Here is a 103,297-nt window from a genome sequence, read left to right as displayed (position 1 = left end):
CTCTCTCTCTCTCTCTCTCTCTCTCTCTCTCTCTCTCTCTCTCTCTCGTGGCTAGACGACCAGATAAAATCATTCGTATTATACAGCGGCGCGGACGTAGGAAATTGTTCGATTTACATGAAAGCGAACGCGCGTTAGTATCCCGTCGTCGCGCTTGTTTATGCGCTTACATTCGAATCGCGCGCACTCATGTTGTTTTTCAGCCGCGCGCGCACGCACGCACGCACGCGCGCGCGCGCGCGACAAATCTAACGAGTCATGCCCTATCTTTAGCCCGGCCGAAGGTCGCCGTCGAGAAGAAGATCCTCGCCTCACGATATCGCGCACCTTCCGCGAGACAAATACACATCGCGCCCGCGGTAGGAGGAGCAGGCGGGGGAGAGGGAGGGAAGGAACGCACCGTGAGAATGACGCCTACGTGAAAGCGGCGCTCGGGCACTCGGGATATTTGAACGTCGAGCGCCACGAAGGGGCGAGCCCGCGGGATCTGAAACGACGATCTATATAACGTGGATCGTGAATCCCGCCGGTCGTTGAACTCGCTCACGGCCGTTCGCGCCGCCATAACGAGAATTTTAACACCCTCGCCAGGCTCGGTCGGGCCCTTTGCGCCGCGCCGAAGGGTATCGCTTCCATGACGGTGTACTCGGACACGTGTACGCCTTTCCTACTCTCCCCCTCCGTCTTTTCTCTCGCCCGTTGTCATTGCGCCGTCCTTAATTCCTCAGATAAGGAACATCGGCTAACTCGTGCCCGCTCCGGGTCGCGCAGCTCCAATTCTTAAAAGTCAGCCTACAAAGATCATCGCGGATAAGGTGATGTCGTTGCTCGAGGTACGAGGTAATGTCGGGAATACGCGAGCGAGCGAGAATGTTGTGATTCACCGCGGTGGTAGTAGGCGTACATGCTGCGTATATTCTCCTTGGGAAGAAGGCGGGAATATGGAACATTTTTCTTTTGTTTTAGACGAGGGAGATCCAGCATTAAACGCAATAATTGCATCAGTATCTGCCAGAAGTGTCAGTAAATATATCTCTTGTGATGTATTCGTAATCACTAGGGAGAAAAAATAAAATTCAGAGAGCGTAAGATCTTGTTCAGCATAATGCAAGGAAAAGCTTCTTGGAAAATAGAGTGGTAATATGAAAATAAGAGAAAAATAAAAGGCGTGAAAATAAGAAGAACTTATTTTTTATTATCAAAGAGTTGCTAAAACAACTCTTAATATATAATATTCCTAACAACCGACCCAACAAATCTCAAAACAGAGAAACTATTTCCAATTAACAAACTCCATGAATTTGTTTAATCTTATTATCAATCGACATACTGTAGTTAATATGTTAGATTTATCCATTAAGACAGGAAAACAATTGTTGAATCTTACCTTGTGAAAAGGTAAGATTCAACGAGAAGCTTTAAGGGAAAGAAACGGCTTCTCTTAAACTTAACTATAAACAATGTGGCACTGATCCCTTTTGTCATCGTTTGTTTTAAGATCCCTAATGGTTATATCTATTTCTGATAAATCCCAGCAGTTGTTGGAGAAATCAATTTGTTTCATATGCCTACCTTCTCCCCTGGTAGTCAGGCCGACGTGGAACGAAATATCTCTGTTTATAAGGATCGAATAATAAGTCGGACAAGCCCCGAGTCGGCGAGTTGAGTAGCTCTCTTCTGGTTTCGTTAATAGTACACCTTGGTGGCTACTAACTACAACGCGAGAGTCGACGTTTGTCTTATGTAAATGCGCTATAATTCCGTGAGGAACCTCGGGAAAGTGCATACGACTGTCGAGCGGTAAACTCTTGCCGCGAGTCCACGTGTAACACGTTGCCGCTTGTAAACAGTCCGTTGTAACGGGCCTTTTACCTGGACGGGCTCGGTTAACGAGACGCCCGTCTACATACGTACGTTTTTTTAAAAACTCGCGCAGTTACCTCTCTTGTTCTCCCTCCTCGTCCATAAAGACGGGCGGAATCATATCTGCTCCCTTTCATCTGACCCGAAATATAACCGCCGGAGAAAATTAAACAATTACGACGTACGCAGACGTAACGACGACGACGGTTTCTCCTTTCTTTATTTCTCAGGATCGCTCCACATCAAGCGAGGTGTTAAAACGCTCCGGTTTCCTCAAGTCTCCCTCTCTTATGACGTCTCTTGTGACGCCTTCTCGTGAAGATACGGTATTTCTTATTATCGTGCTCGAGAGTCTAAAGTTACGGTTAAGGTCCTCCGCAATCGTCAGACGAGTCGATGTCACTCTGATAGAATATTGATGTTATCACATATTTTCTCGCGATGCTTTATGCAATACAATATATCTAAGATAAGGTAGTAAAACATCTAGAAAGTAATAAAATAAAATATTTAAGGATAAAAAGATTTGTTCGGTAAATAACAGATTTACTTATGTACTAATACAAAATATCTTTCCAATATAAGAAAACCCAGGTAGACTTTCATGATTGGACAATTGATGATGGAAATTTTATAATTCTTCCAATTATATTTATTAAGTAAATATCCCCTATTGAATTAATTACAAAATTTTCATCATACAGTAAAGTAAATCTTTTGTTGTATTGATGCAATAACAAATTTATTAAAAGTTTTACCTAGATTTTTATATTGTATTTATTATGACATATTGCTTGGGACCAATTTTGGTGAATTTTTTTTTCTTATTTCTATTTCATCATTCTGTATGATAGATGTAGGTCTAATCAGTAATCTAACCAGTAACCTAATCAGTAATCTAATCAGTAATAAGGGATTCGACGTTGTTGAATTTCGTGATTTAATACACTTAAAATTGCTGTAAATTTTACATACATAAGTTTATTGGGGAAAATATATATCCTCTTAAATAAAAAAATATACATATTTTGTTAAATAAAATATACATTTTTCAAATGAAATATCCATCTTCTTAAAGAAAAGATATACGTTTTCTTAAAACTTTAGTTTTTCATCAAAGCAATCGTTTTCCATTTCCATTTAAACAAAAGAATTTATATTAAATAAATATATTTACCGAATAAATATTTTTTTATTTAGGGTACATCTTTTCTCACATAAATCTTTTCTCATATAAATGCACAGATATTTTCACACTTGTCACTATTTTTATATATTCCTCATATATTCGCTATATGAGGAATATTCCTCTTCATGTTTAAGTATTTATATTTATGTCTGCGTCTCTTCGCGTGCTGAAAACGCACGACGCGTCCTTTGCATTGTTGCATATTCATTGTATTCATGGCAGTTGGGATAAATTGCTCTTTTATCGAGCGTGCTGGAAAATATAGCCGCGCGTAATCAGCGATAAGAATCGGACGCGCGTAGAGTTAAGCCGCGCGGATGATTTCTCGTGTTTGCACGTTCAAGTTGCACGCCGCTTTACCCACGCGATGCGTGACGTCGAAAACAAAGGGAAGTCGGGAAATAAAGCAAGTGCACGCGTCTCCCCGCGCAGCTAGACGTTTCCATCATTTTTACAGCTATTTACGACTTGATTACAAGGCTCTTGACGGCGGCGAATGCCGGATACAAGTAACAGGCATTAATTACCGCGTCATAGAGAACCGAACTGACAACCTGTTGCGTTCTTCCTAGTGCCTGCCAGTGTCGCCCGCCACCGCCGCGTACGAAGGGTGCGTTCGCGCCACGAGCCTTTCATTCGCTGACTTTCTTCACAGCTTTTCGACAGACCCATTGCCGTAAGAGTATGAAACTGCTAGTTACGTAAGATGTAAGCAATAAGCAAGCCAACCACAGTCGATTATTCGTGGACTAATTTTTGCTGTGAAAATCTCTGTGTAGAGAAGTTTCAAATTAGCATTAGAATAATTCATTAAAGGCACAGATGCAACTGAGAGAATTAGATATTGAGAGCAAAAATGGAATTATATATTAAACCGACTTTATTCGATAAAAAAGAAGCATCTCATGAATGGAACAACAACTACTAATGGCTTGGGCCTTGGTTGGAAATAAGTCAGTCTGGTTTCTTGAATCATTAATCGTTCACCTAAGAAAATCCCATGTCTTTATACAGGGTGGTTTTATAAATTCGGGGGCAAATTGTGACTCTTCTATGCGAAAATCGTCGAGTTCAGGGATGAAGGCAGACTCAGCACCGGCAAATTCACCGAGGAAAACTCGTGTACGGACAGAAGTGCTCACCCCGTGTTTACGTGCCGCGAAATGGAACGTGGAACGCGGAGGGCCCGCGAGGAGATACCGCTCGCGGTAAAACGAGCGACCGGTGCGCGGTGCCGCGCCTGTCGCCGGCGAGGATATACGAGCGATCGCGCGCTGATGAATCGCTCGAAACTTCGGGACGCCTTGGGACGGTCCGGTATCGCCGGCGGTGTAAACGGAACCGTAAATCGTCGGGACGATAAATGACAATTGCGGCTGACACGATCGGCTGCCGTATATGCGGCCAAGCCGGCGGAGCCGAGTCGTACCGGCCCGGTGCGGGCCCGAAAGGGCGGGCGAAGGGAGGCGAGGTAGCCAAACGCGTGGGTGGATGCAAGATAACGCGTCGCATTACGTGGGACGTTAATAAATTATTATTGCGCCCCGCGCGAGCTCCCCTGCCGCGGAATGATATCTCCATTGTCCTTTGGCGGATTAATAGCCTGTGGGTAACGCGTAACGCGATGGTTGACTCGCGTACGACGAGTAACAGGGCCCGAGTGTCTCCTACAGGACTATAGTCGGCTGGCAGGATCGGCGCGATGATCGACGAGCTCGATGTCGCAGATGCTTGCGCGGTTCGCGGTAATTGGCTACGATGTTGCGCACAACAGCGATCGGCAAATATCTCATTGTGGGACGATATCCTTGAGAGAAGGTCGGACGAACGGAGATATATTGGGAAATGCCGAGGAAACTTGATACGGGTCTTATGATCTTGTCTCGCGACGTTGGGACGAAAGAGAATGAACCGATCGGTCTCTAAATTAGTCGTTTAATCCTTGACACATTATATCGGGATATTAATTTAACAGAGAAATTAACTTGCTATATTCGTTTTTAAATTAATAAATATTCTCTTCGTTTTCCTTTGGAAAATAAAATCGAATAAAAGTCGTGAAATGTCAATCCTTGCATACAGTTAGAACTTTGTTCAAAAGAACTTTATAATGGCGACGCCTCCACTGCAAATCCGAATGTACTATTTTTGAACGCATAAACGTGTAATTGGCTGAAACTTTTTTCACACGTCTCTTGCGATTTCAAATCACATCATTCAACATGTTTATGATGTAGAAATTAGAATTTTATACGTTTGAACGTGTTAAATGACGCGACTTGAGACAATAAGAAACATGTAAAAAGGGATAAAAAGGATTCAACTAATTACATGCTTATATTTACATGCGTTTAAAAATAACACTTGGATTGTGCCGTCGTACACTGCAAATGTGTTAATTTCACTTATTTTATATCTGTGTAATTTCCAGAAACCATTTTATCCGTATTATTTTAACACGTATAAGTATGTTTATATGATACGGATTTTACCCGCAATAATGAGAACACGTCTTGGAAATATATAACAAGATAACTTTGTTATTAAACTTTTGTGACATGTTATAAAGTATAAAAGCCATTTAACATGTTAAACTTGTAAATTTTTATTTACACGTTTTAGCAGTTTAACATGTTGAATGGCTTTTACACGGTTAGGGAATTATAAATCATAAAGAATTTTTATAAAAGAGTAAATTACACAAAGAAAGAATGCAAATGTTAATTTGCAAATGTATTTTATTTACACTTGATATATGTAATTATTTTCATTGAAATAAGAAGCATGTTATATAAAGTATTGTAAAAATCACAAAATTAAAAACAGAGAAAGAGATGTAAATCACTGCTACATTGCAAATTCAAGTGTATTATTTTGGCTAAATCTTTTACACGTTTTTTACTATTTTGAGTCACGTCATTTAACATGTTAAAACGTATTAAATTTATAATTTATCCGTCTTATAAATGTGTCAAATAACGTGACTTAAAACAGTAAGAAACGTGTAAAAGGGTTTTCAGACAAATTATACGTTCACGCATTTAAAAATAACGCACTTGGATTTACAGTGTATCTCGCTGCGGCTGCGACGCGACTTACCGGACACCGTGTATATGCGAGGTGAACGGCCGCGGCGAGCAACGCTTATCTGAGGCGCGGAGGGGGGGGGGCCGCGTGCCGCCCAAGGTGACTCACCGGAAGCAGTCGCGTGCCGCATTCCATTCACGCACGTCGCGTCGCGTCGTATCTGCTGCTCGCTACGCTCGATAACGCCGGCCGGCCGAAAACACGGATCGACACAATCGTCAATAACTTCACTTGTAGACGTCGTAGCGACTTGAAACAAAGATCATTGGAAAGAGGAAATTACCGCGCTTGCGTTAAACGTAAAATCATCCTCCTGTGAAATAAGAATCCAATGGCGTAGACATGTGAGTATGAAAGACATCGGTTTTTGTGTTTGCGCCAAAGTGGACGTTAATTATTAATCTGTGTTAACAACTAATGAGAAACCTTAGTTTGGATTTATAACGCGAAACGTTAGTTTCATGCTTTTGACGAGTATAAAGTACAATTTTAAAGAAAGGGGCGAAATTATTACGATGGGAACTTTCTATCTAGCAGTGAATATTTCTGTCGCAGTGTTTAAGTTATATCGAATAAATTTAGTCTCGGTAATGACGGTATTAGCTGTGCCTATTCCAATAACGCGTTTTAGCTGCCACAGTTATATTTTAGCGAAGCCAGACGTACGTGAGACGCGTTTTATTATTTCGCATTATATTATCTTGTTTATTGTATCGTAGAATCGTATTAAATAATGACAGCATTTTCGAATTTGGATGGTAACTATTATTTTTCATTTTTGTCGGTTTAAAAAGAATACACCGTCTCGAGTTTCTATATTCTTGACAATTATCCATGGCACATTATTGTTTTAACATCATAACTAACCCGAGAATTTTCTTTTTGTTTCAGATTTAACGTTGCCACAGGATGGATTCTACGAAACCTGTAAAATGTAGTTTTAATACTGTACCGGAGGATCCGGTTCGGGCAAAGCAAGATCAACTCGAAGGTATGTTTATATACACTTTCTCTCCAATTTAACTCTCTAATTACTAATTAATGTTTATATACACTCTCTCTCTAATTTAACCCTTTAGGACGAAAGATTAGGATATTGTTATCCAAGTATAAAAATTGTAGAGTTATAACAATTGCAAAAGTTTAACACGCTCGTATCCGTGTGTATTTTTTCATTAAACTATTAATTCACATATCTAATCCGTAGTGATCTATATTATTGTTTCAGATTTGCAGCAGAACGTGATTGAGATCCTGGTATTTGGGTGAGTCAAAAATTGAGTACATTTAAGATGTTGGATTTATTCGTGATTTGAGTATACAAAAAAATCAATGCGATTTACTTAGTTTGTAGATTTTTACATGAGCATTGAGAGAAAGAAAATTGTTTCGCTACAAATTACAAATTTAGTTATTTTTGCCGTTAGTTATATTATTTTGTTATCCTATACTAAAAAAAGTAGCCGCAGAAAAGTACTTACTCTAAAAATAGGTTTCCCAATTGTAATTATTTCACCGCGTCGTTACAATGACGAATAGAAAAAACTTTTCTCTCAGTGCTAGGAATTTTTACATGCATGTATCTATTCTGTCCACTGAAATAGCCTGCTCGAAACAATCGGAAATTCACATTTCTTTAAATATATCATCTTATTTACCAGATAGTCTTAAGTTATAGAGTATCTTTTTTTTAAAAATAAGGTTCTTAATATCCTTCATCTTTTTTCTTAATTCTTAATAGTTTTTCAATTCTTAGTATTCTTAATACTCTAATGCTTTATTCAATATACTCAGTATGATCTCCCAATTGTTTCGTGCAACGTAAAATGCGCGTTAGAATTGCGCTTCAAGATTGCGCATCAAAATTGCGCCACCACATATGGAATTTGCGATTACTTTCTTACTCGCGATAAATATAGTAATCGTCATGTTGGTCAGTTTCCAAAATTTTTAACAGTAACAGATTATGATGCTATTTTCCTGGAAATGTTAAATACAATATTTATAATCATCGTTTAGCTAAAAGATAGAATTTACGCGAAAGAAGAATCTCATTTTTAAAAATATAATCAGCCGTGAAACGGTATCTTCTCTTTTTTTCTCATTATTGTCAGACGCAACGCTGTCTTTGATTCGCTGTTTATTTACACGTAACTCGTGAGTGTGCGCGCGAAATGCCGTAAACTGTCGCATTTTTTGTTATGTCGTTGAAATAAGTACGGTCGCCAATACAATATAGCAAAATGAAGCAAGCAAAGAGCGATCGATATAGGACGGCTGGATTCTTAGGACGTCCAGCAATATCAATTGAGCGTAAAATTAAACGCTATAAAGCATCACATTATGTAGTGCATGCAGTTAGTATTTCAGTAGATTAATAAATCGCATTGATTACCGATAAGGAAAAGCACGGTTGTATATTTTAATGAATGCGATATTATTTAACAAATATTTATGAATTAATACAGCGCGCGCTTATGTTTGATAACTATATACTATATACTAGTAAGTTATATAAATCTTGAATATCAAAGAGAAATTTCCTAATACAGTTTGACAATATCACGTTTACCCGTTTGATGTTTCTCCGGGATTAAACGCAATTGTCGATTCAGATATAATTTTTTATCCATTCGCATTCATCCATGTGAACTTTTTGATTTCTGATGCGAGCTAAAGTTATATTACGCTGTAAGAATCATCCGTGATAATTACGAAAACCGTCAGTTTTGATAAATGCTTATTCTTTAAATATTTTGATACGGAATTGAGCACAAACATATAAGATGATGGGTTTATTCATGATTACACAAAAAATTTATGCAATTTACTTAGTTTATGGATTTTTACATGAGCATTGAGAGAAAGAAAATTATTTTGCTACAAATTACAAATTTAGTTATTTTTATTGTCATCTATATTGTCACCTATTATTTTGTTCTATAACAAAAAAAGTTGCCAGAAAGAAAAGCACTTACTGTAAACATTCCTAACTGTAATTATTTCACCACGTCATTATAATGATGAATAGAAAATATTTTTCTCTCAATGCTGGACAAAGTACAAATTATACTGAGAGAAAAAATGTTTAAAAAATAAAAAGAATATTTATTTGATAGGTGCTACAATAACATGTTTACTTGTATTAATATATATATTTTTACATTAAAAAAATTGTTCATTCGAATGAGAAAATATACTTTTTTCTAAAAAAATTATATTTTGTGTTAACTGCTTATTGCATTTAAACAAAATAATTTAAATATGTTATTAGTACCCACTGAACAAATTTTTATTTATTCTACAGATATTTCTTCTCTCAATGTAAGCTTTTTTTCAAGAGATAAAAGTGTACACTGAGGAAAAAAATACTTGAAAATTGATTTATACAGGGTAAAAGTTTGTTTCACAGAAATAAACTTTGTACAAATTTTGAAGTATTTCTTTTTCAGTGTATTATTTTATTTTATTATTAGCAAACTCCAAATTGCCATATATTAAGTTGATTACGTGAAATTCTCTATATAAATCTGCTTTTGAATAATATCCTGATTTCACTGAACCGCGTGGTATTTGTAAGCGTAGGCGACCACTCGGCATTCACCGAAATCGCTGCACGCGACGGGTTGAGCGTGAAAGCCGCGCGGGGACTTTTATCGAATATGACAGGTCGGTTGTACCTAATTTATCTCGTTTTATTTCTTATCCCGCGGGGGACACGCATTCGTATTATGGGGACGCGGGTCTGTAGGTCTCGCGCGTTCTTTCCCGGCGATCCATCATCGTAACAATTAGTGTTGGCCACGTTTCTTTATCGACTCGCACGTGGGAGGTGTAGGTGGAGGACGAGCCTTCGTTCTCGAGGATGATTCAACGTCCGATTGCATTAACGGCACCGAGGAATGCCTTTGTCTCGATTTGGTAGCGGAAGCCGTGCCGCATTCTGACTCATTGCGCGCGACTCTTTCACTTTCGGCCTTTCATTTGCTCCGTTAAATACCGTCGTATAAAGACGTCAAATAAAATGAGACGCGAAAAAAGCTCCCGCTCTGACCAGTTATTCGCCGGACGATTCGTACTTCGATTGTAATTTGAAGAATGCCGACTTTCGAAAAGGCGCGTCGGGACGAGAAGCTGACGAAATCGTGGAGTATATAAAAACGAGAGTTAACCGTTCGCGAGTGTTGTAAGATGATTTAGGTACGAGCTGCTTCTAACGCACGATTATGCACGGAGTACAGTTACCGGTGGTAACCGCGATAATAACATTAATAACCTCTTACTCGCGTTAAATCGTCGTGCAACGATAAAAGCTGCCTTCGTATTGACGTAGCCCGTTAGTCATGCGCCGAAGAATATACCGCGCAGCCGGGCTACTTACCGTCGGATCAATCATCTAAATATATTGGCGTCATTACGAATGCGTGTAATGCCGATAAATCTATTCCCGTCGCCTTTACGTCCTCCGTTCTTCTTTGTACGCCTCCTTGTCGCCAGGAAGTATCTTTCTTGTGAGCGGTGCGACGAATGACGTTGACATTCGCTTGGCAGTGTGACAATTATTAATGAGCATATCCTCCGCACTGCTCGCAATAAATTCTTTACGACCCGTATATGTTACGCGGTCTATGAAACGCGTTAAATAAAGTCCGCGAAATTTAGTTGCGGCTTAACGCGAGAGAAACTTTTGTGACAAATGATTGCATTGTGCAATCGTGATAATAAACATAGTAGCGAATGTCCTTTGGAATATCCCGTTGGGCTGAGCTGAATTTTCCAGATAACGTTATCGACTATTTTCTTAATCCATTCGCTCCATTCGCCCGATTTTACTCGTTATACCTTGCAACATCCTGACGAAAGTTAGTTTAATTATTTCTGATAATTTTTGAAATTTCAACACGTAGTGTCAGACTAATTCCAAGTTGACTTGTTGAGATTAACCTTGCAGTTCGATTTATCAAATATTACTCGCACGCTCGGTGTTGCAATTTCAATTATACATCGCTCATCTAAACGATGTATACTTATACGGAAATATATATAGTGTGAACTAGGAATTTAATCCGTAGAGGAAAGAACCGTATCGTATTGCGCTAACTGACCATTAACCTAACGAGCGGTTGCTATATCGGAGAGAGCCTGTTATATTCGTGATTAGAGGCATATCATCGATAAGATGAAATTGTTGACGTTTCGTTGAATTAGCAATCAATCCTAGGAACGCCTCGGGAATGACGAGAAACCTATTAATACTGCAAATTTCACACTGATGTGTACTTAACTGGCGGGGATGATCGAGCGAAATAGTCAGTCCTGATAGCGCAAATTCATTGCCATTGAGGATGTATTGCCCCGTATAATTTTTGCAAAATGTTACAAAATATTAGAAATACGCTAATATTTCTATTTTTCGTATAAAACGTGCACACACACACACACACGACAACAAATAACAACATATTTTACTATAACATCATATTTTTATAGTTTATTTACTTTATTTTATTTATTTCTGATTTCTAAAGATTTATCTGTAAACCACAATGAAACTTTGCATATATCATTTTGAAAACTTAAGGTACATGTAGGGAAAAATTCAAATGTTTTCATTATTTTTAGTTATCTTTTTCTTTACTTAAAACAACAGCATCATGTATTTCTATAACAACATGATTTAAAGTACTCTCTCAGCAGAATACTTATCTGACGTTATTATGCTTGCTTGGCTCATTTTAAAGTGGAGTAACTTTTAATTTAAGACTGTAAAATTGTTTGCAATTGTTTTTAGATGCAATATAGATTAATCTGTAATTTTTTCCAAAATTTTTCATCATTTTCAAGATATGGGCAGTACATCCTTAATATCGACGCGATATTTAAGAAAATGCGAGCGTTAAGTTCGCGACCAGTACTTTAACACCTTGCGCATCCTCTATACCGCGTTACCCCGAAGGGAAGTGGGAGGAAGTGCTACATGCGTAATATATTATACTTTATACCGTTCCAAAATAGCTTCCAAGATTGTCGGGTTAACCAGGCCGCGTCTTGCGAATTCATGCCCTTTGCTTGTCAAATTTCGTCCCGCGGCTGTCGCGAGCGCTGGCGTTAGTGACGTAATTAATTCTCCGATAAACTACGACGGAAATACCAGCGATATATAGGCTGTTCGATGTGGAGATCCTCATCTACGAGGATTTTTCGTGATTTCCCGTGGCGCGGCAAAAGATTTGTCACTCAGGTGGGTCGCGCGCGACATGAATATTTCAGTAATATCGCGATCGTTGTGGCGACCAAGCGAGGGTAAAGAGCCGATGATCAGCAGCGATGCGGTTAAAATGCTTAACACGTGCCAAGAATGCACGGGCGTGTAATGTACTCTGAAAGACACACTTCCCTCTGAAAGTTTGTCTTGTTTTAATTAACAATGTGTGATACAATGTGCTTCAAAGTGTCGCTAAACTGTCTCGATGGATACTAACATATTTACTTAAATTTAAATTCTTTTACTTAATAGATAAACAATTGTTTTATGAAAAGATTTTAAGAAAATATATATTTCCTTATTAAAAAAAATATATTGGATACAAATGGATATGTTATTAGTACTTATAAATATTTTTTTATTTCTTAGATATTTTCTTCTCTCACAGTGCATTATTGATTTTATAGAGATCTTATCATTTTTTTATTGTTTTGGAAAACTTTATATTTTGAGTTACGTTATTTTTCCGTATGATATGTGATATTTGTCACATCAGACGTATATTATAATATACTTAGAGAAAGATATGGTGATGGTAATTATACAGATAACGGCTATACGAGTTTTATATGTAGAATTAATGTGTAGTTCAATAAACTATCTTTTTGTAATTATTGCAACTAAAGTTAACGAGAACTGTACATAACAACTATGTAGTTCTCATAACTAACTTCAACTTTAGTTGTAGTAAGTATAAAATAGTTTATTAAACCATAAGAGAGAGTTGCCAAAGTCGCACACCGGGCTCCCAAATCGTACCTTATCAATCACACCTGATTTTTTTAAATGTTCGTAGCACGCACAAAATAAGACATGATCTGAAAATTATTTGTTTATATTTCTCATTGCTCATTTATGTCTAATTTTTATTGTCATCTATATTCAGTAACAATAAAGAAATTAATGAGATATGACTTGGGAGACCGGTACGATATTTCGGCAACTCTGCCTATACATTATTTTATGTACAAAACTCGTATAGTTATCATCCATGCAGTTGCCATCGCCATGTCTTCTTCTCTGAGTGCGCATCGGTGACACATTTGCAATGTTATACATGTTAGAACTACATCGATTTCGAGTACCAATTTTTCGCGAGTGGATAGAACAATTCGTTCGATGATGATAACTCTCATCATCTTTCGACGCTCTATCCTGCTGACGTCGAACGTGAGATCGCTTCGCGACTCACCTGCGGTCGGCGAAGCTGGTAGCACCTGCCGAACGAATCGGTTAGCTCGTCGCGCTCGGTGGTAGGTAGGTAGATATAACACCGTCGAAATAGCGCGTACGTCGTATGAAAACGTCGGTCGTTACGTCTAAGTGCGCACATACGCGCTTGATGCGACAGCGCTCGTATACGGGGTGTCGCGCGATAAATGCTTATGCTTCATCGATGAACTCGGTGTTTCGCAACGAATAAATCGTTTATGTCCCAGGCTACAATTAAAGAGCGATTTTGGAGTGAGTTTTCTAAAGCAACGAGAGCTGCCACGCGACAAATCAAGGTGTGTTTTCTAAATACAACTCGAGTAGTTTTTGAGCGCGGATTCATGTTCAAGCAAATATTTCTATTAAGTTTTAATATTTCTATTATTCTATTTTTCTATTTCTAATATCTTTATTATTCTTCTATTCTATTCCTATTATTTTAATATTTCTATTAAGATTTAATCTACAATGTGTTATTTTTTTCTGTTTTTTGCTCTCTGTCTTTGTACATTGTAGATCAAATTTTGTGTTTCGCGGAGAACATTTGAAACATTCAGTGTTATACTTTTCTGTTGTAATTACGAAAGTAATATATACATATCAAGTGTATATTGCGTATCTACGTAGGTTATGCAAGTTTATATATACCCGATATTTCGAATTCAAAATACAAGTACCGCTGAATAAAGTTCCTTCATCTCGCGGGGAATAACTTGGTAGCTCGGCTAATCCGTGTGAGAGCAACTCGTTGTGTCTGAATTGTGATTTTCGCGGGAAGCTCGTCACATTCGTGGGTCGTTTTCGTAGACGTTAAAGCCTGATCGCGCTCTTTGCTTCCTGTCTTTTGTTCATCGTTTTTTCTGGGCTAAAGCTTAGGACATCGAGTCTCAGACCGAGACAAAGAGAAAGGAACAGAAGAAGAGCACATTGTAGATCAAGCTTAACAATCGGCTACAAAGCGACCCCCGTTTGTGATGCTTCCCGCGTATTACGTGACACCCCGTATATAAGCGTGGCGCGAGTCTCATACATACACACACACACACACACGTACACTCGCGATTATAAATAGAAGCCGGCGTGGCGGGTTGTGCGGCACCCGCTAGATAGCCGCACGGTGGCCGCTTCGCGCGCCGTGTGGCGCTATTATAAGGACAACCGCAAACCTGTCAGCGATCGGTGTCGCGGTGCGCTACGGAACGGAAAAAGGCGAACAGGGAAGGCGGATGGACGACCGCGACGAAGTCGCGCGCGCGTTCGCACGCGAAAATCCCTTCCTCGTGAGGCGAGGGCGAAGCGAAAGAGAAGCCTCCCGGCCACTATAGAAAACGCCACCTGTCGCTCGTGTGTCTCGTCGATTTCGATCCCCTCTCCCTCTGCCCCCGTCCCATCCCTTCTGCGCTCCTCTGTTTCCTACACTGTCGCGAGAATTAAACGGTTGCTCGTCCCGTGCGGGGTAAAGTGCGATAACCGTCAAGCGGCGACCGAGTGTCTCGTACGTTCTAATCAAAGCTAGGAGCAAAGCTGCTCGATTTTTGAACGCGCGCTGAGATTTATGATCGCGGAAAAGTAGACCGTGATGTGGTAGACTGTTGTAAGTTGACTGTTGCCGCCGTATTATAATTAAATTCGGCACGGACTATGGCGCGTTGAACTTTAGGAATTACTAGGTATTTGGAGGGTGGACTTCGATGACCGGATTTTCGTGCGCACAGAGTCGAGGTGTTAACAGAGGGAGTAAAGCGCAAGTTTTAATATTATTTATCTGACGTGTTTTACTAGCTATTTCCGACTAATATCTGCAATCTTTTGGTCAGTGCACAGAGAAGTAGTACGCTCTGTATTAAAGTAGTCGCTGTATTAAAATGTTTCATGAGTTCATATATCCGCAAGACTGTTGTAAGTTTCTTCATAAGAGATGTCACATTTATTTAAAACGCATTTTGCTAACATTTCCTAGCAAGTTTGGCACTTCAATCGAAAATATTTCAAAATCGTATATAATCAAATTCTTATGATATTTTTGTAAAGAAAACAAATTCTCCTTCTCTCAGTACGTAATAATGAACTTCTCTGAAATTTACGATTTCAAGACTATTATCAAGAGCATATTCTGTACTGAAGGTGAGCATTATTTAAATGAAGAAAACTTGTGCAATCGCTCCTCCCAGTAGTAGAGTGATATTCTTCTGTGTATGTAATTTCTTAACATATTGTCTTTTAAATTAGTTAAACATAAGAAGGGAATTGTCAGAATTTGAAGTAAGAGAAAGAGAGAGTGAGAATATTTACAGTGGGGAAACGATCAATCGATTGATTACATACACTAACGTTATAGTAAAATTTAATGAAAAATAGCTTCTCTCTCTTTGGCCGAAATTTATGATAATAATGTTTCCATTTAATTACAGTTACAAACACCAAACATTTTTTCTCAGTGTCGTTAAATATTTATACTTTTGCGGGTATTTCTGCGGATATTATCGCAGGTATTTTACTATTTCGCTTGATACCTGAAAATATCACAGGACGAATATGCAAATATTTGGTCAGGGACTTACTATCTTCAAGTCGGCAATTACAGGAGCAATCTTCTCAGAAGTCGATGGTAATAATATAAAGATTAGCTTCCTTCGAGAGAAATCTCTCTCTTTCTCGCCGATTATTCGCCATACGTGCGTATGCGTGATACAGCGTCCGGCTTTCGCGGCATCCAGCCGGATTATTCGGGATACGGCGCGTTACGCGAACGATAAAGTCGGCCGGTGATAATCGCGCAAGTAACGAGGCTACATTATATCGTCATTAGCCGCGGTCGCCTGGTGCCGCTTAAACGCTCGCAACGTCCATCACCCTCGCGCGCGCGCGCGCTCGCGCCTATTTATACGTCCTCCCGATCCCGTTGTGATATCCCGAATTATGTGGGCAGGCGCGTCGGACAGACAGCCGGGGAGATCCGTCTCCAGTCCATTGAAATCTCGCGAAAACGGCTGAATGGGTTTCGCGGAAGCGGATAATGGGCCCGCCGGGTGGCGCGGCGTGGTGTGACCGCGCAAACCGCCGCGCCACCGACGCCGCTCTCTCGTCCCGTCGTTTCGGCTACTCGCTCGGCCGCGAATCGCGCCTCTGTCAGCGTCGTAATCATCGGCGACGAGCTCTCGGGCTCCCGGCGCGGCGCGCGGCGCGATATGACGACAAACGGCCGGCACCGTCTCGGAACAGCGGTCATCGTTGTTCGGCTAATGGGCTGCGCATTTCTCCGTCTGCTTTCACAGCCAGCTGATTATGACATGTTGGTCGCGTCTGCGAGCGAGCGAGCGAGCGTCGGATACACACCATACCACGTGTTCCAGGCACCGTAACGCCATTTGCCCGGCTAATGACTCGCTGGCACTTAGCGTTACCGGGTCCGAGAGACCTTTTCCTCGCGTCTCCGCGCCTTCGAGACGGCTCTATTCGAGAGGATAGTCTCTCTCTCTTCTCCTCCACCTCCTTTCCTCTCTATCTCTCTCGTTCAGGGTGCAGACACTCGGTGAGCCGCCGACACTCGCTCTTTGTCGCCGCAATTCTAACCACCGCGAATTGATCGCGACGTCTGATAGTGAATTAACCGGCATTTGCATATTGAAGCTGCGACCAACGTAGCGGGTATCATTAGCTCGACTGGACAGTCACGAGATCTACGATAACGCGAACGACACGCACTATTTAGATACTTCTCCTCAGTGATGGGATACTTCTCGATGCATTACTGGCACACTGAGAAAAAAATATTTAGTATCTGTAACTGTAATATCACACTTTGGAGAAATAATTACTATAAAGAGTACAACAAATTTTAGTCTCATTTTTTTGCAGGATGCGAAATCTTATATTATTTTTTGATAAAATTGTAGTTATTCATGAGCGGATTAAATATACATAAATATCAAAGTGATACGCGATTCACCATTTGGAAGGAAATTGAAATTCCGTTGTGATCAGCAAATAGCTATTGATCAATTTTGCTAGTTACAACGGAATTAATCGCAATATCAATCGATGCGTTAATAGTATCGGAAACAAAGAGAGGAAAGGTTAAGAGGAAAGGTTAAGAGAGGAAAAGTTAAGGAGAGGAAGAATTAAGTCGCGCGAAAAGAAATTTCAATCAGGGCATTCAAGCGTTTCTAATCGAAATGATCTTTACAATACGAAGTTCGTTTTATTATTGGGATTTCCCACATCATATTTATTTGGAACGAGTAATAACGCCGACACGAGACCAAAGTGATTACTTTGAGATCTGCCAGTCTTTTACATTCGTATCATTGAAAGCTGTAATTATGCCATTGAAGTTAGAATGCACGCGTCGCACGATACGCAGACTGCGATGTGAGGGCTAACGTCGTTGTATGACTTTATGAATAATTACATATGGATATAATTTTGACAAATTAACCACCATAGCCGATAGCGAATGAGAGATTTGCGATCCTGCTCGCGTCTTGGCAGCTTAATAACGTGTTATTAGCACTATCAGGACCTCGAAAAAATGAGCGCGATACGAGATCGTGGAGATCGCGTATCTAAGGATAGTTTCATGCAACGAGGGACAGTAGCGCCGTGGAGAAGGCCCTTGGGCGTAATTCGCAGAAAAATTATACTAATGATACTCAGGGCTATCGCGCGATATCGATACCAAGCCGTGGCTTTGAAAAGGCTTGATAAATTGCCCGTATGTCTCGCTGCGAGCGCTCAAACGTCTCGTTGCGAGGAACTCTCTAGCTCCACCTTCAACCGATCTACCGATTTAGGTCTGTGCAACATCGCGACAATCGTGCGATGCGGTTTCTGCCCGCGAGTCACGAAATTTTGATCCCACTTTCGACCTCGATGTTCCATCTAACATCTATTTGGATATTCTCTGAAGCTTATATCAATCACTTTTGATTCTACTTAACCTATTAGCCGAGAGACCTTCTTTAGAATCTACAAGTGGCACTTTGTGTGGTTTAGTACCATTTAGAGGCGCTAAGTAGGGTTTCACTTTTCATGTATATCGTGCATATACTGATCCTTCAGAATATACAAATGTTAGAAAGTTCAGGTTCAGGTCCAAAGTGGAGTTAAAATTTCGCAACTCGAGTATCAAAACAAATATAATCTTATTCTTAGCGAGAGTCCTCTTATGCATGACCACAAGAGAATTTTTTTGAAATCGAAAGGAAAGTATCTCAAAAAGTACCCAAAAAAGAAAAAGAACTGACTGCAAGATGCTATTTTCAGTGATTTCATATTTCGAGCGAAAATTCTCACTAAAAGAGTATTTCTTTTCTAACAAAGTAGACTATAAATGGTAAATCTACTAGATATTATTTTAATCTTTTCTCTTCCCTTTGAATCAAGAGGAATTGTTTATTTGAAGCCAAATATCTTCTTTATTAGAAGAAGTCTATTAAGAATCAGACTTATACTATAGATGAAATTCCTCAGACTTTGGGAATATCGCTTAGGATATTTTCCTTTTGACTTTCGAAAAGTCTTCTTGAGGTTATATACAGGCCTTGAATATTTTCAAAGTAAAAAACGAAGATAATGTTCAGATTCTCGAAGCTATTCTATTAAAAAAAAAAGAACTTTTCATGGTGGTTACATTTTTCTTTTAGGAAAAGTAGCTTCAAAGATCTTAAGACCACTTTTGTTGTTTGGTTCAAAGATTTAAACTGGCAACAGTTATCGATTTTCACCATGTAAAAAGTATATTGCTAAAGATAAGACTTTTTTGTAATGGATGTGGAAAAAGTTACGTTATAGGTTAACGCGTTAAAAACCGGTAATGTCAACTTTAATTATCGCCAAGTGGAAAACGGGTTTGAGAGGGCCGGTGTGTTCTGACGCTTTATCAAATATTTGCACTCATGTCAGATTTGATCTCGCACCGTAGAAATCGAGGATTACATTACAACTGATCTTTCTCGCAACTTGATCTTTCGATAAATGAGCTTCGCTCCATGTGCGCTCTCGCTCATCGATTACGCGATTACGCGCGACCAGTGCGGGCTTTCGTGAACCGACTGTGACTTTGTCGTTGACGTGAGTTACGCTTGAACGAAACGAATCGACGGAATATCACGGGATTAAGATCGCTGAGGACGTCAGCACCGGCCGACTGTAATTCTCGCATATAAGGTATGCCTTCATCATCGTCGTCGTTGTCGTCGTCGTCGTCGTCGTCGTCGTCGTTGTCGTCTTCGCCGTCGTGCTCTCGTCGTCGTCGTCGTCGTCTTCGTCTTCCCCATGTAGGAAACGATTCCGTCGCCGACGTGGAAACCGCGTCTTACGCCTTGGCGGCGTGACGTCGCAATTATTCATCGCGTATGGTTGCGAGTAACAAATCGCCAGTCAAGTGGCAACACCGTCGGCAGCTTGCGCAAGAGGGGCGAGAGAGTGCGTGTGCGAGAGGAGACGAGATCACGGAAGGTTGGAGAGAGGAGAGACAGACAGAGAGAGAAAGAGAGATACACAGTGATAATGGCGGGCCGCACGGGTAGGTGGAGGGAAACGCGACGCGCTCGAGATGAAGAGAGATGCGACCGGACGAAGATAGAGAGAGAGGCGGACTCCTCCCACGTACGTCTAGATTCGCGTCGCCAGAACGTAAATTTAGCACTAACGCATTATGCACGCTCGGGCTGCGTCGCATTGGGCGTGCGATACCGACAACAGTGTCCGTCTACGCACGCATCGCCCTGATGCGTGTCGGACGTGTCGCAGACGACGCACGTGAGAAAGGGCGTCGGTCTTATTTCGCGCAAATGAGGTGCGAAAGTCGACGCGGGACCGATCGCGGGAAATCGCGAGGATCGAGCGCGTTGGTACCTCTTGGGCTTGAGATTTTACCGTTTACCGTGTCTAGCTTCCAGAAATATTTTGAGTTCGACGCTTTGCGAGTTTTATTGAAATCAAACCTTTGGCAAAAATTACTTGGGAGATTACAAAGAGAATATTATAGCTTTTTTTATATCATTTGTTTTTTTAATCTTAGTGTTCCAAGTAGCGTAGAAAAATAGACTGTCAGTAAATTCTGTCTTGCTTAAGCAACATGATACATTTCGCTAGAAACACAGCGAATTCTTTAACGGCACATTTCAGTTCCTAAAATAATAAGTGGAGTTTCGTATACTGAGAGAAGAAAGTATCTGAAAAATAAGAAATATTTATTCGGTGGCTCTACTAACATATTTACTTAAATTCTTTAATTCTTTTAACTCTCTAGATTTATTTAAATTACTACATTTTCTTTGATTTAAATAAATTTAGTTTGAATAAACACAATTGCTTTCGTGAAGAGCTAAGATTTAAAAAAAACTATATATTTCTTTATTTGAAAAATATTTTGTATATTGATAATACTATTAGTATCCACCGAATAAATATTTTTTATTTCTTAGATATTTTTTTTCATGGTGGAAAGTAGCACATACGAAATGGAAGGATAGTCAATTACTGCAGAATGTCGATGCTTTTTATAAAATTCTATGGTGAGTTTTACCGTAAAATTCTCTCCGTGTAAGAATAAAAAAAAATTCCATTATTCCAAACCGTTACTAGAAAAGTTGAGTTGTTTAGTAAAATTTTGAAATATTAGGGACATCAGCGAAAGACGAAATCGTAAGCGAAACAGTGTTGTCGGCATAGTCGCGAGTATTGCAGGGCTGAACTCATTGAAAATAATCGTAAATCAGCATTAAATAACAAGCGCAAGGTCGCCGGTTCGCGCTGTAACGTTCAGAAATCTCAATTAGCCCTTTGTGTTGGATGTACGGCTGCGCTGGGTTTGATTAATGTACGTTTTACCGCGACTGCCTTTGTGCCTGAAGTCGGTGGCGCGGCTGAGAAACACAATTTACGCCGACCGCGATGGCAATATCTGTTTTACACTCGCGCGACGAGCGATGCTTTGAGCGCGACTTTGCGATCCGTTATGATTTACACGGACATCAGCTTCAAAGACGAGACCAGAATCGTTGCTAGAACGATAGATCTTCATTATCTTAACATCGATGCGGCATTCGGCTCTATATCGGCTCTCAGGAAGACTGTATTAATTAAAATATCAAAGTAGGACTTTCTCTTTCTGTCTGTCTGTCTGTCTATCTATATGTCTGTCTGTCTGTCTGTCTGTCTGTCTGTCTGTCTGTCTGTCTCTCTCTCTCTCTCTCTCTCTCTCCTCTCTCTTATACACATATATATGTGTATAAGAGAGAGCTCTCTCTCTCTCTCTCTCTCTCTCCTCTCTCTTATACACATATATATGTGTATAAGAGAGAGCTCTCTCTCTCTCTCTCTCTCTCTCCTCTCTCTTATACACATATATATGTGTATAAGAGAGAGCTCTCTCTCTCTCTCTCTCTCTCTCCTCTCTCTTATACACATATATATGTGTATAAGAGAGAGCTCTCTCTCTCTCTCTCTCTCTCTCCTCTCTCTTATACACATATATATGTGTATAAGAGAGAGCTCTCTCTCTCTCTCTCTCTCTCTCCTCTCTCTTATACACATATATATGTGTATAAGAGAGAGCTCTCTCTCTCTCTCTCTCTCTCTCCTCTCTCTTATACACATATATATGTGTATAAGAGAGAGCTCTCTCTCTCTCTCTCTCTCTCTCCTCTCTCTTATACACATATATATGTGTATAAGAGAGAGCTCTCTCTCTCTCTCTCTCTCTCTCCTCTCTCTTATACACATATATATGTGTATAAGAGAGAGCTCTCTCTCTCTCTCTCTCTCTCTCCTCTCTCTTATACACATATATATGTGTATAAGAGAGAGCTCTCTCTCTCTCTCTCTCTCTCTCCTCTCTCTTATACACATATATATGTGTATAAGAGAGAGCTCTCTCTCTCTCTCTCTCTCTCTCCTCTCTCTTATACACATATATATGTGTATAAGAGAGAGCTCTCTCTCTCTCTCTCTCTCTCTCCTCTCTCTTATACACATATATATGTGTATAAGAGAGAGCTCTCTCTCTCTCTCTCTCTCTCTCCTCTCTCTTATACACATATATATGTGTATAAGAGAGAGCTCTCTCTCTCTCTCTCTCTCTCTCCTCTCTCTTATACACATATATATGTGTATAAGAGAGAGCTCTCTCTCTCTCTCTCTCTCTCTCCTCTCTCTTATACACATATATATGTGTATAAGAGAGAGCTCTCTCTCTCTCTCTCTCTCTCTCCTCTCTCTTATACACATATATATGTGTATAAGAGAGAGCTCTCTCTCTCTCTCTCTCTCTCTCCTCTCTCTTATACACATATATATGTGTATAAGAGAGAGCTCTCTCTCTCTCTCTCTCTCTCTCCTCTCTCTTATACACATATATATGTGTATAAGAGAGAGCTCTCTCTCTCTCTCTCTCTCTCTCCTCTCTCTTATACACATATATATGTGTATAAGAGAGAGCTCTCTCTCTCTCTCTCTCTCTCTCCTCTCTCTTATACACATATATATGTGTATAAGAGAGAGCTCTCTCTCTCTCTCTCTCTCTCTCCTCTCTCTTATACACATATATATGTGTATAAGAGAGAGCTCTCTCTCTCTCTCTCTCTCTCTCCTCTCTCTTATACACATATATATGTGTATAAGAGAGAGCTCTCTCTCTCTCTCTCTCTCTCTCCTCTCTCTTATACACATATATATGTGTATAAGAGAGAGCTCTCTCTCTCTCTCTCTCTCTCTCCTCTCTCTTATACACATATATATGTGTATAAGAGAGAGCTCTCTCTCTCTCTCTCTCTCTCTCCTCTCTCTTATACACATATATATGTGTATAAGAGAGAGCTCTCTCTCTCTCTCTCTCTCTCTCCTCTCTCTTATACACATATATATGTGTATAAGAGAGAGCTCTCTCTCTCTCTCTCTCTCTCTCCTCTCTCTTATACACATATATATGTGTATAAGAGAGAGCTCTCTCTCTCTCTCTCTCTCTCTCCTCTCTCTTATACACATATATATGTGTATAAGAGAGAGCTCTCTCTCTCTCTCTCTCTCTCTCTCTCTCTCTCTCTCTCTCTCAGGCCCTTGCCAGAAATTACAAAAGTACCCGCAATCATGGGCAATTTACATTTCAGAGGAATACACATGTCGCCGTAGGTTCGTGACGATTTGTCAAAATCGTTGGAGTAGTCGCTCACACGCGATAATCTTGTCTTTTATTCTTATACAAAGTTTCTCCCTCCGTCTCGGCAATTCTCGACATGTGAGGGAGACATCGATCTCCCGGCAGATGCAATTTACCTACTTTCCTGCTCGATGTATTTTCATCCGTTATTTTCTATCCCTTCGTTCTCTGCGGCGATTCGCTCCCGCAATAGTATCACGAAGACGAATGTTCGCGATAAAGTCACGCGAATTGATGCGCCGTGTACAGCCGCCGGTTTCTCGCTTCATCAGCCGTTCCTAGTTAAAGCGCATAATTTCCAGAATTTGTAATAATATTTCGCAGAACTCGATTATGTAAGATCAAAATAGTCGTTTGCGCGTCACGCTTCTCTCTCTCTCTCTCTCTTTCTTTCTCTCTCTCTCTTGCTGGATGTCTCCCTCGGTGCTTTTATAAGTGGAATTATGCCGCGATAATTTCACTTCGTGAGGGCATATTGAGAATACACAATGAGAAATGAAATGGTGAACGGATTTGTCTCTCGTACAAAAGTGCGGGAGGATTACAATTTGCGGCTAAATCAGAAGGAACGACTGGAAGAAGAAGTGCCTCGGCGGGGCATAATCCGGGACATTAATTAACCGTCTAGTCATAATACTGTCCAAATGGTGAAACCAAGCCTGCGGAAGGGAAGAGGGGGCAAAGAGACGCTTCTTCTTTGCTTATTGTGAGAAGCCATCGTCGAATTAACAAATGGAGCAACGAGGGGACGAGATTGCCTACGAAGAGAGCGAACTCGGTCTCTTTCTAGAAGAGAATATCAAGACGCGGGGATTCGGGGACAGAACAGAGAAACATAGAGGAGACAGAAAAGCAGAGAGAGAGAAAGAGTGACGCGGTAGTCATCGAGGGGAAGGATGGGGGTGGAGAGAAGCGGACAATCTGGAGACAAAACAATTGTGCGATTTCGCGCCGGGCGGCGTTTTCACTGCGAGATGCAACGTTAGCGTGCAAAACGAGGAAATCAAGTAGCGGCCAAGTATTTCACTTGATGTCGTACGGCGCGCTAGACACGCGCTGACAAAAGAATACTCGGCTCTTAGCGCGCGATCGAGTATCGAGATAATCGATCTGTCGACGCGAGCCTTCGTCGCGTATTTCGCGATCGGTTCTCACGAAGCGGGAAGAATTCGATACGAGGTGAACACTCGACCGAGGTGAATATTCATGTCACGTATGTGTCGATCACTCGCGCGCGTGCTCATTAACTCTCCGATTTCCGATACTCCGAATCATTCATAAGGCGGCGAGTTACGGCGGCTAACGGCGTCATAACAACATTACCGCCGCTCAAATATTTAGATCTCGAGAATAGATCCGCGCGGGATAATCGAGAGATCCGTATTGACGGATCGTTTAGTGGTTGTGATGTGTCGCGCGCACCTGCGACGTCGATCGACTCACAGGTAGATCGTGGATCGAATTACGACGTTGCGGTCTCGCTCTCGATCGTTGTCTCGTCTCTGCGAGATGGAATTTCAGTTATAGGAGCGCATGGAACAGAAGCCGCGTGCGTATGCACGTCTCCGTGGGCGCACCGCGATCTCGGTCCCGATCTCGCGCCCACTTGGGATAATTGCGTCGAAGACGAGGTGATTAACTGACCAGAGACTGCGTGGATTGTGGGTCGGCGATCTATTTCGATCTAGGTGCTATCTTTTCTCGCAAAAGTGCCGCTGCCGTCTAAGTTCGGCTGTTGGCCGTCTCTCTCTTGAGCGACTTCAGAAAAAGGAGCTTTTCAGTATTCTTGTTTGTTTGTATGTTCCCTCATAACTCAAGAACTCAAGAATCTCCGTCGGAGATAAAGCTCTTTGCTAATTTGTTCAGTGTGTCATTTATACTAGTTCTTTTAAATCAATGCCATTACCTGTGTTTGTCTAAGTGATCGGCAAGCTAGATAATTGCATTACTTTCTTGAAAATCCGAGAACACCTGGAGATGCAGGATGAAACTCTTTTCTAACCTCGACTTAAAGAAACTTAAAAAAAATTAATCGCCTTCAAAAGCCTCAAAAACCTTAAAAAGAATGAAATATTTGAAAAATTTATAAATTTTGAATCAACGTTCTTATGTATCTGTAATTTTATTCTAATGTTTTAACGATATTAGAAGTCTACTCGAAAAATACAAATTAGGTTGCTAACTGTATAACTGTGTAGGGAGATAAATATTAAAAAAATTTCTGTTACGAGATATACACGAGGGTTAGAAATTTGTGCTCCCTCTTTGCATCGTGTCGGATACAGCAAATGTCATGAAGTATACTATAAAGTATACAACAAATCTCGTGTTTTTTATATTTATCCCTGCCGATGATTCTAATATATTACCCAACTTCGACGACAAGATAGGTAGGATGCACTTCTAACGATACACGTTGTTATATTCCGTTTTCTAACAATATCTCGAATGAACGTGGACGCGCGCGCGCTCGTTGATTGCCATTATTCTTCCTAATTTTATCCGACGACCGGTACAAAATAAATTATCTCGTAACGCGCCGCTCGTAAAAGGGTTGGAGGCGCGCAGAGGGGGCTCTCACAATGCGCGTCGACTCGTCGCAAAAGGAGGACACGCTGAGCTTTCGCCTGTCCGTACATACGTACGCACGTACGTTACCGCCTTCTGATCTCTTTTATCTCCTCCACCTCTCTTCCTCTTCTCTCGCCTGTGCTCCTCGTCGCGCCTCATCCTTTTTCTTTCCCCATCGGCGCTTCGCTCCCTTCATTTACCGCAAGCACGCAAACCCGCGAGCAGATCTGACCCTCTTGAGAGAACAAAAGCCGGCCGGCTGGCCTTCTTTTCGGATGCGCGCGCGCCCGCGCTCTCAGCGAGTCTTTAACTTCCTTCCTTTTTCATTCCCGGCGGGAGATTCCATCTCTCCGCGGCACTTGCATTGTTTTATGTGGCGAGCGTTTAATTAGAGCATCGCGTCGTAAAACCGTCGAGCATTTCGCGCACTGCCAGAAGATCAAGAGTACGATTTACATGGGCCCGTGTTTGTTGGTTTATTTATTATTTTACTCGGTAACATCCGCAGTTTCTTATATTATTTTTCATGCAATATACTCCACTCTATATAAAAATTACATAAACGCGTAAGATTGAGCATTTGCGAAGGTGACCGTATTCTTTCCTCGCAGGATAACGTCGAACACTTGACTGATAACACTTGACTCTCCATGTAACTACTATTGAGAGTAGATCCGAGCGTGTTCGATCGCTCGAAAGTATTTCTCTTACTTAGAGCTGGGTCCAATGTTTACTTCCTGTTTTTTCTCTCATGTCTTGAGCTTGATCTACAATGTATTGCTTCCTGCTTCTTTCTTTTTCTGATTCGAACTTTAACCTTAAAACCTGATCTACAATATGCTCTTTGCGTTCTGTTTCTTGTCTTCTATCTTTTTCTGGCTTAAAGCTTAAGATTTGAATCAGAAAAAGATAAAGAGAAAAAAGCAGGAAGCAAAGAACATATTGTAGATCAGACTTAAGCCAGAAAAAGACAGAGAACAAGAAACAGGAAGCAAAGAGCACTTTGTTGATTAAACTCTAAGCTCAATCTACAATATGCTCTTTGCTTCCTGTTTCATGTCCTGTCTTTTTTTAGTTTAGAAAGAGATAAAGAAAGAAAAATAGAAAGCAAATAACACATTGCAGATCAAGCTTTAGGCCAGAAAAACAAGCAACAAGAAGCAAAAAGGGTATTGTAGATCAAACTTAAGAGAAGTACTTCCGATGCAAGAGAGTTAAAGTATAGATGTGTGAGAGCAAAATAAATCATTTTTATTTATCACACCAGCTTAGTCAGCTCCGTGTAATGCAGACAAGTCTGTGAAGTCGCGATAAAGATTCAGATTCGATTGATCCCATGATCGCGCGCGAACGCAAAGACGATGGGGATGGATTCCCTTTCACGGGTCGAGTCTTACCGTTTTCCATCTTTTCGACAGGATCCGCGGCACATACGCAACTTCTCCAAGCGACTTCCCACTCGATAGCCGTCGTTCGTTGCCTCCGTGACGCACTACGGTACGTAAGTTGCAACAAGGGGAGTAGCGCGCGGTCGACGACGCGCGCGAGCGGTGCTCTCTACGCCGCCAACTCGAATAATTCACATTGTCCGTCGGGAATGGTAGGCAGTCTAGGGTTTTCTTTTGCCAATTATTTCGGGACACGCTGGTGCGAGGAAAGAAAGCCCCGTGGGGCAGAATAGATCGCGCGATTTTCTCCGGACTAATTTAGCCGCGCTCTTGTTCAACGTATTTTCTCTCTCTCTCTCTCTCTCCCCCTCCCCCTTTCTCTCTCATTCTCTTCCGCTGCCTCCGCGTTCGCGTCGCAGCCTCTTTGTCCGTGGCTCGCCACATCCACCAGCGTGTGTGTCTTCCTGCTTGGAACTCGGCTCGATTATTTCCCTCATTAACACCATCCGAACGCAGGTACAGCGAACGATATTTTACAGCGATCGACGTTGTCAACCGACCAGCATCTCGCTCGTTCGTGGAACGCGCACGAGGAAGTGTGTGAGAGAAAGAGAGAGAGAAGAAGAAAAAGAGAAGGAGAGATATCTCAACAGTCCCGTTGATAAGGACAATCGATATCACCCGTTAGCCGCGCCGATAGAGCGCGATCTCGGCGCATCTCGCAATTTACATTTCCGAACTATTAACCCCGGCGCAGTTATACGTTAATACGCGTCCGTGTCTAATTTTAACGGATCTACCGTACTCGCGGCCGCTGCGTCCCGAGGACGGGCGTGCGCTCGCGGAAACTTCTATCGACGCCGATCTATCTGCCGGATAACGGCAGATTAATGACGAGGAGATCAGCAATGTTCGTACGAGCCGCGGTGGAGCCTCGGCGGAGCGCGCTTTTCGAGATTCCGGAATTTCCAGTTTCTCGTTTTGCCGCTCTTTAATTGGACATTTTTAGATCGCTCTAACTTTACCGATGGGATCGGGGTGTGTGAAGTTGGCACCTCGGCTTTTCAGTTCGGTAGTTCTGATAGTTCCAACGATTAAAGCGTGATTAAAATCGCGCTTGAGAAACCGGGCGCTTACTTCGCACGCGAATCGAATGCCTCCGAAAAACTCACTCGATTCACCCAAAAATTCATAATCTTATTCTTAACGGAATCCTCATATGCGGCCTCAGGAGGATTTTTTTGAAACGAAAAACATTCTAACACTCCAATTTCCCTAATTTTCAGAATATTGTATTAAGAATATTTTCCTTTTGGTTTTAAAAGAATTTTCTTAAAGTCAATATATATATATATATATATATATATATATATATATATATATATATATATATATATATAAAAGAGGATTCCGCGCTAAAAATAAAATTATATTTATAGCTATTATGTTTGGATGTTTTTTTTTACGAGCATTAAAGTTCCCGATAAGTAGAAAGTATCAAAACGCTGAATTCTACACTTAAAAAAGCTTTACTGGGATGCGGTCTCGCGGAAATTGAGTCGTCAATTTTTATAGAGATTTATTATTTCGTATTATTCTTACGCCTCGAAGAGCTCGAGCCGACTTCCAGTTATCGTCCGTGCACAGTATTCCTCCGGAACCACCTCGCCAGCGAATTCACGGGAATTCCAATCAGAGTTCCTCGCGGTACCTCTCGTACCGTCGAGGGTACCTCTTCTGCCTGCTGAGCGTCCCCGCCCTCATCGTCGCCGCTTGCAATTTTCGACGCGCCTTCGCCCAGCGAATTAATGCTCGCGGTGTTTCAGGGATCGCGCGCGCCATTCATAACGCGAATGTTATTAGTGCAGATCGCAGTCAGATATACCGCCCGGCCGGTCGTGTGGTTAAAATAAAGATGATGAATGCACGGCCGTCCCTCGCCGCGGCACTGGATGTAGATTAATATCGGCCCTCGCTCACTTACTACTCCGCGCGCCTCCTACTAATATCTGCCGCCCGTATGTAGTACGTACATGGGGATCTTGTATCGCCTCCCCGTCTCTTTGCTCCTAGTAGCATCCTTGCCGGAAAATCCTTGAAGAGCGCGAGTCGCATTCACCACGTATTCCTTGGAAACCATCGACTAATAATTAGGAATGTCCGAGAACTATCGTTATATGTATATTTTTTTTTATCTGTGCATCATTCAAATAATGGACAATTTGTTAGTAAAACTGTACCGAAGTTACATTATGAAGAAGGATCCATTGGAATGACTCGAATTGAGTTTATTCGCTGTTACAATTTTTGGAGATAACAGCTTTCATACACTGAGAGAAAAAGTATCCAAAAAAATAAAAAAACATTTTACTCAAATTGAAATCTTTTATTTAAATAGAATAAACGATTGCTTCCATGAAAAGCTAAGGTTTTAAGAAATTGTATATTTTATATTAGCGTAAGAGAGTAAATGTATTATTGGTGCTCACACCAATGTGAGTAAATATCTTTTATTTCTCAGATATTTTGTCTCTCAGTATATTATGGAGAGAATTTTATAATAAAAGTTACTATAAAATTTCGTAACCGGGGAACTAGATCCACATTCTCTGCAATAATTGTCCCTTCATTTCATATGTGCTATTTATACATTTTACGAACTAAAATATGTTATTAAAAAATTTACTATATTTTTAGTAGAATTTATACTATGTTTCTTAGTAAGATGGAGACTTTACATTGAGAAAAATATTACACTTGAAGTTTTTTTATGAGATATAAAATAAAAAAAATGTTTCGCAGAAATAAACTTTCTTTCACAAAAATAAATTTTTAGGATCTATTCTTGTACTAGAAACAATAATAAAATTAAAGTGATTTTACATAAGAAAAGGAAGAACAAACTATTTTTCCCATCTACTTAACGCGTCCTGAATTGTAAGGGTTGATCATTAATAAAAGTGATCATTAATTCACGAGATGATTCTGTACAAATATCGAGCAAAAAGTAACGTTCCATTACCAATCTCTATTTTCCTCGTGTATCAGCTGAGATATCGGGCTCGAGGATCTCCTCGGTCTAGGATCGACTTCGCGGCGAATGCGTGTCTATTCGTCGCGCGTCCTTGTACGGTCGCGAGGGGACGACCCTATTAAAGTTCTGAGTAATCTATATGAAATAAATAGCGGCCGTAACGTTACCTCGTAATTTCGCTCTCTCGGCATCGCATACCCGACACATACACACACACACACATACAGCACTCGCGCGGTTCCGTGCAAGCGAATTCAGCGGCTCTCTGTCGATGGCTAAGACTGGGAGAGTCGTTCAGGAAGCGCGCGGCGTTATTCTCGCGATAACATATCTTACGTTATTGCGAACGGCTACCTGATATAATTCTTTCAACGGCAGCTGCCGCAGCCGCAGTTGCTGCTGCATTACACGAAGGCTCGAATTTCGAATTTGAATTATTGTAACAACGGCTTTCAGCGCGGCCTACGCCGGCGTGCGCGTCTCCGTATAAATATTCAAACGCTTTCGTATCGCTCGCGAGCACGATTTACCGGCGCGAGACGTTAATGAAACCGCACACGCTACGCATACCTCGATAAATTTGCATAGTAGTGGCGCGCATATTTAGTCGGATGGCGGTTTTAGTTTAAGCCGGGGATCAGGGAGGTTCGATCGACGTCGCAAACGAGCTTGCATCTCGCCTGCTTCGTCGAAAAACGCATTCGCCGGCTGATCGCGTTCTCGTAAGGCTTGCAAATGCAATGTCGGAGGTATCCCCCATATGTCCGCGTTGTCTAACGGTGGAAAAACGCGCGCGACGCAATAATCGGCCACGTCGATTGCACGCTATAAAAAAGAAAGATCCATCAAAGCGGCTCGAGCTTAACTTCAAAATTATATGCATGGCGAACTAATTACCGCGATTATTTCAGCGAAGCTTTTGTTTCTTCTTTTAATTTTCCGTTTATGCAAAATAAGTTCAGAATTCGGTTTGATATAAGGTAAACTCGAAATTGACCCGACACATTATTGTACTAAAAAAAAAATACTGAAAAATTTATTTCATAATTCCAAAAATACTTGAAAATTTATTTGTCTGTTTTCGTGAAGTAAAGTTTATTTCTGTAAAATAAAGCTTATTTCTGTGAAATATAACTTATTTCTTTGTAAGATAAATTTTTATTCCATGAATAAATTTTGGAGCATTTTTTTCTCAGCATAGTCGTGTCGCAAAATTCGTGGAAGTCTGAGACTTTTGTTTGATTTTTGGATTTTTATTGCCGAATTTTGTGTGTGTGTGCATATTAGACGCGAGGCGGTTTAAAAGTGACGTATGACGTTTAACTTATCCTTCGCGTCATGCCGACGTGTCGGTGAACGTTCATGCTTGATTAAGATTTATTTTCTCCGTCGATCCGTCTCTTTTCGTCGCGCGAATGCAGCAAAAATTCCCGGAACCAGCGCGGCGTGAAACTTAATTACATTAATTGTACGTTGTCGATGTCGAGGGGATCGATGAAATGGCAGGAAAGCGCTCGCAGTGTAGGATTCGCGTCGCGTTCTCGACGAAAGAATCGTGTGTCTCTGCTAATTATTTCACGGTCGATGCGGGTACCTATTGCAGACAAGTTCGATTCCCAGCGGCACTAATTTTGTCGGCGAGCATGCACCGCAGCGAGTTTATGCAACGGCTGCGCTATAAGCGTATCCTCTCGCTGCTATCGTTAACATGTGCCGCGGGGAGAAAAAGGCGACTAAATGCGCCCTTGCTCGCGTGAGCGGCGGAACTTACATTCTAAATCCAACCTTAATTGGATTATGCAATTGTGCGGCGGAAACGGCCGGGCGCCGATGCATGACCGGCCTAATGAAATCGAGGAAACTCTATCGACGCCCGAGGACGCTCTTAAGCGCCCACCTTCGGCACTAACGATCGCGTGAACATCGGCGACACACCGACGCGTGCCTGAATACTCCGTCGTTACGCGTCGCGAGCGAGTTTTTCCTTGGCGTATGAAAACGCCTTCTAACGAGCGTGTATCGACCAGGTGAAAAAGAAGCTCCCCGACTTGAATCTATCGTCTCCACTATGAAAGCGGACGGGACGCGCGACGTAGGTCTAAACAGGGGCGCATCGAAGAAATTGTTATTGGACAAAAGTAGTTTTCGTTCTTTTTGCAAAGTAACTTTATATATATCTGTAACTTGTGTGACCCTCATTTATCCCGACATTAGATGCAATTAGCATTTCGTGAGAAAGGGAGGAAAGAATTGCAGGGGTACAATATTTTTTTAGTTTTTATGAGAGTACATAGACTTTTTAGTATTTAGATCACAGACTTATGCAGAAACGATATTCGCAATCTATATAACAATATAATTAACAGTGAACCCATAAGTTACAAGTTATATTAAATCATAAGTAATTCTTTCGCGACACACAATACTCTAGATTCTATCTTTTTCTGTACACACTTATTCCTTTATCTTTCATCTTTCTATTCCATCTCTTCACTGTTTTCCTTATTTCTTTTTTATCCTTTTTCCCCTAATTTTCTTCCATATCTTGTTAGTTCTATTACCCCATTCTATATTTTACTTTATGAAGTGATTCTTCTGCCTTTTTCTTCATTTCCTATATGTTTCTTTCAGCATATATCACTAAGAAAGAGTTTTTTATATCCTATAATCTCTTCCTCTCTGCACTTCATCTTTCTTACTTGCACAGCACCTGTGCCACCAGTGTCATCTTTCTTCCGTATATCTTTACTATTCGCCCATGCATATAAATTATAGTAACCATAGTACTCTGAAAATGGTATACTGAAAGTGGTCTTCTTTGCCGCGCGCGCGCAAATACGTATTTGAGCAATAATCTAAGTGATGTATAGCATGATCAAATTCTACATAGATCTCTCAATTATCGCAAAATTTACCAAAAAATAAAAAACTCAAGAAGAAATGCTATAAATTAAGAATTAATATTGGCTTCTATATGATGGAATAAACAAGGATTACAAGTTACAGACGTATGTAAAGTCATTTTGCAACATATTAGGGATAGAAAAATCATATAATTTCATAACCGGATGATTATGTTAACCACAAAATTAGATTAACCACAAGATTGTGTCTTCAGTTCTAATCTTAATTTATATGGCAATTCCACTTCTCTTAATTAACTGAATCGTCCCGATCTTTCGGAAACTTGGTGATTCTTCCGGCAAGTCAGTCCGCCCCTGGGCCGTAATCGCGAACGCGGGAAGGACGAACGATAATGTCCTGGCGACATACACTGGACGCGTTTCAGATCCTGTTCGCGTTGTACGGGCTCGTGCGAATGGATGTTCCTTTCGGCGTGACAGAAAACGCCTTCGAGCTATGCACCGCGCGCGCTAGTCGCAGACCCGATCGACTTGTGCTGGGGATTGTAAGTTATAATAACTGCCGGTGTTACTAGATTAGATTCCGGAGTGCGGTCGACGCGACTGCATAAATCAAGGCTATATACGCAGGGATACGCAGGGGCTACGCGAGAACTAACGAAAAATACGTCATAATGAACGTCGCCTGAGGATATCGCCGTGCTCGAATGTGAACGGCGTGACGCAAAATTTCAAACTGTCAAACAGTGAAATATCTTTTTCCGTCATTATCGTTCTTCACAGTTGCACGATGTTCGCCCGACTTGGAATTTCGAATTTTTAGTTGTATTTTTACGTGCGCTGTATGTTGCATGTTTGCATGTTTATTTTTGTTCTCATGTACGGCACAATTGCCTCTAAAAGTACTCAATTCTTGACAAAATTTTTATGTTAGCAAAATTTCTATCTTGACAATATTTTCATGTTATGTTGTATCAAATGATATGCACTATATAGAGGTATTAAAGATTTTTTTGTAATTTTTGCTACAATATTTCCTCCATGCATCTGTTTCCGAAAGAATTTGGCGTTTTTAAAATCGACATAACGTCACCAAGTGTGATTTAAGCGTCGTCATCGTGTACCACACGAAAGGATAGCGATAATTAATTTACAACACATTTTCATACACAGTATCCCATTACACGCTTCATTCTTGACGTATCATATATCATATATTTATAAACGTATATCCGATGCACGTATTCGCACTTTTACCTCAAACGGTAATTAAAAGGATTCTTTTTTCTCACGTTTTGTTCATTATTCGTCTCATCATTACGATTGATATCGAGGACGCGAGCAACTTTGTCTTCGCTATCTGATCCGATGCTTTATTGTGTCGCGATCCGCGGCCGGCTCTTTGCACCATTATAGTTCGTTATCATTACGGCGGCGAAACGCCGTGTCACGGCATTATCGCAACGAAGCGGCCTTATTAGTACGCGGCTGAGATACGTCAACGTTTTTATTACTCCTGATCGCGGGGTGGGCGTCCTCGTAAAATACCAATCGCCCAATAAACGGGATTGCTATATGATCGGACTATAAAAAGGAGCGCTGTAGTTTGTTAAATTAGCCTTAACGAGCATCTAAATCATATATGTTTCCGACACGACCCGTCCTTATCGATTGAACCTCGTAATCGACGGATCGTTTGGAATTCAGTTTATAACATATCTAGTTAGAGTGTGTAGTTAAAATTATACATAAAAAAAATAGAACTATATAAAAGTCACGATATCTAAAAAAGTTTGAACTAAATAAAAAAATCTCAAAGTTATGATCAAATAACGTTTCTTAAAGTTTTAAGTTTTCATTCCGTAATTCTCATTAAGAGAAGATCGCGTCCTTCTGTAAGATGTGTTGTTGAATAGAAAAAAGAAGAAAAGAAACTTAAATCTGGTTTATAAGACTCTTTAAGATTTGAAGGACGAGAATATTTATTTGAAGATCACAAAGCTTCAGACTGAAGTTTCTACTCTAAGAGGCGAACTGCCGCACACGGATACTTTCATCGGTTTAATGTTTGCGACTACCGCGAGTCCAGTGGCCTCTGCTAATACGCAAGACATTCTCAGACGGCGTCGTCGCGAATTAATATAGCCTCGACGGCACGGTGCATCGGAGATTATAATTGCCCTCGGAATAATAAGAATATCCCGTAGGAATTAGATTCGTGCAGGATGGTCGCAGAGAGAGAGAGAGAGAGAGAGAGAGAGAGAGAGAGAGAGAGAGAGAGAGACGCGCGCGCTAAAGATATTTCTAATAAATTCAATCTACCCTCGCGCGACGCGGCACATTGTGTTTCCTACCAAAAAAGTTAATTGCTTCTGTCGCTGTTTCAAGTTCTACGCGGTGGTGTGACGCGGACATACGAAGGAAATTTGAACGGAATGTACAGATTGCACCTCGAGAGACATTCTGATGTCTACTGTTATCAAGGATCGTAGAAAGTATTTTTCTCGGAGAAAGTGTATATTCACTTTTTCGTGAGATATGCAATTCCTGGATTTGTATTAATAGATTTGAAACTTGTCTTAAGCGAGATACTCAAATCTGAACTTAGAATTAGATTTGAAATTTTTTTTACTTGAATCATACAACGCGATGTTGTTTTTGTAATCGTGTGATTCAGTTGAAAAACGCACATCTAATTCTAAATATTAATAATCATTATTTGTCTTAAATGAAAGATATTAGATTTAATGAGATATTTAGACTTGGATTTAGAGTTGGATGACAGTTTTTCGGTTGAATCATGCAACTACATATATAGGATGTCTTACAATTTATAACACACCCGTTATATGCTTGTAATTAATTAAAATTAATTAAAGAAGATTGGTAAATGATCACGCGCGATACGGCAGATAAATTGTGACGGCGATACCTGCCGTCGTATGCTTGTAAATTAGATCAAACTGAACAAAAGGGTCTTCTACCATTTTGTAAATGATCACGTAGATTTTTAGTTATTAATTAAAGAAGATCGCTACATTATCGCGCACAATCATGCTTCATACATTATGTAATATATGTAACGTTACATTTGCAATTGTGATTCAGTTGAAAAATTCGGGTCTAACTCTAAATTAAAATCTATTTCATAAGAAATACTTGGTTTGAGAATATATCTATAGCAATATTCATGAGACATTTTTTATGCGCTTCCGTGTAACTTATCTAGAAAACCTTTAATTAGCTTTGACGTAAATATTTTCTTAATTGTGTTCTCTCGTATCTACTCTAACATCATAGATCTCGTTAAAGGTGACAGTTCTACGATACGGGTGGTATAAAAAGTTTCTACGAATGACGTTATGCCGCGATCGTTTTCCTCAGTTTTTATTCTCCGAATAGCTTTTCCACCTGCTTCGTTACATGTAGACCAGCTAATGATTGTATCTATAACGTATGCGCGTGTCGAACATGATTTTAATGGCACTCGACATTTCGAAGAGATGCTCGAGGAAAATTCCGACACGCCACGGTCTCTCATTAAACGGCGACTCATTAAAATGTTTGATGTTCCCTTTTTCAACATTATCAAGAATTCTCGCTATTTATTTCAATTGTAGCTTCATTGCTTCTGAATCAGCGATATCTACTTACACTGAAAAAAAATACTTACAAAATTTACGTTTCTAGGATATAAAGTTTATCTCTGTGAAATAAAGTTTGTTTCTGTAAAATGAATTTTATTTCTTTAAACTTTATGTCCCGCAAATAAATTTTCCAGTATCCTTTTTTTAGTGCAGTCTCCTCACATCGGCATTCCTCAGATTCTGCACGAAAAAAAAGGTTTGGTTGAATTAACCAAATATCTGGTCGAATATGAACGACCCAGAAATTCCAATTGATGTAACCCGAATTCTGTTTAAGTTAAGAAGATTTTTGGTTGACTTAAACAGAATTCGGGTTACTTCAATCGGAATTTCTGGATCGTCCATATTCGACCAGATGTTTAGTTAATTCAACCAAATTTTTTTTTTCCGTGTGTAAGAGATCTTGTCCGAAGTGGCTTTATTTTCAAACATTATCGATAAAATCATTAAATATAGATCACTCGTGTACGTTAAAATTCGCATTCGCTCACGGAAAGAAAAGATTTGCTAATATATGGACAACTAAAAATATTAATATTAATAGAAGCAAATGTTCTTACTTTCATAGCAAAATTATTTAGCTATCACAACTAAATAACTTTGCTATGAAAGCGAGAAAATTTGCTCCTGCAGTTAATATTTTTAGTTGTCCATTAACAAATTTTTTTTCCGTGCTTAATTACCGTGCGAAATATCCCGATTTTTGTTGGTCGCGCTCTCGTCTTGACCTGGGCAGGACTTCATTTACGCAATCGTCCACGTACCATGATCTGGCTTCTTTCGTGACAACGAACACGTTCTAGCCATCAGGCCTTGTAGCTCCGGACATTGAGCGATGCCACCGAGACGAGCGATTGTGTTCGCGAATATTTGACTAAGACGAGAATCGGGCTAAACTTAGGCCGCGAGTCGCACGCGAGAGATCAACCAGGTTAAGGCGGGTGCTCGACCCTTTGGCTCTTTAACGCCTTGCGTATCGCGACGAAAACGGCCGATCGATGAAATATTTCAACTGAATTTTAACGTCTCACTTGATGGGACGGCAATATCGACGTTGTGTCATCTCGATTTCTCGAAACATGTACTTAATTACTAAAGTTATGTATATACTTTTTTTTTAAAGAAAAAAGGAAAGATTTTATTAGCTCTCGTAGATAAACGAAGTAGTTTTTTATTTAAATATTAATGATGCAATTGTTATTTTCTTTTCCTTTTTGAGTGGCAAAACAGAATCGATTAATTTCGCTGAGAAACTACGCGTCTAATTGCCCACAGATGAATGAACTTGACGATTTGCGACGATATGCTACACATCGCGCGCGTTTCATCCCTTCTCAGTAAATTCACTTTGTCGTCACTGCCAGTATTTCTGGATTGAGCTCAGCAGGGTTAGGGTAGCTTAAGCGTGATTAAGCGAGCGGCTTGAAAGCGGGATTAGCCCTTTGAATCGGTCGCGAAGTTAGAACTTATACCTTCACTTTCACCATAGTTGTCATCGTGCGTATCGTAAATTCTATCGCGCTACACATATTTACATATCCGCACCTTTGCGTATGGGTTGACATTTTTTGGGGTCGACTCTTTTCTGGAATTCGAACGATTTCAAAACTTTTTACTGATTCAGAAATACCTTTCTTAAGCTAGTAGCATTTAATCAGCAAAATTAAATAGAACCTATTGAATTATTTGATATTCATTTTGTGCTAATTTGTATCACTAAAAATAAATTTGTATTCCGCGATATTTCGAAAAAAATCATGACTTTGTTAACTTAATATTAAGTTAGCAGAACATAAAGAAAAGAAAAGGAAAAGCCGAAATGTGAAGGATTGTATTTGCATACAATCTCGCTGAAGCAATTCACTAAACTCAGCCTTGTTAAGCTCAAGAGTAACATATCTTTGGATACAAATATTAAAATAGGTTTCGTACAAACCTATTTTACCTAAATCCAAATCTAGTATGCGAGTTCAATCCTTTGCATTTCTGTTTTTGTTTTCTTTTTTCTTTTTTTTATATTTTCCTACCAGTTTAATATTATATTAAAATCATAGTTTTTTTTCTAAATGCTTGAAATACAAAATTATTAAGTAGTATAAATTAGTAACAAAAATGGGGATGCTAAATAATCCAATACGTCCAGTTCGATTTTGCTGATTTAGTCCTGGTTTGACAAAGGTTACAGAAATGTCTCATTTTTAGCTACAAATTTTGGAATCATTTTATAGACGATGTTTCTTCAGGGAAGATTTATTTATACTTTCAATCTCTCTTTATAATTCTGTGTAACTACGTTTTAAATCGAAACCACGTTGAGATAAATTTAACTTAAAATTGCAGTTCGCTTGTAAGCGAAGCTCGTTTTTATAAGCGAATTATATATTCATATCTTACTCATGGAGTTCATTTGTAGCTTCCTGCAACTAATCACAATCTACAATTCTGAAGAAAACTGTACTAGCAACAATCTAATTACTTTTGCCTCGTAAAAGAACGCGGATGTAATACTGAAGGATTCATTGTCAGTTTTTCCGTGTTTACTTTTTTGTTTTAAGATATATAAAGTTGTAGGAATGTTATGGATAGGGAAAGGATGCTCTCTTGAAAATTTATTTATGGAGGACAAAAGTTTATTCCATAGAAATAAATTTTATATCCTGCAAATAAATCTTCGAGTATTTTGCCCTCAGTGTAGATTTTGCCGTGTAAAAGAGTGCTTGACAAATAACGGTTAAGTGAGCCTCTCCAGCGATCCGACGCGTCACATCCGCGGCGCGGAATTGCATCGAAGGCCAGGCGTAATGAAGCTAACGACGGCGGCACGGTGGTCCACCGATAGCGCGGTATCGATTATCGATCTCGATCGTCGCCGTGTATCCGTGTCCGCGAAAGGTGCAGAGAAGGGCGCCGGTGAGTCGAGGAGGATGAGGTGGGAGAGGGAGAACGTATTGCCGCCACGTAACGGCTGAGGCGGACCATTAACTATTAAGCGCACAGATATGCATATGAGACGACCGTGCGTGGGCTCGCTCCAATCGGCGGCCACGACGCTGTATATTGCCGAGATAATATCCCGATCTGATTGGACGGTTATAAACGGAGTATCGCCGCGCAGGTTTAACGCCGTGACGCCGCGTGCAGTCGATAACATTTCAACGTGCCGAAGCAATATGCGATATGAAGTAAGATGACCGTCTTTACCGGGACAGTCCCGGTTTTTCACCCTTTGTCATGCATTTTTCCGAACGCCGATCCAGGGCGCCGATTTGTTCCGGATTTCGGCCAAACTGTCTTGGTTTATCTCAGTTCAAGGGTTTTTTCAAATATTTCGGATAAAAAAAATTTCCTTTTCAAGAAAATTTACAGCTACTTATTTCCACTGACCGTCAGTGAGTGAAATCATTGAGAAATAAGATTAGGGAATAAAGTGGGAGTGTTTTCACTGAAAATCAGTGTATATTCACTGATCATCAGCGAATTAATCCTTTTATTGATTCAATGAGAAATATTTTTATTGATTTACTTTAAGAGAGCAGAATTTAGGTAGGGATTCATTCATTTCGATGGAGTTCTTCGTCGAAATCTTATTCTTTTATTGGAAACAACGACATGTATACACGGAAAAAATATCTGTTTTATTTCTATACGAAAGAAACAATTAGTGTAATTGAATTCATTTGGAGAGAAAACCAAACGAAAATTCGGTTGTAAGAAAGTGGCAGCTTTTTGTTTCGCTAATTGCTCTCAATTATCTCAACCGAGTTTTAGTTCAGACGAATATTTTCCTAGTAACTGAGACATTGCGTCTGCTCCCCATTCAGTTACACGAGCTGAAATTCTTCTTCCATGTAGAAATAAACTATAGTTAAGAATGTATATCGCGCGAGAAAATATGGTTTCTCCTGATGTAACGTCTCATGTTAAATCGATAAGGTGATACTGCAAATTTCACGAGGGAATAAAAACTTATTAGCGATACGAGAAAGACGACTGTCTGCGCAGACGTTGAGATCACTTCCGCGAGGAAATCCGGTACCGTCGCCTGCCGGGTACCAAACCGGAAAGCACATCGGCGGCCACCTGCATGCTACGCGGAAACGCATTCAATTTTCACGACAAATATATTCGCGCGGAGATGTCTACACTGAATAAATATGCTAAGAGCTTGATTCCGCCCGCGGAGAATGAAGACGTTCCCTCTTACACTTTCTCTCTCTTTCTCCTTTTCTCCTCCTCGACGTCCTCGTGGAGGATACGAGGACGACGCATCTGCCGCGTACCTGCGCGATCGATTTTCGGCCGCGAGTGCATTTACCTCGCAAAACAGGCCGGCGTCGTACAAAGAGCGGACCGAGGGTGAAAAGGAAGAGATCGTTTGTTCCTTCGAAACGGGAGCATCGCAGGTTGCTCGATCAGCGGATCTGTCCGCGCATAATAATGAATCTTCTTTCCCCTCCTCCTCCTCATCCTCCCCGTGTAACGGAAAGAAGACTCTCGGATTCTCGCTCGATGCAATAATGAAAGCGTGCCCATTACTATTTTATCATCGCGCACACATGTCCCGGGAATGCTCAGCTCACCATTGTGTATTACCGGTCATCAAACGCGATTTACCGCGATTAACGCACAAAGGGGCATGCCTCCTCAAATATTTTATAGCAAATATTTGATTGCAATCCGTGTGCACGCAGCGCAATCGTCGTGCGAAATGCAGAACCGGAGATAACCGGAGCTCCCCTCGTCTCTTTTCCTTTCGAGGTGAACCAACGCGCGCCGAATCCGCGAAACGCTGTAAATGCCGTTTGCGATCCGTTAGGCGAAATTTTATTTCGCCCGCTCTCCGCCGCCGGGACGTTTCCTTATCGCGGCCGTCGCCGTTTCCGCTTATCCGCGGGTTATCGAAGGTTCAACGATAATTACCGATGGCTATCTCCATCCCCGGACACGCTCTCGCGAGTGCGAGATCGAGATCCAGTTTAAACACGGTATCCATCTCGCGCGTCGTGGCCGCGGCGTGGATCGATACCATGTTCGACGCTGCGTTTCAGCCAATTAATCAGAGTCCGCGGCCGCGGATAGCGCCGTGGCGCGTAACCGGCGAAATGTATTCGGATCGAGACGAGAAACACGAGAAACGACCAAGGTAAAGAGAGAGGGAGGGAGAAAGAGAGAGAGAAAGCTGACATTAGCGACAATCATCGATAACCGTCCGCGATCGGCGGCCGTTAACTCAAACTAGTTCCGCGGCGGACTTTTTCATCGCGGACCAATATCTCCGTCGGGCGAGATCGTTGCGTTAGCTCGGCGATTACCATATTCACGAGACAATGTTGCGAGAGGCGTAACCGCGAGACCGATCGCCGGCCGCTGAAAATTAAATCAGATTCCTAGGCGTCCCCCGGTATCTTATCCAGTTGTGTGCGCGTTTCGAACACACCTAGGCTTTATCTCGCCTACTCGTTTCTGCCATCCCGCGTGCCTCCTTCTCGTTAGCGCGCGCGGCTATTCCGCGGTTATAAATTTGATTGGCACGGGCTTATACCGGGCTTGTACCGGGTGCCGCGGCTATTCCGATATGTCCGCACTGATATTTGGAACAGCTGCATTCCTATTAATCGAAGCCAAATCCGTGAGACGTGTGTGAGCGCGAGTATGTATGCGCAGGAGTTTCCCTGTGCGGCTACGAGCCTCAAAATGGATATTTCTCAAAGTCGTCACGGACGACTTGAGAAAGAAACAACGGAGAGGATAACTCCTTTGAAAGAGGAGACACTCGGAAGGTACACGGATTGGTATAATCTCCTTGTTACACACGATGTTAGACGTTCTGGAACTCGCTATAAGAAATCTATGCTGCGCTCAAGGATAATATAATTTTATGTGTTGAGACTTTTATATGCTGATCCGTACACAGAAAAGTTCGCCCATAAAAATATAATCTTATCCTTAGCGGGATCCTCTTATATATATAGCCTCTTATATATAGCCTCAGAAAGATTCTTCTAAGGCCAAATGAAAATATTTTAAGCACAATATTGTAAAAATTTTTTAAGTTATGTATAAATTATATATAATTAAATTAAATTATATTATATTATAGTTCAATTATATAATTAAATTAAAATCATATAAAAATTCTAAAAATTCTACAAATTTGACGAATTTTATCTTTTGTTTACGTATAATCATTATTTTTAATAAAAATTTCTTTCAGTAAGAGAATATTCTCTCTGCTCTTCACGTAAAAATATTACTCTTGATTAAAAAAGGAACGATTTAGAATAATATCCAAAGTAGATCTCCGACTAATAGTCCACTTTGTTAGAAGAGGAGTACTTTTTTCCATAAGTTCTTTCTTAGAATATATCGTAGAATATTCTCTTAAATTATATGAAATGGTATCTTGCGATTAGAGTTCTTTTTTTATTAAAATATTTTTCTTTGTGGTTTAAGAAGAATCTTCCTGAAGTTATATACGAGAGGATTCTGCTAAGATAAAATTATGTTTTTCTAGTATTGTCCGTAATTATAGAGTGAGTTTGTGAACTCATCTGTCTTGTCCAATGAGCGAATTCTTCCGTAGAAAAACGAATTTTTCCATCGAACAAAAAGAAAAGTTTATAAAATCAAAAAGCTTGCCCGAAAATTACAGGCCACCTTTTTGTCTATGACTGTATACGAGTAATTATAATTTTTTGGCAAACGTGGAATTTGAATAGTTATATCTTCCTAACAAGATATCTTAAGATCATCCTAGATATCCTAGACATGTTTAGAATATCTTTGAATACTTCCTAGATGTCATTTATGATTCTAGGAAAATTTATGTTATTTAGACTGTTATCAATCTTTCTCTCTTTCTCGCTATTAATATTACGACTATTATGTTATTAATATCGTGAATATATTATTTTGGAGATTACACGAAAAATGCACATATACACAATGTAGAAAAACTATATGATTGGTCCACATATAGATCTGGTTGTGCCAACCAGATTTAATAGCAAAATAGGGAACAACTAATTATGTAGTTACTGCTAAAAAATAATTGCTGAGTTATAATGATATCTGTTTTTTCAACCAGAGTGTATCTGTGGTAAATATTACTACCGATGTCTGATCGCCAGATCACTTGCAACTACATTGATATTAATTGATACGTTAAAAAGTGCCTGAGTCATATCAACCATATATCTTGTCAACACACAAAGATAACCAGGCTGATGCAAATATGTCGCTCGCATCTAAATATTTCCAGTTACGTGCACCATACTTTTTCTTCCCACGTATACATGATAAAGACCGTATGTCCGACATATCTGTGGAAGGACATTCTATAATCGTCAGGAAACATGCTCGCGAAGATATCATATCTCAATTTCGCGGAGGAATCCTGCGTAATAGCGGCATAAATTGCGCGCTGGGTGTTACTCGAGAACCGTAAGAAAAGAGTTAACGATAGAACGCGGACGTTCTCTAATCTCCCCGGGAAACAGTCTCTCCTCGCTAACGCTAGGGTTAACGATCGGTACGTTACTCGAGAGTCACGGTGTATTAAGCGGGACACGTGGATCCTCAAGTCATCCCGCAGGAAGATACCCTACGCGCCGGCAGCGGGAGATAGCCTAACCTAACCGAAATTCCGGCTCCTGGACAGGCTTAGGGGGCATAATAAGGAGCGTTATGAAAGGAAGGAAGGCACGGGACAAGATCCTCTCTCGCACGTTGAATTCGAATCTGAGCCGTTGCCGAGCACCTTGAGCACACACGCGACGCGATTCAAAGCGACTCAGCTGTTTGGCCCCTCCGCTCGCCCCTCGGCTTCGACTCTCCTCCTTCTTTTTTCTTCTTCTCCTTTTTATTTCTCTTTTTACGTGCCCGTCTCGCCACGGGCAAGACCGAACTTTCAGTTTTGGCACGCGTCCTTTGACGACAAAAAACGTTGGAGCCGTTGGATGTCTACCTTTCGGCGCGAGACATTACGCGTTTCGCGTGGGGAAATCGAATAATTTGATTGCGGCGCTACGACTATAGGTGTATTCATCAACGGGAGCGTGAAATGTTGCCTTTTATCCTCGTCCCGACTAGCTGAGTAGTATGAAATATTAAGAAACGACAGCTTCTCAAATTGACGCAATCTGAGCGCCTTTCGGAATTTATAAGAAGACTTGTTTGTGAGAATTGATTGTAACGACATTTAATTTCGCGGGATGTGCGATGAGTAACTGACGAAGGTAGCTAATGAAGAAAGTGTCCTCGAATGCTCGTAAGAAAAGAAACATCAAGACAAGAAAAGCGAAAGTGTGTTGTTTACGAATCAACTTAGCAAGTACTTTCGTCACATTAACGCGTTAAATGACGATGGTTGGCCCCAAAAGGTAGACATTAAACGCTTTTTCCGAGGATAGAGGAATACTTTCGCGTGATCAATAGAACGTGCAACCTACAGAGAATTGGGATACGATCGATCGGGGTTGTGTCAGCGAGTTTCGAGTGCGCGGCCGATTCGCGCGCGCGCGCGCGCGTCACCCTATTTTTCTCCCGCGGCAGGTACATAGAACGTACGTTACGCAAGAGAGCCGGTAACGTATCCGAGTCCTCTACCTGAAAGCTTTCAGAGGGAGGGAAAGAAGGAGAAGAAAAAAAAAGGGAGACGAGAGAGACGGGCGATGGCATGGGGATGGCACGCGCCAACATAAGCGGCAAGGAGCGGCGGCCCCGATCGGCTGCAGCTGCGCTCTCGGCTTCTCCGCTCTTGGCAGCCAAGCGGCCCTTAGAGCTTGGCTCCCAGCCGATCTTGACCCGATCGTATCGAACGCGCCGCGGCCGACCCGCTGTCATCCGAAAACGAATAACAACGCCCGCGTCTCCCCGGAGGCCTCTGCTATTCTCGAAAGGGCGACAAGTTGACTTTACATTCGTGATTTATATCGTGCCGTATCGCGCCTCGTCGTCTATAAACGGACGGTTACAGCGAGCACTGGCGAGAAGTGCTCCTCCTCGAGTGAGACAGTGAAACGGAATTATTATCGCGTTACTTTCTCCATGCTACTCGGTCCGCATATTATTGCCTCGCAAGAAGTTACCTGAGTGCGATGATTTTATCTGCAAAGCTGCGACAGGTGATACATTGAGAGAGAAATATCTAAAAATTAGTAAATATTTATTTGATTTTTGATCACTAACTTTAATTGAATCTGAATCCTTTTACTTCAATAGAATAAATAATTGCTTTTATGAAAAACTAAGATTCTCTTAAGGTCTCTAGAAAAAATATATTTTCTTATCTGAAAAATATTCTATATTAGTGTAAGCAAATATTTTGTGTCAGTGCGCACTCATCAAATAAATATTTACCATTTTTTAAATACTTTTTTCTCTCACTGTATGAGAGTGACAAGTGTTAGGTGTATTGAGTCGAGCAATTATTCATAAAATATCAGTTTCTCTTCTCTTGACAGTCTCGAATGCCAATTCCCATATATATACAGAAAAGTATTTCTGAAAAATAGAAAAGATTTATTTGATGAATACCATTACACGATCAGCTCTGTGTAAATGTTAATGCAATTCGTACATTGATTTGGTTCTTTTCACGCATCTGTCACTTTACAACTGTACCGTCGATTGCGTTACAACGGTATTATTATTCATCACCCCGCATAAAACGCGACGTAAATCGTCTTCGACGAGGATATATTTCAGCTAAACGACGTTCTCGATTCTGCTCCCTGCTGCTCGTCCCGTCGATGTCCTCACTGGTTAGACACGTGCATCTGACAGAGGCCTATCGTTAGCACCTATCGTAGCCCGTATAAAAAGCGCGGGGCCACCCTCGCGCCGTGTTTAGACACGGTCGCTATTCGCTTGATAAACGGCCGGTGGGCGGCTGGTCAAGCGGTCAGTACACAACGCGTTGTCGTTTGTCGTTGCATTGTGCTAACTGCGCGTGGAAACACGACGTACACGATTAGCCACCCTCGTAAACCCCGGCGGTTAGGAGGGCTGGCCGCTACCTTCGAGGCCTCGCGCGTATATTACGACGAGGGGACGACGACGGCGACGACGATGACGACTACCAGCTGGCGCTACAACGAGGCGTCCTCCTCGCAGGATTTTCGTCCCCATTGTCCTCGTAAACGCCTCGCACCGACGTCCGTCCGATCGTCACATGCCGCTTCAGGCGGATGTAGGCGCTTAACTTCGATTTTTTCCTCTTCTTTTTTTTTATTTTATCAATGCCGCACTCTTCTCCCTAGGGAGTCTTTTCTTTCTCGCCTTTGAGCCGGTAATCATAGTTCCTCACAGCTCGGCAATTACAAAAGAAACATAACACATGACGTTGGCTATGTTTAGCTATGGATCAGTCGCGGAAGTTCGTCTTCAAGTCTTTGGCTGGAGAAAGGCTGGAGACGACGAAATTGTGTTGTATTAGGTTGGCACGGAAGATTTGTCGTTTTTTTATTAAATAGTCGTAGAAGTTTGAGCATCTCTCTTAAGAGAAGAACGGCAAGACTTCGTTAGATGTCTCAAAAGATATTGTGTCAATGCTATTCCTTTAATCTATAAAAGGGATTAATTCTTCGAAACCGGATGATTTAATTTTATATTTTATTTGACAAGTTCGACAAACTTTTTATGTAAACTTAATAGAATGTAGGGTAATTTTTGGATAATCGTGCACCTTTATTTAATTCTTTATTCAATGATCGTACTATGTTTGTGCGTGTTAGGCATTAATCTATTTTTTCTCTTCGGCTAAAATAATCGGCAAATCAATCAGGAAAATTAATCGTTACATATAAAATGTCGTTTAATAAAATCATTTATTAATAAAACTTTGATGTGTGATTGTATACTGATTAATAATCAATTTCGTCAAAATTATTTTGTGATTTTATATATGACTATTGATTTAGTCAAAGAAAGATTATTTTATTCCAGGAAAATTTTAATCAATTAATGCCCAATCGTACATTTTTATATAATACTTTTGTAATCTCAGAAACAATTATTTTAATTATTCAAGCGCTAAAATATTAACCAGTAATATAAAACCAATAATATAAAACCAATAATATAACATAAAATTGTTATTATACATAATTCGCTATTTTTAAATTTTAATAATCAGTAATTGAATAAAAAATCAGTAATGCGTACGTACATGAACGTGATTATGGAAACGTTATTATGGAGAGAACACACGTATTAAGTAATTAAATATTATAATGTAAACTATTTGGATAATATATTATAGAACAACTATAGAAAATAGAATAGACTATAGAAATATTCAATAGAAAAACTATACAATTTCCGCATGCTAACATGTATGTTGTCTGAAAGATCGCGTGACTTTCGGAACAATAACACGCGTAGGTAGGCTCCGTACTCGAGATCGTATACAGTCTTCGACGCACGGGCGAACACATCGGGTGACGTCGCGCGGTATTCCCGATTATTTTACATTTATCGACGCGTATTTCGAATTATCGTGTGAAAATTCGCGAGCGTGATTTTAGTGCTAGGAATATTGCAAGTTATTGAGATGTGCTAATATTTAAAGAGTAATTATTATATTCCATTTTTATTATATTTAAAGAAGAAACATAAAATATTGCACCTTGTATTTTATATATAAGGTTTTAATATTGTGATTCTTATTTACTTGCATTCGTTCGTTAAACCGAATTCTCGAATCTAACCTCAAATTTATTTTTTTTGTTCCAGAACTGGAAGAGAATGTGGCCAACCCTAAGTTCGATGCGTATCGGTGAGTAAAAAATAAAAAATTAAAGTAATTATTTTAATTAATTAAGCGTTAAAATACAAATCAATTAAAATAAAATTATTGCTCCTATATTTTAAGAGAAAAATGAATATAGTATTTCAAATAGAAAAAAAAATATATACATTTTTTTTTATTATCTTAAGTGTCAAAGTTGCACTTTTGAACTAATAAGACAATAAAATAAATTTGAAATAATAGTAAAAAATTATGAAATTCTTCATATCTATAAAATAATTAAAAGAATGATATTTATATAAATTTATTTGTAAAAATTAACAGAGAGTTATATTATTAAATTGTGTCATTTCATGTACAATTGGAAATGTCAATATGCGTCTTTATATTGGTTTGTATTTTAGCCACTGTGTTTTAAGCATCGCGTGCATAGAAAAGAGGACATTCTTGTTTAGAAAATATATATTGTAACAAAATTATATAAATTATATATTAACAACATATCGTTGCTTATATATGAAACTATGATTGTTTTATGTATGAAACAATGATTGTTAATTTAAATATATTAGTTTTAAGTAAGAATAGGAGAACCTGGAGCACATATAACACATTTAGGAACATCACATTCTCAAGTCAATATTTAGACTTTTCATTAATGAAACTTATTTTTTAATTGGAAGAACACAGGTTTTTCTTGGTTGGATCATATAAAATTTATTCTTGCAAGTAACTCATCCTGATAATCTCACTTGAAGATTAATATATCAGGAATAAAGATAATTTCTAAATAAGAATGTCCTTTTTTTTGCGTGCAATTTCGGCCGGTGGTTGAACACAGCGTGCAGAAAGTTCCCATGCTGGAACAGGCTTCCGTATTTCAGGACTATGCAAAATGATCGCGAACTCGTTCCCTCCGTAGTTACGTCTTTGAATATACGTTCACCTCCTCTCAATTATGCCAGACGCTATCATCGTGCGTTAGCCGTAATCGCTGCCGGTATACGTTTATCGGTTGCACAATTAAATTATCATAGCCCTTTCGAGAAAGAGAGCTTTCGCGTTGATCCAGGAAGGAATAAGCCTCAGGCGAACGCTCGGGAAACCGGGCTGAAGCCGTCGTACAACGAGATAATTTATAGAAATATCCGCTGCACGACAGGTTAATGCCGCGACAGGAATGCATTCGGTATTTCTACACGTTGCACGCGCGGCATAATGCATCTCGTTTCCTCGTCCAACGCTTTTGAAGTAACCGACCGGGCAGGGATGTTTCGCCAAGATTTGCGTCGGCGATACATACGGCAGCGCTCTTAGAGTCGAGTGCGTTAATAATTTTGAGAAGACTCTCTCGAGCAATACGGAATGTCGCGTATGACTAGAACGGAAAACGTATTTTGTGCATTAAAATCTTACCGTGCTATAAACAACCAAAAAACGATGTACCGTGCGCAAATCGGCAGAATCGCCTCAACACTTATGCTATTAGAATTACTATAATTTTCAACCATGTGCATGAACATATATAGTTGTGCATACAATTGAAAATCGTATCCGCTACGTGTTAAGCGTATACAAGCCAGTCTGCGTACCCAATAAAATTTTACACGTGTCTACGCATTTACGAAATGTCGTTGGACAATGTCTTCAACGAGATTACTTATGTACAGGATGTTGCAAAATTGAAGACATTGCGAGTTTACTTGGATAATCATACGGAGTAGAATATCCCGATAGAAACATACCGACAAAGGTTATCGTGTATTCTACGGAAAAAATATTATAGTCTTTTTCTCATGTAAAAAAATTCTTGAACATTTACTTGTGGTAAGCTTATTTTGCACAAATAAATTTTCAAGTGTTTTTTCTCTCAGTCTACTAGTGCAAACTGTCAACAAAGTCTACCTTGCTAAAGAACACAGCCAATTTCGCTAGAAATATACTAAACTTTTTAATAGCATATTTGAATTCTTAAAGTATAAGTAGCACACATGAAATGAAAGGATAATTAATTACTGCGGAATGTCGATCTGTTCCGCTGTTAAACAATTCTGTAGCAATTTTTTATATAAAATTCTATTCGTGTAGTTCTCTATCTTCTATATCTAATCAAGGCTCGAATTAGGATTCTATTTGTTCCATCTGAAATTGGCTGTAAAATGCATTGGCCGACAATTTAGTTCGCGGAAAATCCTCTTTTCCATCGCTCATGATTTCGAGACAACAGTTATTTCGAGTTTCTCGCGTGGGTATTTTTTGCTCCAGCCAACAGATTAAATCGTTCCTATTCTATTTGCAAATTTTTAAACATCCTGTATATAGATTTTTACCGGAATAGTACGTAGAGTTGTTTATCGCCACAGCGGCGCCGTAAACTCTCCCAAGTCGCGACAAAGTGGATACAGGTACGCGTAATTTGCGGAACTGAGAGTAACGTCGAGGGAGATCTTCGAGAACACACACACGCACACGTACATACATATGTATATCGTCACGAGGCACGCGAGCTCACGTCGATGTTTCTTGCGCACTTGTCTTACGTCCACAGGTGTAACGACGGAAGGTGCGTCCCGTCTGCGGGCGATTCGCATTTTGTCCGCGTATCGAGAACGAATAGGTCCTACGAGGTCGCGCGACACTCGTTAATTAAAATAGCGAACTGTTAGTCCCGTATTAACGCGGGTTTATTGCAGCGCGGAATTCATTGAAACGCGCGTACGACCGTCACTCAATGTAATTACCCGTACCGTTCCCAGCCGACGGCGATCGCGAGCGATTCTCGTTAATGTCCACCCGTGGCTCTCGCGGAGGCTAAGCGCGCGTGCTTTTCAGCCGCGCCGTGTGTACATAAAAGGATTTATATATTGCCGGCACAATCGCGATTCCGTTAAGCCTCTTTTATGACGGGTTTCATTTTCTACCGCCGGGCATAAAAGCGGCCGATACTGTGCGAGCTAACTCTCTTCGCGCAAAGTTTCGCGTTATCGTTTACCCCACGACGATTTGCGATGTTCCGACTCGATTTCGGGGCGGACGGTAACTATAACGGAGAAGATGAGGGACCACAAAGTACTATCCGGTTGTCTATCATTTCATTTAGATCATTCGCCCGACGTACATTTATTATTGTTGGTAATTTTGACACGATCTCTTCTAGAGAGCGCCTGACGCTACTCTCTCTTGGTGAATGATCACACGCGATGCGACAAATGAATCGTGATAGCGGCACCTGCTCTGTCGTGTGATTGTGAGGAAAAATACTTATTTGTTTAAACATTTATTTGTGGGATATAAAGTTTATTTCTGTGAACTTTCATCTCGCAAATAAGTTTTCAAGTACTTTTTTTCTCAGCGTACTCTTTTAAAGCGAGTCAGTGAAATATCATTGAAAGCAGTGAATATATACTGATTTACAGTTATAAGTGCACTGAAACTGTTCAGTGTTATATTCATAACTGATATCAATAACTATTCACATTGATTCCCTTTAAAAGAGTAAATTGGGTCAAGTTGAACTCAAAAAGGTCTTCTACCCTTTTGCAAAAGACCACCATAAATTTTTAGTTATTAATTAGTTATTAATTAAAGAACATTGATGCATTATCACGCGCGATTATCTGCCAATTTTCTGAAATTAATAACTTAAAAGTTTACGTGATTATTTGCAAGATAGATTGGTAGAGGACTTTCTTGTTCAATTTGGTGTATCTAATGTACAAGCATACGACGGCAGATATATCACGCGTGATCATTAGACTTTTAATCTTTTCATAATTTCAATTAATCTTTTAATCTTTTCATAATTTAATTAAAGTTGGCGTAAATAAGATTTATAACATAATAGATAATAGATTTATTGGATTTGGAAATATAGTATATAAGCGTGTGTCTGCAGTGAACGAATACTGCAGATAGAAATTCAGGATGCTATTTGCACTTGGTTTAATATTAAATTGGAACGTGCACTTTTATAGCCACGATGCAGCTTTGATTCGCCACGCGACAAAAACATTCAGCGAAAACAATTATTAATTCAGTAGACAGTTTTTAGTTCGCGGCATGCCAGCGTGATTTCCCGCGGTCGATAGCTGAGCTGATGATTCGTCGCCGGCTAAAAACGGCGCCACTTTATGACGAATTCTCCGGCGACACTTGTCCGTGTGTTACACTGTTATCGCGACGCGTTCGTTTTCGTTCCTGCATTTATTCAAAAACCATTCGGGGGCGCACCACGAAAATAACTCTCCCTCAGCTTGCCGCGGATGCAATTTTCATTAAGAGCGCTCACCTTGGTCGCGTGACACCGTCTTAATTCGCAATGGGACGGCTCAACGAGCAGCTGGCTTCATAACGCGCTGATTTACAGGCGTTAATTAAATATCCAGTTTGCATGATCCCGATTCGACGCGGCGCAAACGCGAAGTCGGAGGCTTTTTTGTGTGACGGCACACGCCGCATCGTGATGTTCTCATCATATCAAACGCAGCGATCTCCCGTGAGTGCATGATGCGCCTCTTGCAAAAGTGATCAGATTGATATTCTCGCGATCAGATTGGGCAATTTATTTTCTTTCCACACAGTGGTTACACAAAATGCCATCTTGTGACCTTTTCTACTCTCGCTTTCGATTCTTCCGAAATATACACGAAGAAAATATTGTAATAAATGTCATGTTAAAATTATATTTTTTTCTACAATATCTTTGGTAGAACTCTGGGCTCTATACCGAAATTGCACAGTGTAAATTGCCATACACGGAGAGAGAATTTTTATAGTAAAAATTATTATAGAATTTTATAACCGAATCTTTTTCTGCACTACTAATAGTACATATAGTGAAATTGAAAAGAATTTATATTAAAAGAAATTATAACATTCCCTCTGTAGTAATACTAAATTTAACGATATACAAAGAACATTCAAATGATTATAATAATTTTGTAGTAAAAAGTCAAACATGCATAACGTTGTTGAAGCAAATATATAGTAATTTTTGTATCTTCCCACGAGAGATTGTGTTGTAATTTTTACTACAAGATTTTCTGCGTGCGCAAGTGATTATCAAAAGACCTAGATGTGTGTTACACAGAACATTGCGCAACTATCGAATGTCTTTCTCGCTCGCCAGCTTCACGACGAATATTTAGGATAATAAAGTTCCGGAATAATAGTAATTGATACCAAATTAACTGTTCAATATCCGGTCCTATAAGACCTGTAGAATATTGTTAATTGGTCGTCGGTTCATTCGCCGTTCCCGGGTTAATTGCCAATGTTAAGTATCTTCGTGGCCGATAATTGACGCCTCGTGCGATCCTCCCTTTCGCGTCTGCTAGTTTGTAGCAGCAGTTCCGCGCACAGTCTCACACGCGATCCAACTAATCCAACTAATTGCGCCGCGCGTCGCGTTAAACGGTGGCCGTGATAAACGCCGCCGCGCTCGCCGCGCCTCGTTTTCTACAAATCAATTTTCGATTTTCTCGCGCGGCGCGCTCACCTCGCCGTGAACGGCAGGTGGTCCTTGGATCCAATTTTAAGGGCGCTCGCGCGATGAATCTCTCAGATTTATTCCCCCTTTTTAATTGCGTGCCGATCCGCAGGCGGCGCGAGTCGCCGCGAAGAGAACTTTATTCGAGTCGTGCGCGTTACTTTCCAGCTCCGTAGATCGGAATCTTCGACAGGGATCACTCGATAAAAAAAGCACACACACGCATGTGTGTGTCTACACGCACGTATTCATGCGTGGCACGAAAGGCACGTCCGGGAGAGTGATGTCGCGTAATAAGCCCGAAATCTACAAACCCTCCGCGTTTCACCGCGGTCGTTTCTGCCCGGACGCGACAATAAAGTTTACAGGAGATAAGGTCGGAATCATTCGAGCTCGGTAAAAAGAGCACAATGGTGTACGGTTCGCGTACCTGCGTGCCTCGTAGGGTTCGAACGTTCCTCCCCCTTACTCTCTCTTTCTTTCTCTCTGTCTCTTCCTTCCTCTGCTGTGCGCGCCGGGCCCGTTCGGGCACAATTTGCCGGCAGGTGCTCCAAATTGAAAACCCTTCCTCTCACCTTCGCCTACTCCGCCCCTGAGACGCGTCTCGCCTACGCGCGGTGCGAAAACCGGCGGTTATAACGCGCCGCGCGGCTTTCCATCGCCTCGGCCGTTCAATTCCGCCGCGGCGGCGATCGGCCGTCGTTCGATGCTATCGCACCGAATAAAGTAACGGACGGGCCGGTAATTGAGCAACCGCGCCGTGTCGGCGCGGTAATCTACGGCCGGATTGTTTGATTCGAGCGTCGCCGCGCATAAGTCACACGCGAAAGCCTCCTCACATCCCGCCGCGGCGAATAATTAATCTCCCGGGGAATTATACCGTTTACGCGCGACATAAATCTCGCGCGAGAGAGCGTGCGCGCGCGTTTAGAAATCGGGCGGATACTCTTTTCGAGACACACACGGCGCGCGGATACCTGTCCTACCTGGCGCGCGCGCGCGCGCGCACGAAAAGCGCGCCGAGTGATCGGCAAATTACGTGATTGCTTTGGAAACCGGCGGAGATCGATCGATGTCGCTTTCCATTCGCGCGTTGCGCGGCCATAAGGTAATAAGCAAACGGGGCTTATTGCCACGCCGCGGTTTAATAATCTCTTCGAGGACTCCGACAGGTGTATGTGTGTGTGCGCGCGCGCGCGTGTGTGTCCTGAGTGTATTTTGTTATTTAATAGGTTTCCCTATTGGAAAGGGGATTAGCTCTCTCTTCCTCTTTCTTTCTATTTCTCTCTCTTTTTCTCCCTTTCGGATGCACTTTGAGAACGAAAGGACTTCATACGCGGAAAAAAGAATTTGCCGCGGCAGCAAGAATCTGTGTATGTGTGTAGTAGCTAAATCTCGTTATAACGCGTAGATACCTAGAAGCATAGCTGTCATTAGGCATATATTTAGCTATAGATCCAAGATAAAATCTTGAATCATACAGAATTATGACCGAAATTACTGTGTATTTTTCTTTAAAATTGTTATGCACTTTTGACTTTCTACTACAAAATTATTGTAATTACTTGAATATTTCTTTTTATATCGTACATCAGGTAGATTGTCAGATTACTATATTTCTATCGTAATATTTCTATCGTATCTATATTTATACTAGGATATTTATATAGACTAACTTTACCAAAAACATTATAAAGAGGAACATAATTTTAACATAATTTTTATTGCATTATATTTTCTTCGTGCGCGTATGACATAATTTTGAAAAACTTTGAGAAATAGAATGCAAAATATATCTAATTTGTATTTGCTATGAGTTAAAAAGAGAAAACACAAGTGAATCACAAGAAATTCAATATTTTACCATAAAACTTTGCCGGGCATAGCATTCAAAGGGTTGAAAATCCTCCACGACGAGTGGCAACGATCGCATAAAGAACCATAGCTCCCGCGTCCTGTTCGGTTAACGTTACCAGACGACGTCCCCTCGGAATACCGGGCACTGTAAAGGATGGGGACATCGTTCCTGCGCTCGGGTGTAGTGTGTAAAGCGTAAGTCTCGCTTCGGGTGGTGCCTCGTTAAAAGAGAGCAGCGCTATGGCGCTTATATCTGGCCGCGGTAACACGAAACCGCCGATACAAGAAACGGACGTTTCCGGAAATGCACGAGAGAAAGAGACTATCTCGCGTTATCGCGCCGGTAAAATGTATGCCAAGACTCTCGTCGAGATACGAGCCTCGCTCCGGGTGCCGATGGCGCTCGCTTAACAACGAGGTCGCTACAGTTATTCTCGGTTTGTAACAGGAAATCCGTCATTAATTTCAGAAGTTACGCGTATAACCGCGCATTGAATCCCCGAGTCACAAGGCGGCCGCGACAGCGTCGCGCCTCCCGAACGGGTTGTGTCTTGCGTTAGCTGCAAACAGTATAAAATATATCGCATAGATAGCCGGCCCTTCGTACGCCGCGACAATAATAGCTTCATATTTGCCGAGCGCGAGGCACGGCTCGCGGGCCGCACCTGCGAACGTAACTTGGCCGGGCTGTGTATCGCGCTATTAAATTGTACTCGTTCTTATCAAATTTTATCGGGTGAGTCGGGAGGATAATACATTCGGAATATATTGCAGTAGATCGCAATATCTTAATATTGCGAAAAGTGGCGCGTGTTATATCGAGTGAATCGAAGAGAAAATTCTTTTCTCGTATTCTTGACGTTTGCGCAATCTCTTTTAACTATTGTATTGTTTCCATATAGTTTCCATACGTTTTCCAAACATTCTCAGATATGGTATAGAGTCTTTGATCAAATACTTGAAACAGTTTGAGTATTTACATATTTTAAGTATTTGTATTCATAAAGTGCTATATGGATAATCAAAGCGTTTCAGATATTTTGTTTAGCATGAATATAATATAAAAATCGAAAAAAAAGAAAACTTCGGAAAAATGTTGGGTAGAGAAAATGGGATCTGTTTAGATTTCTCGCTTAGAATAGCACTCTTGAAACATTAGACTCTCATTCTGAATCCTCGTAGATTTCCTACTCAGAACTCGTAATGTTTGTGGGAGATTGGAGTAGACATTCCACTTAGATCTCAGAACATTTTCTACGCGGCTTATCCGTGCATTTATCTGTACAAAAATGCGCAAATAGACAACTGGCGGAGCAAGTGTTAATTACACACTTGCTACTAGCGTTACTAATTATCTAGAATCAGTTGAGACAAATGAGCTGTTGCTAACTCAACACGAAGCCATTCTCGCGACACGATCTCTCGCGGATTGAGATCAATGCGGAATGAATTCGCTTCGTTAGTGGGTTAACGATTTCGCCGTTAAGCGGTCGCTCGTACCTTTGGTGGTGCGCGGACTGGTTCGACTGCGTCGTAAGTATAACATTTTCCGGCTGTGTGCGCGCGCGACAGAGAGAGAGAGAGAGAGAGAGAGAGAGAGGACGTTGGAAACGAGAGGCGTGAACATAAATTCGCTGGTATAAATTTGCGAAAAGCCATCTAGTGTTAGCCGACATTCAACGCGCGGCTGCGTCGGACAGTGAAGTTTGCGTGAAGTACGAGCCTCGCACCAGGTGGTGGTGGTGGAGAACGACGGCTAAGAGGAGAATGGCGCTCTGGCGCGGAGCTTATGTCTTCCTCTGGTAATCAGCTGGTACCTCCTGCCGGTCGAGGCCTCGTCAAGTTATGACGCGGTGCACCTGCCACGGGAGAGCTATCGCAGCGTCAGCTTGATGGTGCCGCTCCGGTGCAATGACGCCATCTTACGATCGGTCATCGGCAATTTATTTATTAATGAGCTTGGCTCCGCGACGTGGGTAGTACACGACACTTGAAAAGTCCTCCCTTCCCTCTCTCTCTCTCTCTCTCTCTCTCTCTCTCTCTCTCTCTCTCTCTCTCTGTCTTTCTTTCTTTCTTTCTCCCCCTCTCTCTTTCTCTTTCTTTCTTGACCCTCGTTCATTGTCTTCCTCGTCGCCCGAACTAATTGAACATCCAGCGACCGAGAGAGCGAATCGAGCGAGTCACGATGCGATGTGCAGTCATGGCGCCGTGTTTGTTCTTGCGACAATACGATGCAACGCGATAATGGCAACGAGACTTTTTGCGACCGCCCGCTCGTTCACTCGCTTTGTCATGTCCGTGCAGCGGCGATCTAACGAACTGCTCAAAGTTACCCGTGCAGGCGCGCGAGAATGAATATTCTTCTCGAATCCGTCCATTAACGACGAGCCTCCGATCTCCGATCGATAGCGGATCGCGGGCCAAATCACTCAAATATCATTCAATCATTTATTCTCCAAAATAAACTTGCAGCCGCGATTCGTTCCTAAACAAACTCGTACACCGAGTAGAAAATGTTTGATATTGTAACTATGACCACGTAGAGAAATAATTCCTATGAATCATGGCTAAGAAAATCATTTTCTTAGTAAATTCTATTATAATGTTAATAATGATAACCTTATTGCATGCTGCTGCTACCATTTTCGTGTTACAACAATATGGTTAGGATCATATTTTTTTAAACTTACTAGGTAAACTTACTAGGATCTACTTACTAGGTAGTATATTGAACAGAATGTACTTTGTGAATAAATTTTTGACACTTATGACGAATCTAGGATGGATTTGCGGTTATATAAATTTATGAAGTGTCCAAAACAAGTGATATTTACTTGAATACGGTATGCATTTTTCTGCGTGCAGTTACTGCAGTCAAGTTTTAGCACAGCCAAATATTCAGACAAGTGCTTTCAGTTCCGGCGACAGAGACATTATCTCTCGTCACCGACTTTTCATATCTGTTCATTATTCAGTCGCATGACAAGCGAGATTTCTTCATCTGTGTGTCGTATGACGCGCATAAGGGATACAAACTTTGCAAATCGATTAATAAAGTTGCTGGCAAATTCACCTTGTACACCTTGTCTGTAGGCCGATTGTTCCAACTCCGTAAATTAACGGTTAAACCATATGTCTATCTCTGTCTAATCTGAAGGAGAAAGACGGACATATGAGTGAACCGTGAGCTCACCAAGAGATTGGAAAAATCGGCCCTATATCTGGATCTTTCCGGCCGGGACAGCTCGCTCGAACGACGAAAACGAACCGGCGCGTTTTCCCTCTCGCGCGCCGCTTTCTGGAAACCGAGCGGGATCGATTATCCAATTACCCGCGAGCCTGCACTTATATTCCCCGGTCTAAGTGACGTCTACGCGCGGACGCTTTTTCGCCGAAGGCTGTGCGCGCACGCACGGCGCCGTTGCAACGCCATGCGCCGGCCGTTGCCTGCATGCGTGTAAGTCACCGTGTAATTTATCACCACGCCCAGCGAGATCTTAATACGAATCACTTATCGGTTACCGCGTGATACGCGCTGTGTGCGCGCGCGCGCGCGCTCCAATGCGTATATAGTTTGCACGTATATGTATGCGCATAGACACGTCCGAGGACTAATAACCGAGAGAAGCAATTAAGGCGAAGCCAATGGACTGAGGCTGAGGGAATTCTCGCGCCGCGCTTGCTCCCTTTTTTCACCCACGGTCTCTCCTCGTACTCTCCACTCCCTCCCCCCTTTCTCTCGGGGCGACCCATCGACGCTCATATCCCGGCGCGCAAGTGTTTCCTGTGCCGTCGGTCGCCATCCGACCCGCCATCCTCTCTCGCGAGACGCGGAAAATCAGCCGATGGGATAAGGCGTATATAGCAATTTAGAAAACCATCGATAGGGAACCCGTCGGTTTAATGCGGCGCTACCGCTCTGTGTAACGAGGCACCTGCGCCGGCTCGTTATCACTGGATAATACCACGTTTTCCGAGCCGCAGCACAGAGAAAGATCACGTTGACCTTTTTTTTTTATATCTTTCCTGTGTATGTGAGTTTTTTCTCGTGGACGTGAGCAAATTGCCGGTCGTCTTAATCGAACGTCCATTCGACGTCGTTCCCGATGCCATAAATCCGCGCGCATTTTTCCCCGACTCCCGCCAGATTGATCACCTCGCCGGCCCACCGCGGTTGTCGCGTCGTCGTGGCCTCCTTGCGGCGTTTATCGTCACGTGGAAATATGATATTCGATGATATGTTGGTCGCCCCGCGAGCATGAGACGCGAAATATCACAGGTCAAGTCGACACGTTACTTCGAATTGCGATATATCGCGGAACAAGACTAGGAAAACAATTCAGACGGAAATGTTACTGTCACACTGCGTGTGCAAAGTAGAACAAACAGGGAAAGAAAAGAGGAAAAATTGGAAATGTCACATAGGGAAAAAATGACGAATTTTTTAGTCAAGTTGTGCGATTCTACGGTCTTCGTTTGTTTGAACGATTTTTCAAAGTCAAGTCGCGTAATAACTCCGTTCGCTAAAGTCTTCAAACTGCGTCGTCATTTCGGCACTTTTCTCGCTTACTTCTTGTGTCTGCTTTTCATCCGAATTTCCCGAGACAATTCGTTTGAAAGAATGCTCTTCTTGCAATAATCCTGACACCCAATCTTAATTTTCACCTTAGGTTTTCTTTGTACGACTTAAAAATAACAAAACAATTGCTGTCTTTTAAGATAACGTCAAACATAATTATTTTTCATCAAATGTTGCTTGTACATATGTCAGATAGTAATTACTTCCTGATATAGTAATCATTGGAATTGAAGTGATTCGTTGGTCACTCTACGAGTCACTTTACGGTGGTCACTTAACAAGTGAAATTTCGCAGCAAATAATTCGGAGGGAAACACATAGGCACACGCGTGAAGTGTTTAGCATATCGAAGTTGCATAGCGAAGTTACGCGCCCGCGAGAGTAAGAGGCTACGGTTCCGTCATTACTTTTACCACTGTTCGCTCTTGCCTTGTTATCCGTATTACCATGTCGTGCGGCGATACACAAACACGACTGCGTGCGCAAACGTACGTATACACGCAGTCGCGATAACTGTACCGAGACAATAAGCCTGCGGGGAGTCAGGATATGGTCTTTCACGTCTTAATGCGCCCTCATTGTTAGCCGTTACATATCGTCGTTACGTATGGTGGTGGCGGCGGCGGTGGTGGCGGTGGCGCGGCGATGCAACGGGAACAGAAATCAGATCGACAGCAGTAGAAGAAGGTTCTCCGTGGCTGGCTCCGTACCCTGCGGAGGTTACGGATCAGTGATTTAACTGGGAAACAGATGGGATCTAAGGCACATTGTCTCTTCCTTCATAGATCGCGCGATACAACGCGCGCGCGCGCGCGCGCATCAGTTTTCTATTTTCTCTTCTCGAGCATGGAAGCGCGGGATAGCACCGCGATCGCCCTTCGGCCGTCTTTGTATCACGCGGAATGCAACTGTATGGAACGAAATCTCAACCGCGTGTTCTACATCGCAGAACACGAATAGAAACTCGTAAAAGCCGAAGCAGAGAAAGATAACCGATGACATACAATTGAATTCCAATGTCCCATAAATGTCGAGGCGATAATGCGAAACAAGAATCTTCAGTATCTGAAACCGCGACTTTGCTTACTTGCTCAGATAGAGTTTCATGATTATCTCCGACGTGAGACGATCGATGGTGGAAAGTCTGCAATTTTTTCGCTACATTTAGGAAGTAAATATACTGTATTGGATTAATCGTTAAGTTTGTTGAATTTTCTGTTATGTAATAATATGCAGCAGCATATTTACGAGGAGAGAATTTTATTGAAATCGAACCTTATCTCAAATGATTTTCTTGGTCATAATTTATACTAATTGTTTCTCTATGTGATTATAATTACAAATATCAAACATTTCTTTCTCAGTGTATATGAATGTTATATAAGATAGTTCCATAAGGGATGCAACTTTTGCAAATCGACTGGTGTGAAGTTGTCACACTAAAAATGTTCACACACTCCTTAATTGACAGCTTTTCACAACTCCCCAAGTTTTACCGAATTCTTGCTTCTGTCAGGCTCCTGCGATCCCTTAAAGAAAGTCGAGCACCGTAGAGCAGCGCGTACCGGTAAGGCGTCGGCAGTGAAAAAGATCGACGCGTTGACGCGCGCGCTCGGTAGCAGCCGTGCATAATACGACGCGTTTTCACGTACGTTACTTACGCGCATAAATGCACGTGTGCACGCATATATGCAATGTATGGGAGAGCACCCATACGGGGGACCACACACACCGGTAGCGTTCAATTTATATTTTGGGCGGAGTTACGTTATTTATCGCTGCCGGCCGTTCGTGCCTTCGACTGCCATTCCGCGTGCCGCCTTCGATGTAAATGGGACGAACCGCCCTCTCCTCCTGCAAGAAGCGCGAGCGCGAGTATGCACTTTAAAGCGCGTATCGATGCAGGTCCATCTGTCGAGGGCCCTCGCGCGCAATATCCCCTACTCATCGCCGTCGTCCCCCTCGTTCCGCCATGCTGACCACGATGCACCATGGTCTCCTTTTTTCCGGAGCGTTCTCCGCGTTCTCTTTGACCCCGCGGGAGAAGGAGACGCGCTTTAACGAGCACCGCGCGCTTACGACCGCGGGGACGTAAATTGAGAATTTTGCGAGCGACCGGGCCGCCGCTTCCGCGCTCTCGCGCTAATTGACTCGCGGGGATCACCCACGTTCGGATCCGTTAGGCCTCCTCGTCAGCCTTTTACCGCTTTCGTAAATAAGCCGCAAATGGGATATACGGCCTCTTAACCGTGGCGATCAGCTGACTCAATTAATGCGGGAACGCTTTTGCGGCCGTTCTCGCCGGTGGACGCGCGGCCGTATCGACCTCGCGAATGTCGGAGGAAAGGAAGCGAGGGGGGACGCGTTACTCGTATTCAACGCGGCTCTCTCAAGTGTCAAATGACATTATAATGCATTAACTGCTGGGTAGACACGCGTATGCGCGAGAGGAAGCCTCCGCGGTTGATGGTCGACTCGTGATAATGATACGCGTCGATCGCGTCCGACTTCGCTGACGAATGTTACTCGAAGAGAGAGAGAGAGAGAGAGAGAGAGAGAGAGAGAGAGAGAGAGAGAGAAATTAATCGATCTTGAGTATGTAGTGGTCCTAGCCAAAATAGACATGCCTTCATGTGGTCCAGATATGGCCAAGATATGGCCAAGATATACAAATTCTGTATAGAATTTCATGAACTGATCATGAATTGATGCTGACATACTCGTAGATGCCCCAAAATAGATATGCTTTCGTAAAATTTAGATATGGCCAAAATGGACTAATTTTGAATGGAATTTCACGAATAGGTCATGAACTTTTAGTAGGGAAATATCTAACGGGGAAGCCACAAATGAAGCTTCATGCTAATAAAGTTTGGTTAGGGGTAGTTAACCAATTCCTGAAATAGTTCCAGTAAAGAAGTGATTGTTTATTAATAGTTAATGATTGATAATTACAAGGTAAATATTTTGACGAGTGTTACTATTTTAGCTACTTTAAATAGTTGAAATAAGCATCTAGTCTAGTTAAATACTACTGTGTCCAAAAAGTAAGGTGACATTGCATTTATTTCGAAAATTCTTTATTTATTCTTGCAAATCAATTTCGTCCCCTTCAAAGTAATCCCCCCCTGATATAATACACTTATTCCAACGGATTTTCCAATCTTCGAAACAGTTGTAATAATCGATTTCAGGAATGGCCTTTAGCTCCTTCTTCGCAGCGGCTTGAATCTCTTCTATCGACTCGAAACGGTGTCCCCGGAGCGGCCGCTTGAGTTTGCTGAATAGCCAGAAGTCGCATGGAGCCAAATCAGGTGAATACGGTGGTTGTGGAACGATATTAGTCGAGTTTTTGGCTAAAAAACTTTTTGGCCGCTCCGGGGACACCGTTTCGAGTCGATAGAAGAGATTCAAGCCGCTGCGAAGAAGGAGCTAAAGGCCATTCCTGAAATCGATTATTACAACTGTTTCGAAGATTGGAAAATCCGTTGGAATAAGTGTATTATATCAGGGGAGGATTACTTTGAAGGGGACGAAATTGATTTGCAAGAATAAATAAAGAATTTTCGAAATAAATGCAATGTCACCTTACTTTTTGGACACAGTAGTATACATCAACATAGGATCTGATCAGATTTACAAGTCTGGATGTAAATTTGTAAGAGCGTTACGTGTAGAATCTAAATGAAACCGTCATTATAGAGCCTTGATAGAAGCAGAGGAAAACTGTCTAAGCACTTTTTAATCCCTCTTTTAAATTTCTACTCGGATTTTACCTTCTTGCGCGCACAGTGCGCAAAAAATCACGTTCGCGGTAAGTTCGCGTGGGTGATCAGCCCGGCTCTCTCTCCCTCGTGTCCCGGTGAAAGCGTGTTCTCCGCGATGATATAATCGATTTATCCCGTGCGACGTGAGCTCGAAGCGCAGGGATTTCGTTTCCGATGATAATCCGTTAAAACGTACGTTACGGATGGGATTAAGTATTCACGCTCGACTCGATTCCCCGCTTTCCTGGCGCGCGAAAGATTAACGATGCTTCGGCTCTCCTCCGCACATCTCGGACACTTGTATGAAATAAAGATTATCTCCATTACGCGAGAACGGGTAATGATGTTTTCAACTTCCTCAAATGTAGGATCCAATATTCTCGTCGTTAAAATAGGAAATTATGCGAATTTTATTATTGTAATTACTGAACAACTTTGGAAACGCTCCGCAGTACTATTTTAAAGAAATACGTTCGCTGCATGTATTACGTGAAAATTTCACGTCATGAATATCCTTCCCTGATATCTTAATTATTTTTATATTTTATTTTATTATCTTCACGTTTTCCGCTCAATGACAGATTCTCGCGAAGACGATCCTTCATTCGTATCTCTCGGTCTCCCGAAATAACGAGCGAGGCGTCTCGATGATACGATACAAAGAGCACTGCCATTCAGTGATCTACAAACTGTCGGCAAAAACGCCACTTATCCCCGCGTGAGATCTCTCGTTCTCAGCTACCATCGATTATAAATAAAAAATTTGATGACACGCACAAGCGTCATCCGAAGGATGACATCACGCGCGGCGAGAAGGAGCACGGGGAGGGGGAGTAACAAAGCGACTCACGGGTGACAGGCGGTGCGGACGCGAGCGTGAAGAAGCGCCTAACGACTCCGCACGCACGCACGTACGCACGCACGCACCCGACGACTCGTAAAGCGCATGAGATATTAATAACCCGTTCGACTCGGCCTGTTTTTGCGACTCAGTCTCGCGACAAGTTGGACATTTGGGGCCGCTCGTGCCTAGCGCAGCGCGTTGTACGAATCGGGCCTCAGGCCCACAGATGCGCGCGTCCACGTGGATGACACACGGCGGCGGTAGGAACGCGAGGAAGAAGAAGAACGGAACGCGCGAAAGGAGAGGGAGGGAGAGAGAAAGAAACGGAGATGAGGAGGACGGAGGAGCAGCGGGCGCTGCCACTCAGCGGCCCATAAACTGTATGAAATATTAATAATGGCGCCGCTCTCTCGTCGAGGCGGAGGACTCCGCCGCACTCTGGGACGACGTGAAAGAGGGGCGAGTCCTGCGGGATCGTCGCGTCGGTTCGTTAACCTCGAGTCCGCCGAGCGAATTTCTCGCGATTTTTCGCCCGAGGGTTTCCCGCCGCTGTCTTCAAAACGAACCCTCGGCGCGTCGTTGCCAGTGTGATTACCGCCGGACGCCTCCACGTTCAATTGATTTAACCGGCCTGCCACGCACCGCTGCATCCGACACGTTGTGCGCGTATCCGGGAAACACGCGTCCACGCGAGCTTTACAGATTTAAGATAACTTTGGCTCTCTCTTTCGGATACGCGGGAACAACAACTCCGTTAGTATAACTGAACTTTCTGTTACCTGGGAACCAGATGAAAAACTCGGTTGTGGAAACAGGAAGACACTTGTAGAAGGCTCTTGCTCTCAGCTAGTTGTTCTCAGCCACTTCAAACAAGTTTTAAGCCTTAAACGACAAGACAGTGCGACAACGAACCCTACACTGGAGGAAAAATATCTAAAAATCTGTAAATATTTATTTGGTGGGTACTAACAGTATATTGATTTGTATTAACATAAAATATATTTCATAAGTAAGAACATTTTTGAAACCTTAAGAAAATTTAAATTCTTCATGAGAGCAATTATTCGTTCTATTAAAGTGAAAATTTATATTTGAATAAAAATATACTTAACACCCACCAAATAAATATTTATCAGTTTTTCTATATTTTTTTCTTTCTGTATACTCGGTATATATATTTTGCAATGCGATCTATTGAAATTTTACGACATGCTTGATAATTATCAAGTTAATCAGTGATGTTAATCAAATGATTTATCGTATTAAATTTCGTTAACTTCATAATTTTTATGAACATTTTTTTTATGAGATTAATTAAATGTTAAGTTATAAGACTGATGGCTCTTTGAGCACGTAAAGTCGGCGGTGTCTGAAAATTTAAATCTCATATATTGCTCAGTATAACGCTTTAACGAACATAACTTTTTCTACTCGACATGGCGAAGTTTAATCATCTAAAAATATTCGTCGAACTTACGCCTCTCCCTGTTTCAAAGTATTCAGCCTGAGAACGTGAAAACGCTCCTAAATTATAATATTAATTGCATTTCCCGAATCTGTAGGAACATGTATAATTTTAATAGGTCGGACGCGAAGAGAGAGAATAATTTTAAATGGGAAATTAAGAGAGCTTTGTTGTTGGTTACCTCGAGAGATTTATAGTTGGACAGGTTTCAAGTATATATTCGTAGCAGCAGGTGCTCTCGAGTTTATCGCGCTTCGACCGTTGACCGCGTCACAATGAAAGACAATAGACCGTATACATCGTGACAGCTCAACCGCCCTCGACGTTCATAGTTCGATCGCGGTGAGTTCGACGTGCACGAGATCGCGGAACACCTGCCGTACGTATATTTATTAAGCGGTCGGCCGTTTCGCCCTGGCGATTATAAATCGGAAATATTTAATAAATATTTTGTAACAGTAAAAAGAATTGCATTAGATAAAGGAGGATGCACGCGATGAAATAATAAAAAGTCAAAAACTCCCAGTAATGCGAAAACTGAAAAATCAGTTTCTTAAGATTATTTGAACAGAATTACCGAACTTTTTTTTTTAGTAAAATGTAAAAATTCAATGAAACAGTTTTCTTCTTAGTGCTAAACGATACAATTATTTGAAAAGTCAAGCAATCGTATTTACTGATTGAAACATTAGTTTCTTTGGACTTTTCCAATGATCGAATTTATTTAGAGTAAAATTAATCCATTAAAATTAATTAAATTCAAAGAAATCTGTTCTCTATGTATGTAATGTAAAAAAGATACAGGCCACTTAGGTTATTGTATTGATAGTCGTTACTTGAAACTTGTCCTACGTAAGACATAGATCCAAATTTAAAGTTCAATATGAGTCCCTTATCTGGATTATGTAATATATGTGACATTATGTTTGTAATGCGATTCAGCTGAGAAACTTACATTATTAATAGTCATCACCTGAAACTTGTCTCACGTGAGATACTTACAAGTAAACCTATCTAACAGGCATAATCCGATTTCTTTTTAATTTGGCATAAATGTAGAAGTATAAAAAATATTTAGATCATATTTTTTTCATTTTGGCCCACTTTGAGTTTCACGGACAGTTTCTAGTTTTTTAATGTTTTCACTATCATCTAACAAAAATATATAAGAAATAAAATTGAATATAATCGAATTCCTTAATGCCTCCATTGTCGTGTGTAACTAATTAATACTAAATTAAATCTGCTTTCTGTTGCAGAGACGACGCAAGCGACCTGCTGACTCTAAAGGACTGCTGTGCCGGAGGATCCGGCTCGGGCCGAGCAGGGTCTGCTCGAAGGTGAGCATTATTAATTAGCATTCATAATTAGAAATTCGACAAGACTGATCATTTTGTTGCTCAAAATTGAGATAATTTGAATTGAGTCAAATATCGCGTTAAATTGTAATTACACGTGGCGAGAATTTTTTTGGGTAACATCGTTACTTGAAAAATGTTGATTTGTTCTGACTAAGAGATTTATTTGCAACATCAAGAAAAAAGAAAGTGGAATATTTTAGTATGAATGCATTCCGAAAAACTCTCCCAGCATGAAAAATATCGCGTTTATTTTTTTTAATTTTTCAAACTTCTTCACTCAAATCGACATCAATGCATGAATCTAATTGGCGAAACGGCATTTTTTTTGTTCCAGAAACGAAAGCAGAACGTGGCTGCCCTGATCGGTGGTTCGGTGAGTCAAAACAAGAAACATATTAATAATAGAAAGACAAAAAGTCTTTCGATGTAGTGCATGCTTATAAATCAATGCGATTTACTTTGCTGTAGTTTTTTTGTAGTATGTGCCGTCCAATAAAAAGCACCCTGCTCGAAACATTTGGAAGATCACTTTTTTAAAGAATAATTTAGTAATGCATATTCTACATTTGGCAAATAAATATTCAAATAGTTTCCTCCCAATGTACATATATTTATTAATTGATTAACTTACATTATTAATTGGTCGACGATTTTTGTCGGAGGAAATTTTGATTAATCAAACCTGAACACTATGTGCTAGATACTTAAAGTATTGAGTATGCGCTCTGAACATTGAAAGTTTTCTAAAATTATTCAGTTTTATTGAATGCAATCTTCCAAGTGTCTCGAGCAATGTGCCAATGCGCAAAGAGATTGCGCCACAGAGATTGTGCCACAAAAAATGCGCAATCACATCACCCGCGTCATAGATCTTCCGTCGTTAATTTTCTCAATTTTCTCTCGTGTGAGCTTGAATCGCAATTGTATTTCATAAAGTAGAGTTCATGCTTCGTTATTGAGTAAAATTCGATATCGTGCAACACTTGCGCGAAGCAATCAAATGTGATTATATAAAACTGCTTGCAAAATTAATTTCACGATCATCGGAAAATTTTCAAGTTTCAATTTTTCACTTAGAGTTAGAGTTCTCTAACGCGGGACACAATAGAGACAATGCTAGCGAACGTTGATCCTTCGCGAAAAACACGATGTAAACAAGTCAGACATGCGAGCAGTTATTTGTTTACTTACGCGACGTGCGACAAGTTCCATCGAACAAAGACAGACGTCTCACGCAATAACATTTTTTTCACGTGAATTTTGGACAGAATCTCTATTATCATTTTCATAATTTTTTATTTTTCATTCACGCTCGCGTTCGCGATTATTAATTTGATTTGCGAACTTTACCGGATCGTATTTACAAAAGAGTCGCGAGCGAACTTCGCAGAAATATTGCGGAATTGTTATCCGCAAAAGCATTACGGAATTGTCTTCGCAAAAGTATTGCGGAGCTGTTATCTGCAAAAAATTGCGGAGCTGTATTGCAGCCTACTACGCTACACCATCGAAACGTTACATGAGGGATATTGTACGAAAATTTCGCACAGATTACTTCGCCCACGTGTCGAAAGGTTTCGCGGGATCGGCCTTCGATTCGCGTCGCATGTTTTCTTCGCTCGCGGATTCCGTTTTTTTCGTAAGCGATTCATGTCGCGCGTGTATCAAAGCAATACACTGCAACTCGATCGGACCGTTGCTGAATTTGTCGCATATACTCGTCGTTTCCGAAAGGCCGACATTTCCTCGAAAACGCAGTTCGTGATATTTCATACGCATTTTGCAACTCGGAGTGTACCCCCTAAGAGAGGGATTTTTCGTGAAGTCTCCGTTAGATTACCGCGGTCGGGAGTGAATTACAGGCGACGTGGGACGCGAGGACCATTGCAGTGTCAAATGCAGCGATAGGATGGCTGATGGACCCTGGACACCGTGGGACGACGCGCAATGGTGAGCGCCCAATTTAGACGCTCATATAGTAGATACAAAGCGTCACTTTACGTAGATTGCATGCACGTAGACGTAAATCGCATTGGATTCGACGGGAAGTAAAGTAAGAATTGAAATTTGCAATTCGCCAGAGTTACGTAAGAATGATCCAACCAAAGAATTTAGCTCTGAGATTTTCACAATAGTTTAACGAGTCAAACATGTCCATTTCTTTAAGAGTACTGATTAGCTCAATCCTTAGAAAAATGTGCAAAAAGACGCAACTGGTAAAAAAATAAAAAAAAACTGTTTCTTAATTCATTTCAAGCATCTATAAGGCTTGAATTTTTTTGTTTGGATTAAAAAGATGAATGGAGTATCCATTGATAAAAGCTTATAGTTTTTTTAATTGGATCATTTTGCATAACAATGGTCTATTGAAATTTCGATTCGGCAGGCTTCCTTCTCGTCGGATTATTTCTTGATGATACATTAAACTGATATATTTCAACATTTCATATTTATATGCTCTATATATGTTATATATACTTTTTTACGCTCTATATATATTTTATATATACCCAATGTATGCTCTATATATTTGATTAATATACTTTATAACTTGTTATGTCGTATTATGTACGACATACTATCTCTTTGGAGATATTTTCTTATGCATACGCGTTTGTTGTTGACAAGACAACTAATTAAATTTCGATAAATTAAATTATTAAGCTGAGACTCTAACCGAAATGTTTCGATTTCCCACTAAATTATTAAGCCGAGATTCAGATCCGAGTGTTTTGAGATTCCGCTAAACCATTAAACCGAGATGCGAGCCGATGTGTTTTGAGATCCCGCTAAATTACTAAACCGAGATTCAATCAGTGTTTTGTGTTTCTGCTAAACTATTAATCGGGATTCGAACAAATGTGTTTTGTGTTTCCGTTTAGTTATTAAATTAATAAGCCAAGATTTGAATCGAAGTGTTTTGAGTCTTCACTAATTTATTAAGCCGAGTTAATTAAGCCTGGGATAATTTTTTAAAGTTTCTTAAAGAAATTTTCGCGTTTGCAAAGGTGTATTTTCGGAAATGACGTGAAGTGTGCGTATTTCGCTCTGCATCATCTCTTGGATAACAATGTGCCTTAATGTCACTTCACTTCCTTAGCAGCACACGCAGAATCTTCAAAATAATTTCCTAATATCCCAAAGTCGCGCTCATAACCTTAGATCCACCGTAGCAGTATATTCGTATTCTCGCGTGGTATCCATCCTGCGCATGGGCCGAAAATCGGTCATGTTAGTGCAGGTTAAGTCATGTAGTGCTAGCATATAAAGCACATTCGGAGATAGTTTTTTAGAGTTTTTTAAAGCAACATTCGCGCTTGAAAAGGTGTATTTTAGAAAATTACGTCAGGTGTATTTATTTCGTTCTGCATCTCTATAAATGCTCAGTGTTCTTTATAAAATATATGCGCTCGCGGTGGCGGCTTCTATTTTCAGACCGATTATCTCATACGTTCGGCAAGTCCCCGCCGCGGAAAACGATCCTTATCGCGAGCGAACGCGTAGCGATACTCGAGCGAGTGCGATTGTTAAAGAAACGTCCCGAGTGGCTGATTGCTCATGACGAGGTGGAGGAGGTGAGGTCGATTAACCCCGGGGTAATTAGTGTCACGAGGCGACCGAGGCGCGTTCCCCTTCCCGCCGGCCACGTAGACCGGCTTCTACCACAGGTGTGGGTACCTTAAACGGCTATTTACGCTCACATTGTCGTAATTATTTCGTAAGGACGACCGTAAAGCCGGCTACGTTATTACAGCTCGCCCTCCACCTCGTTCGAGTCTTTCTTAGCCTTCTTTTTCTTCGTAGAGGCCAACGTCGTCGCCCATGCGCGCGCCCTACCGATTCTCCCCCGAGCAGGTGAATATTATGCATAATGAATCGTCCGCGTCTCGGGCCTCTCGCTTACCTGGAAACTCGAGGCGGTCTCGCGGCGAAAGAAAGGGCGGCTGAGACGAACGAGTCGAGATCGAGACGTCGATCCGCCGTCTCCGGTCGTCTTTCGACCGTTTCTCTCTCTTTCTCTCTCCCCCCGTCACCTTATCTATCTGTCCACCTCGTGAGATCGTTACGGCGATGATATTTACAGGCACATTAATAATTACTATCGGCGCGTTTAACACAAACGCGCGTGGCCTCGGCTTCAAGCCGGGGCTGTCACTTGTCACGTCCGATCCGAGTCCGCGACGAGACGCTGCGAGAATCGACGGGTTAACGAGCGCGCGCGTCGCCGATTCATCGGTGCGCAGGTGGCGAGGGCACACACACGAGGCCTTGTCGCGGTCATCTTTTATATCTTAATCTCGCCTTCATCTCGCGTTCCGTCACTTGTCGTTGCTCGCGCGTCACCACGCGCCGGGACTTCGGCTCTGTTCCTTTCATTAGCTGAGCTAGACTGCGCTTTTCGTGAGCGAGACGAGTAAGAAAGAACGGCTTCAAGTAGCCGGCATTCAGCTTGTTCTCGGCAGTCTTACGCGCGACCAAACGTGAAGGAGTGTATGACAATTTAAAAACAAATAAATAATGAATTATAATTGATGGAATATTGAAAGAATAATTAAATAAGTCTCTATATGGACATGTACGTTGACTCCTGTGTGTGCCCGGAAAAGTTTCCCGGTAAGTTTCAGTGTTAAATTTCTTCTGATTTACTTAAGTTGTACTTTTTTTAACTCACAGAAGACACAGATGTGTTTTGTATCCTATTTTTCAAAATTCTTCAGAGAAAAAAGCTATAAAAAAGAAATCTAGATATACTTATTGAAAAAAGATCCTGGAGATCTGAGTTGAAATTGTCTGTATATTTTGATGAATCAGGGTATATTTAACAACAGAAATGGCTCTAAATGCCACTTGTAAGTTATAAAGGGAAGCCCTTAGACAAAACTAGGTTGAATACTAGGTTGAATAGAATCAAAAGAGCTTGATATACGATTGGAATGTTGAGGTCGAAAGTGGGATCAAAATTTTGAGAGAAATCGCGCAGTCATTTGATTGGTATTTTAAAGAGCTCAAAATATTTGACCAAAAATCAGAGTAAGGGTGCCGAAAGTTCGTAAGCACCAGAAGGACTGTCGGAAGTGTTGCCGTGAATAATTTAGTGTTGTAAGAAAAGAGAACAAAATTCCCGTGCAGAGAGTATTGGCTCAGCTGAAACGGGCCCTTTCGTCACGTGGCCGCGACGGCGCGGATTTCACGCGGGCAATCTCGTTGAATTAACGGCGTCGTTCCGGCCAGGCCGAACAGCGCTCGTGGAGGAGCCGTGTGTGCAATTCAGGTAAATCCTCGGCCGAGAAAAGAAATAGCCGCGAACGCGCGCTCTGTTATTCAACGCGACGTTCGGTATCGCCCGGAACATCGCGCGGCAGACGCGTCATCTCCGGGCCGCGTCGGTTGGACGTTATCCCGATCTGTTATCGAGGGGGGAGAGGGGAAGGGAAAGGGAAACGCGCGGTGCAATGCGCATGATAAGGGATAAATTTTGCGCGATCGAATCGGCCGATAGAGCGGCTGAAGGTACGCGGAAACACGATCTCCGGTTGGTTTACGAAACGATCGATCGCGATCGCGGCCGATCGGTTGCCGAGCGTGCTGGATACACCGGCGAGGCGAGGCGGACTTAACGAGGAAGTTAACAGGAACGCGCAAGCGTCGTGCGGCGCTAAAAATCGGCTCGCGACTTTATAATTGCCTCCGTGCCTCTGCACGGAGTGTGTCGGCCAGGCACGGAGAGAGAGAGAAAGAGAGAGAGAAGAGAGGAGGGAGATGAAGGTAGGGAAAAGTGCTCGAAAGATCTGCACCGGCTGATTAGAGAATTAAACGCGGCCACGGAGACGCTGCCGCGCTAATACGTAATTAATCTGCTTTGCGCGCGCCCGCCACGACGCGAGATCTATATTTAACGACTTGTTATTTGCGCGACGTTAACTCCGCGAAGTTTCACAGCGCGACATTACGTGTGTCGATAAGCGCTTAATCGAAAAGAGCAAATCGAGCAAATAGGGTGATACAAAGTTTTTCGATGATGCATACGTTATAATTTAACACGGTTATAATTTATAAGTTACTGGATATTAATTTTGCCGACTCATTACATATGGATAAAATCGCGTTGTCTTATACATTTTTTCGTGAGCGTGAAAAAATTAAAAATTCAGTGTATCCGAATTGAGACTTTTGACTTGTATCCGCCAAAATTCGTGACTTTATGTTTAAACACGAGGATGCCTTCGTTTGTATATAAATATCATTCTATTGCTAAAAAAGCGATTATCTCCATTTTTTCGGTTACCTTCAATAAAGAATATTTTTTTAATAATAGTCTCGGAAAATACTCATCGCAAATTCTAAAAAAGTTCATTAGTATTTATGTACTCAAAAGGAAAATCTCTATTCGTTTTATGAAAATAATATAAAACTTTATCGAAGAAATAATTGTGTCGACCCTATTTAATAAATAAACAACGAATTTTCGTTTTAATCTAATATTCTCGATTGAAATACTAAGCTTATAATAGCTAAGGATATAATAGAATATAATATGAATAAATCTGATACTTCTAATAGGTTTATAATGGATTTGCGAATGCACATAAACTTATGATATATTTGAAACAAATAACAGTTACTTGAATGTAGCATGCATTTTTCTGCCTAATCATTTTTCATCGAATAAAGTTGCCACGCTTCAAGTTGTCAGAATTGAGAGCCTGCTGACAGTGCGTACAATAATCGGTTATAAGTATATCAAAATTACTTCTTGCAACAATGTTCCCTTAATACAAAATAAATTTCTTCTTTTAAATGTCACAAGTGTCAACTCACAAACTCTCTATACTGCCACTTGGGTTCCTCTCATACCTGATTACTGACTGAGTACACGTCAGCAATGGCCTTCAATTCTGACAGCTCAAAGCGTTGCAATTTCATTCGATAAAAAGTGTGCAAATCGATCTGCAATCGACTATATGTATCGCGCAACAAACAGGTCCTCTGTCCCCCTCTCTCTCTCTCTCTCTCTCTCTCTCTCTCTCTCTCTCTCTCTCTCTCTCTCTCTCCCCCCCTCTTTCTCCCTCCGCAGGCGGAACAAATTTTTCATTAGCGAATGCTGTAAAAGCAACAATCCGTCCTTTTTTGCGGCGAGGGGATACTTCCTGGAGCCAGGAGCCGCGAGGAGCTTCGTCTCGCGCGCTCCGCCGGCGCAAAATTTCTGATGTTTTGCGGGTTTCTTCGTACACGATTTACGCTCCGCTGTCGGGCGTAAATAATAATCAACCCTCCCTCTTGCACGTCCACCTCCCCCTCAGCCCGCTGCTGTGCCGCTCGGTACTAAATCCCATCTCGCTGATACTTCCCTCCCACCTCGCCCCCTCAGGCTGCGAGGCCGCCTGGCGTTATCCTCAATTACAAGTGGCCGCTTCGTTTCGGTAACGAGCGCTCCGCGCTACCGACCAGCCGATTCCCTCCCCCTCTTTCTCTTTCGCGTGCAATTTTTTTGCTAGCTCATCCCGCGTTTTTGCCTGATGCTCCTGTTGGCGCGTTGGCAGCTCTCTCCGCTAACGCCAGAGAGCCGGCTCGGGCACATAAATCCCGCGCACTTGGTCGGATTAATGTCGAGGCATCAACGGCGAGTAAATCAACCTCAGATAAATCGCCGAAGGGATTGTTTGTTGGGAAATCCGCCGTGTGTGAGCGTGAGGAAGCGCGACAATCGGAGCGATTTCCTTATTATCAGGAGGTTCTCCTAAAACGCGAGCCTCTGATATAATATTCGGAAGATCACGCAGCAAAAGCCGCCGAAAAAGCAGCTCTTTGCTCGATATATTGTGTACTCGGGGGGATCCGTTGAAGAAATTCTGAAATTTGTAAAACACAACTGTAGAACGCGTCAAGATGATACAGGTGATCATTTTTATTTGAATAAAACTTCCGTTATATGGTCTTAATTAACTTGGCCGCGTTACGCCGTTTGATTCTCCAACGCATAATTCCAATTAAAATTTACAAATTCGCCGACTCAGGTGGCCCCGCGGATATTATCATAAAATCCGGTTTGCCCGAATAGTCCGTGCGTGGTGTGTAGTAATCGCGAAAAATAATTGTTTCGGCTAATTTGGGTACTAAATTGTCCGGACGTTTATGGTCGCTGAATATTCCTGCGCGGGACACCGAGAAGTCGTGAGAAGAAGCGCGAAAGCCGGGCTCTCTCTCGGATATTGGGAGAGATTATCGCTGGCGCGCGTTCATTAAAGGAAACTGCGAATTGCAACACACCCACGGCGATTAGCACGGCTAATCTCGCGTGGCCGATTCGCGTTTAAAGTTTCATCCTGCCCGAACTAATCGCCCGACGCTGATCGCCGCGTTCTTGCCGCAACGTATCTAATTTTGCGATTGGTGCGGCGCCCGTAATGGAGCACGCCTGGTCCGCGCGATTGGAGATTTCGAATCTATTAAAGGGATTGCGCGACGCCACGTCGTATCTCACAATCTCGGGTGTCTGGAACGTTTCCTGATCGTTTATCCTTCGGATTATCCTTCGTCATTATTTCAATCTGTGTAAAGCACGCGGATATTGCTGAGAGAGGTGCCATTAAGGCACGAAGTAAGTTTCCCCTCATGGCGTCGCGAGCAGCGGCTTCCGCGACACCCTGTCCACACGAAGGATTTCGGAATCTAATTGACGCGCCGTTTCTATCGGTAACACTAATGAAACGCGCGCAGCTAGTACTTTGCAAGACTCATATGTGCAAGACTCATGTAGGCATTCGTGATACAGTGGTGTGTGATACGCATATAAATTAAATTAAATGTCTGTTCGGAGTCGGGTGAATGTTTTACGCATAAAATTATATTGCGATATTACGTAAACAACAGCTATTTGTCTGCGGCTAAAGTAACGATAGTAACTTTACGCATAAAACGTAGTTTATAGGCTTACCGTACGGTTCTCGTATTACGAAACGCCTTACATTTAAGGAAGTTATAGCGTTAAATATTTTTATGATATTTCACACAAAAGTATAGTATAAAAATACTAAAATAATACCTCAAATTTTGAAAATACATAAACTTTGAATTATTTTACCTTAAAAGTTATCAATGAAAGATTCACACAAAAAATATATACTACATTCAAGTAAAAATTACTTGTTTCAGATATCTTATAAATTTATATATCCGCAATTTGAATTTTTTTTATCGTATCAAATTTATTTACAAAATACATTCTGAATTCTAATAAGTTTCACATTTTAATCAAGGATATTGAGGCAAAAGAAAAATTCAGTTTGCTCACTACATAAAGTCAAACCAATGTTTTTTTTCGATAAAGTTTTATCATATTTTTCTGAAGAGAATAAATTCTAGAAGAGAATTTATCCTATTAGAATTTTAATAAATTCTCTCTTTGAGTATATGATAATAAGCTTTTTTAAAATTAGTGATAAGTATAATATTCTAAAGTTATTAGCAAGAAAATATTCTTGCAGAGAACTCTTATTTAACAAAAAATGTAAACTCAATAATCGCTTTTTTTAGCATATTTTATTTAGCATATTTTAACTTTTTTTATAATATTTTTTGTGTGGATTCTGCCGTTTCTTACTTTCTAACTATGACACTCGAATATGTATGGAATCATTTCATCGAGATCGACACGACATTTAGCGATTGCGCTGGATCGTACATTATATAACACAGATGTATGATCCGCGGATCTGACTGCGGACGTTTGTCGCGACGAGCGTGCGGGAGATGCCGAGCGAAATGCCGTCGACTTACCACCAGCGGCGATTCCTGTGTCGACAACGCGTTGCTACCAGGCGCATCGGCGATTTCCTAACGAATCGCGAATTTATTCTCACGTCGCGCATAAATCCCTGTCCGGCCCGCGCGAGTCCATCGGGGTATTAACTTCTAATTAACGCGTGGGCTATTTTATAGGCGCGTCGCGCGGCGAACTATGATAAAGTTGTGGATACGCCACTAATTATACGGACAGCCTGGCAGAACGTGTGTTTTTACGTGCGCGCGTACCGTCGGAATTAATGAAGTCGCCGATACAGCCGGAAGAGCTCGTTAATAAAGTCAATCGGAAACATTACATCCCAGTGAGTTACGATCTCGCTACTCTCTTAATTCGCCGTCATCGAGCTCTTTTTCCATCCATCGCAATTAGCCGCTTGCGTACGCATACTCGATCGCCGTGTTATCTCAACTTGTCATGAGCGTACGATGCATTTTTGTTTATTACTGCGTACTATACAGAGTAGAAGACATATTTCGTATTCATGTTAAAACTGGCCCTTGTAAGATATTTTTCTGTTCAATTCTTCACACACCGGTGTGTTAATTTAACATATTATGTTCGTGTTATCCGAGTATTTTAAATTCGATATTCAACATAAGTAAATATTAAAATTACACATTTTATATTCCCGTATAAATTAATATATAACAGAGATGTTAATTGAAAAATCGCGTTTTCGTCATCTTATATACAATGCAAAGTGTACCTGCAATCAAAGTGTAATAGATAAATAATTCAAAGACCAGAGTTCCCAAGTTCGATTTTATTTATGGTAAAAAAATTTTTTAAATACAATACCAATTGGAAGATATGGAATTAAGAAAATTTCAGAAATCACATTGACAACACTTGAAAAGCAATACAATAAAAAAGGGGACAAATAGAATATTTTTTCCACTGTGAAAACAACACTTTTGTTGCATCACATTTGACATTAAAAATATATTAATTTTACATAAAAATTTCTTCAAAACAGTCAATCTTTTAATTTGTTAATCTCTTCGTGTTAATGTCTGACATAATATTTACGTTTTTCTTAATATATTCATCTTGTACTAAATTAGCACAAAAATTTCACAAAAGTAGATCTTTTTGGATATGCAAAATACCGAATTAAAATGTAAAATTTAACACTATTAAATGAAATGTTAAATTAACATAAAATTGTTTAGTATGCAAACGATATTTTCTTGATATTTGTAGTTTATTATATTTCGGCACGTTGTTTGATTAATTGTTTCAGCTTTTCTGTACTTTTATTTCGATAACCTCCAGAGAGACAACTCTCTCCCCTCTCCTTCCCCTCCCTTCTCTCTCTCTCTTTCTTGCCGACCGTTCAGATCGCCTCAGACCGGACTAGCCAGTCCCGTGCCGTGCAATTCGGCTTCTAAAATAAGCCTACCGATGAATAACTCTCTTCCTCTCCGCGCGACCGTCGTTTTGCGTACACGCGCGCGCAACGTACGGTATCAGGTGCGTACGCAGTGCGTCATCTCGATAGGATCTCGCGTCCCGTATACGCCTCGCGATTCGACACGACGGCTGAACATTCCGCCCACTTGCTCTCGCACACTCGCCGAGTTCGCTCGCGAGACGCTCGTCGAATTTTGTCCCGTCGTCCGCTTTCATTCTGTCGCTCGCACTCCGAGATCTGTCCTAGCGATTGCCACTGCCGCACGCACCGAAACATTTCAGCTCCCGGCGAGTCGACAGCCGCGCGTAGCGAGGATTGTCGGCCGCGATAACGTTAAAGATCCACGGCGATCTGGATACTCTCGCGTTTAGCAAGCAGCCTCGGTGTGGATCCGGTGTGGATAATTGAAGAATGATAATTTGAGTTTCAACTATGTTTGTGAAACAAAGAGACGCGTTATGCACGTAAATCAGCTCAGGTTCAGGAATACACAAAACTGCAAATTTACTATAAAATTTATTAAAAGAGATGATATAATGAGATATATCGGTAAATGTATCAATCAAAAGTTCAGAGCAACGAATACATCATATGAATTATATATTACAAATTGCAATATATACTCAGAACCGTGTATGCACACATTCCAACAAATTTGTGTAATAAAAAAAAAATAAAAAGGACACGTGTGCGTCTTCAGATGCAGCGACAAATTGCGAACGGTGAGTCTTGAAATCTCACTACTCATAAAGTATATGTTTCTATTTTTCGAATCGAATAATTATTTAGAAGTAAAAGATCTGCAATATCCTTAGTCCAAGTTTAAGTCATTTATATCTTTTTCGATATTGCCCCATTTTTGTACTTCTTCTGCTATTTTGGCTGTTAGTTGCTGTCATAACAAAGACATATATTAATACAGTACAGACATATATTAATAAAATTACTTTAGTTTGTAAAAAAGTAAGCCATATAAGAAATAGTAAGATGTACTATTTCGTTTCTGGCTTTCTTCATAGAACTTTATAGCACTTAAAGCAAGCGTACACAATTATATTTATTGCAAAGCTACTTACATATATTTATATATATAAGCTCTCCTTTCTTAAATAATATTTTGGACCTGTGTCTTTAATGTAGCACACATTTTTTACATTAAAATCGCTTGAATAGTGTTTAAGTTGTAACCACTGTTCTGAAACTTGATTCGAAATAGAGGAACAGTATCCCATAAGCAATGCATGCGTAGTGTCTGTGGTACTTACAAATCGCGTTAATCTCCAACAACGAAAGTTCGGGATTCTACTGCTCGATTTTGCGATTTGTCATCGCATCGCGAACGTCACGCAGTACAAAGATACAAAGGACTTGTGTTACGCAATAAGAGCCGTGTTTTAACCATAAAAGGAACGTTAATGGGTAATAGAGGCAGGCAAATTACGCACTAATCTGCGTAAATCGAGCTCGATCTAGCACATTGACAAACGAAAATTGAATCGACCAGTCATCCATCATCCATAGACTGGTTGTCGCGATTCGAAGCGGAAAGAATTCCTCTTCAGGCGACTCGCCGACCCTCCGGGCATAGAAAATCTCGACGATAGTAATTTAGGGTGTTTCTCGTAATGGGAAATGGGAGAGCTATATAGCTCTCACAATAGGTACGGTCTACGTATAGAAATCATTAATGATGTAGTAAATAGGATATGAACATTACGCACGATTATCGATAGTTCTATCGAAATTCACGGAATTTCCAAGCAGTGATTCATCAAAGTAATAATTTCACTGTATAATGTGATGCATAGCTGTTTCTGTGAAATTACCTCTAATATTTAATACTGTCAGCCGCTGCATACTATTTTAATATTCTGAAAATTATTAAGAATTGAAAGTTCTAATATAAAAAAAAAACACATATATATATATATATATATATATATATATATCTACATTAAATTAAGTAGTATATACGAAGTAGTATACTACGAAGAATACGACCAAGTACTTATAGGCATGTTACCCAATTTTTTCTGAGCAAAAATTATGATTCCATTTTGGATTTAAATTAAAGCTTTTGACGTGTTAATTACGAATATATAAGTGACTAGGTGGATGGTAGCTCTATCCGTCTTGATACTTACATATTTGTAATCTACGCGTCAAAAGCTTTAATTTTAGTGTAAAACGGATTCAAAAATTTTGCCCGGAAAAATTGAACGGAATTTAGCCTTTAATTTCAACTTCATCTCGCTCACTTTTCATCTCTACCTTTTTCATCTCTTTTCATCTCTTTATTATTATCTCCGCCGTAAATTCATCATTTTATACAACGATGAAATCTCTCAAATCGACTTTCGTGTGCTGGGAATGATCCCAGATTTTTCATACAAGTTCCCGTGATTCAGTTGATTCGGCTTCCTCCACGTGAGGAAAGCGTCAGTCACCGGGAACGTAATGCGACATCTTGGCGTGCACGTTTCTATCCGGTTGATTATGTTAAATTCTATATAAAAAACGATTACGCTCATAAATCTCCGACATGACAAAAACGAAGATTTCGGCCATCGACGACGTTCGTTTGCATAGACACCGTAAGTCATCTCGGGCGTATGGACGCGCGCGGCATACGCGTAATTCACCACGCCCCCTTTTTCTACGAGATTACTCCCGATAAATCACGCCGTGTCTAGGACATGCGTTCACGCGCGCCTTTAACGACTTATTTGGCAACGATCCGACGCTGCTAGTCAGATGAGATATTAGTGTGACTCTCTATCATTATCATAGCTTTATCACCGTGTAACGAGACGACGTCTCTACTAGCCGCGGAATATATCGTCTGTATGATCGATTATCTCGGACGGGGGTCGATTCGCGTGGATCTTGCCGTAACGCAATGAAAGAGAATGTGTGTGTATGTGTGTGTGCGCGCGCGCAACCGACGATCGAAAGACGCTTCTTGACTAGAAATTTATCCCACAGTCCTGATTAGGTTAATTTCAATCAGTTATTTGGTTTATACATTATGATGTTATCGGGCCTTATTAAGGATGCATAACATAAAGTACGCCATTTTAATTCCAAGTCCTGGTTTTCTTCCAGCATCATGTGAAGTTGTTTTAGCTTGAGGATCAGAAAGGCTAATTTAGCGTTCGATGCGCGTCCAGAATAGTGTGGCAATCAGGAATCTTATTAATCTTATTATAAGGATTAATAAGATAAGGTTCTAGTGTGGGTAGTCGAAAAATAGAGGATTTTAAGGAATTTTTTTTCCAATAAAATGAATAAAAATATCAATGTAGGGTTCTGACCATATTATTTATTGTTGTTTTAAGTATCAACAAAATTCTTTTATTAGGAAAAATTAGAATGCTGTGATTCAGTTTTTTTGTTGAACACAGTATCACCGAACGCCTCTGACTAATAAACAACATTATAGATTGTGTAATGATCTGAAAAACCGAAACGAGAAAATTTAAAAACTTTATTAAATTTGCTGGAGGATGAACCCTTGTTATATGCAGAAAACCGAAATTTAACAGAATGGCGGCACTTGGAATTCACTTTTTCTCTCTTTCCAACTTAGTGTCCGGGTAAGAATTAGAAATTCTTGTCCGAAAATTTTTCAAAGTATTCAAGTTCCTTCTAATTTCCGGCTATCTAAAACAGAATCTCCCCTTGATATAATTAAGACTCGATGACATCATTTCATACAAATCAGATAACCGATCGGGATTCAGGCGCTATCATGGATCATAGGATAAATTTCTAGTCGTGTTAACGTCCATCCGCGCGTAATCGCGCCACGAAATGAGCGATCGAAAACCGTCGTTGGCAGGCAACGCGACGGTTTTCGTCTTATCTTGTATTCCATTACGCGAACGAGCTCGGGGACGACGGGTGGAAAGCCGCTTTAATGGCGGTTATCAGATTCAAAACCAATATCCTACGCGAGGATAAGCCGGTCAGCCCCGACTGAATGATGTGGGCAGATAATCACGCGATGCGGAGGTATTCTCGACGCCACACGTCTCTCAATCGCCACATACGTCTCCTTGCTGGATATGTACATTTTCTACACACGTATTGCGTATGCGTGTATGTACCTGCGCGAGGAGGGAGAGACAAAGACAGAGGTAACCGTGACGCGTATATATAGGGGCCCGATGCCTCTCTCGCGCGATGCCGATCTTCCCAGCTGCCGTGCCGATCAAAACTTTCGATATCGATTGGATATAATGACGCGCTCGTAACTATTGGATACTGCGGCGAACCGCAGGGTATATCGCTGGCGGACCTAAAAGGCTACGAAGAAACGCTCGCGCATGCATCGCACACGCAGTTGCGATGGAAGTCGCGACCGCGATGAGTGGGAGAGCGATTGGCAGCGCCCGGTAGAACCGACGCTGCCAATCGTCGGAGCCTTGGAGAGAAGCCGGCGGTAGTCGGCCGATCGCCACTTACGTCGAGCTTTCGCGCGCGCCGATTATTTCCTCTTTTCTCCTTTTCTCCCTCGTATCGGCCGATCAGCTGCAAATTACTTTTCGATCTGTTTGCCGCCGCATCTGGAGCGCGACGACGAATACTTTGTGAGCTTTTTTCATCGTTGCCTCGAAAAGATTCGCTGTAGATTGAGCGGGTAATTGCTCGGACAATTGATTAAACAAACAAATTAAGGGGAAAGCGAGACGATCAATGACGATGTTGATTGTTGGTAACATGGGCGTTGTATACGCGTGACTAGAGTCACTTCAGTTCGTGTCTCTGTATTTTCACGACCGGATATGCTAGGTTTTTTTTATTGAAAGTAGAAACGTTCCAGACAGATTAACGTGAACTTGACAGCAATCTTATATATACTAATCGATTTGTGAAGGTTTGCGTTTCTTGTAAGCGACACGCATTATCACGGAGAGTGACGAGATAGAGATATAAAAAGAATTATCAAAATTTGCTTCAAACGATAAAAAATTCGTTTCGCAAAATGTAATACAAAAGCCTGAATATAATTTTTAATAATTTTGTTACTGCAACGCAACGCAACACAATACAAAAGTTACATTATTGCACTGTGTGAGTTTAATTTAGTACACAGTATATGTGCCCTATAAACGTAATTAAATAAATTGTAGGGTTTTGTAAAGAAATTGTAGAATGATCAAAATTTACTCAAAACAATATGTCCCTTAAAATGTAATATGCAAACCTAGGTGTGATTTTTAGCAGATTCGTCATTGCATCAATATAACAAAAAATGATATATATTATATATTTGCCTCATAAATGTAATTAAAAAACTTATGGAGCGCGCGCTCTTCCATCATCGAATGTCTCACATCGATGACAATCATGAAAGTCTGTCTGGGATCTCACCGCAGGAAACGTGTGTCAGGTGTCTTTCCTTCACACTTTTAAGTCACCTGTTTTTCATCAGTAATTTATTTACCGTGCCCTTACGGCGATCCAATCGTCAGTTGAACTTTCATATAATCAGATATAATCAACATGTTAAAAAAAACCCTCAGCTACGATAAAGAGAGTAAAGTTACATTGCAAAGAGCGCTTGGCATTCGGGGAGTCAAGAAGAGATATTTTCATGACTCCCTTCCGAAAACCCGGTTGCTTGACAATGAAAAGTGAACACAACCTCATATGTTGACGTGTGAGCCGTACCAGCAAGAGAGAGAGAGAGAGAGAGAGAGAGAGAGAGAGAGAGAGAGAGAGAGAGAGATTTGCGTTCATCCGTGGTCGGCGCGACGTATCGCGGAGGCTCGCCTCGAAATCCACGTTTCTCGGTAAAAGTTGGCCCCGTTGCGCGCAAGACGTTGCGGTCCCCTCGTTTATCAAAGGGGATTACGAGCCTACGGCGGCGGACTCGCGCGCACGAGCGTTTTGACGGTAATTCAGCGATGGACGAGGGGATCTCCCAACCGCCGCCGCCACCGCGCGAGTCTGTCACCGAGAAAAATGTCGCTTATTCTTCGCCGACTGTGATAAACGCGCGTGCCGCCGCCCCGTCCCGTCCCGTCGCGCTACAACGGCGTATACCCGCCGCGGGCACACGCGCCGACGTCTCCATTTCCTGGTTAACGAACGAGTCCTCGCTTCGACGACGCTGCCGCGCGGCCACCGTTGGTCAACCGGTCGACAAATTAATGTCAAAGGCCAGTAATTGGAGAGACGGAACGAAAGAATGCCCGCGTGTCGCCAAGGCGGAAGCTCTCGTCCTGGGGACCCTGACGATCCGACGCGGCGTGTAATCTACGCCGCTTTAAGCTCTCGTCCCTCCTCCTCCACCTCCTCCTGCGCGGTGAAGGGCAAGAGATGTGACCGAGAGAGAGCTCGGCCGTCTTCCTTCCACCTTCCGGGATTTCTAGGAACGTTAGTCGCGCTGCTGTCTTAATCAGATGTGTTTATCCGTAGGATCTCGATCCCCCTCTCTTTCTCTCTCACGCTCACGCTCCAGTCTGCCCACGGGTTATGTGACTTTCACATATTAATTAGCGGCTTACTCGCGCGCACGCCTGTGCGTCTGCCTGGCGGTTAAACGTTGACGTTTATAGCGTGGGCAGTAAGTTCATTTGCGCCGTCTCGCGCTATTGCCAGGACGATCCCGCATCCTTGCGCGAGCGGCCGATCTTTTTGATCACCTGCTCGCCGCGCGTTGCGTTTATTCTCGATTTTTCGCACGGGCAGCAATTACGTCCTCGCTATAATGAGACTATCGGCTCTTCGTGAATTTCATTAGCTCGTTAATTATCGATTATTGTGGTATTACGTGAACCCCATAATAACGCACGTCGATCTCGTCACGAAGGTTTACCTTGCACACATTTAACGGGCTATTAATTAAGGTACATCGCGCGTGACGATAAGTTTGTTTTAAATATTACCCGGGTGAGAGAGAGAGAGAGAGAGAGAGAGAGAGAGAGAGAGAGAGAGATAGAGAGAGAATAAACAGAATCGTCGGAAAAATAAGTAGAGCGCACATTATCATAACCCAGAGGTTCATCCTGCCGCATTATTGCGGAAACTCGAGGAAACATGCGTTTCACACATCGTCGACTGAGGACTCGTATGGCAGAAATTTGAAGGAAACCGAGTCTCTCGCGCGTGCGTGCGTCTAAATCTCCCGGGATGATAATTGAATATAAACGAGCGAAAATATAACATGTTAATGAGGTACCTCGGGGAGGCTGTAATAATGAGGAACCCTAGGACAGGCTCGCGAATGGATCTGCCAATTATCAATCCCCGATAAATGATCCTTTTGACAAGCGGTATTTATTGCAGCATCATCGATAACCGCCGCCGCGGCATTAAGCATTGTTATTGCTACCCGTAGCAATTCATTTTCTCTCAGGGCGACGTAATTAATTGCCGCGGCTCCGATCGTCAACGCGATGCCGCGGCGCGCATGTGCGCACACGCGCGGGCGCGCGCACGCTTGTAAATATGGCCTCTCGCTCGTACGCACGATCCATCGATCCGCGGATCGATCGATCAAACGGAATGCGCGCGCGGGCCGTGTGCGTGCCGGCAGGCCACGCTCGCTTCTTTCGTCGGTGCGGACAGCAGCTGCCTCGTCATCCAACCAGCGCGACAGGGCCAGGAGGAGAGGGGAAAAAAAGCCATTTGTATTATCAGCGCCGCGTAATTATCTGGCGGCGAATCCGCAAATTGCGCGTATCGATATTCAGCGTTCTCTTTTTTTTTCGTTGCTTTATCGCGCGCTCGGGGCTGGCCGCCGCGCGAGAGAGGAAATAGTCGGCCGTAAACGTGCGTGTCCCGTGCGTGAACTTTCGCGCGAATGTATATCAGATTGCGTTTAATGAGAAAATCGAGTTAACGAGGACGCGTGCGCTGAAGCTCGGCGCGACGCAAAAATAAATGTAATGCCACACGCAGCTGGCACTGTTGATCGCGGCGAAGACGAAAGCGGCCGACCGACTATCAATAAGATCACGCGGCCGATGATCGTGCCGCGGGCTATTTGAGCAAATAAAGCGAGGAACGCGCACCAGCCCGATGCCGAAGTTGAGGAATCGCGCGATGCGGCCGGCCCCGCACAGAAAACAGAAATTTTTTGCCGACAAAAGAGATTTGGTAATAACTATCAGGTCTGGAAAATAGTTGCCATAGATGTTTTGATGATGTAGTTTCAACTAAACATGTAGGTAAATATGATCAAATAATTTGTAAATATTAACAAATAACCTTAGCAATGCTTGCAGTATTTGTTGCTAAGACTTAGTATCTATTATCAATTTATGTAGTACATATCAACAAACAATTTGTTAAAAAAATCATATTTTTTAATGATACTTACCTTATCATGTGATAAATATAGGAAATGTGATCAAATACTTTGGTCGCACTATTTAATAATTATTACTTAAATTACTTGGTATTATTTAATCATTTTATTAGTTCAACTAAATGAAGAATTTGATGTTATTAATCATTTTGTAATTATTACCAGATGGTTAGTAATTATTGTTGTATTTGATACTAATTATCAAATATCAAAAAAATAAAAAATTAAAAGCTCGAGATAAATATCGAGACAGCTCAAATTCAGCATCTCATAGAATAGTACAAGAAAAGAAAAAGGACATGTGTTATTTGATAGTGTTAAAAATATCATGTAGAAGGAAAACATATAAATATATATTACACATTAAAGATCTCCGCGCTATGACTGTCGTTGGGAAAAGAATTTTTCAGTTAGGGAGCGTGCACAGAAAATCAAGTACGAGCAAGACAAGCATGCTCGTTTTATGACTATTAATCAGTTGAATAGCTTTTTTTCGTCCATTTTCTGTTCTCGTTCAGTAAGTGGGTTCCACACATTTTTCTCGTGCAGGAAAAGCGTATCTTGATTGGGGTCCCCGATAGTCGTACTCTTCAGTAGGGCAAAGGTTAACATGACTGTCTGGTTAACATAACTGCCTGGTAACTGTTCGGAAAGTGCATGAAATTTCTTCCAGGGAATCAATCACAACGATCAGTTGTCCGTAACGCTCAAGCATCGGAAAAAGCCCGCGAACCTACCTCGCATTCTCATACTCGTTAACGTGCTTTCGCGTCGGCAAATCGCCTCTGAACGAAAAGACGTTTGTGCGTTCTTCGCGTATACGCGCGCGCGTAGAGCGCCATTACCGAAAAACGCAACGGGATTTATTGACGGAGAGCGACTGTCCAATAACAGAAGGTATAACGAGCGGTCATTTCCTCGGAAGAAAGTGGTGCATTTTCGAAGGGTCTACCTCGAGGGCTCGCGCCGTTAAATCTGCAAGATCGGCGAGCCGAAGCGCAGCTCAGCCGACCGCGCTGGTGTGTAGCTGTGCATGCGTGACTCTGTTGCGCCTAAAGAAAAACGATGCGTGCGCCAACATGTGCGAGGACTGACACAAATGAGGCTGCGAACATATGGTTGATTCATATGCATATCATTATAGATCGTAGATCCGAGAAAGAGAGAGAGAGGGGGAGCCTCTCTACGGAGGAGCAGCGGCGGCGCCTCGAACTCGCGCCGGTTCGCTCGCGCCGTCTCGATGACGAAGACGGTCATTAAATCGAGCACGGAATTTCGAATCATCCTGCTGTATCTCGCTTTTCGCTTTACATCACGTTCGGACGCTCTCTCGGCGCGCCGTCGCACGAATACGCGCGGTATAAACGCGTGTCTTTCTTTTTCCCTCCCGCCTCTCGTTCCCCTTTTCTTCCTGCTCCTCTTCTTCTCCTTTTTCTTCTCATCTGCTTCTTTTCCTCTTGGTGTTCTGTTACTCGAAAAGCATTCCGCCGAGTGAAATGGCCGGGCTCGTGCGTTTCTCGGAGGAGAGTTATAAAGACACCGAATACCAGGTATATAATCGCGTCATTGATCCGCGCGGGACCTTTTATTTCTGTCAACTATGAGGGAGAAAACGTCGGAGAAAATCGAAAACGTCCGGGCTGAATCGCTTCGCGTGCGTTTGATTACCCCCTCGAGCTTCGAGTCAGGTGGCTGTCTACCCGAACCTTGGAGGCGGCTCAAAAGCCGAGGAGCGAGCGGATATCTCGGGCGCGCGGTAAGACCGCCTTCGGGGCCTTCTGGCCCTGAAAGCGGAGATTCGTCCGCGCGTAGTCCCGCGCTGTTCACCGATTCCGCGACGGCCCTGTCCAAGGCCGACGGTGATCGATCGGATGTAACTGCTATTTTTAACGAGTGATTCTTTCCCGGCGTTTCTTACGCGCGCGCGAGACAGGTCGCCGAAGTTTTTCAGATCCCTGAGATGAGTGCGACGCACTCGCACGCGAGCGCACGAAGCGTTACTTCGCACGTTCTCCGAGACAAACCGCCGCATTTATTGAGACGCAATAATTTATGCGGCTTCCTGAATAATTATCATCGTCGCACCGACCACGCACCGCGCGGCCACCGATCCGATAATAATACTACATCGGTCGCTTTTATTTTCCCGGGTATTATTAGCGGCCTTGCCTCCTCGACATTCCAGCCATCCAGTATTTGTGCTATATTCCATATACCAAATGCACGAACGGATGTGATAATGGCGACTGTAATTCACGTCGCTCCTACGTACTTTCCCTCTTAATCGACGTCCAATTTAGTGCTTGAGAATTCTCTCCGCCCCGTTCAATACAATATCAAGGTGTCGAGTCGTTTCTTTTTTACATCGTAAGCAGTATAATCGATTTCTGTGGGCTGCGTGACATATGTCTTAATTACACTGAAATAATATGATAATATGAAATAATATGATACAAAAGATCGATCTTACTATGAATGGGTCACCTTCAGGATTCTGGCAACTTCAATCAGAATTTTTGGTTTCTTCATATTTTACCAGATACTTGATCCCCAATTAAATTTCTTTTATCTGTACATTTTTCATCGGACTAAACGAAACAATTCTGAAAATATCCGACGAAAGTTCCTTCATCCTTCGCACTGAACGATTTATCTACCTACCTTCCTGTCTAAAAGTGGTGGTGATTTCTCGCGAAACGTTCGCGCCGAATATCGCACGATCCCGAGAAGCCGCGACTTTCCGGCCAACCTCATCGGGCGAATCTTCCGCGAGGAGGCGGCGGCGGCTGCGAGGCTCGTTCTCGTGGAACGGCGCGGCGAACAATCCGCTCTCGTCGGAGAGGGTCCCGCGATGATGGATGCGCGTTAGCGCGGGAGTGCGCGAAGACAAAGATCCTACGGACTCCCTCCCGGCGTGCGCAACGTGCATTAGTTCGCGTCGCTCCCGCTGTGCGCAAATTAGAGCCGAGAGTGTAGCAGCGCACTGCCGCGCGCTTCTCGTGGCGCGGAACGAAGAGGCGGCGGGATGTGGCCGGCGAAGAGAGCAGGCACGAAGGCGAAGACGAAGGCGAAGGTGGTGGAGGATAAGGAGAAGAAGGGGGCGGAGGACGGGAGTGAAGGAGAAGGTGGTACGGAGGCGAACCCGCGATGAACGACCGCAATCAACGCAACACCGCCTCGCGAAAATTGCCTGGAATACACCCGGAATATATTATCCACACGGGTGTTCCGCCGCGGCGCGGCGTCCTCCTCTGGGTCAAGGGGTCGCCGGAACGGACACGGCCCCGGAGGAAGAGAAGCGTGCCCCGTGAAGAGCCGCACGATCGGCCGCGCCGTGCTGCATCGCGCGAGTGCAGCTCCGCGTTCACTGAGACCACCCCGAATTGTTTCTACAATGTTTCTTCCCTCCCTTGCGACGTATCGCATATCGTGTCTAGGATATATTCGAGGGGACATGGTGGAACGAGGGGACTTACTTAGTCGCGATACGCGCAGATTGTTCGTTTAAAGGGCAACAGGACTTCCTGAAAGCAATGGAAATTAGATAAAATAGAGATAGTTATGAAAAGTTGTAAATCAATGGGAGTATGCATTTTTTGTTGTGTACGTCTGTTGACAGTATTTTGGTATAAGAAAAATGGACATCACTGCGTCTATTTCGATTCTGTTTCGCAAAAGAATCATGCTTCATTGGCGACCATCCTGACCTCAACAGGAGTGATCGGTATCAGTGCATTTTTTTTTTTATTCATTAGATTTTATTCAGTCATTTTACGTTTATTTGATTGGTTCTCTCTTGGTAGCTCGTCCAATGTGTTACACGCGGCTGATTATGCGTTGTAAATTGATGCGTAAATCAGTGGGACGCGTCGGTGTCACGATGTGGACGATCATCACCGGTGCTCGCCGCGGCATTCGAGTGAGATCGCGCAGTGTGTCGAAAGACATCGAATTGGACTCGTCGTCGACAGACGCAAACGGCGCAACGCACGCGACGTATAAATCCCCGCTGTGATGGCAGCGGCGGTCGCGCGATTGCTCTTTTTCAAATAATCCCCGATATTGGTTTTGACGGTGCCCGCGAGACACGGGCGCGTAAATCATTCCGCCGCGGTGGCAGGCCTGGGCGCGTAGGTACCCGCCCAAGGTGGGTACACCGCTCGACGGAGGAAGTCGGTCCACCGAGATATGTTGGCTCATTATCGTGACGTATGGTGGCTGCCGCCGGTAACGCGCAGAGGAGCGTGCCCGATATAGCCGTCGCCGTGGTCGTGGCGGCGCGGCCCCCGTGGATACTATAGGGTCCCCAAGGGCGATTTCCGGCGCGGAATCGTTTACGGTAATATCAGCCAGTCGGCCCGGGCGGGGTTCGATGCGTTCTGCCGATTCGCGCCGGCCGATAGTACCTTCCGTAATAACCGCCGTGGAAATCGGAACTCGCCTCGAAACCGTGTCTCACCGTCTCTTCGCGTCGCCAGGTAATTTTATTCAACACGCACTCGACAACCCCTCACTTCCTCCCGCGTGCGCGCCACGCAGTGAAGTCAAGTGAAATTTCATGTTTCAAAAGAGGCTACAATCTTGGAATTCAAATTGATTGTGATACTTTTTAACACAAATAAAAGCTAGTGAAATTTAGAACAATTTTTGTCGATTTTTCGCTTCCCTTTTTCTGAATCAGAAAAATACTAAGGAGTTAAATTTAGAAATTTGATTAGATCCAAAGCTACAGCCTTTTTTGAAACATGAAATTTTATTTGACATCCGCACTCAGCTCGCCAACGATGCCGTAATTAAAGTGGTCAAAGGAAACGTACCAATGCTTGGACACGTACATCTGAACCTGAATACAATTCTCGACATTCTTATTGTTCTGGTCTTTAAATATAAATATTTAAATTTTCAACATAGGATATATGTATATATTTTATTATACATATATATATATGTATATAATAAAAAGTATAAATAAATTTTTTAAAAAATTTATAAATATATACATTTTCCTTTCTCTCCATGTTGAAAATTTAAATATTTGTATTTGAAAATCAAAACATTAAGAATATCCAGAGATAATTACATATCCAGATAATGGTATTTCTAGCTTAATGCAATGCGTGCTGTGAATTTCTGTCTGCCTTATTCGTACTGAAAAAAATATATGGTATTTGCAATTATAATCATGTTGAAGAATAATTACTAGAAATTATGTCAAGAAAATAATTCTTTATTATATTCTATTATAACGTTAGTAATAATATAACTTCATGTGCATGTTACCACTATTATTTTTTGTGCAAGAAAATTAAGAGAAATATTTGCAAATTATGATATAAAAAAAGAAGTTTTGATGAAGCAAATGTTTCTCGACTTCGTTAAAGCTTAGTTCGCGTTTCGATTTACCGTACGATAAGACGGGCAACAAGTTGTATGGAGAGGCAAGTGCATCGTATATCGCGGAAACAATTGCGTCGACTCGTACCACCTCTCAATCAACGGCCGCGACGGTCTACCGTGTATTTTTCTCCCTTTTTTTCTCTCAACCGCGATTACCGGCGCATTACCTATGCGATCGAAACGCGCGTTGTAATCGCGACGTCGCGAAGCGCGCAGCCAGGCACGTCGTTTTTACGCACGGAGAAAATGTCGTTCTCATAATAACATAATTATATCCTAAAACGCCGTCTCACTCCAGAAAATGTACACGGTAGCGTATGTCGCGGATACACACAGATTACACTTGGCGCGAGGCGCTATCAAGTCTCTCTCTCTCTCTCTTTCTCGACTTCACGGCACGTGATTGTAGAGTCGAGCTTGAGTCCTTCTAGTCTCGCCCACGTCGTCAAATTAATGTACACGTGTGACGAGGGGCAAGCAAAAAATGATCTTTTCCTCTTTTCTAAGCCAACGGATAATTACGGATAGCCAGGATAGTTAATCACGTCTGGAGCTCGGTTGACGGTTCCTGCGTCCCCATCCCACCTCCTTCCCTCCCCCGCCGACTGGTTGCCCGATTCCACCGTGAGAAAGCTTCGACAAAATGTTACCGTCGCAGGTACTTTAATCGATCCAGAACCTAGAACCGGCCGACGCGCGCGTAGGCGTGCGGGACGCCTTTTCGGCGCGCTTTGGGAGAATATGCATCCTCCCCTCGTACATTCCGTCGCAGGTGTGGGACGATCTTCGAGTGCCTCGTGGAGTTTATAGAGTACTCGAGAGAGAGAGAGAGAGAGAGAGAGAGAGAGAGAGAGAGAGAGAGAGAAAAGGGCGGAAGCCCGGCGCGCTATAAAAAGATACTTCTTCCACGATTTCACCTGCGCCAGGTATTATCATGCGGCGTTCTTTGTACATTCATCGCAAATGCTCCACGTCTCTCTCTCTCTCTCTCTCTCTCTCTCTCTCTCATTTAATTAACTTTTAACAAACTTCCACCTATTCGAACAGCGCGCTTACGTGACTGCGTTCAGAGTATGTGAGAGTAAAGGCAAAAACGACTGGCGAGGCCGATTTGCTGATTTGCAGAACTCTGTCGCGTAAATCACCAATTTATCGCGTCGATGCCGTCGCTTTTTTTCGCCCGTCGACGTGTAGTTAACGAACAAGTGACGCGCGCAGAAGCGAATTCATAAACGTATCGCCGAGAAATTTTTGATTAATCGATCCCGGGGTCGTAGGTTCGCTCCCGAGAATCTCCGCGATCGCTTTCCGTCCCGCACTTATGAACACGAGCCCGTGTAAAATGGGATCGAAGAAAGAGACAAAAAATTTTATATGCTAATGCTAATGGCGTAAAACGGGCGGCTAGGAGAGACACCATCGCTCCGGACGCCGGGCGCTGGAAACGGCGAGCAAAAATGTTACGCAACGAGCATACTTTTTCGCTCAGGGCCAAAGCTAATCGATTTAGTTTTTGTACTTGTTGTTAATGCCGGCGTTACGACGTTGAGATATAGTCGGCGAAATGGAGAGGGAAAGAGAGAGGAAGGGGAGGGAGAATAATTTATTATCACTCTTGGAACCTGCTGCTGCTGTGTGAATATCGGTTACCCATTACCATGTGACATATCATTGTCATATTCGCGTTTATTACGTCATTTAAATGTCATATTCTCAGCGGCGCTATAGTTTCGTTATTCAACAGAATGAGAAAAGATTCGGGGAAATTCAGACTTTTCTTTTGCACTGTTTAATTTTTTCCAATATTAATTTCTAAATTCATACATGTATGTGTTTGAATCAACTTGGAGTAACATTCAACAGTTTACAAATATTTATATCTTTTAGACACTTTTGTGAAAAGAATGCTTAGGTTATCCATTCATACAATTTTACAATTATACAATTTTTTATACGAAGATAAATTGATAGAAAAAGGAAAAACGAAAATTATTCATTCGACTTATTTCTATATAGTCTCTGTCATATTATTAGCGACGTTTGATTTCATATTCTTAGTTTCGTTATTCGACAAAATAGGAAAAGGATCGAGAAAATCTAGATAGCATCATCTAATTTTTCAAATATATACTTTTATAATTAAAATTCATATATATATATACATATTCATATGTATATTGCGTGTATGCGCTTATGAGTGCCAGTCGACTCTTATAAGTAACGTCGGCAAAGATATAAATATTTATATTTTCCTCACTCTTTTGTAGAAACGATCGTTACGATTATTCACACACAAACCTGTTATAAAATCCTTCACACGAAGACAAATCGATAAAGAAAAAGAAACGAAAACGATTGATTGATTGACTTGTTTGAATATACGTACAAAAGAATTTAATTTTGGAGCGTGGTTTCGCAGCGAGAAGAAAAAGTGGATCCACGTGTGAAGTTGAAAAATCACCGAGCGCGGAGATAAATAGGTCGATAAATAGGCGCGAAATATACGCGAGAGGATATTCGCGTAATCGCGAGGTATGAGAAGATTCCTTGTAACGAGTGAGATCGTGACAAGAGAAGAGGAAGGGGAGAGATGTATTCTTGAGCACTGTGGCTCCTCTAACTTTATCTGCACGACCTGATGGCCGACCGTTCATCACCCTCGGTGTGCGCGAAATACAAATGCGTTTTCTATTAATTCCTTCCATCCGCACGTCGCGCTCGACCCGGCGCGTAGACACCCCGTGCGCTGCATTCACAAACGCGATGGAACGATGCAATCGGGTCACGCGAACCCGCGCGATGATAAACTGAACGGATGTTGTACCTGTGCCTATTTACTCGGGATCGTTTCGCAATCGATCTTTTGTAAACGCCGTTGCGCTCTCTATCTCCTTCTCCCTTTTGCTCTTCCCTTTCTCTCTGTCTCTCTTCTCTCTTTCTTTCTGTTTGTCTCTCTCTTCTGTTTGTCTTTCTGTTTTTCTTTTTCTCTCTCTTTCTCTCTTTCGGCTTCTATCTCCCGCGATGTAGCGACGCATCGATGCTTAACGCACGAATAAACCCGTGCATTGCGTCGTTCGATTTATATCTCTATCAGTGCGCAAGGATTCCGCTACCGGTGCACTTTCGCAGTGTTCCATTTGCCCGTCGAGGGCAATTAATATATACGAAGTTAAAATCCGCGCTACACGTGCGTCGAGCCGGCTTGAACATCGTAGCGGCGGTAAAAGTGAAAATAATCTCATAGCAACGCTCCACGTACGAACAATCTTGATCCGCGTCCTTCACAGAAACTACCCAGGAAATATATAAAAACTAACGCAATAAGTGTCGCAGAATAATAATGGGTTATCGGAATGAGCAAATTGTCGCATGTCTCCTTGTTTCTGTTATTACATATACTGGATATAGTAATTATATATTCTTAGGTAATGTATTTATAGAAAAAAAATATATTCTTTATAAATTACAAAGCCAATATTATCGGAGCCGATGTTTGTAAATGATTCCGTTATTCGAGCACTGTTTTTCTGTCACTATTTCTGGGTATCACTCATGTAACTTTTCCCTCATACGAACTCGCGGAAAATTGAAAGTTTCATTGAATTTGTCAATAAAACTTATTCTGAGTGGCACACGCGGATCATTTTATAGTAAAAGTTGGTACAGAGTTTTATATAATCGAGAAATAGATCGATTATTTTGTATAATTTATTATCCTTTATTTTGAGGATTATAGTGTGCTATTAAAAAAAATTTGCTACGTTTCTAGCCAAATGTTTTTCAGCAAAGTAGACCTTACTGACAGCACTTTATTTTTGCACTAATACACATAAAAAAAGATACAAAATAATAGAGATAAAAAATATCTAAAAACTAATAAATATTTCTTTAGTGGAGATATTATAATAATATATTTATTTCAATCTAAATTCTTCTATATTTTTAAATAAAATAAAAAATTGTTTTTTATTAAAAAGCTAAGGTTTTTTTACTTAAGGTTTCAAAAACATGTATATTTTTTTATTTGAAAAATATTTCGATCAATATAAGCAAATATATTATTAGTACCAAAAATTTTTTTTACTTTTTAGGTATTTTCTTTCACAATACAGTAGAAACATAATGGAAATATAATGAAAAAGAATAAAAATGGAAAATAATTTACGTAAAAAACGAAACACTATAATATATATATTTTCTTCATGTATGCTCTTTACGTAAATTTCACGTCTAGGATCTCAACGGGGAAGCCTAATTAATTCAAACTAATTTAAGGCAAAAGCTAATTTAGCGGGAAAAAAGTAAATGTCTGATAACAAGCAAGAATTTTTTTCGGCAAAAGAGGAGAAAAAGCAAGAGTCCACTCAGCGGTATCCCATAACCGAAATATAATGATTATCGATCTACTCGCGAAGTCTATTCGGCAGCTTCATTAAACTTCAATGTGATAATCACACGGTTTCATCATGCGGCTTTATCCCCCGTCCTTATCCCGGCACTTTATCACCGCGTTGCTGAGGGCGCGGAGAAGCGCGGCGAAGTCTCCGATTAATTCACAGGGGCGGGCGCGGCGAAGGGGGCCAACTCCTAAGTCATTAACGTCGGACCATCGATGGGACTAATTAGCCCCGCGCCGCCGTACTTCGGAAGCGCGCGCGTATGGAATGGTAGCAGCTGTTCGTTCGGTCGGCAGCAGGTGAATCTCGCGCTACCGTTCGCCGCGCAACATCGACGTCGGCCGCCGCTTGGTGACGTCGGCCTAATCGCCATCGCGCCCCTAATGACGTCCAACCCCTTGGCCGCGCGGCCACGTTGCTTTCGAAATTCGCTTAATTGGCTGCGCGCCGGTTATTTATCGCGGCCCACTGCCGTCGTCGGTGTTTTGCGCGGTAATAGCCCGTTGACGCGAACCTTTAGACCTTAGGTCGGCACAAAGAGGTCTTGCCGAAACGGGGCAACGGCCGGAAACGTTCGTCCTGAAGGCTGAAGGTGCCGTCGTACTATCCTGAACCAATATGCGATGGAGAAAACAAAATGTTTGGAACCAAATGTTAATGGCAAATATTTGTCAACTATAACTACATGGAAAAATCATTACAATATAAATTATATGGTAATAATATGGTTAGAAAATACTATTTTTAGAAATTAAATTCTACCATATCACTAATGTAATATCACTAATGCTGCAATTCCAAACAGGATCGTAAGATTTGTATTTTGCTCTCGTAAAATTTATAAGAACTTGTGAGTAGATCTATAATTCTATATATACCGTACGATCCCGTTAATATCTATTCACGTAACTTGCGATGTTTATAACATCGTAAAATATGATATGGCATAAAATTGTAGATCTACTTATAAGTTCTTACGAATTTTACGAGAACAAGTTACGAATCTTGCGATCCTGTTTAGAATACAACATTGGTGATATAATAAAATTTAATTTCTAAAAATAGTTTTTTTTATCACTGTTTTTTTAACAATTTTGAAAAACAGAATACAAAATGAATTTAATTTGTATCTACTATGAGTTACAAAAAGCACAATAGTTCAAGTAAATCAAAAGTAATTTAACATTTTGTCACGAAACTTTACCGGGCACTTACAAGGGTTGATATGTATTTCATGCTAAGTTCCATTTGATTGCGTCGAAGTTAACGTCGATGTTAACGAACAGCGATAGACCGTTGCGCCGTTGGTGCGAACGGCGTGTAATTACTTTCTATCGTGGTGGAATGAGTTAAGCACTACAGCGCACCACGCGGGTCACCTGTTTTATCGGACAAGTCTCTTACATAAAATTTACTCTGCCTCGATTTATTCGCCTTCGTTACATTTTAGCCGGGTTAAACTTTATCTTTCTTTCTTTTTCATTTCTATTCTCTCTCTCTCTCTCTCTCTTATACACAGGCGACAAGTCGGAACGACGTCGCGCGAAACTCGTTCCGTCCCGAACGGGCCTTTGGGCGATCGCGTATATCGCGAACGAGAGCCGTGACCGTTCCGTTCCTCCCGTACTGCTGATGTCGCGGCGAGACAAGCGTGTATAAGCCGTGTGCACGTAAGGCGCTGCGTAAGTAAACGCGCGTCGGCATCTCGTTATCAGCTTATTAGCAATCGCGCTTGCGCTCTCTCGCGACGATACCAGATCCGCCTTCTTCAGCTGAGAGGAGGTGAGAACGTCGGCGAGCGCGCGAACGACGCGGAAGGAAGAGAACCGGGCTCGAGAGGAGGGCAGGAGAGAGGGAGGAAGCCAGAGAAAGAGACAGAGCAGAGAGTTGGTCGGGTTAAGGTAGGATCAAAGGAGGCCGGCAATAATTATAGAAATATGCGTCGAGCTCATCCCCGAAAGGATTCACGGGATCTTCTCGCCGCATCGCCGCACCGGATGTTATCGCGCTCAAGGCCTCCTGGCCTTCCTCTCTGCCCCCGGTGATACAGTTATTTATTTGCCACCCGGTATCGCAATCTATAAACACGCTGTGTGCAGCTCTACCGTTGGCTACCTACTAGCTACCTTCTCTATCTTCCTTGTCGTTCGGTTCTCCGTCTCGTTGTGCTTCGGCCACGCGTGTACGCGCAGTCCTGGGTAACGATTTTGGTTCTGCCTTCTATCTAACGACAAATTCCGTCCAACTCGAAGGATCAACGGAGAATTTCGAGGCACGACGCTGTGGGCCGAGTTTTCCAACCTTTTAGTAAGCTGACTGACAGTTCAATCACACGTCTGTCTCCGTTTCTCCTTCAGATTGGACAAAGACACACGTGTGATTTTCAACTGTGAGCTTACCATCGCTATTGTACGCGATAATTTTTCTGAATCACTTGCGGTAACAAGGTATTGAATTGATCTAGAAGTTTGTGCAGATTATTCAGTAAAATCGAAATGCATTATAATATCTACATTGTATCTGGACTGAGAGAAATTACTCAATAAGAAATTAACAAACAGATATTTCCGATCAAAATACCGAATGAATACTGAATTCCGATGAATTATTGTATCCGATTAGAAAATATCCGATGAGAAATATCGATTCATAACTTTTTGATTGGTTTATCTGATAAAATGATTATGATCGGGAGTATTCGATTAAATTTAATCGGATATCCTGATCGGGCATAAAAATTCTTTAGTATTTTGATCGGAAATTTCTGTTTGTTAGTTTTTTGTCGGGTAATTTCTCTCAGTGCGAGAAAATTTGGGAAATTTCCATTCAAAGATTCCATCGATCATGCTCCGCGATCTACCTATGGATCCTGCTAGTTATCTCTATAATTGACAACATTAATTAACGTTCACGGCCTCGGCGGGCAAGGAGAACACGACGCGGTCATTCGCATCGCGATGAGTCAGAAGTCACGACTTGCGAGGTGCAGTAGTTTCCGAAAATATAACGCGCAGCCGATGAAAAGAAGAGGAAAGAGATTAGAAGTGACTTGATCCGACTTGATTCCACGGAATGCAGAAATCGTCTCGAAAAGAGCGAACACCGTTACGACTCCAGTCCAGGCGGAAGGAAGCGTATTTTCTGCCTGAGTATGCGACGTTCTCCTCTGGATCGTTCCAAGATACTGCGCCGCCGTTCGATGCATAATACGTAACTGGGTCATTGATCACGGCGAATTCGTGACGAGGAAAAAGTTTTACGATTATGGATCCCAGCTTTATTGCGCGCGCGGCCGCGCAAAAAAAGCGACCGCGATATAGCCGCGCTGCGCTCCGCGCCGGCATATTCCCGGCGAATACTTCGGCGCGACCGCGTGCGCGCGAGTTAACGAAGCGTTCGTAATTCGTAAACAGCGTTTATTAGGAACGCGTATGACCGAGGCGACTTCTTCTGCCACGGCGCAGACGCCGGTATTTCCTTATCCCGGCGGCCGCGAGCGATCTAATCGATCGAATAATTCCGCCGAGCGGGCCTCGCCCGCGATCTACGCGCTGCAAACGGATCCCCCCGGCTATCTCGCCATTGATAATGTTAATTTACGTTCGCGGCCTCGGCGAACAACGAGAATGCGACGCGGTGTACGCCTCGCAGCGTCGGTATTCGGGGCCGCATCAAGACGATAATTTCAAGAATCTTAATCCAGACCTTAAAAGAGCGCACTCGCTCGTAGCGACGGCGGCGCGGCGGCGAGTTTAGCGCGGGTGCCGTGCTGGAATGGGATCGCGATAATAGCGTTTCCGTTAAGACATTATCGGCATGTTCGTACGTCAGCCGACTGTCCGGCTGCTGTTGCACGGAGGAGGAGGAGGAGGAGGAGGAGGCTTGCAGTGCTGCCGAGTCCACGTTAAGACCCTTAACCGACTGCTTTTCACCGCGATCTTTTGTGCAATTTATCGGCGCTACTTCTTAGCTCGTTTCTATCGAGATGACGATTTCATGGCGCTGAAGCGTCGCTTGTTATTGGCTTGATCCATAAAGTTCGCGCGGATTTTTCTCTAGCTAGCATTAGGAGTATGGTTCTCTACACAGCTGACTATTTATATATAGGCGAGACTGGGGCTAGATGTCATATATTTTAGAATTTCGTAGTTACGACTTCGTAGTTACGACATATTACGACTTCTCAGACAATTAATTGTTGCAACTGACTGCTTCAAGATGATAGAGGGTAACCTTCTTCTATGTATTAATGTCTACCCCAACTCTGTTAACCATATATTCTGTTTTTTGCAATAACCAAAATGTGAACATGTAGCAATGTAGCTGCATGTTTGCTGCTCTTATGCTCGATTTCAATAATTTTATGAAATTAAATTAGATTTCATTAAATTTTATGAATGAAATTGCATTTACTAGCAGAAACAGTGTATCATACACTTATAAGAAATTTCACATCGCTTACACATGACTTAATTTTATTCAGTCATGTTGGAGTGTTCGACAATTATTGACACACCTGTTGTATGCAAACAGTACTTATCAAACTGAACAAAATTCCTCTACTATTATTTCGCAAATAAATATGTAAAATTTTGAATTATTGATTCAAGAAGACATGAGTATTAATATAAAATTTCGAAAGACTCAAAAATTTGCTTTGCTGTTACCAAAAAATCAGTTTTTTTCTATTTCTTAACAATATTATCCTAATTTTGATGAAACTCAGGGAAAAGTATTTACGTTCTTAAAAAGAACCATTTCGCGATTTTGTACCCAATATTTTTCTCAAGTTAAATATTAAAGAGAAACACATGAGCAGCGTATCCCTGCGGCCGTATAGCTCCGGTCTCCCCTAAATTTAAGGATGCATCGTCGACGAACGCGCGAACGTTCGATTTGCGTGCCGTGGCGGTCGAGTTGGCGGAAACCGCGCCCGAATAGCCGACGGGGCCATCGTCGAAAAGCCACCCATGCGGCAAGTAGGTACCGAAAGCACTCGAATCGTAGACAGACACAATGCGATGCCTCTACCCCAGCAGCAGTATCCCAGGATCGTGACGTTAATCTTATTGTGTCCGTCGGCCTTGCGCGAAGAATTTGCGCCCGGAAGCGACAGCAGCCGAGGTGCGCACAGCCGTTTCGGCTCTAACGGATATCGTGAGATCGTGGGCGGAGATTATTGTGATCGCGGCGCGAGAGCAGTAACAACGTTGCGGCAAACCAGGAAGCGTCCCTAAAGCGACAATGTAATGAGGAACGATGCGAAAACAAGAAAGTGGCGGAGGGTCGGCCATGAAATATGCTCTGGATAATCCCGGTGATGACCGCGGAACGGTTAGATCGTCGACGGCGGCGTCGGCGGCGTCGGCGGCGGTGCATCCATCTACCGTGTATATATTACAGATTGTATAAATATACCTTTCCGCGCGCGAACCTTTATCGGACGAGATAAAATCTGCGAGCATCGCCGGAGATCGATTTTGAACTCAAACGAGCGAGAGAGAAACAGAGGAAGAGAGAGAGAGAGAGAGAGAGAGAGAGAGAGAGAGAGAGAGAGAGAGAGAGAGAG

The 103,297-nt window shown here is 41.9% G+C and overlaps 1 long non-coding RNA gene across 1 annotated transcript; it reads left to right on the top strand.

The window, feature by feature from the left end:
- Positions 1-7,030: 7,030 nt before the first annotated feature.
- On the top strand, positions 7,031-68,344 carry LOC116848946. The gene is made up of 4 exons (XR_004379037.1): positions 7,031-7,130; positions 7,368-7,404; positions 49,019-49,061; positions 68,294-68,344. It is a non-coding gene; the product is annotated as an uncharacterized LOC116848946 (long non-coding RNA).
- The last annotated feature ends 34,953 nt before the right edge of the window (positions 68,345-103,297 follow it).

The sequence above is a fragment of the Odontomachus brunneus genome, unplaced genomic scaffold (genome assembly GCF_010583005.1).
Source record: "Odontomachus brunneus isolate Ranch 3 - 2012 unplaced genomic scaffold, Obru_v1 Obru_scaffold_102, whole genome shotgun sequence".
NCBI classification, from domain to species: domain Eukaryota; kingdom Metazoa; phylum Arthropoda; class Insecta; order Hymenoptera; family Formicidae; genus Odontomachus; species Odontomachus brunneus.
The sequence above is the reverse complement of the archived record's forward strand: the minus strand, read 5'-3'. Positions and strand labels throughout refer to the sequence as shown.